General features: G+C 43.3%; 2 protein-coding genes and 1 long non-coding RNA gene across 6 annotated transcripts; 2 read left to right on the top strand and 1 right to left on the bottom strand.

Moving 5' to 3' along the window:
• Nucleotides 1-5,474: 5,474 nt before the first annotated feature.
• On the top strand, nucleotides 5,475-36,118 carry LOC132401733 (uncharacterized). The gene is made up of 3 exons (XR_009514688.1): nucleotides 5,475-5,605; nucleotides 32,041-32,150; nucleotides 34,860-36,118. It is a non-coding gene; the product is annotated as an uncharacterized LOC132401733 (long non-coding RNA).
• On the bottom strand, nucleotides 7,052-115,711 carry lrrc8c (leucine rich repeat containing 8 VRAC subunit C). 2 transcript variants are annotated; one of them, XM_059983857.1, is made up of 6 exons: nucleotides 115,477-115,711; nucleotides 106,658-106,751; nucleotides 105,270-105,310; nucleotides 102,157-102,299; nucleotides 64,609-66,945; nucleotides 7,052-7,112 (listed from the first exon to the last, which is right to left on the bottom strand). In XM_059983857.1, the coding sequence occupies exons 3-5, from the start codon at nucleotides 105,280-105,282 to the stop codon at nucleotides 64,660-64,662; spliced, it is 2,442 nt and encodes an 813-aa protein (XP_059839840.1). In that variant the 5' UTR covers nucleotides 105,283-105,310; nucleotides 106,658-106,751; nucleotides 115,477-115,711; the 3' UTR covers nucleotides 7,052-7,112; nucleotides 64,609-64,659. The 2 variants fall into 2 exon arrangements, with proteins under 2 accessions (XP_059839840.1, XP_059839841.1); XM_059983858.1 differs by lacking the exon at nucleotides 105,270-105,310.
• LOC132401732 (uncharacterized) lies at nucleotides 100,118-118,737 on the top strand. 3 transcript variants are annotated; one of them, XM_059983861.1, is made up of 2 exons: nucleotides 100,118-100,207; nucleotides 115,707-118,737. In XM_059983861.1, exons 1-2 carry the CDS (start codon nucleotides 100,118-100,120, stop codon nucleotides 116,223-116,225), a joined length of 609 nt encoding a protein of 202 aa, XP_059839844.1. In that variant the 3' UTR covers nucleotides 116,226-118,737. The 3 variants fall into 3 exon arrangements, 1 of the variants encoding a protein (XP_059839844.1); XR_009514687.1 differs by lacking the exon at nucleotides 100,118-100,207 and adding an exon at nucleotides 105,396-105,959; XR_009514686.1 differs by lacking the exon at nucleotides 100,118-100,207 and adding an exon at nucleotides 114,773-114,835.
• Nucleotides 118,738-127,117: the final 8,380 nt, after the last annotated feature.

The following is a 127,117-nucleotide window of genomic DNA, read 5'->3' as shown; positions in this document are numbered from 1 at the left end:
ATTCAAGATGTAGTGCACAGCGCAGGTAAACAATAAACAGTGTAGTAAACAGCTTGCTATCCTAGTGATGGGACCGCAGTGGTGGCAGGTTATTCATTAGTCTCAGAGCCTGAGGGAAGAAGCCGTTTCCCAGTCTGGCTGTCCTAGTCCCATACCTCCTTCCTGACAATAGTGGGTAAAAGAGATGGGTAGCAGGGATCCTCAACAATGCTCTGGGGTCTTTGCCCACAACACTGCTGATAAATGTCACACATAGGGACGAGGAAGACCTCAACGATCCTCTCTGCAGTTTTTACTATCCTCTTTAGCGTCCTGCAGTCCAATGCCTTGCAGCTTCCATACCACGCTATGATGCAGCCAGACAGGACACTCTCAATGGTCTTTATGACGGTTAGCATTGTTTCTATATTGCTAATATTTGCCAATAACCCAAGTAAATATTGCAGAGAAATATAATTACTTCCTGCACTTTATCATTAAGGAACCCCCCCCCACCGCCTACCTCCTGAATCCATTCCACAGTCTCTTTGATCCTCTACCGTCAGGCAGGCAGTACCATAGCATTAGGACAAGGCCTGTTGCTTTGGGAAACAGCTTAATCCCCCAGGTCATGAGACTACTGAACTCTCTGCTACTGCCCAGGTCTCATCACGTATGCAGCACCAGTAGCACTGTTTACTTTAAGACTTGTGTCGTAAATGCACCTTCTACTAAATGTAAATTCTCTGAAATATATTTTGTTATTTGTTCATTTATTTGCGGTAATATTACTTTGTCTGTGAGTTACTGTGTTGTGCACCTTGGTCTGGAGGATCATTGGGTGGTATACATATACACGGTTGAATGACAATAAACTCCCAAAGTTCAAAGTAAATTTTATTATCAATGTACATATATAATCACCAAACACAACCCTGAGATTCATTTTCCTGTCAGCAGACTCAGCAAATCTATAGAATCACAACTAGACCAGGATCAATGAAAGATCAACCAGAGTGCAGAAGCCAACAAACTGTGCAAATGAAAATATAAATAAATAGTAATAAATAATGAGAGCACAAGATAAAGAGTCCTTAAAATGAGATCATTGGTTGTAGGGACATTTCAGTGATGGGGCAAGTGAGTGTAGTTATGCCCTTTTATTAAAGAGCCTGATGGTTGAGGGGCTGTGATTGTATTTGAACTTGATTGTGCGAGCCCTGAGGCTCTTGTACCTTTTTTCTGGTGGCAGCAGCAAGAAGAGAGCATGATCCGGGTGGACTTGAACTTGTATTTGAAATTAAGTGCATTGCATTTTTCTAGTACATTTTACACTTTATTCTGCACTGTTACTGTTTTACCTTAAGCACTTGATGCACTGTGTAATGATTTAATCTGTATAAACAGTATGTGAGACAAGCTTTTCACTGTATCTTGGTACAAACAATCCTAACACATGGTTACCTATTTGTCAGGAACTTGCAGAAGCAGCAAGTTAATGGCAAAAGAACATTAAATTAATAAAAACTGCCATGATATATCTTACTGGGAGGAGTAGTGGAATGATTCAGCTACTCAAATATCAACAGGAGGCCTGGACTTCAGATACAGAGTCCCAAGTTCAAGTCATGATACAGAATTGGGCAATTTAAGTTTAAATATTGAATGAATCTGGAAGCAACAAGCTGGCGTCAGCGATGATCACAAGAGATTTTGCAGATGATGGGAATCTTGAGCAACATACTCAGAATGCTGGAGCAACTCAGCAGGTCAGACAGCATCTGTGCAGGGGGAATAAGCAGTCGATATTTCAGACTGAGATTCTTAGTCAGGAAGCATCGATTATTTATTCCTCTACAAAGATGCTGCCTGACCTGCAAGCATTTAGTGTGTGCATTATCAGTGATGGTGCCTGTAAGATGGCAATATTTAAAAAGCATATCTGCTTCACCACTGTCCATTACTGAATGGATGGTGATGCACTTTGCTTAGGGAGTGGAGAGGAAATGGAGAACATTTCTATGTAATTCTCTTGCACGCACAAGTGGAAATGCACTTCAAGAATAAGTTAAAATAACGGAGGAAGATGACGAGAAGTTTATATCACATGGCCTGTGTTTGTACTTCAGATTCTATGTAACAGATTGTAACCCAGTAACAGTTGGAGATTTGGAGTTTTGATGTCTGTTTAATGCTATTCCTTCTGCCTGTTGCATATGGTGAATTAAGTAGCTTGTGGGAAGACCATATGACCATAAGGCATAGGAACTGAATTAAGCCATTCATCCCATCAAATCAGCTCTGCCATTTCATCAAGGCTGATTTATTATCCTTCTGAACTCCACTCTCCCGTCTTCTCCTCATAACCTCTGATGCCCTTACTATTCAAGAACCTGTCAACCTCTGCTTTAAATATACTCAATGACTTAGATTCCACAGCACCTGAGGCAATGAATTCTACATATACACTGCCCCCGGCTTAAGGAAGTCCTCCTCATCTTTGCTTAAAAAGGGGCCACCCTTGTAGTCTGAGGCTGTGCCCTCTGGTCCTAGACTCACCCACTATAGGTAATATCCTCTTCATGTCAACTCTAAAAGGCCTTTCAATATTCCAAGGTTTCAATGAGATTCTCCTGAACTCCTGCGAGTGCAGACCCAGAGCCATCAAATGCTCCTCATATGTTAACCCTTTCATTCTGGGATTATTTTGGTGGACCTATGCCGAGATATTTATGTCACTTTATCAGAATCAGAATCAGACTTTAATCGCCAAGTACCTGTACACATACAAGGAATTTACTTCCGGCAGATGTTGTCTCTCTGCTCATAGCAATAATAATGATAAATATAAATGAAAATATAGATTATACATACAAGTAATACAATCCAAGTAATAGTTTGTCGACAGTTAACCGGCAGTTAACTGTTCAGCAAAGTGACCACAGTAGGGAAAAAACTTCTCCAGTGCCTATTAGTCTTAGTCTGGAGGGATCTGAAGCGCCTACCAGACGGAAGCAGTTCAAACAGTCCGTGCTGTCTGGAAAGAGTCCTTTATGATGTTCCCCGCCCTCTTCTTCAACCTGGAAGAGTACAGGTCCACAATAGAGGGCAGGGAGGCTCCAATGATGCGCTGGGCAGTCCTCACTGTGCGCTGTAGTCTGGTTCTATCCTGCTTGGTGGCGGCTCCAAACCACACAGTGATGGAGGTGCACAGGACAGACTCAATGACTGCAGTGTAGAACTGCGGCAGCAATTCCTGAGGCAGACCATATTTCCTCAAGAGCCGCAGGAAGTACATCCGCTGCTGGGCCTTCTTCAGGATGGAGCTGATGTAGCAGAGTCTGCTTGATATATTTGCCTTTGATATCCATTGACCTGAAATACAAAACACTGACGTTGCAATATAACAGATAATGTGATGCTAACAATATTGGCCAGACCAACTCTATCTCAGAACAATCTAGCAGTTCCACCCCGCCCTCTTCACACAAATCTGCAAGTTCTTTCCCTTTCCCTTGTACACTCAGTGGCCACTTTATCTCAGAAACAGCTGATTTCCTGGGGTTTTCACACACAACCATGCCTGGAGTTTACAGAGAATGGTGCAACAAAACAAAAAAAAATCTGGTAAGTGGCTGTCCTGTGGGTGAAATTGCCATGTTAATGAGAGAAGCCACCCAGGGCATTCTCTTTTCTCGCTGCTGCCATCAGGTAGAAGGTACAAGAGCCTCAGGGCTCACATCACCAGGTTCAAGAACAGTTACTACCCTCAACCATCAGGCTCTTGATTAAACGGGATAGCTACATTCACTTGCCCCATCATTGAAATGTTCCCACAACAATAATCTCACATTAAGGACTCTTTATCTCAAGTTCTCATTGTTTATTTATATTAGCATTTGCGCAGTTTGTTGTCTTCTGCACTTTGGCTGATCTTTTGTTGATCCTGTTATCGTTACTATTCAATAAATTTGCTGAGTATGCCTGCAGGAAAATGAATCTCAGGGCTGTATATGGTGACATATAATGAAATTGATAATGAACTTTACCTTGAGCTTCAGGTCAGAGGAGAATGGCCAGACTGGTTCAAGCTGACAGGAAGGAGACAATAACACAATTAACCACACATTACAACAGTGGTGTGCCGAAGTGTCTCTGAATACACAACACACTGACAGTCCCGTGCAGTGGTTGGGCTACAGCAGTAGGTGACCATGAACATACACTCAGTGGCCACTTTATTAGATATAGGAGGTACCTAATAAAATGGCCACTGAGTATATAAAGAATCTTTTCCTTTTATTCCCAAGAGTTATTTTGCCATTCACCTCCATTTCATGCCACATGTTTCTTTATTCTTCCATCAACAGCAGCAGTATTGACAAACTATTCCATGCAACAACAGCCATGATACACCGCTTCGACAGGCAGACAAAACCAGGTGAGGGTAGCCAGTGGGCTTCATACCCACACCCCCCACCTCCCATGAGATAGGGACACACCTGTCCTGGAACGCAAGGTCAGCTAGGTGTATGAGATCTACAGTGAGATCCAACAGAGAGGAAAGTCGTTCTGCAACACTTCATGGACGGCAAAGGGCGTGACGAGTCATGGTCACCCACTGCAACCAAAGACCTTAGTTGTGACAGCTATACCACTGGACTCAGACATATCAGGTAGAGAGGGTGGAAATGCCCCAGTGCAATGGCTTTTTAACTTTAAAAACCCTCCCCCACAGGACCTTTTGTATAATAATTATTATATATTGTCATCGAAGGATATGACGGACAATTAATGATAACGTTCCAGGCATGAAACACCCTCCCAGGGATGATGGGTGGAGGCAGAGGTAGATACTTCAGGGGCATTTAAGAAACTCTTGGATAGGCACATTTACGATAGAAGAATGGAGGCTACGTAGGAAGGAAGGGTTAAATTGATAGATTTATCTCAGAGTCGGTTAATGGATCAGCACAACTTTGATTGCCAAAGGGTCTGTACTGTGCTAGAATCGTAAATGTTCTATATTATATGTTCTAATATTTTTCTCATGTATTCTGTCAATTCCACTCTGGATCTTAAATCCTTGCAACAGATGCCCTTGAAATTGCTTCAATTCCGGTGAGAAAAGTATCTTCTTTGCTCAAATGGTGCTCTTCTCATAATTTTGTATGATTTGTTGTGTCTCTGATGCTCTGTGCCCGTGATGCTGCTACAAGTAAGCACCTGTGCACGTGACAATTAACACATACAAAATTTTGGAGAAACTCAGCAGGTCGGACAACATCTATGGACAGCGATAAACAGTCCATATTCCAGGGCGAGAAACTTCATCAAAATCCCTTGTGTTTAAAACTAATTTTGACTGCGAACAATATGTTTAGTGTTACAGCCCCAGCATGCACTTGCAAATAAGGGTGAATTGCTTGTTTTATAATTGCTTTTATATTTATTAATTCGTAATTTTTTCTCTACATTTGCTAATTTACCTGTGAAGGATGATGTGCTTCCACACTAATGCACACAAAATGCTGAAGGAACTCAGCAGGTCAGGCAGCAACAATGGAGAGGAATAAAGAATTGACATTCAGGCCAAGCTTCTTCATCAGGACTCCACTCCAATTTGGTAAGATCAGGGTTTGATTCTTGCTGCTGTCAGTAAGGAGTTTGTACATTCTCCCTGTGACCACGCGATCAGTGCCCCTCATCATCTTATACACCTCTTTCAGGTCACTTCCCATCCTCTGTCACTCCAAGGAGAAAAGGCCAAGTTCACTCAACCTATTCTCATAAGGCATGCTCCCCAGTCCAGGCAACATCTTTGTAAATCTCCTCTGCACCCTTTCTGTGGTTTCCACATCCTTCCTGTAGTGAGGTGACCAGAACTGAACACAGTACTCCAAGTGGGGTCTGACCAAGGTCTTATATAGCTGTAACATTACCTCACAGCTCTTGAACTCAGTCCCATTGATGATGAAAGCCATCGCACCATATGCCTTCTTAACAACACTGTCAACCTGCACAACAACTTTTATTATCATATGGACAAGGACCCTAAGATCTCTCAGATCCTCCACACTGCCAAGAGTCTTATCTTGAATATATTTTCCCTTCAAATTTGACCTACCAAAATGAACCACTTCCCACCTATCTGGGTTGAACTCCATCTGCCACTTCTCAGCCCAGTTCTGCATCCGCTGTATTGATGTCCTGCTGTAACCTCTGACAATCCTCCAGACTATTCGCAACACTCCCAACCTTTGTGTCATCAGCAATCTTACTAACCCACCCTTCCACTTCTTCATCCAGGTCATTTATAAAAATAACAAAGGAGGGATCCCAGAACAGACCAGTGGAACACCACTGGTCACCAACCTCCATGCAGAAAACGAACCATGTTTGTGTTGAATTTTCATTGATTCTATTGTGTTTCTTTGTATCACTGTGAATGTGTGCAAGAAAATGAATCTCAGGGTAGTACAGCATATGGTGACACATACATACTTTGATGATAAATTTACTTTGAAGTTTGAACTTTGAAGAAGTGTTTGAGGAGGGTGTCCAGGTGGTTTATGAGGTGCCCCGCTCCATATGATGCTTGTCCATGTTTTACTATGTGTATGTCACACGCGGTTTGTGAGGTGGTCCAATCCATCTAGTGCTTGTGCCATGACCTTAGTGTGCATATGCTGCATGACACAATATTCACAGTGCCATCCCAGACATTCCTTCTCCAATTTGAGTGGCCTTGGGGCCGAGATTCCCGTGAGTCAGCACATTTGCTGCATTTCTTCAAGGCAGTTGGGAGCACATGCTTGAATAATTTCCTCTGTGCACCTGGTAATTTCTTCACATGACAGAGCTTTCAGTAGAGCATCTGATCCGGGTGTCTGTTATTGCTTTGTGCAGCCAGCTTCATCGACCTAGCCTAAGGCTTCAATACTGTTGTCCTGAGAAAGGATCTTGAATGCATTCAACTGAGTTTTCAGTCCTCTGGCGTAACGAGATGGAAGAATTTGAATCCCTTTGTGTTTTCAACTGATATAACATAATGCTTAGTTCCATAATCTGGGCCATCTTCAAGAAAGCAAACGCCTTACAGTATCTTTTAGCTACATTTCTTCAGGAAAGATCTGAAAAGAGTAACATAAAATTTTGTTTTAGAACTGGCTATGCCATACAATCGTTATTATAATAAAACATACAAAGACAGTGTACAGGAATGCTATCATTGAACCATATCAGAGAGGTTTTAGAGTGAGTGACTCCAAGTGAAACTATTACTGGAAGATCTGAGGCCTCTGTTAGTCAGGGTAGATCAGAGATGTTGCTCCCCAGCTGCCTAGATATGCAGTACAATGTGGAGATCAAGCTGTTGCACATGTAGCGGTCTCCTCCTCTCCACGCATCTGATGAACCCAAAGGAATGGCAGAGACTGATGCAGTCTGGCACCAGCTCCCACCGGCTTTCACTATAAAATGCTGTCACTGGATTTCTAGTGTTTCTCCTGGTGCGTCTAAAGGGGTTGTTCCCCAGACCCCTCTTTTATCCTCAGTCATGGGGTCTCAGATGTCAATCAGGTTGGGATGATGCAATCCCTCAACCAGACCACTCTGGTTGTCCCCTGAGGGGTTTCAATGAATAGTACAGCACTCAATACACAATTCCTTCTCCAAGAGACAATGGCAGTAATCAGTGGTTCCGTTCTGCTTATGTCAGGAGACATTCCACCTGGTTATGTCTTCTGTGTGTCTCTCTCTCTCATTTCCTGGGTCTCAGACCCGAAATAATAGCGATCTTGCGATTCTCAAAAAGGAGGGGGTGACTTTGTACCCTTCGGCCCCATCAGAGTTGCTTCACCTTTGTAACACCCCCTTCCTTCTAAGGATTTTTGCCACAGGTAAAAATTAACTAATACAGAGTCTTACAGAATTTCAGAACCTAACACAATACAAAAGAGTTTTTTTTTTTCACTACAGAGTAACACAGTTATACATTCAATCCAGCATCTAAACAGTTAGCGATTACATTGTCACTTCCTTTAATACCTTAATATCTTGTACCTTAATAAATTCTTGTAGCATCAGACTCCAATTTAATAACCACCTGTTTTTATTCCTTTTCTTCAACAGAACAAAACTAAAGAGTTGTGATCTTAGCTTTGGTGTATATTACAAAAGTTCATGCAAATACTACTCTTTATTTTACTTTCAAACTTAACAGTCAATCTTCCATGGTGTCCAGACAGTCACCATAATGACCAAAGTGATTGTTAGGTGGTATGGTAGTACTGGGATTAGTGTAATGCTTTACAGAACCAGCGATGGGGAAAATCAGGGTTCAATTCCTTGCTGCCCCCTGCAAGGAGTTTATACATTCTCTGTGTGACCATGTGGGTTTCCTCCAGGTGCTCTGGTTTCCTACCACATAACAAAAGATGTGCAGGCTAGAGTTAGTAAGTTGAGGGCATGCCAAGCCATGGTGGTTTGCGAGCTGTCCCCAGCACAGTCTCAGACATCAATGACACATCTCAGCTGTGTTTTTCAATGTACATGTGTCAAAGGAAGCTATCTTTCTTTTATTTCTAAAGTTGGTTAGTTATATCATCCAATAGTTAAAAAGAGACAGACACAATAGAAAAGGAAGAGAGTCTGGCTCTAGGGTTTTTCTGTACCTCTCCCAGGTTACACCTTCACGTAAATAGCTACAGGATAGAGTTTTGTCCCATCCTGGGAAAACGTGTAAGATACAAATAAGAATGATTGAGATTACCAAATTTAAGCAGAACATACTGTGATCCATGTGTGTGTTCTTGGTCTAATTTTATAACGATATTGTTATTGTCCAAGGGATGTTGTCAATGCCAGGTAGAACACATTTCATCTCACCTCAAAGCAGAGTGGAAAAAAAAGTTTCATTGATTTTTTAAAATTATGCCTGGGAGCCTTTTACAGAAAATCAGATACTTTTATAGTGCAAACGGTGGTGCAATATTAGATTCCTGAACCAGATACTACCTTCAATTAAATAAAAGCTTACTATTGTTTAACTGAATACTACAGTAGAGTGATCATCATCAAAGACCCCACATTCCAGGTCATGCTCTCTTTATGTCGCTGCCATTGGGAAGCAGGTTCAGGAACATCTATTACTCTTCAACCATCAGACTCCTGAAACTGTGTGGATAGAACATAAACATAGCAATCTGCAGCACATTACAGGCCCTTCCATCCACGCACCCACCACCCTTTATGAAAAACTTAACCCTGACATCCCCTCGGTGCCTATTTTGAAGCACCTTTAAACTATGCCCCTTCGTGATAGCCATTTCAGCCCTGGGAAAAAGCCTCTGCCTATCCATATGATCAATCACCTTATACACCTCTAACAGGTCACCTCTCATCCTCCGTCGCTCCAAGGAGATAGGGCCGAGGATAACTTCAAACACGAGGAAAACTGCAGATGCTGGAAATTCAAGCAACACACACAAAATGCTGGTGGAATGCAGCAGGCCAGGCAGCATCTATAAGGAGAAGTGCTACATATATATATATATATATATATGTATAGAAGCGCTATATATAGAGGATAACTTCACTCATCTTAACACTGAACTGATTCCATAACTTACAGACTCACTTTCAAGGACTCTAGAACTGATGCTCCTCTGGATTTTTTTTTATTTGTACATTGGCTGCTTGTCAGTCTTTGTTTATGTATAATTTCTTTATTTTCCTGGAAATGTCTGCAAGAAAATGAATGTCAAGATAATATACGGTGACATATACGTATTTTGTTTATCAACTTACTTTGACTTTGAAATAGTGCATCAAAATTGCACACAGTAAAATCCTATAAACAACAATGGGATTGACCTGGTCATTTGACTTGGTGATTCTAACTGAAGAGGAAATAATAGCCTGAACAAACTTTGTTCCTCTTCATAATTATTTTTGACCTCTTCTTGACTAATGAAATATTAATACTTTTAGTTCTGACTGACTTTTTTTAAACATAAATAGTTCACCAGACCCAGTCACAGGACAATAAGAGTTCTAAAGAAAGCTCTTCTAGCCCCACCCTGTCACAAACTTTATCCTCTATGACATCCTTGCTATCTCCAATTCTGGATTTCAACAACATCTTTGGTAGGAAAGCTTCAAATGTGTTGGTTACAAACTCCCCCTGGTTCCTTTGCATCTCTCTGAATCTACTATCTGGTAAAGGGTTGATGCACCATCAATAACTACCGAGGTTAATAATATACCGGGGTTTGTGGGAGGAGCCACGGTCAGTGGGAGGAGCCACAGGAGCAGTCAGCGGGGGGGGGGGGGGGGGCGTGTCCAGACAGGTATATGTAGTTCACCACAAGGGTTCTCATCAACTTTTCTTTCAGGTTCAGGGACAATTATTACCCCTCAGCCATCAGGCTCCTGAACTGTGATGGATAACTTTAACCAACTCAACTTTGAACTGATTTCACAACCTACGGAGTCACTTTCAAGGACTGTACAACCCACTTTCTCTGTATTATTTATTTATGTATTTACTTACTGTTTTTTTTGTATTTTCATAATTGGTCTTTTGCACATTGGTTATCAGACTTTGTGTGTAGTTTTTCACTGATTCTATTGTATTTCTTTGTTCTACTGTGAATGCCTGCAAGGAAATGAATCTCAAGATAGTATATGGTGATATACACATACTTTGGTAATAAATTTCCTTTGATCTTTGGGTGGGAAGATCCCAAGGAGCTGGCTATCAATAGACAATAGATGCAGGGGTAGGCCATTTGGCCCTTCGAGCCAGTACCACCATTCACTGTGATCATGGCTAATCATCCACAATCAGTACCCTGTTCTTGCCTTCTCCCTATATCCCTTGAGTCTGCAATCCATAAGTGCTCTATCTAACTCTTTCTTGAAAGCATCCAGAGAATTGGCCTCCAGTGCCTTCTCAAGCAGAGCATTCCACAGATCCAAAAACTCTCTGGGTGAAAAAGTTTTTCCTCAACTCCATTCTAAATGGCCTACCCCTTATTCTTAAACTGTGGCCTCTGGTTCTAGACTCTCCCAACATCGGGAACATCTTTCCTGCCTCTAGCGTGTCCAATCCCTTAATCATTTTATGTGTTTCAACTAGATCCCCTCCCATCCTTCTAAATTCCAGTGTATACAAGCCCAGTCGCTCCAATCTTTCAACATATGACAGTCCCACCATCCTGGGAATTAACCTTGTGAATCTATGCTGCTCTCCCTCAATAGCAAGAAAGTCCTTCCTCAAACTTGGAGACCAAAACTGCACACAATACTCCAGGTGTGATCTCACCAGGGCCCTGTACAACTGCAGAAGGACCTCTTTGCTCCTATACTCAACTCCCCTTGTTAAGAAGACCAACACGCCATTAGCTTTCTTCACTGCCTCCTGTACCTGCATGCTTACTTTCAGTGACTGGTGAACAAGGATAGCTAGATCTCATTGTACTTCCCTTTTCCCTAACTTGACACCATTCGGATAGTAATCTGCCTTCCTGTTCTTGCCACCAAAGTGGATAACTTCACATTTAACCATATTAAACTGCATCTGCCATGCATCTGCCCACTCACCCAACCTGTCCAATTCACCCTGCATTCTCATAACATCCTCTTCACATTTCACACTGCCACCCAGCTTTGTGTCATTTGCAATATACATTAATGATTTAGATGAAGGGATTAAAAGTAACATTAGCAAATTTGCAGATGACACAAAGCTGCAAATAGCTGCGGTCCCAGCACCGAGCCTTGTGGTACCCCACTAGTCACTGCCTGCTATTCTGAAAGGGACCGATTAATCCCTACTCTTTGTTTACTGTCTGCCAACCAATTTTCTATCCATGTCAGTACCTTACCTCCAATACCATGTGCTCTAATTTTGCCCACTAACCTCCTATGTGGATATCTCCTATCCTTAAGATGGCAGAGAAATCCAAGAAGAACAAAGGACTGGAAGAGGGTATTCCTGTCTTTCTGGCCCACAGCCAGTGTTGTAACTACTCTTACCTTTCCCATATCATAGTCTCTATCTCCCTCTAATGACTCAGTCCCCTCAGCTCTGACGGTAATAAACCAAAAAAAAAAGAACCATAATAAATAATAACCTTTCATCATCCTGCTCCTTCATCTGTCCCTGACAATCCTCAGTTGGGAATTCCTGAACACATGCTGTAAAAATCAGGATCAGAATTGGATTTAATATCACCAACACAATATCATAATACATAATTAATTATAGGGAACTTTTCATACAAATGATGCAGTTCAAAGTGCTTTACAATGGGATAAAAGTCAAACGTAAGAACAAAAGACAAAACTATGTTAACTAAAAGCAAAGTTAAATAAGTGGTTTTTGATCTGGTGTTTAAAAGTGTCAACTGAGTCTGCATCCCCTACAGTTTTAGGTATTTAGTTCCACAGTTTAGGAGTGTAGTTAAGGGAGATTGTTAAAAATTTTAACAGCTCAAATTGAATAACAAACGTGATTCTATGTGTGATGTACTCCAGTCCCAGACTATTAAGAGCAGGTAAGGGAACATTAAAATCAATTCTCAAAGATATAAAAGCCAATGCGGAGTAGTTAGGATGGGAGTGATGTGCTCCGTCATATCACAGCGGTGTTCTGAATGAGATAAAGTTTATCATTTGATTATTTTGGAAGGTCAGTAGAAGTGCATTGCAGTAATCTAGTCTATTTAACATAAAGACGTGTATTTGTCATCAACTAGTTATGAGATGTGTTGCTTTGCGTCAGCAGTATAGTGCAATACACAAAAAAACTCAATTACAATAAGAAGTATACAACACACTACAGTGCAAAAGTCTTAGGCACATGTAAAACAAATTCTGTGAAGTGAGGATGCTTTCAAAAATGAAATGAAAAGTTTCTAAATATAAATACAAATTACTATGAAGAGCAGTAAACAGTAAAAAAAAAACTAAATCAAATCAATATTTGTGTGACCACACTTTGCCTTTAAAACCGTATCAATTCTCTCAAAACTGTCATGTAGTTTTAGAGGTAAACTGGCTGGTAGATTGTTCTAACATCTTGGAGAACTTGACACAGTTCTTCTGGAGACTTTGGTTGCCTTGCTTGCTTCTGTCTCTCCAGGTAGTCCCAGAGAGCTTTGATAGTTTTGAGGTCAGGTCTCAGTGGCGGCCATACTATCTGAAACCATATAAAAGTCTACATATAATTCAACTGGTGGTGGCACCACTGGTGAGGCAGCCTGCCATGTCCATTTCAGGGCGGCCCACTCACCTTGGGTACCCACCGACACTCACCTCTCACCCGTGGCTCCAAGTGGCTGTTTGCATGGGACAGCAGCTGCACCCCAGTAGACTGCTTTGACAGGTGGGCCAAACCAGGCGAGGGTAGCCAGCAGCCTCATACCTGGCCAGTTAGGGACGTGCCTGCCCCAGCATGCGAAGTCAGTGCTGGCGGACTGAGTGGATGAGACCAACGGCTAGGAAGGCGGTACTGCAACGCTCCATGGAGAGTGAAGGCCCGGAGAACGTCGTGGCCATCCGCTGCAACTGAGGAAGACCTCAGTTTGTGACGTCTGTTTCTACCACTGGACCCGGACTTCTGAGGTCCAGAGAGTGGGTCTGCCCCAGTGCAACAACTTTTCCACTTTGAAAACTTTCCCATGCAGTTTTCCTGTCATGGTCAGACATGATGGATGACCGCCACCGTAATTAAATTGAATAAGTATTGCAAAAAGTGAGCAAAAATAGTGCCGCGTGGCTTTCAAGTCTGTTTTCAAGCTTTTTGGATTTGCACCCTCTGGGTCGAACTTCCGGTAATTGCCCCCCTTCCTTCACCATTCCGCATTCCCATTTCCCTTTCTTACCTGATCTTCTAACCTGCTCATCACCTCCTTCTGGTGCTCCGCCCCCTTCCCTTTCTTCCGTGGCCTCTGTCCTCTCCTATCAGATTCCCCCTTCTCCAGCCCTTTATCTCTTTCACCAACGCACTTCCCAGCTCTTTACTTCACCTCTCCCCTCTCCTGGTTTCATCTACCACTTGCCACCTTGTACTTCCTCCTCCCCTCTCCCTTCTTACTCTGACACCTCATCTTTTCAAAATCCTTTTGAAGGATTTTGGCTCAAAACGTCAACTGCTTTATTCTTGGGTGCTGCTGGCCTGCTGGGTTCCTCCAGCATTTTGTGTGTGTGGCAAAAATAGTGAGGTGGTGTTCACGGTTTAGTTCATCTTCCATTAAGAAATTTGACGGCAGAGGGGAAGAAGCTGTTCCTAAAACATTAAGAGCCTCCTAGATGCCTCCCACATTGCTGCAGTCAATACCTACTACACTTGATTCTTGATGCTGGTTTGCATCAGAAAAACCTTTAAAATTATACACTCCTTCTGGCTCATAACTTCCAGCAGGCGCAATTCATTCCAAGTGTCTGGTCTAAAGCTGACTGAATTTTAATGAGGTACTTCGATATGGGGGGTGATAATGTGTCATCTTTATCAGATTCCCTAATCACATCACATCACAAAATGCAAATAATAAGCCCTGAATGCCAAAGTGACATGTTGGTCAATAGGATGCACAAGAAGGTGGTGTAAGATGATTTTCTTGTTGGGTGCTGGTGGGGAAAAGTGGAAACTAAGGAATGTGAGCAGTGACAGTGAATAAATGTTACTCACTGTTAATCAGTGTAAGTATGTTACTCAGTGTTAACGAATATGCATTACTCAGTGTTAGTCAGTGAATAAATGTTACTCAGTGTTAACGAATATGCATTACTCAGTGTTAGTCAGTGAATAAATGTTACTCAGTGTTAACGAATATGCATTACTCAGTGTTAGTCAGTGAATAAATGTTACTCAGTGTTAACGAATATACATTACTCAGTGTTAGTCAGCAAGTAAATGTTACTCAGTGTTAACGAATATGCATTACTCAGTGTTAGTCAGTGAATAAATGTTACTCAGTGTTAACGAATATACATTACTCAGTGTTAGTCAGCAAGTAAATGTTACTCAGTGTTAACGAATATGCATTACTCAGTGTTAGTCAGTGAATAAATGTTACTCAGTGTTAACGAATATACATTACTCAGTGTTAGTCAGTGTAAGTATGTTACTCAGTGTTAACGAATATACATTACTCAGTGTTAGTCAGTGAATAAATGTTACTCAGTGTTAACGAATATGCATTACTCAGTGTTAGTCAGTGAATAAATGGTACTCAGTGTTAATCAGTGTAAGTATGTTACTCAGTGTTAACGAATATACATTACTCAGTGTTAGTCAGTGTAAGTATGTTACTCAGTGTTAACGAATATACATTACTCAGTGTTAGTCAGTGAATAAATGTTACTCAGTGTTAACGAATATACATTACTCAGTGTTAGTCAGTGTAAGTATGTTACTCAGTGTTAACGAATATACATTACTCAGTGTTAGTCAGTGAATAAATGTTACTCAGTGTTAACGAATATACATTACTCAGTGTTAGTCAGTGAATAAATGTTACTCAGTGTTAACGAATATGCATTACTCAGTGTTAGTCAGTGAATAAATGTTACTCAGTGTTAACGAATATACATTACTCAGTGTTAGTCAGTGAATAAATGTTACTCAGTGTTAACGAATATACATTACTCAGTGTTAGTCAGTGAATAAATGTTACTCAGTGTTAACGAATATACATTACTCAGTGTTAATCAGTGTAAGTATGTTACTCAGTGTTAACGAATATACATTACTCAGTGTTAGTCAGTGAATAAATGGTACTCAGTGTTAATCAGTGTATGTTACTCAGTGTTAACGAATATACATTACTCAGTGTTAGTCAGCAAGTAAATGTTACTCAGTGTTAATCAGTGTAAGTTTGTTATTCAGTGTTAACGAATATGCATTACTCAGTGTTAGCAAATAAATGTTACTCAGTGTTAACGAATATGCATTACTCAGTGTTAGTCAGCAAATAAATGTTACTCAGTGTTAATCAGTGTAAGTATGTTACTCAGTGTTAACGAATATGCATTACTCAGTGTTAGTCAGTGAATAAATGGTACTCAGTGTTAATCAGTGTATGTTACTCAGTGTTAACGAATATACATTACTCAGTGTTAGTCAGCAAGTAAATGTTACTCAGTGTTAATCAGTGTAAGTTTGTTATTCAGTGTTAACGAATATGCATTACTCAGTGTTAGCAAATAAATGTTACTCAGTGTTAACGAATATGCATTACTCAGTGTTAGTCAGCAAATAAATGTTACTCAGTGTTAATCAGTGTAAGTATGTTACTCAGTGTTAACGAATATGCATTACTCAGTGTTAGTAAGTAAAAAAATGTTACTCAGTGTAAATATGTTATCCAGTGCTAGTGAATATATGTAACTCAGTGTTAGTCAACAAAAATATGTTACTTAGTGTTAGCAAATAAATGTTACTCAGATTTAGTGAAAATATGTTACTCAATGTTTGTGAATTTATGTAACTCAGTGTTTTTGAATGTATGTTACTTAGTTTGCTATGTATACAGTATCAGTGATGGATTCTGGGTAATTAAAGACATTATCATAACCAATGAAACATTATAATCCTGATATTGTTCTTAAGATGTCATTCAATTCATGTCTAATGTATCATTTCATGTTTAACACTATCAAAGCCTTACTATCAGATTTGCAATAAATTAGCAGAGTTGCCTTTGATATGCCTAATGATCTAAGTTTTCCAGTGATGGTTTAAGCTTGAAGTCACCACTTGTATAGTGCCAATATATATGCTGTTGACTGAATATATTGACTGGCTGCATCACAGCATGATATGGAAACACCAATGCCCTTGAACAAAAAATCCCACAAAGCAGTGGATATGGTCCTGTCTATCATGGGTAAAGCCTTCCCAACCATTGAGCACATCTACATGAAATGCTATCACAGGAAAGCAGCATCCATCATCATGGACTCTTACCACGAGTACAAGCTCTCTTCTCAACCATCAGGCTCTTGAACCAGTGGGGATAACTTCACTCAACTTCACTTGCCCCTTCGCTGAACTGTTCCCACAACTAATAGGCTTACTTCATTTTGTATATAAACGACATTTGTATGGTCTCTCAGTGGTGTGTGGTCTGTGGTCCAGCAGTGGCGGGATCTCCCTGTGGCCACACACTTCAATTCCACAGACCACTCCCACTCTGATATGTCTGTCTATGGCCTCCTTTACCGTCAAGATGAGGCCGCGCGCAGGTCGATGGAGCAATACCTTATCTCCCGCCTAGGTAGCCTCCTTCCTGCCGGCATGAACATCCAACTCTCTGACCGTTGATACCCCTGTCCCCCCACCCTTACCCCCATCCCTATCTATTATTTTAGTCTGGTTCTCTTTCTCTCTCTTTTTCCCCCCTCACTATAATCTCTCCCCCCAGCCCTGCCTTTCTTTCTCTTTTATTTCCCATAATTCTCCACCTTCCCCCCAGCCCATTTCCCTCCAGCCTATCACTTCCCAGCTCTCTACTTTATCCCTCCCCCCACTTCTTATCCCCCCTCGACCATCCTGATCCTGTTACTTCACTCCTGATGAGTGTTTCGGCCCGAAACGTTGTCACTACCTCCTCCCATAGATGCTGTCTGGCCTGCTGAGTTCTGCCAGCATTTTGTGTTTTTATTTATTTCCAGCATCTGCAGATTCACTCGTGTTGCCTTTGAACCTCACCTATCCATTTACACTCAGTGGCTACTTCATTAGGCTCATTAATGCAAATATTTAATCAGCCAATCATATGGCAGTATCTCAATGCATAAAAGAATGCAGACATGGCCAAGGTGCTCAGTTATTGTTCAGACCAAATATCAGATTGGGGAAGAAATCTGGTCCAGGTGATTTTGCTAGTGGAATGATTGTTGGTGCCAGATGGAGTAGCTTGAGTATTCAGAAACTGCTGATCTCCTGTGATCTTTATGTGCAGCAGTTTCTAAAGTTTACAGAGTGAGTGGCAGTTCAGTGGGTGAAAGCATCTTGTCAATGAGAGAGGTCAGTGGAGATCAGCAAGACTGATTCAAGCTGACAGGAAGGCAACAGTAACGCAGATAAATAGCCTCTGCCCTTCCTTGTCACCATCTCAGTCTTTGATCAGCACCAAAGCACTTGGTTGCAGTAAAGGTTCATCAAGTAAATGTTTGTTCACCAAGGGAGAGTTGTGTTATCTAATTGGTGAGAGATGCTGAGGGATGTGGGCATTCTAGAGCCCCACATGCAAAAGGCTAGTATGCGGGCAGAGCAAGTCATTAGAGAAGCGTGCGGAATGTTATTGTTTATTGCTAGGGGAGCTGAATTGAAAAGTAGGAAGTTTATGTTTCATTTATATGGGGCTCTCATGGGGCCACAAATGGACTGCAGCGTAGAACACTATCAGAATCAGGTTTATTATCACTGATAATAATGAAATTTGTTGTTTTGCAGCAGCAGTACAGTGCAAAACGTAAAAATAATACTATGTTACAATAGCACATAAATAAATAAACAAAGAAATATACAATAAATGAACAAATAAATAATTATAAATGCACAGATAGATCAAAATCAGAATCAGGTTTAATATCACCGTTATATGTTGTGAAATTTGTTGTCTTTGTGGTAGCAGTACAAAGCAATACATAATTAAAGAGAAACAGACTGTGAACTACAGTAAGTATATACATATTAAGTAGTTAAGTTAAATGAGTAGTGCAAAAAAATGGAATAAAAAGGTAGTGAGGTAGTGTTCACGGGTTCAATGTTCATTCAGAAATCAGATAGCAGAGGGGAAGAAGCTGTTCCTGAATCGCCGCGTGTGTGCCTTCAGGTTTCTGTATCTCCTACCTTATAGTAACAATGAGAAGAGGCCATTCCCTGGGTGATGGGGGACCTTAATGATGGACACCACCTTTTTGAGGTATTGCTTCTTAAAGATGACACTACGGAGGCTGGTGCCCATGACAGAGCTGACTAAGTTCACAACTCTCTGTAGCTTACTTTGATCATGCACAGCAGCCACAACCACACCCCCCCCCCCCCAATCGCAAACAATGATGCAGCCAGTCGGAATGCTCTCCTCGTTGCATATGAAAAGAAATTTGCGGATGTTTTTGGGGACGTACCAAATATCCTCAATCTCCTAATGAAATAATGTCTTGCCTTATTTTATAGCTGCATTGATATCCTAACTGATTGGGTCCAGTTAGATCCTCAGATATATTGACACCTAGGAAATTGAAATTGCTCTCTCTTTCCACTTCTGATCCCTCTACGAGGACTGGTGTGTGTTCACTCATCTTACCTGTTCTGAAGTCCACAATCAGTTCTCTTGTCTTACTGATGTTGAGTGCCAGGTTGTTATTGTGACACCACTCATCTAGCTGATGTCTCACTCCTGAACGCCCCCTCATCACCATCTGAAATTCTGCCAACAATGGTTGCATCATCAGCAAACTTATAGATGGTATTTGAGCCATGCCTAGCCACACAGTCATGGGTGTAGAGAGAGTAGAGCAGTGGGCTGAGCACACACCCCTGAGGTGCGCCAGCGCGGATTGTCAGTGAGGCGGGGATGTTATTTCTGATCCGCACACAGATTGTGGTCTTCTGGTTAGGAAGCCAAGGATCCTGTTGCAAAGGGAGGTACAGAGGCCCAGGTTCTGGAGCGTTTGATCAGATAAATAGTGCAAAAATAGAGCAAAATTGTCTTCAGACTCCTGTACCTTCTCTTTGTTGGTAGTAATGAGAAGAGGACATGTCCTGGATGCTGAGGATCCTTAATGATGGATTCCATCTTCTTAAGGCACTTTCTTAAGCAGAGATAGAATGGACAGTCACTTCTTTATTCCCAGCATAGATTTAGCTAATATGAAGGGGTGTAACTTGCAAGTGTTTGAAGGAATGTAGAGGGGGGATGTCAGAGGTAGTTTTTTACACAGCGAGTGGTAGGTGCATGGAACATACTGTCAGGGGTAATGGTACATTGAGATACATTTAGGGCCATTTAAGAGACTTGGGTACACACAGAAAAGGGAAACAGAGGGCTTTCTAGGAGGGATGGGCTAGACTGATTTTGCAGTAGATTCAGAAGTTTAAGATTAGCTTCATTTGTGCATCAATGTGCATCAAGACATTGAAACATACAATAAAATACATTATTTACATCCTCGTTTGCGAAGTGCCGGGGGCAGTCTGCAAGTGTCGGCATGCTTCTGGTGCCAAAATAGCTTGTCAGCGACTGACTAACCGAAATTGTGCATGTTTGGAATGCATGAGGAAGCTGGGCCACCCAGGGAAAACCCATGAGGTCATGGGCAGAACATGCAGACTCCTTAAAAGGTCAGCACATGACTGTGGGCCGAAGGGCCTGTACTGTGGTGTATTATTCTAGTTCATTTAAAATAAGTGGCTCTTAGAGAGAGATGAGGGACTGTTTTTCTTCTCTCTCTCGAAAATTCTTGACTTACTTCCTCAAACAGCAGTCTTTGAACAGGCTGAGACAAATCAATACTTGGTAAACAAGTCCAGGGCGGGAGGCGAAAGATTTCAGGGAGTAGGCAGGAATGTGGAGATGAGGTTACCATGAGATTAGCTAGGACTTTATTAAGTAACTGAGCAGGCTTAAGCAGCCAAGTGCATATGCCTGCTCCTAATCTGTCAGTTTGTATGCTTGGCTCAGTGCACGATCAGCCGGGCGAGATAAATTTGGGCAATTAGTGTTTGTAAAACAGAATGCAAATCAGCAGCCTTGGAGTAAGCTGTTGCTTCTTTTCCAGTGGAAACACTGGGTGATTTCAGCCTCTGTTAGGAACACTTACAGTAATACTCCCTCCAGCTAAGGTCAGAATGGATCATTTCTCTATCCTAAGCCCAGAAATGTGATGGAACACGTCGGCTCAGTTTTAATCGTTTATTCTTGCCTGACATTGGTGGGAGGCATGACCTACCTAATAGATCCATGCAACTGTGAGTACTGGATTAGTAAAGTAAAAGTCATAAGTTTATTAAATAATAATCCTCAGATGTAACAGCTGCAAATAAAACCTATTATGTCAGCACACTTGGCAGTACTGTTTACTTGGTTTCAATCTGCTGCCCTAATGCTCAGCCCGCTTAATCTCTTCAGATATGAATACTCTTGCCTTCCAAGGCTGTCATAAGGTCTGTTCCCACCAATCCCTCTGGTGGGGCATTGCATATCCTAATCCCCTCTGCTCTTCAGAAAAACCTGCAGGTGGTGCCCTAGTGTTATTTATTTGCTCAAAACAAATTGCTGGAGGAACTCAGCAGTCAGGCAGCATCTCTGGAAATGCGCAAACAGCGGTGGGCTGAGACCCTTCTTCAGGACTGAGAAGGAAGTGGGAAGATGCCAGAATAAAAAGGCGGGGGAGGGGAAGGAGGACAGCTAGAAGGTGGAGCCAGGTGGATGGGAAAGGTAAAGGGCTGAAGAAGAAAGAACCTGACGGGAGAAAGGCCAAATTTGGAATATTGTGTACAGTTCTGGTCACCGAATTATAGGAAAGATATCAATAAATTAGAGAGAGTGCAGAGACGATTTACTAGGGATGTTACCTGGGTTTCAGCACTCAAGTTACAGAGAAAGGTTGAACAAGTTAGGTCTCTATTCATTGGAGCGTAGAAGGTTGAGGGGGGATTTGATCGAGGTATTTAAAATTTTGAGAGGGATAGATAGAGTTGACGTGAATAGGCTGTTTCCATTGAGAGTAGGGGAGATTCAAACGAGAGGACATGATTTGAGAGTTAGGGGGCAGAAGTTTAAGGGAAACACAAGGGGGTATTTCTTTACTCAGAGAGTGATAGCTGTGTGGAATGAGCTTCCTGTAGAAGTAGTAGAGGCCAGTTCAGTTGTGTCATTTAAGGTAAAATTGGATAGGTATATGGACAGGAAAGGAGTGGAGGGTTATGGGCTGAGTGTGGGTAGGTGGGACTAGGTGAGATTAAGAGTTCGGCATGGATTAGAAGGGCCGAGATGGCCTGTTTCCGTGCTGTGATTGTTATATGGTTGTACGGAGAAGACCATCGGAGAAAGAGAAGGAGAAGAGGACCCGGGGGAAGTGATAGGAAGGTGAAAAGAGGTAAAAGAGCATTGTGGTGAATAGAGGAAGAAGGGTGGGGAAAGGGATTTTTTTAACCGGAAGGAGAAATTGATATTCATTCCATTGGGTTGCAGGCTACTCAGATGGAAGATAGGCTGTTGTTCCTCTGCCCTGAGGATGGCCTGGTCTTGGCACAAGTGAAAATCATGGATCGACATGTTGGAACAGGAATGGGAATCAGAATTAAAATGTGTGGCCTCTGGAAAGTTCCAATTTTGGATGATGGAGCGGAGGTGATTGGCAAAGTGGTCCCCGAATTTGCGAGTCTCGCCAGTATAGAGGAGGTCACATTGGCTGCACTGGACACAATGGAGCATCCCAGCTTATTTGCAGGCGAAGTATTGCCTCATCTGTAAGGACAATTTGGGGCTCTGACTGGAGGTGAGGGAGGAGGTGTAGTACTTTGGCCACCTGTAGGGGTGTGCCAGGAGGGACGAATGCACAAGGGAATAGTGGAAGAAGCGATCTCCTGCAGAAAGTGGAGAGGGAGAGAGTTGAAGGTATGTTTATTGACAAGAGGAACTCTACCACTGTTTAGGCAGTGGGGAGATGGGGTGAATGTGGATGCTGAGGAAATGGAGGAGATGCAGGCGAGGGCAGCGTCAAAAGTGGAGGAAAGGAAACCCTGTTCTTTGAGGACGTCTCTCTTTGATGTACTGGAATGGAAAACCGAACCGCGTCCTGGAACAGAAGTGATGGAGGGGAAGGAACTGAGAAAGGGGAATAGCATTTTTGCAGGAGACAGGATGGGAAGAGGAATAGTCAAGATAACCATTGGAGAGGTGTCCCTTTCATGAAATTCTGCACCCTTTTTTCTCCAAACATACCTTTGCTCATTCGGCCAAGAAGTTCTATTTTAACTTCATCAGCCCACAAGACCTGTTTCCAAAATGCATCAGGCTTGTTTAGATGTTCCTTTGCAAACTTCTGACGCTGAATTTTGTGGTGAGGATGCAGGAAAGGTTTTCTTCTGATGACTCTTCCATGAAGGTCAAATTTGTGCAGGTGTCGCTGCACAGTAGAACAGTGCATCACCACTCCAGAGTCTGCTAAATCTTCCTGAAGGTCTTTTGCAGTCAAACAGGGTTTTGATTTTCCTTTCTAGCAATCCTATGCGCAGTTCTCTCGAAAAGTTTTCTTGGTCTTCCAGACCTCAACTTGACCTCCACCATTCTGTTAACTGCCATTTCTTAATTACATTACGAACTGAGGAAACGGCTACCTGAAAACACTTTGCTATATTCTCCTGCTTTGTGAGCATCATTTCAGAGTGCTAGGCAGCTGCTTAGAGGAGCCCATGGCTGTTGATTGTTAGGACAAGGTTTGAGGAGTCAGGGTATTTATAAAGCTTTGAAATTTGCATCACCTGGCCTTTCCTAATGATGACTGTGAACAAACCATAGCCCTAACAAGCTAATTAAGGTCTGAGACCTTGGTAAAAGTTATCTGAGAACTCAAACGTCTTGGGGTTCCCAAACTTTTGCATGGTACTCCTTTCCTTTTTTCACTCTAAAATTGTACAAAACAAAAATAATAAACTAATCTTGCTTAAAATGTTGAAAAGAATGTTTCATCTTTAACTTTATGACTTTTGGAGATCAGTTCATCTTCTACTCACTTAACTATTCACAGTAACAGAAATTTTGACCAGGGGTGCCCAAACTTTTGCATGCTACTGTATATAGTGTACATTCTTTGATAATAATTCCACTTTGTACTTCATACAAGGTCTGTCTATGTACATCCAATCTTCCCCAGTCCCAACAGACATTTCTTTTCTCCCCTCCCACACTCCATCTGCCCATCTCATACACACACACCCTGCCCACTGGTCCCCCATTGCCCCACTGTTCCCATCCGCCCATCCTTCCTCCCTCATTTGGTTCTATGCTCCACCTACCTCCCTTATCAAATTCCACCACCTGTAACCTCCACCTGTCACCTCATTGCCTTGGTTGCTAGTTCTACTCTTCCCTCCCCCATCTGCCAATCACCCCTTCTCAGTTCGATCACTTACTGTAGTAAACTGGCATGGAACATGTGGTCCAAGTTATTCCCATCTGTACCTAGACCTTTCCGTAGCAAACTGCCTCTCTGAAGCTATGCACACAAGTGCTGGAGGAACTCAGCAGGTCAGGCAGCATCTATGGAAAAGACTAAGCAGTCAATGTTTTGGGCTGAGACCCTTCATCAGGACTGGGAAGGAAGGAGATGGAAGCCAGAATAAGAAAGTGGGGAGAGGAGGTAAAAGCTGGTATGTGACAGAGAGGGGGAAAGACAGTTGGTGAGTGAGGGAGAAGGGCATGAAGTAAAAAGCTGGGAGGTGATATGTGGAAGGTGTAGAAGGTTGAAAAAGAAGGAATTTGACAGGAGAGTATTTTGGTTTCTTTCTTTGGACAATTGTACCCACTCTTTGGTTGCATCGATGAAAGACTTTTTTTAAATAAAAGGTAAAGGGCTGAAGGAGGAATCTGACAGGAGAGGACAGGGGACCATGGAAGAAAGGGAAGGAGGAGGGGCTCCAGAAGGGGCAATGTGCAAGTGAGGAGAAGGAGGAATGGAAAAGGAGAGAAGGGGGAGGGAAGGAGAAATTGCCGGAGTTAGAGAAATCGATGTTCATGCTGTAGGATTGGAGGACCTGCTGAGTTCCCCCAGCATTTTGTGTGTGTTGCTCAAGAGTTCCAACATCTGCAGAATCTCTGGTGTTTATTTGTCTGAAGGCAGCTACTTATCAGCCGATCTTGTGGTATGTGGAATCTTCTTCTGTGTATCAAACATCTGACATTCAGAAACTTTGAAACATATGCCTTACAGCTGATGGTTAATAAATTGTTATTAAAATATTAAAATTTATTAAAAGCCATTTTAATTTTTGCAAGTGATTGTAACACTTAAGGCAATAAACAAAACATTTCAGCTGACAAGTACAAGTACGTTTAGTCTTCCCATGTTGCTGGGAACTACAGAATGCTGGGTCCCCTGAGGAGATCAAAGATGAAGTATAGACAGAATAACATTAGCAGACATATCCAAGGATGTCTAGGGCTTGTGTATTTACATGAGTGCTTAGAAATGATCTGAATTTTAATTGAGTCCCTTTCCCACAAAACAGTCATGCACCACTTTTATAATTTGTTTACAAGTATAAGGTTCAAGGTTCAAAGGTTGAATTTAATGTCAGAGAAATATATACAATATACATCCTGAAATGCTTTTTTCTTCACAAAACTCTGCAAAAACAATGAAGTGCCCCAAAGAATGAACAACAGTCAGATATAAGAACCCCAAAGTCCCCCCCCCGCTCCCCTCTCTCCTGTACATAAGTGGCAGCAAGCAACGATCCCCTCCCCCACCAGCAAAAAAAGCATCAGCACCCTCCACCAAGCACTCAAAGCAATAGCAAAGACACAGACCTGCAGTTACCCCAAAGACTTAGCATTTCACCCAGCATTCGACATACCACAGGCTCTCTCTCTCTCCCTCATAAGGGAGAAGGAGGTGTCTCCGTTTTTCCCAGTGAGCGGGGAGACATAACAAACAACTCGCTGGTTTATGATGTTAAAAGTTCATTACATTGCTTTTTCCAAGCTCTGTTCTCAAAGATCCTGGGTCCTTGGACACACAGCAGTAGATTTTCTGACTCCCCCGACGACACACGGGTCTCCTGCCGTGTCATAGACCCTCCATCCACCTGCTTACAGAGCCCTGAGACCTTAGACTTCCAAATCTGAGCCGGACTCTCAGACTCTCAGGCCGAACCCTTGGCATGCTAAACAATGGCCAGTCCTGAAACCCCTTTCCCACAAAGAACCAAAGTCAGAGGGTAACTCCAGGTCAGGGTTTTCAAAAGAACCCTGAAAGGGAAAAATCGAGATAGCAAAGATAGAAATAGAGCTGTTTCCGAAGATGCAAGCAAAGGAGTCGCTGTTTAGCGCCATCTTAATTTCGCTCCGCCTTCAGACTTCAGTATAAATGGCTTTCTCTTCAACCATTGGAAGGAGAATCCTATAAAAAGTGATGGATAGAGCCCAGTCTATCACAGGTAAAGCCCTCCCCACTGTCGAGTACATCGACACTGAGTGCTGCCATAGGAAAGTAATCATCAAGGACCCCCACCACCAAGACCATGCTCTCTGCTCACTGTTCCCATCAGGAAGAAGGTACAGGAGCATCAGGACTCACACCACCAGGTTCAAATACAGTTATGACCCCTCAGCCATCAGGTTCTTGAACCAGAGGAGATAACTTTACTCAGGTTCACTTGCCCTAGCACTGAACTGTTTGCACAATCTATCAACTCACTTTCAAGGGCTCTTTGTCTCATGTTCTTGATATATTTTGCTTATTTGTTAATTACTATTGTCACACTAGACACTAGAACTTCCCATTCAGTCATTTCCCCATTGTAATCAGCCCACCAACACGGAGTTGTGGTCAGTTGGGATCCACAGGCCCATTCTACTCACCTGTGTCATCGGAGAAACAGTAAGACCTATATAGACTGAATGTGGAGAGGAGGTTTCCTGTAGTGGGGGAGTCTAAGAGCAGAGGGTACAGCCTCAGAATACAAAGACATCTCTTTAGGACAGAGATGAGGAGGAACTTCTTTAGTCAGAGAGTGATGAATCTGTAGAAATTATTGATACGGATAGCTGTGGAGGTCAAGTCAAATTTAAGTTTGTTTAATTATCATTCAACTGTACATGAATATAGCCAAACAAAACAGCGTTCCTCTGGGGCCAAGGCGCAAAACACATTACCAACAACACACAGCACACTTCAAGTAGTACAAATGGTTGCAATTTCAGAAAAACACACCGTCATAAAGAAAGGAAAAGTAATATAGCCCAAGTCTCTGAATGGCATGACTGTAGATTGTCCTGATCCAGTTTGTTCTTCCACTAAGTGAACACCAGAGGGCAACACTGAGCAAACTCTGGAATGCAGCCCCGAGCGAACACTGGAGAGCAGCACCAAGTGAACACCAGAGGGCAACACTGAGCAAACTCTGGAATGCAGCCCCGAGCGAACACTGGAGAGCAGCACCAAGTGAACACCAGAGGGCAACACTGAGCAAACTCTGGAATGCAGCCCCGAGCGAACACTGGAGAGCAGCACCAAGTGAACACCAGAGGGCAACACTGAGCAAACTCTGGAATGCAGCCCCGAGCGAACACTGGAGAGCAGCACCAAGTGAACACCAGAGGGCAACACTGAGCAAACTCTGGAATGCAGCCCCGAGCGAACACTGGAGAGCAGCACCAAGTGAACACCAGAGGGCAACACTGAGCAAACTCTGGAATGCAGCCCCGAGCGAACACTGGAGAGCAGCACCAAGTGAACACCAGAGGGCAACACTGAGCAAACTCTGGAATGCAGCCCCGAGCGAACACTGGAGAGCAGCACCAAGTGAACACCAGAGGGCAACACTGAGCAAACTCTGGAATGCAGCCCCGAGCGAACACTGGAGAGCAGCACCAAGTGAACACCAGAGGGCAACACTGAGCAAACTCTGGAATGCAGCCCCGAGCGAACACTGGAGAGCAGCACCAAGTGAACACCAGAGGGCAACACTGAGCAAACTCTGGAATGCAGCCCCGAGCGAACACTGGAGAGCAGCACCAAGTGAACACCAGAGGGCAACACTGAGCAAACTCTGGAATGCAGCCCCGAGCGAACCCTGGAGAGCAGCACCAAGTGAACACCAGAGGGCAACACTGAGCAAACTCTGGAATGCAGCCCCGAGCGAACACTGGAGAGCAGCACCAAGTGAACACCAGAGGGCAACACTGAGCAAACTCTGGAATGCAGCCCCGAGCGAACACTGGAGAGCAGCACCAAGTGAACACCAGAGGGCAACACTGAGCAAACTCTGGAATGCAGCACCGAGCGAACACTGGAGAGCAGCACCAAGTGAACACCAGAGGGCAGTGGTTGATAGGTTCTTGATTAGAAAGGGTCTTAAAGGTCACTGGGAGAAAGCAGTTCAGGGGGTTCAGGGGGATAATAAATCAGTAATGATGGAATTACAGAGCAGACTCAATAGGCTGAATGGCCTAATTGTCCTATGTTTTATGATCTTATGATCATATGGTCTGTAAGGTAAGCATAATTCATTCCAATGCTTTGACCATGTAGCTTGTTAGATCAAATATATTTCCTTCCAAACAGCAAAACTGCAAATTTTCTTCTGAAGTAGAATTGTGCAGATAAAGATTAAAAATACTCTTCTGTGTGTTGTTAAGGTTCTGGTTTAGACATTTACATATATTCCAGTTTGGAACTAGGCAAACAACATGGCAGAAACAATTTCATCACTGCACTGGGCTGAACCAAACTATTGGATAGTGAAAAAGACCGAGAGGAGGAATGGTAATAGCACTTTATGTTTTGTGCATGAGTTACACGTATTGTGTTGTGCACCTTGGCTTGAAGAAATGACACATTTCACTGTATGTTTTCATGTAGTGTACTGTGTTGACCACCTTGGTTCGGAGGACATTGTTTTGTTTTGACACGCATGGTTGAATAACAATAAACTTGAACTTGTTGACAGGAAGCTTACTTGCCCAGGCTGGGGATTTAAGAACTCAACAGGCATAAACCCTGGTTGGCCATTTAGTTCAGAGAGGAGGAGAATCTGTTCTGGAGAACTCAGTCATTCCGGCCAAAGATCAATAACTACACTCAGTGGCCAGTTTATTCGGTACCTCCTGCACCTATTAAAGTAGCCTCTGAGTGTATGTTCATGATCTTCTGCTGCTGTGGCCCATTCATTTCAAGGTTTGACGTGTTGCACATTCAGAGTTGTTCTTCTGCGCACCACTGTTGTAACGCCTGGTTATTCGAGTGACTTTTGCCTTCCTGTCAGCTTGAACCAGTCTGAACATGCTCTTCTGGCTGCTCTCATTAACAAGGTGTTTTCACCCACAGAACTGCTTCTCACTGGATGTTTCTTTGTGTCGTCGCACCATTCTTTGTGAACTCTAGAGACTGTTGTGCATGAGAATGCCAGAAGATCAGCCGTTTCTGAAATACTGGAAGCATCCTGCCAGGCACCAACAATATTTCCATGTTCAAAGTCATTTTGATCAAATTTCTTCCCGATTCTGACAACTGAAACTCTGGACCATGTCCGCCTGAGTCACTGCCACATGATTGGCTGATTAGATATTTGCATTAATGGACAGGTGTACCTAATAAAGTGGCCACTGACTGCAGTTGGGACACCAGGGCAATGAAGGTGCAGAGGCAGTAAAATAAACTTGAGATTAAAGATCACAGGTAGTGAAATTTCAAGGAACTTTGTTAGTCAGGTATCCTTTTATTTGCTATTGCAATGTACTACATCAAAAATATCTTTTCAGCATTTTCACCATTATTATATATGTTCAATCTTTGACATTTATGTAACAAAGAAATAAATAGTCATGATTTAGTACAGAAAGCAGAATAATCCAATCATTCCGATTGGAACAGAGATGAAATCTGTTTCAGATTTGGAATATTGTACCTTGTAAAAGTATTCAGCCCCTAACCTTTTGTTCACATAAATGAGAATTACAACCAGGGATTTTGATCAATTTAACTGAGAGTTTTTATTTGTGAATCACATGTTTCTTTTCTTCACCGTAGAGCCCAAAAAAAGGGTAAATTGTAAAGTATGAAAAACTAATAATTCCAAGACTGTAATGTCTGCAGTTCAGAAGAATTCATCCCCTTTGCCCTGTACTTAGTTGAACCATTTTTCCCAGCTATTGCAGCCTTTCTGGATACCAATTCCTTCTTACAACATTGCTCAAGCTCTACCTGGTTAGTTGGGGAATGGCGGTGAGCACGATGTTGAGATTTTACCAGAGATGTTCGATCGGGTTAAGGTCAGGACTCCGACTGGGTCACTGAAGGACAAGAACTTTCTTCATTTGAAGCCACTCCATGGTTCCTCTGGCAGTGTGCATTGGGTTGTTGTCCTGAAAGTCAAACCTCCACTCCAGTTTAAGCTTTCTGGCAGAGGCTAGCAGGTTTTTATCCAGGATCTCTCTGTATATAGCAACATTCACCTTCCCATCAATTCCGATCAGATTTCCAGACCCTGCTGCTACATCCACCATACTTTGCAGTCGGGATGGTTTAACCTGGCTGATGATCAGTATTAGATTTATGCCACACGTACCGGTCAGTGCTGAGACCAGAAGTTCCATTTTAGTCTCATCTGACACAAGACCTTCTTCCACATCTTTACAGTATCTTCTAAGTAATGTTCTGAAGAGCCTTTACAGACAAGGATATGTATTTTTTATTGCCAAGGGCTTTTCCTTGCCACTCTCCATAAATACGTTTTTTGTGCATGGCCCTATAGGTTGTGAACCCATGAACTTCATCTCCAATTGCAGCCACTGACTTCTTGATGCACCATCAATAACTCACTCTGAGACGTAAAGGTGAGATATCGGCTTTTATTGACTGGAAGAAGGAACAAGCAGTGAGTGGCCACCATACTACATCCTGGAGACTGAGGGCAGGGCTCAGGCCTCAATCGCCTTTATACTGGGGTCAGTGGGAGGGGCCACAGGGGGCGTGTCCAGACAGGTATATGTAGTTCACCACACTTCTACAGCTCACCCAGAGAGACTGTTGGTTTCACAGTAGTCTCTCTTACAAGTGCCATTCTTCACTGGCAACTAAGTTTAGAGGGGCGGCCTGACCTAGGCAGTGTGGCTGTGGATTCATATTTTTTCCCTTTTTTCATGATGGGCTCCACTGAGCTCTGAGGTATGTTCAGTGCCTTTGAGATGGTCTTATACCCTTCCCTAGACTTGTGTTTCTCTATTATCATTTCTCTGACTTGCCTTGAATGCTCTTTTGTCTTCACTTTATTTGCTCTGTTGAAAATCTACCATGCTGTTAGACCTTACCAAGTGAGGGAGTATTTTTTTTCCCTGGGAATTCATTGAAAACAGGTAATCCTTAAATTTTCTACATCAACAAATTGGGTGAGTAAACAATACAGTATTGCACTTGAGGAAAGTTAGTGTAGTGATTTTATTTTTACTAAATTGTTGACAGGTTTTGGAATTTTTCTTTCGATTTGACAAGATGCACGATGTTTTGTGGATTAACTAAAATCCTACTTCGATATATTTTAGGTTTAGAAAATGAAACAGTAAAATGTGAAAATAGTTGTGGGGCTGAATACTATTTCAAGGCACTGTATCTTTGAAAACATATTGTTTGCTTCGGTTCACAACCTATCATTCCTTTCATATTCTGTTCCCATAGAAACGGGAGATTGCTTTCCATTATATATTTATGCTTTGTTTCGTTTTAAAAGACAGTGCAGTGAAACAGTGTTCACTGTATGGCCCTGTCTAAATATTAGCTGGACTTGGGGTTGTTTCCATTCAGAATCGATTAGATTAGATCAGAATAGATTGGATTTATTTATCACAAGTACATTCAGTAGAGTCATCAGGGTCATCAATTGAGTTGTTCGTTCATTATTTCTGTGGGTGATCATGGTCTTTCCATGACCATGATTGCTCTTGGCAGATTTTCTACAGAAGTAGCTTGCCATTGCCTTCTTCTGGGTCGTGTCTTTACAAGACGGGTGACCACGGCCATTATCCATACTCTTCAGAGGTTGCCTAGCAATCGTCGCATAACCAGGACTTGTGATAGGCACCGGCTGATCATACGACCATCCACCACCTGCTTCCGTGGCTTCACATGACGGGGATGAGGTGCTAAGCAGATGCTACATCTTGCCCAGGGGTGACCTGCTGGCTGGCGGATGGGAGGAGTGCCTTACACCTCCTCCCCTCACCCCACCCCCACAGTGCAGTCAATTGCTCAAGTGTCATGGAAATGTAGAAAATCAGTATTTTTGAAAATAATTATCTCTCTTTCTTATACTTTCTGTAGCCCTCCATTCACATACACGGTCTGCAGTCTCGAGAAAGATTTGGACATGATGGAAATGTGGAGCACATTCAGAAAGGAGAACAGCACGCTAAAAGGTGGGGAAAAGGCAGGTAGGTGGACTTGAATTCATGGTCAGCTGAGCCATGATCTTATTAAATGGCGGAGCAGGCTTGATGGGACAGATGGCCTACTCCAGCTCCTATTTCTTATGTTCTAATTCTTCTTTTAGTGGGTTGCAGAAAAAGCAACAAAGAAAGAAAGATAGAAAGATTGACTTTATTTGCCACATCAACATCAAAATGTAGAGTGAAATGTGATTAGTGTTAAATTAAATCAGTCAAAGTCAAAGTGCAGTTATTATCAAAGTATATTTACTTTATACAACCTTGAGATTTGTCTCCTTACAGGTAGCTACAAAACAAAGAAACCCAACAGAACCCTTTAAAGCAAAATACCATCAAACACACAACATACAGAGAGAAATAAAGAAGGAAAAACATGTGCAAACAAATAGCATTCAGAAGTAAAGTTCACAAAAGTGAGCTCACACTGTGACAGCTGCAGGCCACAGCCACAGTTGAGTGCAGCGATGAGTAAACCTCACGGAGTAAGAGATTGAAGGTCAGCGTGGAGACCAGAAGACCTCCCTCATTAACAAGAAATGCTGCTCACTGGATGTTTTTGTTTCTCACACTTTTCTCTGTAAGTTCTAGAGACTGCTGTGTGAGTGAAAATCCCAGCAGATCAGCAGATTCTGAGATACTCATCTGGGACCAACAATCCTTCCACAGTCAAAGTCACTTAGATCACATTTCTTCCCCATTCTGATGTTTGGTCTGAACAACAACTGAACCCCTTGACCTTGTCTGCATGCTTTTATGCATTGAGTTGCAGCCACGTGATTGGCTGATTAGATACTTGCATTAGGGAGCAGGTGTACAGGGGTACCTAATACAGTGACCTCTGAGTGCATATCACATAGCAATAAATTAGATTTAGACAGTAGCAGTGTAGATGAATCCTGTAATCTAATTCAAACTGCGTGTATCTTTACAAAGAAAAATACTTTGTAATATAGGGCAAAGTCATATTTATAAAGCAAAAGTATAGGCAGTTTCTTATTTTCCCTTCCTATCCTCTTCTTTACTTAAGTGATAAGTCACTGTTAAATCTGAATGTTAATCCAAATTCTTGGAACTCAATGAAGTCTTCTTTGGAATTATGTCCAAATGTTCCACAAGATTAAAGACTGAGAATCACTTGGAGACAATTGTTGTGCAGTGAATGCAATGGATTGCAGAAGCATTGATGAACCATCGATTTCAGAGGATGATGGAGATAACTGATGGTCTATGCTCCACTTGCAGCTAAGAGCCCAAGTAAAGTAAGCACGTCGGAGACAATTGTAAAGTAGTTGGAAGTTAAGGCTATTTGTTCTCAGTGAGAACAAATAAATACCAACGAATGGTCAAAGAAGTTATTTTCAGATAAGTTGGTTGAGGGAGAATGATATGACAAGCTCTAAAGATGATACAGACAATAACTGTGCTGTTCAATTCCGTTTTCCAACCCTACAATGATCTACCTGACCTTGGCCTTTTCCACTATCAGGGTGAGGCCCAATGTAAACCAGAGGAATCACACTTTATGTTCTGTCTGAGTACACTATAATTCAATGTTATGCACAAATAAATTTGACAATTTCTGTTAAGTCACCTCCGATGTGCCCTCACCCTTTAGATCCTCCTTGAGTCCTCCTATTTTTGTCCACTTTCCCTAGCCCCTCCCCTTCTTCCTATTACAATTTTTTATTCACATTCTCCTCCTGGCTTCATTTGTCACTACCCACACATTTTGCCCACTGGTGCTCCCACCACTTAATTCTGGTTCCTTCTGCCGTTCACCCCAATAGTTCCCATTATCACCTTCCTTTCTTATCAGATACCTGCATTTGTTGCCTTTGTGTTTCAGCTTGTCACCTTGAAAAACTGCCTCCACCTTTACCCTCCTCTCCCCCACCTTGCTCCATCTACCTCTCCTCATTTATGTTATGCTCCATCTGTCATCCACATTCCTGACTCCCTTTTCCTTCCCCTACCTGGTTCAATTTGCCTAGCATCCTTCACTCTTCTTCAGCGCACCAATCTCCTTGGCTCCTGTCTCAGTACAATGGCTCTCCTTCTTGATACTGGCCATGTCCCCTCCCCAGTCTCTGTCCTGTAGCAGAGCTTACACCCAAAACTTAAACGATACATTTTCTCCCACAGACGCTGTTCCTCCAGCAAGTTGTTTGCAGCTCTATGTTCCAGCATCTGCCATCTTTTAGATCCTTGAGTCATGGAGTCCCTTAACACTACTACACAGAAACACTAAATCTCTACTGAACTGTTATTTTGTCTAGTCCCAATGAGACCTGTGTGGGCCTCAGCCCTCCACACCCATCACATCTATGTACTTATCCAAACTTCACTTAAACGTTGAAATGGAATCTCCATTCACCACTTCTTTCAGCAGCTCGTTCCACATTCACACCACCCTCTTAGTGCTGTTTCCCTTTAAATATTTCACCTTACACCTTTAATCCATGACCTCTAGTTCTACTTTCACCCAACCTCAGTGAAAAAACTGGCTTAAAATTTACCCTATATATACCCCTCATAATCTTGTAAACCTCTATCAAATCTCCCCTCATTGTCCTACATTCCAGGGATTAAAGTCCTAACCTTTTCAACCTTCCCCTATAACTTGGGTCTTCAAGTCCCAACAACGTCCTTGTAAACCTCTGTACTCATTCAACCTTATTGATATCTTTCCCATAGGTGAGTGACCAGAACTGCACTCAATACCCCAAATTAGGAACAAGAGAAAATCTGCAGAAGCTGGAAGTCAAAGCAATACATACGAATTGCTGGAGGACCTCAGCAGGCCAGGTAGCACCTATGGAAAAGAGTAAACAGTCGGCATTTTGGTCTGAGACCCTTCAACTAAATAAGGCTTCACCAACATCCTTTACACCTTTAACATAACATCCCGACTCCTGTACATAATATTTTGATTTAAGCCAAAAGTTCTCTTTACAACCTATCGACCTATGACTCCACGTTCAAGGAATTATGGATCAGTATTCTGTCTATTACACTCCTCAGTGCCCTACCATTGCCTTTCCTCACAACTGTTTCCCATCTATCTTCATATCATCAATTAGTTTAGCAGTCAAATGTCATCTCTGTCATAATTGTAGGTTGCAAGTACTTGAGCCAACACCGATCTCTGGTACCCCTCCATATTTATCACTTATCAACCTAAGTAATCATTCAATAGGGGAGGAGATGGTGCAGAAGAGATTCACCTGGCTGTTGCCTAGGATGGAACATTTCTGGTTTGGGGATAGACTAGATCTATTCTCCCTGTCCCAGGAGGATATGAGAGGACGTTACTGAAATATACAAAATAATGAGTGTACAGATACTGTAGGCTGCAAGAAACATATCCCCTTATCAGAACTGGAGGACACAGATTTAGGGTAAGGGGAAAGAAATGCAGAGGGAATTTGAAAGAGCACCTTCTTCGCCCAGAGAGTGCTGAGTACCAGGAAGGAGTAGTGAATGCAGAGTCACTATCTGCATTTATGAGGTATGTAGACAATTACTTGAAACTCCTAGGTATAGGGTTAAGAGTGGAAAGATGGGATTGCCTTAGGTTGCATGCCACCAGGCTCAGGAACAGTTATTACCCTACAACCATCAGACTCCTGAACCAGCATGGATGACTCCACCCACCTCAATACTAAGCTGACTCCACAGCCTATGGACTCACTTTGAAGGACTCTACCACTCATGGTCCCAGTATTATTTATTTTTTTAAAAAAATCTTTTGCACCGTTTGTCTTCTTTTGCACATTGGTTGTTTGTCAGCTTTTGGTTATGTATATATTTTAATAAATTGTATTATATTTCTTAAGGTTGTATAGCCGGGTGTGGTAGTGGGGATAAGCTACCTAATGAGGTGTGTATCAAATAGTCACTGAACACCAAGCCCAGCTCCTGACCTTCACATGTGGCTTAGCTACTAAGCCTGAAGGAACCCTTTTTACTGAGAGGAGAAGGGGCAAAGGTGCCTTAAAATCAGTTGCTTTGGGTAGATGGTGCTTGTCAGCTGTAGTGGGCAGCTCATCTAGAAAGCAAGTCTGATCTCAAGCCTCCTCTGCCTTTGGGAGGGGCTTCTGGAGGAAGCTCAGAGGGAAAGCCGCCGTTCCTAAAGCGGTCTTTCAATGAGGTCAGCTCTGACTGGCAACTCCACTGATGCCAAACTGCACCGGTCCCTGCCGTTCCTTTGGTTTCATCGGCTTGCTCTCCATATTGTTCTGCCCTGACCTGCATACTTAGACAGCTAGCACACAAACATCCATGGTCAAGTAACCCCACCATCCAGACCATGCCCTTTACCCCACCGCCACCATCAGGCAGGAGATACAGAAGCTTGAAGCTCCCCATCATCAGCTTTGCGAACAGCTACTTCCCTTCATCTATCCATATTGTGCTGCCCTGACTTGCATACTTGCTTGGGTATCATGTAGAGAGCTAGGACGTGACATCTGTGGTCGACCCCAACCAATGGAGGACCTCAAGATTGTATTTCTTTAGTTTCCTGTAAATGCCTGAAAGAAAATTAATCTCAAAATAGTGCTTAGTGACATACACGTACTTTTGCTTTGACTTGACTTTGACTGAAATGGATGGATGCCCACTAGTCAGTGTGGACAAGATAGACTGAATGGCCTCTTTCCACACTGTGACTAAGACCCATTTATTCAAGCATCCAGTTTCTTGTTAGTTTGGCAGCCCTTTATCCATGTTACTCCCTTGCCACGAGCAGTGCTATTTGAAATGTTAACCAGCTGTTCAAAGTTAGTGTGCATTACAATGTCTTTTTTTCGGTCAGGAAACATTGATGCTTTCAGTGCTTGGCCTGGCTTCCTGGGAGAGTTCATGCTGTTCTCACACAGTAACGGGTTACTCCTAACACCATTTTAATTGCATATTTTCATTACTTTTCTTTTTGCAGAATTCAAACCTCCAGCGTTAATATGGATAAACATCCATTAATTTTCACTCTTCACACTTCAAGAAACCCATGTGCAATTGTTATTTTTAAGCTGGGCCACTTTTGTGCCAGCAGTCCAAAGACACAGGAATTTCATGTTGGTTTATAAATTAACTTCGTGTGGTGAGGCAGAGTGCATTTAAGTGGAAGGGGTCAAAGTTGACATCCTTCTAAATTGACAAGATTTAGTCGACATCTGTAAATTATTCAGCAGCCTGCCCTAATTTGAAGTCATATCCAGTTTATAATTATCAGTTTTCCATGAAATGCTGTTAAAATTGCGACTTCACCTAATTTTTGGAATTCCGAGATTATCACTTGGAAAATGATCTTTTTTTAATCTATAATAGTAAAGAATTACGACAAGATTATTTTAATTACTTTAATGGAAAATCCTACAAAAGAAGTGGATACAGCCCATTTATTCATCTATTGATATATAGTGCAGAATAAGCCCTTCCAGCCCTACAAGCCTCACTGTCCAGCAATCCCCTATTTAATCTTAGTCTAATCACAGGACAATTTACAATGACCAATTAACCACACTGGTATGACTTTGGACTGTGGGAGGAAACCCTCGCGGTCAAGGGGAGAAAGTACAAAGGTGGGAATGGATCCCCTGCTGCCTGTACTGCAAAGTGTTATGCTAACCACTACACTGCTGTGCTGCCCAAATACGGCAAGAGAAATTACTTATTCATAAATTGATAATGGAAATGGTTATCCATATTATGATCCCCTAAGCAGCCTTTTGTCTCAGTCCTACCTGTACAGATCCTGTCGCAGTTGTTTAGCTAAGCGGCTGAACGTTGCCTGGAATTTTTTCGCTTTTTTTTTGAGATACGTAATGCAGAGTCTGTTTGTGATTTAGGATGTGCTACTTGAAGTAGAAGCACTGAGTGTGTGTGCCTTCAAGATCGTGTACCTCCTCCCTGATTGTAGAGGGCATCTCCTGGGAATTTATCATCATGATTATCATTATGTGCCCTGTTGTATGACATGGGCAAACATTGTCTCCCATCTGTGTTTAATCTGAAAAGTTCTGAAAATCCCTTCATAATTTTTGCTTGACCATCCCTTGATGTAACTCGTGAACACCATGCACTGATGCCATGTCTTTTTCTTCCATCAGCCTGGGTGGTGCGGGTCCTTCATAACGGATGCTGCCTTTTTGACAATGTCCTTGATGTTGAGGAGGCTAGTGCCCTTGATAGAGCTGGTTGAGTTTACGACTCTGTGCTGCTTTTTCCAATCCTGTGCAGTGGCCCCTCCATACCAGAGGGTGATACAACTCAATTTCATTGCACCTCTTCTCTTTTTTTAATCCTCCCTGCATTCTGATCCATTTCCTCCAAATTCACAGCTCACTGGGGGCAATTTACAGTGGGGAATTAACCTACCAACTGGCATGTCTTTGGGATGTGAAGGGAAACCGGAGCACCCAGATAAAACTCATACAGTCACAGAGGGAACTTGCAGACTCCACGCAGAGAGTACCCAAGGTCAAGATTGAATCGACACCTCTGGGTCCAAGAGGCAGCAGCTCTACTCGATGTAACACCAAATCACCCAGTAATTCTCTTCCTTGTTGTATAATCACAAAAAAACTGGAGAACGTAGAGTCATAGAAAAGTACAACATAGAAACAGGTCCTTTGGCCCATCTAGTCCATGCTGAACCATATTAAACTGCCTCCTCTCATTGACCTACACCTGGACCACAGCCCTCCCTATCCCTACCATCCATATACCTATCCAAACTTCTCTTAAACGTTGAAATCAAGCTCACATGCAACATTTGCACTGGTAGCTCATTCAACACTCCAACAACCCTCCGAGTGAAGAAGTTTTCCCTCATGCTCTTGTTAAACTTTTTCACAAAGCAGTTACTCATTATCTCTATTCATGAGGGCACATTGTTTCACATCCATATTGCAATGTTAGAACAGCATGGGAGATTTCAATATGCAAGGAGATTGGGAAAATCAGGTTGGTGCTGGATTACAGGAGGGGAAATTTCTAGAATGCCGACAAGATGACTTTTTCGAGCAGCTCATGATTGAGCTCACAAGAGGATCAGCTATTCTGGATTGGGTGTTGTGCAACGAACCTGAACTGATTAAAGAGCTTAAGGTAAAAGAAGATCAGGGGTCAGAGATCAGGTTGAACAAGTTAGGTCTCTATTCATTGGAGCGTAGAAGGTTGAGGGGGGATTTGATCGAGGTATTTAAAATTTTGAGAGGGATAGATAGAGTTGACGTGAACAGGCTGTTTCCATTGAGAGTAGGGGAGATTCAAACGAGAGGACATGATTTGAGAGTTAGGGGGCAGAAGTTTAAGGGAAACACGAGGGGGTATTTCTTTACTCAGAGGGTGATAACTGTGTGGAATGAGCTTCCTGTAGAAGAAGTAGAGGCCAGTTCAGTTGTGTCATTTAAGGTAAAATTGTATAGGCATATGGACAGGAAAGGAGTGGAGGGTTATGGGCTGAGTGCGGGTAGGTGGGACTAGGTGAGATTAAGAGTTTGGCACGGACTAGGAGGGCCGAGATGGCCTGTTTCCGTGCTGTGATTGTTATATGGTTATAATATGATTGAATTCACCCTGAAATTTGAGAAGCTGAAGTCAGGCATATCAGTATTACAGTGGAGTAAAGGGAATTACAGAGGCATGAGAGAGGAGCTGATTGGAAAAGAACACTGGCAGGAATTATGGCAGAGCAGCAATGGACGGAATTTCTGGAAGCAATTCGGAAGGCACAGGATATAAAGAGGAAGAAGTATTCTAAAGACAAGATGACACAACCGTGGCTAACAAGAGAAGTCAAAGCCAACATAAAAGCCAGAGAGGGCATATAATAGAACAAAGATTACTGAGAAATTAGATTGGAAGCTTTTAAAAACCAACAGAAAGCAACCAAAGAAGCTATTAAGAAGGTATAGATGGAATATAAAAGTAAGCTAGCTAATAATATTAAAGAGGATACCAAAACTTTCTTCTGATATATAAAATGTAGAAGAGAGGTGACAGTGGATATCAGACCACTGGAAATAATGCTGGAGAGGTACTAATGGGGGATAACAAAATGGTGAATGAACTAAATAAGTATTTTGCATCAGTCTTCACTAACAGTATGGTAAAATTTCCAGGTGTCGGGGCATGAAGTGTATGAAGTTACCATAACTAGACAGTAAAGTTCTTGGGAATCTGAAAGGTCTGAAGGTAGATAAGTCACCTGGACCAGGTGGTGTACACCCCAGAGTTCTGAAAGAGGTGGCTGAGGAAATTGTGGAGGCATTAATAATGGCATTTCAAGAATCACTAAATTCTGGAATGGTTTCCAAAGACTGGAAAATTACAAATACCACTCCACTCTTCAAGACGGGAGAGAGGCAGAAGAAAGGTCTGACATCAGTGAGTGGGAAGATGTTGAAGTCCATTATTAAGGTTGAGTTCTCAGGATACTTGGAGATATGTGATAAAATAGGGTGTGGTCAGCATGGTTTCCTCAAAGGAAAATCTTGCCTGACAAATCTGTTGGAATTTGTTGAAGAATAACAAGCAGGATAGATGAAGGAGAATCGGTTGATGTTGCATACATCACAAGGACTAAGCTGTTCCTGAATTGTTGAGTGTGTGCCTTCAAGTCTTGTACCTCCTCCCTGATAGTAGCAATAAGGAGAGAGCATGTCCTGGGTGATGGGATCCTTAATGATGGATGCTGTCTTTTTGAGGCATCATTCCTGGATGCTGAGGAAGTTAATGCCTGTGATGGAGCCGACTCAGTTCACATCTTTCTGCAGCTTCTTTCATTCTTCTGCGGTAGCCTTCCCTCCCCATACCGGATGGTGATACGGCCAGTTGGAATGCTCTCCATGGTGCATCTGTAGAAATTTGTGATTGTCTTTGATGGCATACCAAATCTCCTTAATCTCCTAATGAAATATAACTGCTGTCATGCCTTCTTTGGAACTGCATGAATACGCTGGGCCCTGGATAAATCCTCAGAGATGTTGACACCCGGGAACTTGAAGCTGCTCACTCTTTCCACTTCTGATCCCTCAATGAGGACTGATGTGTGTTCCCTCATCTTACCCTCTCTGAAGTCCACAATCCATCAGTTCTTTAGTCTTACTGCCACTGCGTGCAATGCTGTTGCTGTTGTAGGGTAACATAACTGGGAGAACTATACATAATTCACAACCACCGACACTGTGATGGCCTTTCAGTTTAAGAAGCTGGGTCTGACATGATGACCTTATTACGTAAAGATTCTTAGCTTCCTTTTGCTTTTAGGTTTTGGAGTTCAATAAAATGTGATACAGGTTTCATTAAACATAAAATGCCTTACTTCATAAAGAATAGAAAAATAGAAGGCTATGGATAACCCTAGGTAATTTCTAAAGCAACTACATGTGCGGCACAGCATTGTGGGCCAAAGGGCCTGTATTGTGCTGTAGGTTTTCTATGTTCTATGTTCATTTTATTTGAGAAACCCTACATTGGCAATACTGATGCTCTAGGATGTTTCCAGAGTTATTGAACATGTCAGACAACGCAGTTGCTTAGAAACTGCTGGAGCTTTGGGAGCAAAATGCAGGGTTTGTACTAGCCCGATCTGCTCTGCGAGAAGTCACTGCTGACAACACCATGTGGTAGCACACTCAGCAATTCCATGGCTACAAGAGTGGTGAGTCTGCTCGAACACCTACCTAAACACAATAAATATTGATCACCAAAAATTCCCCTTTCACAGACATTTGGACTATTGGAGTCTGAGCACACCAAACAGTTGCTCTCCTTGCCTGGTCTCGGTGATGCAAAGCTGGTGGAGCTAAAGGACCACTTGCTGTCTCTCCTGGGAAATCACCATCCTTGTTTTATTTTTAAAGAATTCTTCACACGGCAATTGCTTGATCAAGTTTGCATAACCCTCACTAATGCACCTATGAAGGATCATAGGGAGCTTGCTAAAATGGCTGATAGTCTACACTCAGCCAGGCAGAGGTACATAATTCCTCCTCTTTCCACGCCTCAATAAGTCCAGTCAGCAAGACCCTCAACTTAAGGACACCAGCAGCTGCTAAACAGACAAGGTCGGACCTGTGGTCTTATCATGCTCACTTTGGTAGGAATGGCCAGAAGTGCTGACCATCTTGCAGCTTCAACAGTACCTGTGCATTGCGACATCAGAGGTCAATGAACACCGTAGGTTCCAGTAGCCAAGTATGCCTAGTGTCATCACGGACACCATTAAGAACAACGCGTGTCACAACCATGGATTCAGCAGTGCAGTAGACACGGCAATTGCACTTGTGAATACACACGAGTCAGCTATATCACTATTTAATTGTGATAGTATTTAACTCCATACTTGTCATCATAGTGCTTGTCAAGACTTGGACAGAGCACAGCACGCTTTGCTGCCTGTTTGTATTCTGCCTTGCCTGAGAAATTGGACTGTCGGGTCAACGGACTCTGTAGGCTAGCGGTATTTGTTAAGTGTTTAGATGATCTTCGTTTTCCATTTGAGAGTTTTAGTTAATGGCCCTGTTTGGCCTAGTGTTTTATTTTCCCCGTAACACTGTTGACATTAAAGTCTGTGAACTATCGGCCTGCTTCAGTGTCTCTCACTCCGCACTTGGGCCATATCCGAACCAGGAGATAACGCTTCCTGTGTGATGGGGTGCTCAAGTGAGTGTGCTGCTAGCATCGCCTAATGATAAGAAGGCAAAGAGCGGCGAGACTTCACTGGAGGCTGCCAACAGCAGCAAGATCCATACTTGCAAGACATAATGGATGGCACTCTGCTTCAGGGACTTCATCCTGGCTAAAGTAGCTAGACCTCTGCCCAGAGCAGATTTCCTGCGTGCCCAAGGACTGTTAGTTGATCTTAAGAACTGCTGGCTTTTGGATATCAAGGACTTTGAGACATTACCCTGCTCCCCCAGTGAGTTCCCCACAATGATTCTGTCAAGCACATGCACCACTGCATATGAGTTTACTCGACTGTTGGGCGAATTCCCAAACCTCACTAAGCCCACATTCTCCACTACTGTTGCAAAACATGGGGTTGAACACTATATTCCCACAACCTGCATGCTTAGACTGGACCCGGAAAAGCTGGCAACCGTGAAGACTGAATCTGCCAACATGGAAAGACTCTGCATTGTGCACCAGTTGAATACCCCCAGGGCTTCACCCCTCCATATGGTCCATATGGTTGCTGTCAATGTGGTGATAACAGGTGCCTTAACGAGGCCCCCCCCCCCAATCGTTACCCAGTCCCACACATCCAGGACTTTTCTGCATGCTTAGCTGGAAAATTAATTTTTTTAACAAAGTTAATCTAGTTAGGGGTTACCATCAGGTGCCCGTGTGTTCGAAGTGCATCCCCAAAACAGCTGTGATAACCTGTATGGCCTTCTTGAGCTTCTTCGCTTGCCATTTGTGCTGAAAAATGAGCATAGGCTTTCCAACGGCTGCTGGACTCTGTATTAAAAGACCTAGATTTTCTTTGATGCTGCCTGGCCTGCTGTGTTCCACCAGCATTTTGTGTGTGTTGTTGTTTGAACTTCCAGCATCTGCAGATTTCCTCGTGATTGCACTTAGATTTTCTTTTTGTTTACCTGGATAACACACTTGTCGCCAGCGCGTCCAAATCCAAACACTCTGCACACTTCTCGAGTGCTCAGGCCAACACGGATTGATTAGTAACCCTCCCAAACGACACTGACTTTCTCGGCCCTCATACTTCCGCAGAAAATGCAAAACAAAAGTCATTGCTATTATGGATTTCCCACTGCCCCACACTACCAGAAACTACAGGAGCTTTCAGGTACGGTGCATTTCTATTAGCACTTCACGCTGTGAGCTACTGACCTTGTGCTTCCCCTGTATAGTGTGTTCAAAGGCAATACCCCTAGTCTAGTGCTCGACTGGTCAGCAGACGTGACAGCCACCCATCTTCTTCCAACGGCAGCTCCATCCCCCCAACAGTAAGTACAGCACGTGTGACCTTGAGCTTCTCTGTCTCTATCTGGCTGTCTGCCATTTTCATTTTCTTCTCAAGGGTCACCATTTCATGGCGTTCTTTGGCCACAACCCCCTCGTGCGCGTGATGGCCAAAATAACAGACCCTTGGTCTGTACGGCAGCAATGCTACCTGGCCTACATATCGGAGTTCACAACTGATATACAACATATCAAGGGGTGGAAGTAATGCGTGAATGATTGCCTCTCATGGCCAGCAATTGAGGCAGTGCATATAGGGGTTGACCATGCTGGCAGCTGACCCAGAGGCCCAGGCTTACTGAACGACAGCAACGGAACTGAAAATGGTTGACATTAAGTTCAGGGAGGCTGGGATTTCTCTCCTGTGTGATGTCTCAACAGATTGTCCTCACCCTATTGTGCCTGCAAACTGGAAACGGACTTTTATCAACTCCATACATGGCCTCTTGCATCCGGGCCGGAAACAGAAACTGTTGTACTAAAGGTTGTGTGGCATGGCTTCAGAAAGGACGTGTGTGATCGGACTGCAGCAAGTGTGGAGAGCACAAGTTAACTGTCACGCTTAGGTGACATTGGCACCTTTCAAGGTCTCTGGTTTGACCATGTCAATGTGGACCTTGCTGGTCCTCTTCCCCACTCCCACCCCCGCAATTTCACGCAACTCCTTACTAAGGTGGGGCATACCACCAGGAGGCCAGGGGTTGTCTATCTACCTTTCCCGATGGCCACCAGACATGGCTTGGACCCTTACCAGCACCGGGGTTGCTCGGTTTGGCACCCATCTGATATTTCCTCCGACTACAGACCCAAATTCAGATCAGACCTCTGGGATGCAATGGCCTTGAACCTCAGTGTTAGGCTACCTCACACCAGGGCATATCACCCACAGTCCAAAGGCCTGGGCAAGCAGTTTCACTGCTCCTTAAAGGCTGCGAGGAGGGCTTTCCTGACCGATGAGTGTTGGCATCAGTATTGATCTTTTAGAAGTCAATAGATTCTGGCATGGCTCTGGAGGACTGGAAGATTGCAAATGTCACTCCGCTATTTAAGAAGGGGACAAGGAAGCAAAAAGGAAATTATAGACCTGTTAGCTTGACATCGGTTGTTGGGAAGTTGTTGGAGTCGATTATCAAGGATGAGGTTACGGAGTACCTGGAGGCATATGACAAGATAGGCTGAACTCAGCATGGTTTCCTTAAAGGAAAATCCTGCCTGACAAACCTATTGCAATTTTTTAGGAAATTACAAGTAGGCTAGACAAGGGAGATGCAGTGGATGTTGTGTGTTTCAATTTTCAGAAGGCTTTTGACAAGGTGCCACAGATGAGGCTGCTAAACAAGATAAGAGCCCATGGAATTACAGGAAAGCTACATACATTGGTAGAATTTTGGCTGATTGGCAGGAAACAGAGAGTGGGAATAAAGGGATTCCATTCTGGTTGGCTGCTGGTTACCAGTGGTGTTCCACAGGGGTCTGTGTTGGGGCCGCTTCTTTTTACGTTGTATATCAACGATTTGGATTATGGAATAGATGGCTTTGTGGCTAAGTTTGCTGATGATACAAAGATAGGTGGAGGGGCCGGTAGTGCTGAGGAAACAGAGAGTCTGCAGAGAGACCTGGATAGATTGGGGGAATGGGCAAAGAAGTGGCAAATGAAATACAATGTTGGAAAGTGTACGGTCATGCACTTTGGTAGGAAAAATAAACGGGAAAACAATTATTTAAATGGGGAGAGAATTCAAAGTTCTGAGATGCAACAGGACTTGGGAGTCCTCGCGCAGGATACCCTTAAGGTTAACCTCCAGGTTGAGTCGGTGGTGAAGAAGGCAAATGCAATGTTGGCATTCATTTCTAGAGGAATAGAATATGGGAGCAGGGATGTGATGCTGAGGCTCTGTAAGACGTCACTTGGAGTATTGTGATTAGTTTTGGGCTCCTTATTTAAGAAAGGATGTGCTGATGTCGGAGAGGGTTCAGAGAAGATTCACTAAAATTATTCCAGGAATGAGAGGGTTAACATATGAGGAACGTTTGACCGCTCTTGGACTGTACTCCTTGGAGTTTAGAAGAATGACGGGGGACCTCATAGAAACATTTCGAATGTTGAAAGGCATGGACAGAGTGGATGTGGCAAAGTTGTTTCCCATGGTGGGGGGAGGCTAGTATGAGAGGACATGACTTGAGGATTGCAGGGCACCCGTTCAGAACAGAGATGCAAAGAAATTTTTTTAGCCAGAGGGTGGTAAATCTGTGGAATTTGTTGCCACGTGCGGCAGTGGAGGTCAAGTCATTGGGTGTATTTAAGGCAGAGATTGATAGGTATCTGAGTAAGGGCATCAAAGGTTATGGTGAGAAGGTGGGGGAATGGGACTAAATGGGCAAATGAATCAGCTCATGATGAAATAGTGGAGCAGACTCAATGGGCCAAATGGCCGACTTCTGCTCCTTTGCCTTATGGTCTTATGGCATGATCGGCTCCCCTGGGTCCTGCTGGGGCTCAGAGCAACTCCAAAGGAGGACCCACAGACGTTTGTGACAAAGTTGGTTTATGGGCAGCCTTTATGAGTGCCAGGCATTCCTGACGCCACAACCGCCCGGTCAGATTCTTAACAGTGTTGCACTCTCCTCAGTAAATTCAATTCCTTTTCCTATTCCTGCCTCCCATCATGGCGTACACCACTCTTGGGTTCCTGTTGATCTACCTCCTACCTTGTCTGTTTTCATCTGCCATGATGCACACCAACATCCCCTTAGGCCCCCTTACGATGGCCTGTTCTGCATTTTGGAAAAGGGAGAAAATAATTTTATCATAGATAAGAGGGTTAAAGTTGAATGTACTTCAGTAGATCTCTTTAAACTGGTCCACCAAGATTTGGAGTATTCAACTGCCATGCCTCTGGCGTCACTTGACCATGAGCATATGAACACCCCTCTGGACGAGCCAGAGGCACCTCTGTTGCATATGTGGAGTATACAGTATATCCTCCACACATGCAACACAGGACCTAAGCTGGGTGGCCTTGCCCGAGCTCCAGACAGGCTCACAACGCCGGTTTTAGAGAATTCTGGGGGGAGGGCCTGTGTAAGGTCGTGTAAATGGGGGGAATGTACATAATTCACAACCACCAACATGGAGTTGGGGTTTCACTTTAAGAGGCTGGTCTGATGTGATGACTTAATTATGTATAGATTTTTAGTACACTTTTGTGTCTGGGTTTTGGAGTTTAATAAAATGTGATACAGGTTTCATTAAACATAAAATATCTCACTTTTTTATTTGTGAAATTCTACACTGCAACATCACTCCAGTAGCTGATATGCCTTGTTCCTGTAACCACCTGAAATTCTGCCAACAATAGCTGTGTCATAAGCAAATTTATAGATTGCATTCGAGCTGTGACTAGCCACAGAGTCTTGGGGGTAGAGTGAGTAGAGCAGTGGGCTAAGCACACATCCTTGAGGGGCACCAGTGTTGTCAGTAAGGTGGAGATGTTACGTCTGATCCACACTGACGGGGTACTTCTAGCGGGTCAGTGGTGGATGCGGGTTCGATTTCAACTTTAAGAGAAATTTGGATAGGTACATGATGGCCTGGATGCAAGTCAATGGGACTGGGCAGGTTATTAGTTTGGCATGGAGTAGATGGGCCAAAGGGCCTGTTTCTGTGCTATAGTGTTCAATGACTATGACTCCAATACAAGGGAGCATAATTTTAATGTGATTGGATGAAAGTATATGGAGGATGTAAGAGGCAAGTTTCTTTACACAGAGAGTGATGAGTGCATGGAAAATTCTGCCAGGGATGGTGGTCGAGTCACATACATCAGGGGCATTTAAGAAACTCTTAGATAAGCAGAGGGATGTTGGAAAAATGGAAGGTTAAGGAGGAAGGAAGGGTTAATTTGATCTTAGAGTAGGTTAAAATGAGAACACGTGGGCCGAAGGACCTGTACTGTGTAGTCCTGTTCTACGTTCTGTAAGATAGTATCAGGTAGGATTCTCAGGGAAATAAAACTGGTAAGTGCAGGATTAGTGTAAGTGGGTGGTTGATTGGTGACTCATTGGGTTGAAGGGCATGTTTCCTTGCTATTACTCTCTGTGACGCACATCTAACCCCACCCATGGAAAGAGTTACCACCATTTACCTTCAAAACCATTCTATCATTAAAGACCTCCATCCCACAATACATGATGTCTCCTCATTACTTCTATCAAAGAGGAGGTACAGCAGCCTGCAGACACACATTCAACATTTCAGGAAGAGATTCATCCCCTCCGTCACCAGGTTTCTGAATGGGCAATAACGCCACAACCACACCCTCACCACTTTCTGCTCTCGATTTGCACTATTCGGGGTTGCGATTGTGGGAGATTTTAATTTTCCACACATAGACTGGGAAGCCCATCCTGTAGAAGGGCAGGATGGTTTAGAGTTTGTAAAATGTGTGCAGGATAGTTTCTTTGCAGCAATACATAGAGGTATCAACTAGAGAAGGGGCAGCGTTGGATCTCCTGTTAGGGAATGAGATAGGTCAGGTGATGGATATATGTGTTGGGGAGCACTTCACTTCCAGTGATCACAATGCCATTAGTTTCAATATAATTATGGAGAAGGATAGGACTAGAACCAGGGTTGAGATTTTTGATTGGAGAAAGGCTAACTTTGCGGAGATGCAAAAGGATTTAGATTTAGAGTGGATCGGGACAATTTGTTTTATGGGAAGGATGTAATAGAGAAATGGAGGTCATTTAAAGGTGAAATTTTGAAGGTACAGAATCTTAATGTTCCTGTTAGGTTGAAAGGAAAGGTTAAAAGTTTGAGAGCCATGGTTTTCAAGGGATATTGGAAACTTGGTTTGGAAAAAGAGAGATATCTACAATAAATATAGGCAGCATGGAGTAGATGAGGTGCTCGAGGAATATAAAGAATGTAGAAAGAATCTTAAAAAAGCAATTAGAAAAGCTAAAAGAAGATATGAGGTTGCTTTGGCAAGTAAGGTGAAAATAAATCCAAAGGGTTTCTACAGTTATACTAATAGCAAAAGGATGGTGAGGGATAAAATTGGTCCCTTAGAGAATCAGAGTGGACAGCTATGTGTGGAGCCAAAAGATTTTGAACGATTTCTTTTCTTTGGTATTCACTAAGAAGGATATTGAATTGTGTAAGGTAAGGGAAACAAGTAGGGTAGTTATGGAAACTATGACGATTAAAGAAAGAAACTGGTGCTTTTCAAGAATATAAAAGTGGATAAATCTCTGGATCCTGATAGGATATTCCCTAGGACCTTGAGGGAAGTTAGTGTAGAAATAGCAGGGGCTCTGGCAGAAATATTTCAAATGTCATTAGAAAAGGGGGTGGTGCCAGAGGACTGGTGTATTGCTCATGTAGTTCCATTGTTTTAAAAGGGTTCTAAGTGTAAACCTAGTAATTATCGGCCTGTAAGTTTGACGTCAGTGGTGGGTAAATTAATGGAAGGTATTCTTAGAGATGATATATATATTTATCTGGATAGACAAGGTCTGATTAGGAACAGTCAACATGGATTTGTGGTGGAAGGTCATGTTTGACAAATCTTATTGAATTTTTTGATGAGGTTACTAGGAAAGTTGAGAAGGGTAAAGCAGTGGATGTTGTCTATATGGACTTCAGTAAGGCCTTTGACGAGGTTCCACACAGAAGGTTAGGAAGGTTCAATTGTTAGGTATTAATATTGAAGTAGCAAAATGGATTCAACAGTGGCTGGATGGGAGATGCCAGAGAGCCGTGGTGGATAACTATTTGTCAGGTTGGAGGCCGGTGACTAGTGGTGTGCCTCAGGGATCTGTACTGGGTCCAATGTTGTTTGTCATGCACATTAATGATCTGGATGATGGGGTGGTAAATTGGATTAGTAATTATGCAGATGATACGAAGATAGGTGGCGTTGTGGATAATGAAGTAGGTTTTCAAAGCTTGCAGAGAGATTCAGGCCAGTTAGAAGAGTGGGCCGAAAGATGGCAGATGGAGTTTAAGCAACACACACAAAATGCTGGTGGAACACAGGCAGCATCTATAGGGAGAAGCGCTGTTGACGTTTCAGGCCGAGACCCTTCATCAGGACTTACTTCTTCAGTGTAGGCATCACTGGCAGAAGCTTCGCAGTAGTGAATTTAAAAGGCAAACATGGGGAAATCTGCATATGCTGGAAATTCAAGCAACACACACAAAATGCTGGTGGAACACAGCAGGCTAGGCAGCATCTATAGGGAGAAGTGCTGTTGACGTTTTGGGCTGAGACCCTTCGTCAGGATGGAGTTTAATGCTGGTAAGTGTGAGGTGCTACATTTTGGAAGGAATAATCCAAGTAGAAAATACATGGTAAATGGTAGAGCATTGAGGAATGCAGTGGAACAGAGTGATCTAGGAATAATGGTGCATAATTCCCTCAAGGTGGAATCTCATGTGGATCAGGTGGTGAAGAAAGCTTTTGGTATGTTGGCCTTTATAAATCAGAGCATTGAGTATAGGAGTTGGGATGTAATGTTAAAATTGTACAAGGCATTGGTAAGGCCGAATTTGGAGTATTGTGTACAGTTCTGGTCAGTGAATTATAGGAAAGATAACAACAAAATAGAGAGTGTACAGAGAAGATTTACTAGAATGTTACCTGGGTTTCAGCACTTAAGTTACAGGTAAAGGCTGAACAAGTCTTTATTCTTTGGATCGTAGAAGGTTGAGGGGGGACTTGATAGAGGTATTTAAAATAATGAGGGGGATAGATCGAGTTGACATGGATAGGCTTTTTCCATTGAGAGTGTAGGAGATTCAAACAAGAGGACATGATTTGAGAGTTAGGGGGCAAAAGTTTAAGGGTAACATGAGGGGGACTTACTTTACTCAGAGAGTGGTAGCTGTGTTGAACGAACTTCCAGTAGAAGTGGTAGAGGCAGGTTCGGTATTGTCATTTAAAGTAAAATTGGATAGGTATATAGACAGGAAAGGAATGGAGGGTTATGGGCTGAGTGCAGGCCAGTGAGAGTAAGCGTCAGCACGGACTAGAAGGGCTGAGATGCTGTTTCCGTGCTGTAATTGTTATATGGTTATATTCATTTCATCCGTCATTAAGGACCCCCATCACTCAGGACATGCCCTCTTCCCATTGCCACAATCAGGAAGGAGGGACAGAAACTCAAAGGCACACCCACAACATTTTAGGAGCAGCTTCTTCTCTGCATCTGATTTCTGAACAGACGTTGAGTCCACAAACACTACCTCACCACTTATTCATTTCCATCTTTGCACTACATGAATTACAGTAAATATACACACACACTTACTGTAATTCATGTTTCCCCCCATTATTTTGTATTTCATTGTACTGTTGCCACTTAGGGAACAAATTTCAGGACATATTCAGTGATATTATACCCGATTCTGATTATATATTATTGCAATTTATAGTATATTTTATGTATTGCACGGTCCTGTTTTTGCAAAGTGACAAATTTGATGACATACACCAGTAGTAATAAACCTGATTCTGAAATGAGACTGATATGAGATTAGGGTAGTTGTCGATGGCCAGTGCAAACTCAGGGCCGTTTTCTGTGTTGTATTTCAATGACTCTGCAATACAGAAAAACGTAGGCAGCAATATTTTAACAGTCTGTAAACTTTTATCAACAGATTTATTTTTATTATGTACAAAATGTTTTGACAAATTAAAACAGTTTTAAGGTATCATTAGGATAACTACGAAAAGACAAAGATATGGTCTGTCTAACATCCTCTGTAGTGACACCATGAGTCAAAATTTAAAACACTGTGTGCAATTTGTAACATCAAGAGTCCTCTCTCATTTCCAGTTCTGCATATCCTCCTATACACTTAAAGTGAATTAAAGAAATCTGTGTATAATTTAGGAAGGAGCATATTCAAAATCTGCACAGATTATTCTATTGAACAGACCATCTACAGGTATTCTAACATAGGTGTTTGTGCCATTCATACATTATACTCATCCAGGAAACACAATTGCACTGTTTTTTAAACTGGAATCCTGCCATCCTGGCCATGCTCTCTTCTCATTGCTGCCATCAGAAAAGATGTCCAACAGCCTTAGGCCCCTGAACCAGTGTGGATAACTTCACACTTCAACACTGTAATGATTCCACAACCTATGGACTCACTTTCAAAGACTCCTAAACTCATGTTCCCAATTTTATTTATTTATTGTGTGCTTGTCTAATTTTCTATCGTACTTGCACAGTTTGCCTTTGCCAATTGGCTGTCAGTCTTTGTGTGCGGTCTTTCATTGATTTTGATTCTGTTGTGTTTCTTTGTTCTACTGTGAATGCCCACAAGAAAATGAATTTCAAGGTAGTATATAGTGACATATACATACTTCTGGACTTTTAACAATTATTTGAACAACTTCCAAAATCATATTTGTGCTAACAATAGAAAAATCATTTTCATAAACAACACGATGCTAGACTCCTGCACAAGATTCAGTAGAAAACTCTGCTTTTCTGTTAACCCTTGCACAAAGTATCTAATTGACAGTCAACTGATTGAAAGGTGATTATAAACTGCATTATCTGAGATATTTATCAGCAACGCTGGATAAACAGGGGCCTTAGCATCGTCAATAATCCCTCCCACTCGTCCACCAAACTCTTTGACACCCTACCATCAGGGAGGAGGTGCTGTAGCATTAGGACAAAAATTATCAGAAAATGAAACAGCTTCTTTTCACAGCCCTAAGACTACTGAACTCCCTGCCATCACCCAGGTCTCATCATGTATAAAAAGCCAGTAGCATTACACTGTTTACTTTTTAATTTGAGTCATGAATGCACCTTAATATCTGTTAATTTATTTGTGGTAATATGTGTGTGTGTGCGTGTGCGTGTGCGTGTGCGTGTGCATGTGCGTGTGCGTGTGCGTGTGTGTGTGTGTGTGTGTGTGTGTGTTACATGTCCTGTGTTGTGTACCTTGGTCCGGAGGAACATTGTTTCTTTTGGCAGTTTACATGTATACAGTTGAAATGACAATAACTTTGAACTTGATTAAGCAAATACATCTTTCCTACACATATACTGTCATAAATATAGTTACATAGATACATTGGCAGTCAATTAAAACACTGTTAGGTGCTGTTCAAAAACTTAATTATATAATATTACTATTTGAAATATAATTTACTAATACAAAGTGTCCCAGTTCACATACTCAAATTTATAGCAATGTACGTCAAGAAAATACAATGTTGTGATATGTACAGTGTGATAAAAACTGACATTAAAAAAGTTTTAAAAAAGGCAATTTAATTCTAAATCAGTAGTGGATACACGTATCATACAGGTTCCAACAGGTAAACCAGTGAATCTGGAATGCAGTAATATGGTTTTTGTTACTGATGGATAATTTGGATTTTCAGGCAGAAAAAGGCAAAGTCCTTAGCTTATTATCAATGGCACAAGAATGCACAAATAATTACTATTTAGTTTGCCCTAATAAGTAAGTGCAGAGTTGAGTGATGATAATATTTTGAACACAGGAAGGCTCTCCTGCAGCTGAACAAGTAAACTTTATTCATATTGCAGGAGTGGCTAAGAAAGCAGTCCATTAATCTCATTCACCCAGTGAAAATGCTGAACCGAGTCTCTATGCATGTTTCTGGAAATCTCTACAGGACAGACTTAGCAGTCATGCAAATGACATTAGCTTCAGAAATTGCTCAATGTGTATGAGATATGGAAGTGCAGTAGAGTGAGTCTCCGCCCTGCAGGGGCTCCACTCTGTTTCAAGCTGATTGTAAAGAAGCCCTTAATCAAAACAAATGCAGCTTATTAGTGAGACGGACTTCAGAAAATGTGAGATTTATACTTACTTTGCTGATTTTTTTTAACCCTCAGTCTGAAAAGTAGTGAATTCAGTACATTTACCTGATTATAATATTATTTCAGCAGTCATGAAATAAAATAGAAATTCCCCCTGTATTGCAAACGCACAGACATCTTAAATGAGAAACATCATGAATAGTCATTCCTTTTAAATGTTTTATGAACATTTCTAAACACACATTGATCTGTTAGTTAATTCTAATGTTCTTTGGTTGAATTATTCAAAATATATTATTTACTTTGAAGATTTCACACAAAATACTTCACAGGTCTGCTATTTTTAACCTGTGGAACTTAGTATATCAAAGCAATTTATTTTTAAAAACACATTCCAAATATGAAAGGAAACGGGCACTTCTTTTGAAACAAAGCAAACAGGCAGCATCAGTAGTAAAGTGCAGAAAGCAGCCATGACCAACTTTTGACTTAACCAGCCTAGATAACCAAGTGCCCCATTTGAGACAGGGCTGGCAAAAGAGGAGTGACTGAGTAACAAAGACGCATGACATCAACTGGTCAACTTGTTTGTACTGGGTTAGAAATAAGTACTGTCTAGAAGACACAGACTGCTAGAATCTGCCGGACACTCTTCCATGGAACTTCCCAACGTTTGTTGCCTTTGGACATGTTTTTCCAGGAGCAGAGGGACATAGAACATTACAGCACAGTACAGGCCCTTCGACACACAATGCTGTGCCAACCTTTTAACCTATTCCAAGATCAATCTAATGCATCCATCCCACATAGTCCCATTTCTTTTTCATCCATGTGCCTATCTCAGACTCTCTTAAATGTAGCTGAGCCTGATGGAAGTCTACAAAATTATGAAGGAATGGACGAGGAAAATAATGATCTTTGTCCCATGGTGAGGGAGTCCAAGACCAAAGGGCATTGGTTTAAAGTGAGGGGTAGGAGCTTTAAAGGGAAACTGAAGGGGAACATTTTCAAAAAAAGATTGATTGTAATCTGGTATCCACTGCCAGAGGTGGAGGATCCTGTCTGAACATTTAAGAAGTATTTGAATTGCAAGGACATAGATGGGTGCAAAGTTTGGCATGGATGTGATGGGCCAAAAGGCATCTTTCTGCACTCAGTGAATCTATGACAAAGTCACCATAAGAATGGAAACATCATTACTCCAGCATTCAATATTTAAATAGACAGGCGTTCCTCACTCAAATTCCTGGGCACACTAGCCCAGCAGTGCAGTGGAACAATGGTGTAGTCAACCCCACTTTTAAAAGGCCAACGAGTAAGGGCCAATAACTTGTGTTTGTCAGTAGTTCCCCCTTTCCAAGAAACACTTCTGAATCACTGTCACATTAAAGACCCACAAAAGTACAGGGCACATTTCTCCATTGCTATGAAGTGGAGTTTGTGGCTAAAATTCCTACCTCAGTCAAAGGACAGGCAGGTAAACCAGTTGCTTAACTCCCTAACACAAGAGATAGCGCAGATACTGGAAATCCAGAGTAACACACACAAAATGCAGTTGGAACTCAGCAAGTCAGGGCTTCTTCCACCTTCCTATCCAACGGCGACGAAGGGTCTCGGTCCGAAACATCGGCTCTTTATGCCTCTCCATAGAAGCTGCCTGACCCGCTGACTTCCTCCAGCATTTTGTGAGTGTAGCTGAAGTCATTGCTGCTTGAAATGATATTTATCCACTGAACAATTCTCAGTGCAATTAAAAAGCAACTTACTGTGAATTCACCTCGCACCTGGCATTTCCTTTACCTGACAATGCTGGATAAGCAGAAAGATATTATTTTAAGTAACAGTTATTTTACTAGGTTTTCATGACAGTGGGTCTTTACAAATCACGTTCATCGCATTTATTTATTGACTGATTTATCTTTCGCATGATTTGAACTCGTTTGCACATTAGTGATTTGTCAATCTTTGTTATGTATATAGTTTTCATAAATTCTACAGCTTTTATTTTCCTGCAAGGAAACAAATCTCAAGGCAGTATATACTCAAGGCTCAAGGCTGTATATACACATACAGTGTATGTGCTTTGATAATAAATTTACTCTGAACTTTGGGTTTAAATCCTTGGAGGAAACTCCAGCACAAACAAAGTGATGGGGTATGCTGTTCTATTGTTAGGCTGCACGGGCTCTCTACGACATTTCGTTCTCCTTCAGTAACATCCCGAACAAGCTGAAAGGAAAAAAAAACGTGCAGCAGGCTAGCCTCCATCTGTCTGACTGGGACCACACTTTGGCTTAAGAACCAGAGGGAGGCTGAAGGATCCTCTTTTAATTCTATGGGTTTTGGATTGCATTTCCACTATGTATAACAGCAGCAGATCGAAAATGAATAGGACCGAGATACTGGTTTGAGTGTACACATAAAATAGAAAGGATAGTTGGACTTCAGTGCAACAACTGCTAATACCAAGAATGATTTTCTTCAAAGAGCCTGTAGAGGTATGATGGGATAATTGGCCACCCTCTATGTGGTAGTATCTTTTAAATTCTCAGTCATAGACAGAGTAATAGCAATATTTACTCATATAATCAGAGAAAAGTTAAGTGTGACACTTGTGGGCTGCCCAATACAATTCTCACTGATTTGATTTGACAGAAAAGTTGCATTTCATTGTATGTTTCGATGCACGTGTGACATTTTCACAACATATACCAGTGATATTAAACCTGATTCTGATTCTCATAAATAGCCAATCTAATCTTTATCTTTGATAACATCTGGGTTCTGACCTAACTGGAATTCAGAAGAATGAGGAGGCGGGGATTGCAATGAAACTTAACTAAAGTTGAAAGGACAAGATAGAGCAGATGTGGAGAGAATGCTTCCTAAAATGGGGGAGTCTACAACCAGAGGGACTTCTATTTAGAATGGAGATGAGGAGGAATTCCTTTAGCCAGAGACTGGCAAATCTGTGGAATTCATCGCCACAGGCAGCTTTGGAAGCTGAGTCTTTGTGTATACTTAAGGCAGAAGTTGATAGGTTCTTAATTAATCAGGCCATTGAGGAATATGGGAAGAAGGCAGGAGATTGGGGCTGAGAGGGAAATGAAGCAGACTCGATGGGCCAAATGGCTTAATTCTGCTCCTATATCTTATGGTGTATGGTCTTAGATGGGTCTCTTGTTTCAAGCATAAGCTTATTTCTGACTGTAAAAGCCCTTTTAATATGGAATTTCATTTCACTCCATTCCTCTGAAGAGCCATTAGTACATTTATTCCATTATTTTTGCAATGACTGACAAAGGAGGAGGACATTAACTCTGGCACAAACTTGTTATTACACAAACTGTAGTTATAACAGCCGGATCCACAAGGTTTCCCTTGGCTTTATCCCACTTTTCCTACAGCTTCTTCTGGTTTTCAGGAGATCCTTATGAAATCAGTGACAATGGCCTGCACAGTATCCTAAATCTACTAATGCTGCCCTCTAACAGGAATTTCTCTCATGCCTGAGTGACATTTTGGTGCTTGGGAAAGACGTGATAAAATATTTACCAGGTGTTATTACATGGAACTCTGCCATGGGCGGTGCCAAGCCTGGCCGCCAAAGGAAGGAGGGTTGGGCAAGGGGCTAGCAACCCCATCCTGTAAAAACCAAGAGCTACACAAATGCCAACCGAAGCTCCAAAGTCTTCCTGGGAGAGGAAGGGTCTACGAAAATGGGCTGCACGGGAACAAGTTGAAAGACTGGCCCAGCACAAAGGCTTCTAGTGAGCTGCTGTCGGTGGTGTATGCCCCAGTAGGGGTGAAGGGCCTAGGCCATTATATGAGTAATAGATGAGTGGTAATTTTCATTGGCTAGTTACAGATTTATAACCCAGAGTTTAACTTGCCAACTAGTTAATTATGTTAATTACAAACCAATAACTTTTAGGGTGGAAACTGGCCCTTTGGGTACCCCATTGTGCCAACTATGTTGTCTGATTGAGTCAGTGCTATTGACTGCATTTGGCCCCTATCCCTTTAAACTAGGGACATGACAGAAGGCAGAGTGATGAAGCTAGAATGGAAATGAATGCATCACTCCTCTCTACAGCCCTTCATCATCTCTCCCCCATGCACTGCGCCTCTTCATGCTTATGCTCCACTCCTCAAACCTGCACTGACACCGTCAATGTGTTTTCACCTGCCCTGCTGCTCGCGAGAGGAGTTCCCTTGCCAAGAGTCATTGTCACTTTATCATTTCCCTTCAGCGTCACCTTTGCTCAGATACTCCTGCACTTGGTGTCACCTTAGTATAAGCAGTCTATGTATACAAATGTAAGCTACCCATATGTACCTACACGTGGCCACGCTCAAACAGTTAATGCACATTGTATTTCATAGGACTGTTTTTATATTGTGGATTTTTATTGTGTTCTTTATGGTTAATGTGTTTTTATGGTGTATCAGATCCAGAATTAATCACTCTGTTCTCCTTTACACTCATATACTGAAGAAAGGCAATAAACAGTTTTGAAACTTGAACTATGGGTCAGACAGTGTTGACAATAAAGCTTTAGTAGCATTGGGGCTAAACTACTGCTCTTGTATCCTGAGGCGTAGACCCTTGATCTGGAGACGAGCTTAAACCTCATCACAGCAACTGGGGAATTAGAACTTGAGTAAGTACATAAACCCAAGAAGGATTGAGACAAGTGAAGCTTCCCCATCTCCCCTCCATCCCCATCTTAACTAAATTTTACAGGAGCACCATTGAGAGCATCCTGACAAGCTGCATCTCCATCTGGTATGAGAGCAGTAGAGCATTGGACTGGAAGTCCCTATAAAAGGCTGTGAGAATGGCTGAGAGGATTATAAGGGGTCTTCCTACCATCTATCAGGGACATTTATCAGGAGCACTGCGTACGCAGGGCCCTTAATATTATTAAGGATCCCACCCATTCATCCAGCTTCCTTTAACTTTCTACCATCAGGCAAGGGACTCCGATTCATAAAGGCAAGAACGGTCAGGATGGGAAACAGTTTCTTCCCTCAGGCCATTAAGCTTCTGAACTCCCTGCTGCACTGCATTCGAAGTGTCACTGATTAATCTGTTCTGTACATTTCAATATTTAATTTATGCACCTTGTTTACTTATGCGTAATTCAACTGTATATTTTATCCTTGCGGTCCTAAGTTAATGTGCGTTATTTGTGTTTTATATGTACTACTGTGCTTTAGGTTCGGAGAAGCATTATCTCATTTTATGATATACATTTATATACTTAAATGACAATAAACTTGACTTGATCTGGAACTTTGGGAACAGTGACCATGAAAGGATTTGGTTGACTTCAATACCACCTGATTCAGTAATGTCCTTCAGGTAAGCATATCTGCCACCCTCACTGGGTCTGGTCTCTACACTCAGTGGCCACTCTATTAGGTATGCCTGCTTGTTAAAGCCAAGATCTAATCAGCCAATCATGTGGCAGCAACTCAATGCATAGAAGTACGCAGACTTGGTCAGGAGGTTCATCTGTCGTTCAGACCACACATCAGAATGGGAAAGAAATGTGATCTACGTGACTTTGATCGTGGACTGTTGTTGGTGCCAGATGGGGAGGTTTGAGTATCTTAGAAACTGCAGATCTCCTGGGATTTTCACACCCAACAGTCTTTAGAGTTTACAGAGACTGGTGCGAAAAACAAAAAAAAACATTCAGTGAGCGGAGTTCTGTGGGTACAAATGCCTTATCAAGGAGAATGGCCAGACTAGCCCAAGCTGACCGGAAGGCATCAGTAACTCAAATAGCCACACAGTACACACAACATGTCAGTTCTTGAAGTGGATGGGCCACAGCGGCAGAATACCACAAATATACACTCAGTGGCCACTTTATTAAGTAGAGGAGGTACTTAACGAAGTGGTTACTGAGTATATATCACTGCAGGCACTTGTTCTGAACGAGTCGCTAATCCAGAAGAACCCAGGGAAGGGATAATGAAATATAAATCTGACCCTGGGAGCTTAGTTTTTATAATGAGCATATCCTGACATATAAGACTGTTAGCTTTAATATGCGAATTAAAAATCATCTGCAGTTCTCACTTAAGAGATAAAGGAATGTGTTGTGGATTTTGTCGGGATTTAGGGATGCAAAGAGGAAGTCCTTGAGTCATAATTATACAGCATAGATCCTGGCCATTCGGCCCAAGTCAAATTGCCCAACTGTTTGCCCATGTTCCTTGACACATACCCATCCATGTACCTGTCTAAATGCAGTTTAACACACTCGTCATTATCTTTAAGATGTAATCCATTTTCTTACCATTAGGTGAAGAAAAAAATGGTTTTACCCACAGTACCACAATGTGGAATAAAGCAGCTAAGTGCTAAATTGTACATGTATTCTTGTGCTATGTAAAAAAATCGGAATGACATCAGATATATTACAGAAGTATGAACATGACATTCAGACCAATCATCCAGCTAAATTCATCTGGAACTCGACATCTACCTAAGTTCTTGAAGCAAATAATTAATGTAATGCTAAATTAAAAAGCAGGCCTAACAGCCTCTGTGGAGAGAGAAGCAGAGTTAACATTTCAGCTCTGATCACTTTTTATCCACCTGAAGCGTTATCTCCTCCAAAGGACCACAACCTTGTCATTGGGTTTGGAGGCTTGCGGGCCTCAGTAACCAGAAGATCTTAGTTGACTGGAGTCAGGGCTTTATGCTTTGGCTCTTGGAGGGGTCACCCATGCCAAACAGGTCAATGGTTAGAGGCCAGACTGACAGTGGTCCACCAATCCTCCAGGTTCGGGGGTTCAGCTCAGGGCCAACAACCCTGACTGGTCAAACAAAATTGTTACAGAGACAGCAATGAAGAATCCTTCTACATCTGAGTGCAACAGTATTTCTAAGTCTCCACCAAGTTCTTGTATGGCTGACAGTGGTGAAAACCGAGAGGAAGCTACTGACACGATGAAGGAAGCCCTGAACACCACCAGAGATGGAGGACCTTCATTGCTGCCCTACATGCCAGTGGTGTAATGAGCAGTAAGTAAATTAGTGAAATATTAACTCTTTTTTCTCTCCCCAAGGATCATGTCCACACTTTTGCTTATCTCCAGCATTTTCTGTGTTTTTGTAAAATCAACATCGACAGTATTTTTCTTTTGGAAAAGTGACAGAGTTAACATTCTTTCAGTAACCCAAGGCAATAAAGCGACACTTCCTCCATAAATACTTCTCTCAATATTTTAACAAAATCAGAATTTGCTGCAAAACCTCAGCAGGTCAGGCAGTGTCCATGTAAAGAGAAAGCATCAATACCAATGTCTGAGACCCTTATTATCGTTTGCCGTCATTACTTACTCGCTCACTGGTTTCTGCTTCAGTTTGACATTGGGACTGTTCAGGCCAATGATGGGTGCTTTGCACCCTCTGCTGTTGAAGCAACTGTACTATCACCTTGGATCCAGTCTAAAAGGCACTGACTTCAAGAAAACCGTCCAATGAGCAACTCACATTGCAGGATCTGCAGTCACCTGTGGCTACTGTGCAAACAATGCCCATTGCAAGCTCTCTGTAAGCGAGGAACAAGTTAAGGCTATTGCAATTAAAATTAATTGGCCAATGGGAAACATGGTTCAATACGTAGGAACAGCTTTCTAGAAAAACACATGTATACTTTGACTGCTAGGGTCAAGGTGTGTGCAAGGTACAATATCAGTGGTGGGGGGGGTGGGGTGTCAAACGTCAATCCTCCACAATGACTTGCATCCCTCTATCATGCCGTAGCAGCTGCAACGAGGCAGCAAGGTCGCATTTACAAACGTCAAAAAGGGAGGCGACTGTGTTTGTTGTCGGTGACACAAAACGCATGAGACAGCAACTGCTCCCTTGCTCCCCATGGAGTGAATGCACAGGAATGACACACGGGTTCAGATTAATAGGCTTGGACTTTATTCCCTGGAGCGTAGGAGAACGGCGGGGGGGGGGGGGGGGGTGGAGATTTGATAGAATCATTACAAAATTCTGAAGGGTACAGTTAGGGTGAATGCAAGCAGGCTTTCTTCCACTGAGGTTGGGTAGAACTACAACCAGAGGTCATAGGTTAAGGGTGAAAAGTGAATTATCTAAAGGGAACATGAGGGGGAAGTCCTTCATTCAGAGGGAGGAGCTGGTGGATGTGGGTTTAATTTCAACATCTAAGAAAAATTTGGACAGGTACATGAATGGGAGGGGTATGGAGGGCTATGGTCCAGGTGCAAGTCAGTGGGACTAGGCAGAATAATAGCTTGGCCTGAACTAGATGGGCTGAAGGGGCTGTTTCTGTGCTATAGTGCTCCATGACAATAGGACTCACAGGAGACTGCAGATGCTGGAATCTGGAGCAACTAACAAGCCGCCACAAGAACGCAGCAGACAGTCAGTCGAGGCTTTGAGCTGAAACCGCTCTTCAGGACTTTGGCAAAGAGACGGTTGATGTTTTGCAACTGATGCAGGATCTCTGTCTCTCAGACGCTTGCTCAGCCTGCTGAATTCGTCCAGCAGTTTGTTCTTTTGACTATAAGCAGGGACTGATCCCAGAACCAGCAACCAAAGACCAAATGCTAGCTTGCCCTCTTCCCCACAAATAAAACATTTGTGTATATACACTAAATTAATGAGTACACATACATAAGTATATGATAAACATAAGATGCAGGAAATCCTGAGCAACATACACAAAATGCTGGAAGAACTCAGTAAGTCAGGCAGCATCTATGGAGGGGAATAAACAGTCGATGTTTTGGGCTGAGAAGTTGACTATTTATTTCCCACCATAGATGAACCTACCCACTCCAAGATCAATCTAACCCCTCTCTCCCACATAACAATCCATTTTTCTTTCATCCGTCCACTCCCTCCCTCTGCAATTTCCACAATTCAAGCATCTCACCCCCTTAACGCCCTCTTGTTGAAGGACCTCAACCCAAACGGTGGACCACCCCTTTTCCTCCAGAGATGCTGCTCAACCTGCTGGGTCCTCCAGCAGCTTGCTTACAACTCTCTGCCACTGCAGCCCTCCCTCACCCAACAGCCTCTATTTTAACACTCTTATCCCACCCAACATCAATCTGGGGTCACTGGAATCGCAATAATTGACTGCGTCCCCAGAAGGTATTCATGCTAGTTCCGCATTCCCAGCTCTGGTGCGGGGCATTTCTTCTTTCCAAGTCCAGGCACCTTCTGTAATAACATGCACAAGATGCTGGAGGAACTCAGCGAGTCAGGCAGCATCTATGGACAGGGTCAATGTTTTGGGCTGAGACCCTTCATGAGGACCAGAAAGGATTGGGGGAAGAAGCCAGAATTGAGATATAAGCCCTGAGATTTGTTGCTGTACAGGAAGTGAGCTCCAGTAAACCCACCCTCCTAGTCTCTAGATGAACAAATACATATATAGTTCCACAATTCCTCGCTGATATCCGATCCGTTGCCTTAAATCTGGAACCTCCCTGCCTGGGTCACGCAACCCCATTGCCTCGAGTGCGAGGGCTTTTCTTTCCTTTCCAAGCAGTGCTTCAAACCACTGATCTGCCCAGAAAACCTTTACCTCTCTATCTTATACCCTTCCACCTCACCCTTTACTCTTCTTCTGGCGGCACCCAGCCTTCAGGACCCCGAACACCTAGGGCATACCCTCTTCTCATTGCTGCCATCAGGGAGGAGGTCCAGGAGCCCGGAGACACACACTCAACATTTCAGGGACAGCTTCTTCCCCTCTGCCGTCAGATCTCTGAATGATCTATGAACCCCTGAACACTACCTCATTATCTTTGCTCTCTTTTTACACTACCTAAACCTTTTGTTTGCACTTCTTATAATTTATAACTTTTGACCTCTTCTGCCTCACCATTTTGCACTACTTACTTATTTTTTGATTATTTCTTATTGTAGCTTATAGTATATTTTATATATTGCACTGTACCTCTGCCACAAAGCACAACAAAATTTCTTGATATATATCGGTAATAACAAAGCTGACTCTGAATGGGGTTCTTCAGCCTAGTGATACGTTGCATCTTCTTGTGCAGCTTTGTCAGGTAAAGCCCTTCCAAAAGGCACATTATTTTCCCAAGTTATTATTTTATCTCTATAAATAAGTTTGGATAAAACCACCCAACAGTTTGCTGAGTGCTGAAATCCTGGTATCATAAATATTACCTATATTTAAAGGCTGGGAGACACCTGTCAACACCCCTCCTCCCGTGCTCCCAAAAAACGTGGCACAGTTAAGATGCACAGTAACATTATTCCCAGCAGAAGCGAGACACCAAGAGTGCTATTCCATCTGTTGTCTCACACGGGCGCAGCTAAAAATATATATATATATGTATAAAATAATGAATTTTTAAAATATGAGGTTAATGTTAAAAAATAATGCTGGTGAATTTGACTGGATGAGAAGTGATAAAGAAACTTAACATTGAGCGGGCAGTTGTATAAACACAAGAAGTTGGAAATCCAGAGTAACACACACACAGAATGCTGAAGGGACTCAGCAGGTGGGGCAGCATCTATGGAGAGGAATAAACGGCTGACGTTTTGGGCCGTGACCCTTCATCAGGACTGCCTCTTCCTTGCACTCACCCAGGAGCCCCGGGTTAGTGCAGGGGCCGGGGACTGGGACCACCTTCCACTCTACTCCGCCCTCATCTGTTCTCTGACGTCGCAAGGCAGCCCGTCGAAGAGGGTATCCTCCACCAGCAGCCCGCTGCGCTTCAGCGAGCGGCAGTCGCCCAGCTCCCTGGGTAGCGCCTCCAAGTGGTTGCCCTTCAGCTCCAGCAGGGTCAGCAGTGCCAGGTTGCCAATCTTAGGCGACAAGATGGAGAGGCTGTTGCGGCCGATCCTCAGCACCTTGAGCTTCTTGCAGAAGTAGAGTTCATCAGGGAGGGTCTCCACCTTGTTGCCCGTGATGCAGAAGTCCTGCAGGTTCTGCAGCACCCCAATCTCCGGCGGGATGAACCGGATGTCGTTGTGGCCCAGGTCCAGAGTCCGCAGCTTGTTGCACAGGAAGAGGTGCGAGGGCAGCACCTCGATCTTGTTGTAGCTGAAGTACAAGCACTCCAAGCTGCTCAGCTTCTTGATGTGCTCCGGGATGTAAGTTATACTGTTGTGCCACAGCTTGAGGCAGGCGAGCTTGCGGCAGTGCTGGAAGCTGATGATTTCCTCCACCGACCGCAGGTTGTTCTCCTTCAGGTCCAGCTCCTGCAGGCTGGTCAGGCTGAACACAGCGTGGGGGATCCGCTCCAGATCGCAGTGCACCAGGCTCAGCTCTGCCAGGTTGGTTAGCTTCTTCAGACTGTTGAGCATGACCAGCTTCGTGCCGTCATTCTGGATGCACAGAGTCTGGAGGTGGCTGGAGGTTTCAACGATGGACGGCGGGACCTTGGTCAGGTTGCTCTTGATGCACAGGACCTTGAGGCTTTTGAGCTCCCGTAACGACTCCAGCGTGATGTTCTTGGACAGGTCGGGGCTCAGGGTGCCTTGGAGGTGCAGCTCTTCCAGGCACTTCATGCTGTAGATCCAGTTGGGCAGCTCCCGCATGTCGTCGAACTTGACCCTCAAGACCTTGAGGTTGTCCTTCAGGAAGGCCAGCGCCGCGCTGTGGATCTTCACGGAGCACTGGTACAGCGAGAGCTCCTGGAGCCCCTCCAGCTGCACGATGGTCGCCGGGATGGTCACGTTGTTGATGATCTCCAGCCTCAGGGACTGCAGCTCCGTCAGCTCGAACACCGTGTCGGGCAGCCCGGACAGCATGAAGAGCTGCAGCTCCAGCCGGTTCTGGCTGTTGGTCTGCAGCCTCTGCCGCAGCTTGTCCGGGGTCCACTCGTTGTTGAGGTTCAGCTGCTTGAGTTTGTTCTCGCTCACCTCGGAGAGGAAGACGGCGAACCTCTTGGAGTACAGGGGGTCGTACTGGTCGATGAGGTGCAGCATGAAAGCGAAGTCGTTCTTGACGTCGGGGATGTCGTCGATGCCCGTCTCGTGCCGGACGTACTCGAAGGAGTATTCCTTAAGGGAACGGTAGAAGAGCCAGTAGAGGGTGTAAAGGCAGGTCAAGCCGTAAACACTGACAAAGCACAGATAGCAGATGGACAGCTTGGAGAACAAGTGTGCCATGGTGTGGTTGCAAGAAAACCTACGGTAGCCGGTCATCTCCTGAATGTTGACCTCACAATCCACCATGAAGTTGACCTTGGACACCAGGATGCTGTTGTAGACCACGATGAAAATGAACTTAATGACTTTGATGATGGTCTGGCGCACATACATGGAATACAGGAGATCTCCTTCTTCCACATGCAGTCGGAACTTCTTGACCTTCTCAAACAAAGCCTTGGCTTGCTCACCTTCCTTCTGGTCCAGGGCACTTACGGCTGGTTTCTCCACCACTATCTTCTCGGGAATGGAGCGCAGCGACTGGGTCTTGGCCAGATTACCCTCCGAGACAGACAGGCCTGGCGCTACCTTGACCGCGTTGTTCACCTCACCGCCCTTGCTGTCCTTCTCCTCTGGATTCTCGCCAGAGACCTCGGAGAGAGCGCGGGTCGTCCAGGGAGAGTCAAAGCACTTGCCCAAGATTGAGATGAAATGCTCTATCTTGGAGCTGGACCCGGGGAACTTGAACCAAAAGTTGCTGCACAGCATGAAAATCAGGGTGTGTATCAGGACGAGATAGGGGAAGTACTTGGCGTACCAGTGCAGGGCCCGCTCATAGCACATTTGGTTTATGAAGCTGTACTGTTGGAGGTCGAGGTTAGTCTTCAATCCTTTCATTTCATTGGTAGAAGCTGACATCGGTGTTTGTGACGGGGTGGGTGTCGTGTATTTACTGGAAGAAATGTTGACCAGAGTTTGGTTTGGAACAGGATGCAGATTATAATGTGAAGTTCGTTTCGGGAGACAAATAATCTTGTCTTGCATCACCTGGGAAAGGGAGAAACCCAAGGCATTATAATGGATAATGTTTGTGCTAGTTTAAATTGACATACTTAACAAAAGAGTCACGTTATTTTTAGAAATTACACCATGAAAACTGCCCACTCTTTTCATTACTCTGCTGCTAGCCTAAGCTTTACAGTCCCTGTACCAAAAAAAATGCAGGAAGTATGAGAGTGAAATGCTGAAAATGCTCAGCGGGTCAGACAGCATCTATGTAGAGAGAAAACAAATTAATATTTCATGTTATCTGATCAAAAAAAACAATTTGATCATTATCCACATTATTTTTGTTGCTTTTGTAAAGGACATTCAGGCCGCAGAGTACTTCACAGTTAATGAGATACATTGGAAATGTGATCGACGTTGTAATGCAGGAAGATAGAACATGAAACATGCCAGCACAGTGCAGGGGCCTCCAGCTCACGATATTGTGCCAAGCCTTTTATCTATTTTATTATTCCAAGACCTGTCTACCATACCCTCTCCAAAGCCTCTATTTCATTCGTCCGCCTAATAAAGTTCAAAGTACATTTATTATCAAAGAATGTATACATCATACAAGATTCATCTCCTTACAGGCAGCAACAAGACAAGAAGCCCAGAAGACCCATTAAAAAAGTCTAACAAACACCCAATGTGCAGAGGCAGAAAAAAAAGTAAGCAAATAGCATTTCGAACGAAAGTCAGTCCTCACACTAATCTTAGCCTATCTAAGAGCCTTTTCTTTTTTTGCTGGCTATTTAGAATTAGAATTTATTTAAATCTTTCGTCCATCCCACAACATGAGGGAGTAAAAATCTAGCGACATGACTAAGTTGCAAAGTACAGACGTGTGAATTTAGAAGTCTAATGGCTTGTAGAAAGAAGCTGTCCCATAGTCTGCCGGTCCTGGCTTTAATGCTGTGCAAGACACACAAAATGCTGGAGGAACTCAGCAGGCCAGGCAGCGTCGATGGAAAAATGTACAGTCGACGTTTCAGGCCGAGACCCTTCAACAGGACTGATGCTGAGGTAATGCTGTGGTAGCATTTGCAGGACGGAAGCAGCTGAAGCAGTTAATGGTCGTGGTGACTGGTGTCCCCAATGATCTTCCAGGCCTTCTTTCTACACCTGCTGCTGCAAATGCCCTCAGTGGAGGGAGGTTCACATCCACAGATGCGCTGGGCTATCCGTACCACTCTCTGCAGTGCCCAACAATGAAGGCTGGTGCAGTTCCTGTACCGGGTGGTGACACAGCCAGTCAGGATGCTCTCAAAGGTGCCCCTGCAGGCTGTCTCGAGAATCTGGGGGCCCATGCTGAACTTGAATGTGCTTTCCATGGGGATCGCTCCCTACGCGACTCCCTTGTCCATTCGTCCCCCCCCAATCCCTTCCCACTGATCGCCCTCCTGGCACTTATCCTGGTAAACGGACCAAGTGCTACACCTGCCCTTACACTTCCTCCCTCACCACCCTTCAGAGCCCCAGACAGTCCTTCCAGGTGAGGCGACACTTCACCTGTGAGTCGGCTGGTGTGGTATACTGCGTCCGGTGCTCCCAGTGTGGTCTTTTATATTTTGGTGAGACCTGACGCAGACTGGGAGACCGTTTCGCTGAACACCTATGCTCTGTCCGCCAGAAAAAGCAGGATCTCCCAGTGGCCACACATTTTAATTCCACATCCCATTCCCATTCTGATATGACTATCCGTGGCCTCCTCTATTGTCAAAATGAATCCAAACTCAGGTTGGAGGAACAACACCTTATATACCGGCTGTGTAGCCTCCAACCTGATGGCATGAACATTGACTTCTCTAACTTCTGTTAATGCCCCTCCTCCCCTTCTTACCCCATCCCTGACATATTTAGTTTTTTTCTCTCTCTCTGCCCATCACTCTGGCGTTCTCATCTCCCTCTGGTGCTTCCCCCCCCCCTTTCTTTCTCCCGAGGCTTCCTGTCCCATGATCTTTTCCCCTTTCCAGCTCTGTATCACTTTCGCCAATCACTGTTCCAGCTCTTAGCTTCATCCCACTCCGTCCGGTCTTCTCCTATCATTTTGGATTTCCCCCTCCCCCCACTACTTTCAAATCTCTTACTATCTTTCCTTTCAGTTAGTCCTGACGAAGGGTCTCGGTCCTAAAAGTCGACAGTGCTTCTCCTTATAGATGCTGCCTGGCCTGCTGTGTTCCACCAGCGTTTTGTGTGTGTTGTTTGAATGTGCTGTGTGTGTTTTGCACTTTGGCCTCAGAGAAGTGATGTTTCATTCAGCTGTAACAATGTATGGTTGAATGCTAATTAAACTTGATTTTATTTAATTTGATGTCCCCAATGTATCTGCATCTACCACCACCTCTGACAGAGTATTCTACGCACACACCACTCATTGCGTAAAGAACACTCCTTTGACAATCCCACCCCCATACTTTCCTTCCACCTCCTTAAATTTATGCCCCCCCCCCCATATTAGTCATTTCTGCCCTTGGTAAAAGTCTCTGGCTATCCACTCAACATATGCCTCTTATCATCTTGTACATCTCTACAGGTGTCCCCCCCCCCCATTTACGAAAGTTCGCTTTACGCCACTTCACTTTTATGAAAGACCTGTTAGTACCTGTTTTAGCGAATCAAAAGAAATCCAAAGAGGATTTTTGCTTTCATGAAAAAAGACGAAAAGCAAAAATAGCGTTCAGCGTTTGTTTTGCAGTGAGCCGTTATAGAGGCAGCGTGCACCCTAAGCAGCAAGAGTGGTGAAAAGTGAAAATAGCGTTCAGCGTTTGTTTTGCAGTGAGCCGTTATAGAGGCAGCGTGCACCCTAAGCAGCAAGAGTGGTGAAAAGTGAAAATAGCGTTCAGCGTTTGTTTCGCAGTGATCCAACATCGAGGCAGCGTGCACCCTGAGCAGCAAGAGTGGTGAAAAGTGAAAATAGCGTTCAGCGTTTGTTTCGCAGTGATCCAACATCGAGGCAGCGTGCACCCCGAGCAGCAAGAGTGGTGAAAAGTGAAAATAGCGTTCAGCGTTTGTTTCGCAGTGATCCAACATAGAGGCAGCGTGCACCCCGAGCAGCAAGAGTGGTGAAAAGTGAAAATAGCGTTCAGTGTTTGTTTCGCAGTGATCCAACATAGAGGCAGCGTGCACCCCGAGCAGCAAGAGTGGTGAAAAGTGAAAATAGCGTTCAGTGTTTGTTTCGCAGTGATCCAACATAGAGGCAGCGTGCACCCTAAGCAGCAAGAGTGGTGAAAAGTGAAAATAGCGTTCAGCGTTTGTTTTGCAGTGATCCAACATAGAGGCAGCGTGCACCCTGAGCAGCAAGAGTGGTGAAAAGTGAAAATAGCGTTCAGCGTTTGTTTTGCAGTGATCCAACATAGAGGCAGCGTGCACCCTGAGCAGCAAGAGTGGTGAAAAGTGAAAATAGCGTTCAGCGTTTGTTTTGTTCTCAGCATCAAGCGGCCATAGCTTCGAACTACGTGAGATTTTTGCTACGATTGACAGTGCTGCAATGATTGCAGAAAAGTATGACTTTAATTTCAAAAGAGCACGTAGGTCTGCAGGATGTTTTGAGTGCTTACAAGGAATTGTATGATAGAAAAATGCATGAACCTTCCATTGTGCTCGCTGCCTTCCCAATTCTGGTAAGTGAAACTACACTGTACATGCATTATTCCTACTTTATATAGGCTGTGTATTTATCATATCATTCCTGCTTTTACTATATGTTAGTGTTATCTTAGGTTTTATGTGTCATTTGGTATGATTTGGTAGTTATTTTTTGGGTCTGGGAATGCTCAAGAATTTTTCCCATACAAATAAATGTTAATTGCTTCTTCGCTTTACGCCATTTTGGCTTACGAAAGGTTTCATAGGAACACTCTACTTTCAGATAGTGGGGGAAACCTGTATCAAGTCACTTCTCAACTACCTTTGCCCCAAAGAGAAAAGCCCTAGCTCGCTCCACATATGATGGGAAACTGCAGGTAGCAAAGAGTAACAAGTGATGTTGGTTGAGGTATAAAGGACTGTCCAGGACAGTGTGAGAGGTTGATTTGAAAAAAAATGTCACAGGGTCTTTTCAATTGAACATCTCACCTTAAAACTGACATAATCCCAAGAGCAGTACTCCCTCACCAGAACATCCCTAAGGTTAATTGCATTATACCCCTGAAGCGGGATTCAAACTCAAAAACCAGCATGGAGATGAGAACACAGCCAAGGCTAATGCCAAATAGTATCGCCAACTGTCCATGTTCCGGCTAAAACTATATAGTGGGTCAGCTCATATCAGTACATGTGGACACTTGGTGAACATTGGTATATATGAGAATTGTTTGATAAATTTTGCATGTTCCTTTATTTTCATAGACATTGTTACACTAATAAACTATTCTCATTCATACATGCGGACATTTGGTGCACTGTGAACATCTGTGTAAAACAGTAATTGTGGAAGTCTTCTCCGTGGATTGTCGCCTTGTCGTGGTGGAGAAGCTTGTGTGGTCCCGAGATCGCGAGGGCGATGCCGTCTGGAGCTATGCTCCTGGTAGTGTCACCCATGGCGGTAAGGTCGAGGGTGAGGTCCCTGACAAAGAACAATCCAACCAAGACCTCAACGGTGGGGCCGGCAGATAAAGTTACTTCAGACTCAACGGCTGTGAAGGCGGATGAAGGCTGCAACAAATCCATCAGCTCCGATCGTCGTGGTTTCCATGCCGTTGGAATCAGTTGGTTGATTTGTGAAGTATTATGTGCTTCTTGGAGTGCAACATCAAGTACATGTTAAACAAATACATGCACAGGCATCTTTGCTCTGTGGGCCACTTCTTCAAAGCTTTTGGCAATCGGGGGAGGGCGACGGAAGCAGGCAATGTGATGGCTGGAAGCTCCTTGTCAAGAACCAGCACAAAAGTGGTGAATATTTGATTCAGTCGCTCAACTTTTGGACAGAAGCAGGAAAGTTGTTCAGCAGCAGTATTCACGTCTGAGCAGCCCTATTTTAGGATCCACTCTGCTCACCCTGAACTGGGAGGAGGCTAGAAAAGGTGCCCTAAAAATAGTCTGCTTCACCCCATCCTGTCTGGAAAGCCGCGTCCAGAGGGATCACCATCATGCGGTCGAAAAGCATTGAGAAGTGAAACTGTGAAACTTGGTACCTGGAGTATACAGACTCTGATGGATAACCCAAACTCAGACCAAGCAGCGAGGAGAACTGTCTTTGTTGCTCGGGAACTCCAAAAATTCAACTTTGACATTGTTGCTCTGAGTGAGACCCGCAGAGATGGAGAAGGGCGACCAAAGGAAGAGCAAGGTCAATACACCTTTTTCTGGAAAGGACTTGATCCTGAGCAACCGAGGATCCATGGAGTAGGTTTTGCCACCCGAAACGGCCTACTTCAGAAGCTGACAGAGCAACCACTGGGAATCAATGAACATCTCATGACTCTGCGAATCCAGCTCGTCAAGAACCAACATGCCACCATCATCAGCACCTATGCTCCAACTCTGGACGCTGACGATGAAGTAAAGATGAACTTCCACACCCAACTTGACGACGTCCTTTCCTCTGTTCCCAACAATGACGAGATCATTCTCTTGGGAGACTTCAGTGCCAGAGTCGGGAAAGATCATAGGCTCTGGACTGGAATAATAAGCAAGGAAGGAGTTGGCAAGGTCAATGCCAATGGAATGCTCCTCCTCACCAAATGTGCTGAACACAACCTGGTGATTACAAACACCCTATTTCACCAGAAAAACAGGCACAAAGTCTCCTGGCAGCATCCACACTCTGAACACTGGCACCTCATCGACTATGTCATCGTATGATCTCAGGACTAACAAGATGTACTGATAACAAGAGCTGTTACTAGTGCTGACACATGCTGGACAGACCATCGACTCATCTCATCCACCATGAGAATGAAGATTCAGCTCAAAAGGAAACATCAAAATCAGGACTGGTTCGATGATACCGATAAACTACTCCAACAACTCATCGACGAAAAGAGAAAAGCTTTCATTACCTCACAAAATGACCAACAATCGGCTACCAAAATGAAATACTATCAGGAATGCATGGCTGAGGTCCAGAAGAGCACACGAAACCTGAAAAGCCAATGGTGGAGGAAGAAAGCTCACAAAATCCAACAACTAGCAGATGCCAACGACACTCAAGGCTTTTTTAATGCAACTAAGGCTATTTTTGGCCCATCCACTCATGGTCAAGCCCCTCTCAAAAGCAAAGATGGTTCAACCATCCTGAAGAGCCATGCTGACATCAATTCTAGATGGAGGGAGCACTTTGAAGATCTTCTAAATCAAACTGGCTCATTTGACAGGAATGTGATTAACAACATCCCAAAAACAGCCCGTTGATGACTCCTTAAGCAAAATACCAACACTTGAAGAAGTCAAGAAAACCATCAAAACATTGAAAAACAACAAGACCGCTGGACTTGATGGAATACCAGCCAAGGTCTGCATCAACTTCTCATCAATATCTGGATGAATGAAGAGGATCGATCTGAATGCAGAAACTATCATGGAATTTCCCTGTTAGCAACAGCAGGGAAGATCTTCACCCGCATCATGAACAACTGGCTCAAGCCTTTAGCCAAGAAGATCCTTCCAGAGACACAAGCCAGTGTTAGACCATCACGTGGAGCAATCAACATGATAATTCACAATACGACAACTACAAGAAAAATGTTGTGAACAACTTCAACCTTTGTACATGGCATTCATTGACCTCACCAAAGCTTTTGACTTGGTATCAAGGGAACTCCTATGGGATGTCCTATCCACCTATGGATGCCCTGAAAAGTACATTCGAATCCTGAGACTCCTCCACAATGGCATGCTTGCCACAGTCATGGTCAGCAACAGTAACTGTGAGCCTTTTCAAGTCAGATCAGGAGCAAAGCAGGAATGCGGGATTGCCCCAACTTTGTTCACCATCTTTATTGCGACAATCATCCACATTATCAAGGATGACCTACCCCCAGGAATTGAAATTGTCTACAGAACAGATGGCGGACTTTTCAATCTTGCCCACCTCAAGTCCAAAAACAAGACATCCACGAGTTCCCTCATCGAATTCCAATGCGCAGATGACAACAGTGTTGCAGCTGTTTCAGAAAACCACCTACAACAGAGTCTGACTGCCTTCAACCGTACATACACGAAACTTGGACTTACCATCAATTCCAAGAAGACTCGGATCATCTACCAACCGTCACCAACTGAGACAAATTGGATAGAACCATCAATTCAACTTGGCGAAATAACCCTGGAAAACGTTCACCACTTTCTGTATCTTGGAAGTCACCTCTCCTCCAATGTCAACCTTAATGACGAGATCCAACATTGTCTTAAATGCGCTGGAACAGCTTTTGGACATCTCCAAACAAGCCTTTCATGATCGTGACATCCGAACAGACACCAAAATGTTAGTGTACAAAGCAGGGGTGATCCCAACACTCCTGTATGCATCAAAAACCTGGACAACATACCGACAATGTCTGAAGGCACTTGAAAAGTTCCATCAACACTGTTTTCAAACATCTTAAATATCAGCTGGGATGATAGAAGAAACAATGTCAGCGTGCTAAATGAAGCAAAAAGCATTGAAGCCTACGTCATCAAGAACCAACTAAGATGGAGCGGTCATGTTGTTCGGATGAAAGACAAACGTCTGCCGAAACAAAATCTTCTACTCCCAGTTTAAAGAAGGCAAACGTAAACGAGGTGGACAACAGAAGAGATTCAAAAATGTCTTAAAAGCCAACATGAAGAAATGTAACATCAACAATTGGGAAACCAATGCCAAGGACAGGAAACTCTGCAAACCATCATCCAAGAAGGAACAGCAATTTTCGAAGCCAACAGATGTGCAGGACTAGAAGAAAAGAGAAGAAAATGGAAAGAGAGGCAGCAACAACCAAAGCCCGATCTGCCATCTGGAACCACCTGTCCTGAATGCGGAAGAAGTTTCAAAGCCAAGATTGGACTCGTAAGCCACTTGAGAGCCCATAAATAGATCACCGGAAAGAAGACCATCATCCTTGACCTCGAGGGATATCCACGACAACGATGAATTGTGGAAGTTTGGCAATGTCCCGTTACTCCACTGGCAAATGACACTTGAGAACATAGAGTCATAGAAAAGTACAGCACAGGAAAGGCCCTCCAGCTCATCGGGTCCATGCCAAAATATGAGTTGACCAACTGACATTTTGACCCTTCTGCACAACTCATGCAGGTCAGAAAAGTGTGAAGTGATTCACTTTGGAAGGTTGAGTTTGAAGGCTGAGTACAAAGTTAATGGCTGGATTCCTGGCAGTGTGGAGCAACAGAGGGTCCATGTACAAACGTTTGTACTTAGATCTCTCAAAGCTGCTGCACAAGATGTTGGAGTTGTCAAGAAGGTGTATGGTGTGTTGGCCTTCATTTGTCATGGGATTGAGCTGAAGAGCAGTGAGGTTATGTTGCAGCTCTATAAAACCCTGGTTAGACCACTCTTGGAATATTGTGTTCAGTTTTGGTCACCTCATTATAAAAAGACTGTGGAAGCTTTAGAGAGGATGCAGAGGAGATTTACCAGGATGCTGCCTGGATTGGAGAGCATATCTCATGAGGATAGGTTGAGTGAGCTAGGGATTTTCTCCTTGGAACAGAGGAGACTGAGAGATGATTTGATAGAGGTGTACAAGATAAGAGGTAGAGATTAGAAGGATAATCAGAAACTCTTACCCAGGACAGAAATGGCTAATACAAGGGGGCATTATTTTAAAGTGATTGGAGGAATGTATGGGGGGGGGGGGTGAATTTCAGATGTAGATTTCTTATACAGAATGGCGAGTGCATGGAATGCCCTGTCAGGGTGGTGGTAAAGGCAGACGTATTAGGGATATTTAAGAAACTTTTAAATAGGCACATGGATGTTAGAAAAATGGAGATCTATATAAGAGCAAAGGGTTAGATAGATCTTGGTAAAGGTTAAAAGCTTAGTACAACATTGCGGGGTAGTCTTGATGCTGCACTCTCTCCCTCCTTCTCATCCCCTCCTCTCCTTCTCCCTCCTCTCTTCCTTCTTCCCCTCCCCCGAAAAATTAAAATTTTTAAACAGAAGCTACATGTAGAAAATGCCAGAAACACAAGGCAGCATCTGATAAACATAAGTTACCAATTTAGAACTGAAAGGGCTTCAGCATAAAATGAATTTTCAAAATTCAAAGTAAGTTTTGTTACCAAAGTACTGTACATGTACATCACCATATACATCCCTGAGGTTCATGTTCTTGTGGGCATATTGAACAAAGGTATAGAATAATAACTGTAACAAAATCAATGAAAGACCACCCAACTATGGTGTTCAACCAGAGTGCAGAGGACAACAAACTGTTCCCCTTTTTACAGATACTGCCGGACCCACGGAGCCTTTCCAGCATTTTTTTGTTTTTAAGGTAAGGAGATAAGAACTGTTCCTATAGAATAGGTAAGGCCACACCAAGAACCTCCTTCGCTGCAGAAAGACTTCTCTCCTCCTGTGCTCAGATCACCTAATAATAAAGGGCACCATACCTGTAGTCTTTCTAAGTGTTTGCTGTGGCTGTGCGTTCAGTATGTTGTGTATGAGGTTGTCCAGGGACCTTTTGAATTAATGCTGCCCATTTTGTCAACATTTCAGACATGCACAGCTTTTTTGCTGTGTGCACCAAAGTTAATAACTTCACATTTTACCATGCTCTATTGTATCTGCCATGATCTCCCCATTCATTCAGCCTACCCCTCCACCCCCGTCCCCAAAGTCTCCTTGTAACTTGTACCGCATGGAACGAGCCTTTCCAGCCACAACACCCAGAAATCCCCAGATTTAATCCCAGCCTAATCACGGGTCAATTTACAATGAACTATTAACCTACCAGCTGGTACGTCTTTGAATGGTGGGAAGAAACTAGAGCACCCAGAGGAAACCCACATGGTCACAGGCAGAACATGTGGTGATGGGAATTGAACCTTGTCACTTGTACGGTAAAGCATCGTGCTAACCACTACACTATGGTGTTGCCCCCAAAGTTTGTCTTTCCAACTTGACATCTCACCTAGATTAGAACCATTTGCCAATGTAGGAAATATGACATCCGGTCCCCTTGGCCATATTGTTGATTTAGATTGTGAATAGCTGTTGTTTAAACACTGATGTACCCCACTATTACAACTTATGAACCTTAGAAAGGTCCAGTTGTTTCCAGACTTTGGTTTCTGTCCTATAACCAGTTCTCAATTCATGTTATTACACAACTCCAGACATCAAGAAACTCTGACTTAACTGTCCAAACCTTATCAGAAGTCTGCTGAAAATACAAACACATCACATTTATTTATCCCCCTTCTCTATTGCATCAGATAAATCCTCAAAGAACACCAAAGGATAAATCACTGATTTTCATAACAAATTAATTATTTCCTTTATAAATTCCAAGTAGACTGTTCAATAAATAAATCAGCCATGACAGAAAGGCAGAGCAGATTGATGGGCTGAATGGCCTAATTTGCTCCTATGGGATAATTTGTTCTGGTCAAGTACTACTTTTTCAAAGTGTTCTGCAGTTACAAACTTCTTTATACAATGCAATATCTTCACTATCACTGATATTAGGATAACACGTCCTGTTTTCTCTTTTTCTCCTTTCTTAAAGAGTGGGGTCACACTTGATATCCTCAAATCTACTTGTACAATTTCAGAATCTATGGCACATCGGAGGATGATAATTAGTGTGTTCCCCACCTCGAAAGCCATCTTGTTCAAAACCCTAGAATGTAGAAGATCAGATCCTGAGGGTTTAGTCCCTCCAGCTTCTCTAATACTTATTTTCACTGACACAAAGTTCAAAGTTCATTTATTATCAACTTATGTATACTATAAGACCATAAGTTCATAAGATATAGGAGCAGAAGTAGGCCATTTGGCCCATCGAGTCTGCTCCACCATTCAATCATGGGCTGATCCAATTCTTCCAGTCATCTCCACTCTGCTGCTTTCACCCCATACCCTTTGATGCCCTGGCTAATCAAGAACCTATCTATCTCTACCTTAAATTCACCCCATGACTTGGCCTCCACAGCCGCTCGTGGCAACAAATTCCACAGATCTACCACTCTCTGACTAAAGTAATTTCTCCGCATCTCATTGTACTATACATCGTACTATATACAATCTTGAAATTTGACTTCTTACAAGCAGCAACAAAACCAAAGAAACCCAATAGAACCCAATGAAAAAAGACAAACATCCAATGTGTGAAAAAAAAACTTAATTTCTTCAGTTTCTAAGACCATAAGACCAAAAGATCACAAGGTGATGCCTCAAAAAGGCAGCATCTATCATTAAGGATCCCCATCACTCAGGACATACAGTCTGCTCAGTGCTACCATCAAGATGGAGGTAGAGGAGTCTGAAGACAGATACTTAGTGTCTTTTCCTCAATTATCAGATTTCTGAGTGGACAATGAACCCTTGTACACCATTTCACCTTTTTCATTCTTTTGCTTTCTTTATGCACTGCTTATTTAATTTATTTTATATACATTTTTTATTGTAATTTTAGGTTTATTATCTATTTCAATGTACTACTGCTGCAAACAAGAAATTTCATGACATATGCCAGTGATATGAAACCTGATTCTGATGCTACTGTGCTACTCCCTAAGATAAGAAGACCCCTTTTACCGAAGTGTGCATTCCCAGACAGCCTCAAAATATAGTCAACTCTAACTCACCCAGTGCCATTCCCACATTGTCCTCTTTACACCATAAGACCATAAAATATAAGAGCAGAATTAGGCCATTTGGCCCATTGAGCATACTTCGCCATTTCATCATGGCTGATCAAATTTTCCTCTCAGCCTCAGTCTCCTGCTTTCTCCTTATATTTCTTCATGCCCTGACCAACCAAGAATCTATCAACCTATGCCTTAATATACATAAAGAGTTGGCTTCCACAGCTTCCTGTGACAAAGAATTCCACATATTCCACATTTCTGGCTAAATTCCTCCTTGTTTCGTTCTCAAAAGATGGCCCTCTATTCTGAGGCTGTGTCCTTTGGTCTTAGACTCTCCCACCATAGGGAACATCCTCTCCACATCCACTCCATCAAGGCCTTTCACCATTTGATAGATTTCAATGAGATCACTCCATATTCTTCTGAATTACAGCCAATACAGGACAAGAGCCACTATGGGCAGCCCTTCATATGACAAGCCATTCAATCCTGGAATCATTTTTGTGAACCTCCTTTGAACCCTCTCTAGTTTCAGCACATCCTTTCTATGATAAGAGGCTCAAAACTGCTCACAATACTCCAAGCGAGGCCTCACCAGTGCTTTATAAAGTCTCAACAACACATCCTTGCTTTTATACTCCGGCGGCCCAGTCGGTGGTAGGAACAGCGTAGAGTGAGGAGGTTTCTCACAGGTTGGCGGCACTCATTTAAAGGAAGAGCTCTGCAGGCACTCCAGCAGTGGTGGGAGCAGCTCACAGTGAGGAGGTTTCTCGCAGCACGGGCACAAGAAAATAAAAGTACAGAAGGGACAAGCGGAACCGGCCATTGTTGGGAGTGGGCCTGTGCCGAGAGTCAAGTGTCAGGCTTTGGCTCTGGGTGAGTTAGCTGTATAAGTTTCTGTTATGTCTGTCTTTTTACTTACTGTGTCAGAGGTGATTAGTGCAGTTTAAATGGCCATTGTGTGTTCTTCATGCTGGATATCTGAATCTCCCAGGGAACCACATGTGTGTGAAGTGTATCCGGCTGCAGCTCGTTGAAGACAGTGTTAGGGATCTGGAGCAGCAGCTGCATGACCTTCAGCTTGTACGGGAGAGTGAGGAGATAATCGATCAGAGTTCTAGGGAAGTAGTCACCCCTAAGTTGTATGAGGTGGACAGCTGGGTGACAGTCAGGAGAAGGAATGGGATGGTGAATAGGCAATTAGCACCCCTGTGGCCATTCCCCTCGATAATGAGTGTACTGTTTTGGATGCTGCTGTGGGGGGATGACCTCCCAGGAGAATGCCACGGAGAGCAGGTTACTGGCCCTGAGCGTGGGTCTGTGGTGCAGAAGAGAAAGATTGGAGATGAGGAGAGTGGTAGTGATAGGGGACTCAGTAGTCAGAGGAAAAGACAGGTGATTCTGTGGACGTGAATGGGACACCCAGATGGTATGTTGCCTCCCAGGTGCCAAGGTCAGGGATGTCTCAAATCACGCCCAGAGCTCTTTGGAGGGGGAGGGAGAACAGCCAGATGTCTTGGTACGTATTGGTACCAATGACATAGGAAGGAAAAGCAAAGAGGTCCTGAGAGACAATTTAGAAAGCTAGGCAGAAAGCTGAGAAGCAGGGCCTCCAGGGTAATAATTTCTGAATTGTTACCTGTGTCACATACCAGTGAGGATAGAAACAGGATGATTTGGCAGATAAGTGTGTGGTTGAGGAGATGGTGCAGGGGCCAGGGCTTCAGGTTCTTGGATCATTGGGATCTCTTCTGGGGAAGATATGACCTGTATTAAAGGGGACGGGTTGCACCTGGACCCAAGGGGGACCAACATTCTTGTGGGCAGGCTTGTTGGGGAGGGTTTAAGCTAATTTGGCAGGGGGATGGGAACTGGAGTGAAGGGACTCAGGATAGGATGGATGGTAAAACAACGAAGTTAGCATGCAGTCAGACTGTCAGGAGGGCAGGCAGATGATAGGACAAAAATGAAGCTGGTAGGGAGAGCATCAGTGCATTAGGGATGGATGCAGAATCAAAGGGGTAGTAAATACAGTAATTGAAGGGTTATATCTCAATGAATGGAGTATAGGAAATAAGGTGGATGATCTTGTTGCACTTGTCAAGGGCCTTCTGGGAATCGAAATACACAACATCAACCAATTCTCCTTTGTCTATTTTGCTGGCTATTTCTTCAAAGAATTCCAACAGATTTGTCGGGCAAGATTTTCCCTTGTGGAAACCATGCTGACTACGGCCTATTGTATCACGTGCCTTCAAGTACCCTGAGACCACATCCTTAACAATCAACTCTACTCCCTCTGCCTTCCTGGCTGCCTTTTTGAGATAACGTGTGTCCTTGGACATTAAGCTCCCAGTTATAATCTTCCTTCAGCCATGATTCAGTGATGCTTGCATCATACTTGCTAATCTGCATCCGTGCTGCAAGTTCATCTACCTTATTCTGCATACTGTGCGCATTCAGATACACCACCTCCAGTCCTGTATTCACCCTTGTCGATTTTGTCCATCTTTTACATTGCAACTCATCCTGTTGACTGCAGTTTTGCCCTGTCAACAGCCTCTCCTCACTACACATCGCCTCTGTTTGTAGACCAGCATCCGCATCTTCATCTCTATTATCCGCATAGTTCTTGCATTGAAATATATGCAGCTCAGGATGCTGGTTGCATGATGCTCAACCTTTTGATTCCTAACTTTCATGTCTTACCAACATCAACCTCTCCACTAACTGTTCTGGCACTCTGGTTCCCATTCCCCTGCAACTCTAGTTTAAATCCCACCGTGCAGCATTAACGAACCTTCCCGCCAGGATATTAGTCTCCCTCCTGTTCAGGTACAAAACATCCCTTCTGTACAGGCCCCACCTTCCCTGGAAGGGAGCCCAGTGATCCAAAAATCTTATGCCCTCCCTCCTGCACCATCTCCTTAGGCCACATATTAAACTATATAATCTTCCTAGTTCTGGCCTTATTAGCACATGGCAGGGGAACCAACCCTGAGATCACAACCTTGGAGATCCTGCCCTTTAACTTAGCACCTAAACCCCTGAACTCCCTATGCAGAACCTCGTCACTCATCCTACCCATGCCATTGGTAGCCACGCAGACCACGACCTCTGGCTGTTCACCCTCCCATTTAAGAATGCTGAGGACTCGATCTGAGATGTTCCAGGTGCTGCCAGCCGGGTGGCAACATAACATCCCGGAATCTCCTATTCGCCCACAGAACCGCCTGCCCATTCCCCTAAGTAACAAGTTTAAAGGTTGAACAAGTTAGGTCTCTATTCATTGGAGCGTAGAAGGTTGAGGGGGGATTTGATCGAGGTATTTAAAATTCAGAGAGGGATAGATAGAGTTGACGTGAATAGGCTGTTTCCATTGAGAGTAGGGGAGATTCAAACGAGAGGACATGATTTGAGAGTTAGGGGGCAGAAGTTTAAGGGAAACACGAGGGGGTATTTCTTTACTCAGAGAGTGATAGCTGTGTGGAATGAGCTTCCTGTAGAAGTAGTAGAGGCCAGTTCAGTTGTGTCATTTAAGGTAAAATTGGATAGGTATATGGACAGGAAAGGAGTGGAGGGTTATGGGCTGAGTGCAGATAGATGGGACTAAGTGAGATTAAGAGTTCGGCACGGACTAGGAGGGCCGAGATGGCCTGTTTCCGTGCTGTGATTGTTATATGGTTAACAAATCCTCTATCACCACAGCATGCCTCTTCTCCTCACTTCCCTTCTGAATCTCAGAGGCAGACTCAGTGCCAGAGACTCATCCTCTGTGACCTTCCTCTGTTAGATCATTCCCCCGACAGTATCCAAAGTGACATTCCTGTTGTTGAGGGGGATGGCCACAGGGGTACTCTGCACTCCCTCCTTAACCCCTTTCCCCTTCCTGACCGTCACCCAGTTTCCTGTGTCCTTGCCTTCTGGTGTAGCTACCTCTCTGTATGTCCTATCTATCACCCTCTCAACCTCCTGATTGATGCGGGGTTCATCCATTTCCAGCTCCAAATCCTTAATGCAGTTTGTTAGAAGTTGCAGCTAGATGTGCTTCTCGCAGTTGTAGTTATCAGGGACCATGGAGGCTTCCCTACCTTCCCACATCCTGCTAGAGGAGTATTTGACTATCCTGCCTGCAGTGCAGCAATGCTCTTAATTGTCTACATTTCTCCTATATGCCTTTTAACTACCCCCAGATATTTATTGCCCCATTACTGGCAGCCATGCCTTCAAATACCAAAGGGGCAAACTGAAATTCTTTCCCATGAAACCCTGGACCTTTTTTTATCCTGTTAAAGGTACAGTTCTTATCCATGTGTGCTCAGCACGCGATGCAGGAAAGGGCAAACCCAAGAAACCCAGAGTGACACGAAATGCTGGAGGAACTCATTTCTTGGACCGAAATGTCAACTGATTATTCCTCTCCATGGAGGCTACCTGACCTAAGGCCACAAGACATAGAGCAGAATTAGGCCATTCAGCCCATGAGTCTGTTCCACCATTTCATCATGACTGATTTATTATCCTTCTCAAACCCATTCTCCCCATAATCTTTGACACCCTTATTAATCAAGAACCTACCAAACCTCTGCTTTAAAAATACCCGATGACTTGTCCTCCTCAGCCGTCTGTGACAATGAATTCCACAGATTCAATAGCCTCTGGCTGAAGAAATTCCACCTCATCTCTGCTCTAAAGGGACGTCCTATCATTCTGAATCTGTGCCCTCTAGACCTAGACTCCCCCACAATAGGAAATATGCTTTCTATGACCATTCTATCTAGGCCTTTGAATATTCAAAAAGCTTCAATGAAATGCCTCCACCCCCTAATTTTTCGACTGAGTTCTTGTTGTAAACAAGTGTTGTAAACGGCCATAGTGGGATGTGTCAGGAATGGTCAGGAGGAAAGGAAACTGATACAGGACTTTGTGATATGGAGCAACTCAAACTACCTGCGTCTCAATATCACCAAGACCAATAAGACCAAGGAGATGGTGGTGGACTTTAGGAGACCTAGGCCTCATATGGAGCCAGTGATCATTAATGGAGAATGTGTGGAGCAGGTTAAGACCTACAAGTATCTGGGAGTGCAGTTAGACGAGAAGCTAGACTGGACTGCCAACACAGATGCCCTGTGCAGGAAAGCACAGAGTCGACTGTACTTCCTCAGAAGGCTGGCGTCATTCAATGTTTGTAGTGAGATGCTGAAGATGTTCTATCGGTCAGTTGTACTGGCGTGCTGGGGAGGCAGCATTAAGAAGAGGGACGCCTCACGTCTTAATAAGCTGGTAAGGAAGGTGGGCTCTGTTGTGAGCACCGAACTGGAGAGTATGACATCAGTGGCAGAGCGGAGGGCGCTGAGTAGGCTACGGTCAATCATGGAAAACCCTGAACATCCTCTGCACAGCACCATCCAGAGACAGAGAAGCAGCTTCAGCGGCAGGTTGCTGTCAATGTAATGCTCCTTAGACAGGATGAAGAGATCATTACTCCCCAACGCCATTCGGCTCTACAATTCAACCACCAGGGGCAAGATATGTTAAAGTGCCGGGGTTAGGACTGAGCTTAAGTTACCACTCAATGCACTTCAGTAAACTATTTAAGAACTTTTTAAAAGCTATTTACTAATGCTTTTTGGGAGGGTGATTTTAGATGCATATCATATTTATACTGAGTTAAATACTGTACTGCTACAATAAGTGTATGGGACACTGGAAAAATGTTGAATTTCCCCTTGGGGATGAATAAAGTATCTATCTATCTATCTATCTAAACGCGTCTCAACAATTCCGATAGTGACCACAGGATGGCAGTGCATCCTGCTCTATAACCAACTGGGGCCTCAACTGCTGAAAGCATTTAATCAACACACAAAAACTATTTAATGGTAAATAAATTGGGTGAATATTCAAAGAATTGAATGCTTACATTATTGTGCTCTTACATGTTTCAAGGATTGCTATGAATGAATGAATAATTAAATCCAAGTATAATTATATAAAATTTTGATATTGATGTCAAGAATCATCTTTATCTGTCATACACATTTACACGTATTAGGAATTTGCTGTGGTGTGTTGGTCAGAGTGTGACATGCACAAAGCATCCAACAATTATAAAGAATAATATAAAAAATAAGTTAGAGGTTGAAGTACAGCTATGGAACAAAAGTGCATAAATACATTAACACCAGCGTGATTTAAAATGTAAACTGTTTATAGAAAGTGGTTTAAAGTGTTTACAGTGCAGTGCAGTGACATGGTAATTTGTAGAAGGAGTGGCGGGAACTAACTAGATCAGATTAATTGCCTGGGGGAAGAAGATGGTGTAAAGTTTTTGTTTTAATATTTTGATATTTCAAACACCACACAATGTCCAAATGACATGTCTCATTATATTACTATTGCTGTTATCATTTGTGGGGTACACTATGTTGTTGCTTTACATTTGGCTTATTAAAGAGCAACTGACGGATTCTATTTCAGGGCAAGTATAAAGACATGAGAGTTAGTCTCAGTGGGATCCTTGCCCATGTAAGTTAATATCTGTAAGCCTGTCTTCTGTGGAACTCTTCCCCAAGTGAGAATCAGTACACTTCAGGAAGGGTAAGGTGAAGGAACACATACCGATCCTTATGGGGGGATCAGAAGTGGAGAGAGTGAGCAGCTTCAAGTTCCTGGGTGATGATCTAACCTGGTCCCAATAGGTCGATGTAGTCATAAAGAAGGCAAAACAGCAGCTATACTTCATTAGGAGTTTGAAGAGATTTGGCATGTCAACAAATATGCTCAAAAACTTCTACAGTTGTACCATGGACAGCATTCTGACAGGCTGCATCACTGTCTGGTACGGAGGGGCTACTGCACAGGACCGAAAGAAGCTGCAGAAGGTTGTAAGTCTAGTCAGCTCCATCTTGGGTACTAGCCTACAAAGTACCCAGGACATCTTCAGGGAGTGGTGTCTCAAAAAGGCAGCGTCCATTATTAAGGACCTCCAGCACCCAGGGCATGCCCTTTTCTCACTGTTACCATCAGGTAGGAGGTACAGAAGGCACACACTCAGCGATTCAGGAACAGCATCTTCACCTCTGCCATCTGATTCCTAAATGGACTTTGAAGCTTTGGACACTACCTCACTTTATTAGTATACAGCATTTCTGTTTTTTGCACATTTTTAAATAATCTATTCAATATACATAATTGATTTACTCATTTATTATGTTTTATTTTATTTATTATTTTTTCTCTCTCTGCTAGATTATGTATTGCATTGAATGGCTGCTGCTAAGTTAACAAATTTCACTTCACATTCCAGTGATAATAAACCTGATTCTGATTCTGACTGGGAACCGCCCTGCACGGACTGACAGTGTGAGGTATCCATCCACCAGGGGGAGTCATTGGGCATCAGTGCATGTGCATCTTTCCTCCTGCTATGTACACTCTGTGGCCACTTTATTAGGCACACCTGTACACATGCCTATTAATGCAAATATCTAACCAGTCAATCATTTGGTAGTAACTCAATGCATAAAAGCATGCAGACATGGTAAAGAGGTTAATTTGTTGTTCAGACCAAACATCAGGATGGGGAAGGAATGTCCTAGTGACTTTGACCATGGAATAATTGATGGTGCCAGATGGGGTGGTTTGAGTATCTCAGAAACTGCTGCTGATCTGCTGGGATTTTCACTCATAATAGTCTCTACAGTTTACACATAATGGGGCGAAAACCAAAAGTCATCCAATGAGTGGCAATTCTGTGGGCAAAAATGCCTCATTAATAAGACAGATCAGAGGAGAATGGCCAGACTGGTTCAAACTGACAGGAAGCTGACAGTAGCTCAAATAACCACGCGTTACAACAGTGGTGTGCAGAAGAGCTTCTCTGTATACTCAACACATCAAACCTTGAAGTGGAAGAGCTACAGCAGCAAAAGACCATGAACTTACACTTGGTGATATTTTATTAGGTACAGGAAGTACTAATAAACTGGCCACTGAATGTATTGTAGATTTGGGTGGGATTTTATGGTTCCCATGATCTCTCTGCGTTCCCAATGATCAGCTGTGCCCTAATTATTCCAAAGTCACAAGAAAGCAGCAACATACCCGGAAGACCTTAATAGATATTTGCAGAAGTTCCTTGGACTACGGAAGTAGGGGAGCAATCGATGGTGTCAAAGGACCGCTGATCTACTGGAACACAGCAATGAAGCACGACTGAAGAGAATGTGAAAACTCACAAGAGGTTCTGCAGATGCTGGAAATCTTGAGTAACGCACACAAAGTGCTGGACGAACTCAGCAAGTCAGGCAGCATCTACGGAGGGGAATGAACAGTTGACGTTTTGGGGCGAGAGGCTTCATTGGGGCAGAAAAAGAAAGGGGAAGAAGCCAGAATGCGAAGGTGAGGGGAGGGGGAGGAGTACTAGCTGGGAGATGATGGGTAGATGGATGGTGGGGAATATGTTTGAACTACCTACATTAGCACAAGTATCAGTGATGTAGCCTTCTGTTGTGTGAGGGCTCTGGGTTATGTGGCCAAGTTATGGAAATAGAACTTGGTTACACTTCCTAAGCTTGCTCAATCTAACCTCATAAGTTACACTCTCTAGTTAGGTATCATCCCAGTAAATCTCCTCTGCCTCCTCTCTAAACCCTTCCTATAATGAGACGATCAGAACTGAGCACAATATTCCAAATATGGTCTAAACACGGTTCCATAGAGCTGAAACATTACCTCACACTTCTTGAACTCAATCCCCTGATTAATAAAGGCCAACACACCTATGTCTTCTTAACCACCCTACAAATGCCCCTGGCAACTCTGAGGGTTCAGTGGACATCGGTCCCAAGGATCATATTTGACCTTCAAAGTGAATCACTCCACACATTTCTAGATTGAACTGCATCTGCCACTTCTCAGCCCCGCTCTGCATCCCGTCAGTGTCCCGTTGTAACCTACAGCAACCTTCTACAATGTCCACAGCACCATCAAACTTTGTGTCATCTGCAAACTTACTAACTCACCCTTTCACTCCCTCACCCATGCAATTTACAAAAATCACAAAGAGCAACACCACGACCCACAGTAACGCAAACTCATGCCAGGCTTCAGAATCACAACAGCGATTACATGTCAAATCTAGTTATACGACAGTAAGCACATTGGAATCTTGCTGATCTCAAACCATTATTGCCATACGGCGACACCCACTCATAGCTCTGTGAGTAAACCCTGAGGAAAAATCCAGAGCTGGAGTCTCTAAGGAAGTCCTACAGTACGTGAGTTCAAAACTGACTGGCAACTCCTATAATGCCGCTGCTGCCAGGCTGTATCTTTCCTTCTCCAGTCTTGCTGAAAGGTCTCGGCTGGAAACGTTGACTGTTACTCTTTTCCATGGATGCTGCCTGGCCTGCTGAGCTCCTCCTGCATTTTGTGTGTGTTGCCACGCTGTATCTGTCTCTGCTGTTACTTTGGATTCATCAGCTGTGTGGAGAGGGGGAGCCTGCTGCGTGGGCAACAGCTTGCTCTCCAAATCGTAGTGTCCTGGCCTGCGTACTAACTTGCATATCAAGTAGACAGCTAGGACACAATCTCCATGGTCGATCTCGACCAACAGAGGACCTCACAAGATCTTCATGGATCTGTAATTTTTACATGGACATTTCTACTTTCCATTAAATTTTCCAGAGCGGAAATGGATAATATGAGGGGCTATAATTTTAAGATGACTAGAGTACAGGGAGTATGTCAAAAGTTATGGGTGTATGGAACACCCTGCCAGAGGTGGTGGTGGCAGATATATTAGAGGCATTTAAAATACTCTCAGATAGGACGATAGAAAAATGGAGGGCTATGTGGGAGGGGTTAAATTAATCTCACAGTAAGTTAGAATGTTAGCACAACATTGTGGGTTGAGGGGCCTGTCCTGTTCTATGTTTCAAGTACTTCTGGGAGTGAACAGACTGCCTATATCGTTCTATGTGGCAGATATATTTGAGTTACAAGCCACTTGTTCATTGTCCATTATAAAGGAAAACAAGCAGGGTTTGGGCCGGAAACACTGACAATTCATTTCCTTGCACGGATGCTGTTTGACCTGTTGAGTTACTGCAGATTCCAACATCTGTCATCTCTGTGCACATGTAATCAGAGGGCAAAGGCATCTATCCCATTCCCTTCCAGTCCTGATGCGCGATCTCGGCCCAAATCTTTGACACCCTATTCACTTCCCTAGATACCGCCTGACCTGTTGAGTTCCTCCAGCATTTTGTGTGTGTTGCTCTGGATTTCCAGCATCTGCAGGATCTCTTGTGTTTATGATAGGCTCAAGGATCAGGGATGTACTAGGAATTTGCTGTGGTGTGTTAGCACAGCAACAAACACAAAACAACAAAGAAGGATAAAGAATTTTATAAAAATAAGACTAAAATTAAGGTGAGATGGGAAAGATTTAAATAGGGCGGGGTGCAAATTCTTCACGCAGAATGTGGTGTGTATGTGTAATGAGATGCCAAAGAAAGTAATTGAGGTAGGTATCACAACATTTAAAAGACATTAGAAAGTTACATGGATAGGAAAAGCTTAGAGCAGAGTTTCCCAACCTGGGCTCTATGGACCGCTCAGTAAATTGTAGGGATCCATGGCACAAAGAAGGTTGGGAACCCGTGTTTTAGAGGGATATGGGCAACTGCAGACAAATCTCAAGGCTGTATAACTTATAGATTCTTTTATAATAAATGTACTTTGACTCTTTGAAAAGGGTCTAGCTGAGGTGGGTCCCCTGATCAGTGATTACTGGTGCTGTAAAGCAATTGTACTAACCACCCAACTACGTATCATGCTTATTTGAGACTCGACATAATATTCAAATTAGAACTAAGCTTTTATGTAAGATTTTTAAAATCTCTCGGTGTAAGACCTGAAGAAACTTCCAATACTCTATTTTTTCACTTTCCTTTTGACTAACTTTGTGTAGCAAATTGTTCAATTTCGAAGAATACAAACACTGGGAAACTTTGGTGATGAGGAAGTTACATCAGCTTCCTTCTTTGTGCTTTAAGTCATCCTAGAAGCTGCTGACCTTGTTGGCGGCCTATGTGCATAAGGAAGGAAAAACTATTATTAAAAGCCAATAAATAGCTATAAGTACACAGCTGGTGATGAGCTACATGGAAATCTGAAGGCAAAAACTATTCTTCTACTTATAATGGAAAGGATCCCAGATATGTTTTGTTCACTTGTCCTGTTTTGTAACTGCTCAGCCCTTTCATGAGGACTGGTGAGTGTTCCCTCAACTTCCCCTTCTCAAAGTCCACAATCAGTTCTTTGGTCTTACTGATGTTGAGTGCGAGGTTGCAGTTGCGACACCACTCAACTCTTGTATGCCTCCTCCTCAACATCTGAGAATCTCTCGACGACATTTGTGTCACCAGCGAATTTGTAGACACTGCTTGCGGTCTGCCTGGCCATGCGGTCATGGGTGTACAGAGAGTAGAGCAGCGCGCTAAGCTTGCTTCCTTGAGGGATTGTCAGTGAGGAGATGTTTCTGCAGATCTCCAGAAGAGGAAGTGAAGGATCCAGTGGCAGAGGAAGGTTCGGGGGCCGGGTTTTGAAGCTTGTTGATTAGTACTGAAGGTATGATTGTGTTGACAAGAAAGGACAGGAAACTTGTCAAAGAAAATAATAGAAAGTTGATTTTTTTTGTGGCTTCTGATTGAAGAATTTACCATAATTACCTTGAAACCAATGGCATTATGATCACTAGATGCAAAGTCTTGCCCTACACAAACTTCTGTCACCTGCCCTGTCTCATTCCTTAACCGGAAATCAAGTGTTGCACACTCTCTCGTTGGGATTTCTACTGATTCAGGAAACTTTCTTGAACACATTTGACAAACTGTATCCCATCTCCACTTTTTACAGTATGGGAGTCCCAGTCAATTTGGGGAAAGTTAATATCACCTACTATCACAAACTTATGTTTCTTACAACAGCCTGTGATCTCTCCACAAACTTGTTCCTCTAAATCACATGGACTGTTGAGTGGTCTATAATACAATCCCACTAATGTGGTTATACCTTTCGTATTCCCCAATTCCACCCAAAACAGCCTCACTAGATGAGTCCTTCAGTCTGCTCAGATGGAGCATTGCTGCGTCATTTTCCCTGACTAGTAACACCACCCCTCCTCCTTCAGTCCCTAGATGCTGCCTGGCCTGCTGAGTTTCTCCAGTATTTTGTGTGTATTGCTTTGATTTCCAGCATCTGCAGATTTTCTTTTGTTTAAAGACTTTTGATGTCAAGCTGTTGAACAGTCACGTTCTCAATGAATGGCAAAACAGGCTTGAGGGGACTAATGTATGGCCCTGTTTCGACCTTCCTTTGTTGACAACATATTAGAAAAAGGACATTTAGAGTAAATATGGACATAAAAGGGTGGGCCATATTGAACAAGTGCTGTAATTGGACTTTTAGAAAGCTCGGCACCCCCCCCCCCCCCAAGATTATTATGAAAACTGAGAGTATATGACATTGGCTGTAATGTACGGAAAAGTTCATGGACTGGTTCATGGACAGAAAACAGATGAAATAAATAGATCCAGCAATTTTGACATGTACCGCGGAGAACATTCTGTCTGGTTGCATTGCGGCCTGTTATGGAGGTGCCAATGCACAGTATTGAAAAATGCTGCAGAGGGTTGAACACGCCACCAGCTCCGTCAGGACACTAGCCTCTCCATCTGAGGACATCCTCAAAAGGCGATGCTTCAAATGTGAAGGATCCTCACCATCCAGGACATGCCCCCTTCTCGTTATCACCATCTAGGAAGTGATACAGAAGCCTGAAGACACACACTCAACGATTTAGGAACAGCTGCTTCGCCTCCATCATCACATTTCTGAATGGTCCCTGAACCCTTGTCTCTATTCGGCTCTCTTTTTGCACTATCGTATAGTAGCTTTTTTTAACGTACTGTTGCCACAAACCAACACATTTCACAATGTATGTCAGTGATAATAAACCTGATTCTGATTCACTTTCAGACTGAGGCTCTTTCAAAAGGAGTGCCATGTGGATTGGTACCAGGCACAATCATGTCAATGACTTGGATGCAGGGATCAAGTGGAATGTAAATAAATTTGCTGATGATATGCAGCAGGAGGCTGCCTGTGACAGAATGCATACGCAGTGGGAAAGGATGCGGCACATGGATCATAATGTGGGAAAATGAGTCACCTCCTTTGATCGAATGAACAGGAAATCTGATTTTTATTTAAATGTTGAGAATTCCGAAGACATTGGTGTTCACTCAGACCTCAGTGTTCTTGTACAATAATCACTGAAAATTAACAGAAATGTTCGAAGTAAACTGTATGCCAACATATACAACCCTGAGATTCACTTTCTTGCGCTCATTCTCAACAAATCCATAAGAGAAAAACAACCATCATAGAGTCAATGACAGACTGCACCAACCTGTGTCTTCAAATACATGGCAAGCCAACAGGAAGACAGGGCTGTGTTGGTCTTTATTCCAAGGGGATTTGAATGCAAAATTAAAGAGGTTTGGTGGCCAAGACTTGTTGAAGAAAGTACGTGAATCAGAGCAGATATGCTGATGAATCAGAGGTTCGAAAGTGAGTTGCAAGAGCATTATAGAGTCCAAAGGGTTTACAGATAAAGTCACTGGGCAAAAATTTGGCAAATGGATAACATAATAAAATAGAGAGACAGAAAAATGTAGATAGGCATGAGAGAGAGACAGATTAAAGAGAGATAGATGAGAGAGAGATAGAGACAGATTAGAGAAAGAGATTAGAGAGAGATAGATGAGAGAGAGATAGAGACAGATTAGAGAAAGAGATTAGTGAGAGATAGAGAGAGATTAAAGAGAGAGACATAGATAAATGAATAATAAAAGCACAATGGCACAGGGGAGTGGCAAATCATTGTAAACTACTCTCTGTAGATCTAATAATTACTTCTGTTATCACCATTATACACTTCTCCAATTTAATTCCATGATTCTAAGAGTTACTTTGTTCTGCATTCTGATTTTGTTTTCCCTTGTACAACGTTGAGGTGGTACAAGACAAACAATGTTATATATGGATGGTATGTGAAATACAGTCCTTCACTGTACCTCAATACATGTAACCATACTAAATCAATTTCTCAATGTAGGGAAATATGGTGTCACTTTTTGAATGATGGAGCAGAGGCAGGATTGAAAGGTCCATTCCTGCTCTTATTTCTTATTTGTTTATGTTCTCCATAATCCTCTTCTGTCTCAACCGGGAAGACATGCAGTTGCCAAGCCTCAGCTCTGTGGTAAGAATTCTAAAGATTCACAAGATGAGAGAGGATCATTCTGAAACTGTATTCTCCCACCAAGAGAAGTATCCTCCTCCCAACAACAATTTGTCAAGTCTTCTCAGAGCTCTGTATCCGACCTACTCAGCTACTTCTCCTGAGTTAATCAATGAATTTGAAGATGAATATACTTGCAAGCCTCCCGTGTCTCAAGGCCAGTACAGCACAAGCAAAGGCACTTCAGACCACAATATAGTGCTGAACCAATTAAATTAGTAACCAAACTAATCTCTTCCGCCTACACAATGTCCATATCTTTCCATTTTCCTCTCACTCATGTACCTATCTAAATGTCTCATAGAAGTCTCCAATGTTTCTGCCTCTATCACCACCCCACCAGGGAGCACATTCCAGGCACTCACCACTCTCTGTGTGAAAAGAAATTTGCCCTTCACATTTCCTTTGAAATTACCCCCCTTATCTTAAATGCATGCCCTCTGGTATTGACATTTCAACTCTGGGAAAAAGATACTGTGTGTCTACTCTATCAGCCTCTCGTTATCTCGTAAACCTCTATCAGATCTCCCCTCAGCCTCTGCGCTCCACAGAAAACAACCCAAGTTTATCCAACCTCTCATCATTGCACATGCTCTCCAATCTAGGCGGAACCCTGGTAAACCTCGTCTGCACCCTCTCCAAAGCCTCAACATCCTTTCTATAATTGTATGCAATATTTTAGATGTGACCTAACTAGAGTTTTATAAAGCTGCAGCATAACTTCCTGACTTTTGAATTTAATAACTTGACCAATGAGAGAAAGTATGTCGTATGCCTTCTTAACCATCCTATCAACCTGTGTAGGCACTTTCAGGGAGCTATGAACTTGAAACTCAAGATCTTTCTGCTCATTAACAGTTAAGGATCTTGCCCTTAACAGTGCACTCTCTCTTTACATTTGACCATCAACACTTCACATTTGGCCAAGTTAATCTCCATCTGCCATTCTTCCACCCGTATCTGCAACTAATCTGTATCCCCCTGTATTCCTTGCCAGTCTTCTACACTATCCACAACACAACCAATCTTCATACCTTCTATAAACTTACTAACCCGCCTGTCTACATTCTCATCCAGGTCACCTTCTACAGTTGCAAGACTTCCATAGCTTTTTAACTCTATTCCCTTTGCAAAAAAGAGAAATATTTCCATGGTGCGTAGGAAACCAATGGGTAATTTATAATAGTAAATAAAATCACGCAAGGTGTTGATAAGATTGAGGTTCACAGTCTTTATCCCAGGGTAGATTTAAACTGAGAGAGGAAAGGTTTAAAAGGGCACTGAGAGGCACCTTTTCCCACACACAGAGCGGTGGGTATACGGAACAAGCTTCCAGAAGAAGCTGTAGAGGCAGATACAACTAGAGGGGATCGGAGGTGGAGAGGAGCACTAACTTTAAACTTCTAGAACTTCGTGTCAGAGGATCTGTCCTGGCAGCAGTGCTTAAGTGCTATCACAAAAAAGGGCATGGCAGCATCTCTATGTTCTTAGAAGTTTGAACACATTCATCTTGCCATCTAAAACTTTGACAAATTTCTACGTATAAGTACACTAGAGAGTATCCTGACTAGTTGCATCATGGTAATACCAGTACCCAAGTATGGAAAAGCCTACAGGAAATAGTGGACAGAGTCCAATCCATTACAGGCAAAGCCCTCCCCACCACTGAGCACATTTACAAGGAACATTGCCACAGGAAAGCAGCATCCATCATCAAAGACCCCCAGCATCCAGATCACACTCTCTTATCGTTGCTACTACCGGGAATGAGGTACAGGAGCCTCAGGTCCCGTCCCATCAGATTCAGGAACAGCTATTCAAACATCCAGTTCCTGAACCAGTTTGGATAACTTCACTCACCTCAACAATGATCTGATTCCACAAACTACAGACTCACTTTCAAGGATTCTACAACTTGTTCTCAGTATTATTTATTTACTTTCATATTATTTTATAATTTTATACTGCATAATGTACTGTTTCTGTTTAAAATTGTCTGCGGGCCAAAAGATCACAAGAGATAAGAAGGTACATAGCTGAATGGATTAGGCTGAGGGTAGAGGCTTAGAAGGGGATAAAAAGGGGCTACTTCCGTGTGCAAGCTGTAACTGTGATTAGTCAGGGAATCAAGGGTTACAGGGAAAGGCCCGGAGAATGGGTTTGAGAGGGATAATAAATCAGCCATGATCAAATAGTAGAGCAGACTTGATGGGCTGAATGGCCTAAATTGAGCAAAGTCACATTTGGCATTTTAAAGCAACTATGATAGCACAGTTGGCAAAGTGGGAGCCTCTCGTGATACTGTCATCGAGCAATGTGATCTGATACCAGGAGGCCACTCAGAGGTCTGGTCACCATAGTGGAGTTATTAACACAAGGTGCTTTCAAGCACGCAACCTCAGAAAACAATAGTTCTGTTTGGCCAGTGAGGAAATGGGATGATAGTTGAAGGATAACAGATGATTATCACAGCTAAATAAACATGCATCTCCATTAACTATTGCTTTCCAGAACATTGGACTTCATAGTGGAGAGAGTCACAGAGTGTCCTTGGTGTTATCATTTCAAAGGATCTACCCTAAGACCAGCATTTAAGATCTATTAAAAAGAAATTTGCACAGATTTTGCTTGCCATCTCAAACCTTGACAAACTTCCATAGATGCACAGTGGAGAGTATCCTGACTGGTTGGATCATGGGCTGGTATGGAAACACCAATGCCATTGAATGGAAAAGCCATCAAAAAGCAGTGACTGCAGCCCAATCCATCACAGGAAAAATGCTCCACGCCACTGAGCACATCTACAAGGAGTGCTGCCACAAGAAAGCAGCATCCATCAAGGACCCCCACCATTCAGGCCACGATCTCTTCTCACTGCTGCCATTGGGGAGGAAATACAGCAGCTTTGGGATCCACACCACCAGGTTCATGAACAGTTCAGGGACCTTCAATCAACAGGGCCCTGAACGAGCATGGATAACTTCACTCGCCACAGCTCTGAATGGATTTGCGCAGTTTGTCTACTTCTGCACATTGGTTGTTTGTCCATCACGAGGAAATCTGCAGATGCTGGAAATTCAAATAACACACACAAAATGCTGGTGGAACACAGCAGGCCAGGCAGCATCTATAGGGAGAAGCACTGTCAACGTTTCGGGCTGAGACCCTGACAAAGGGTTGACAGTGCTTCTCCCTATAGATGCTGCCTGGCCTGCTGTGTTCCACCAGCATTTTGTGTGTGTTGGTTGTTTGTCCATCTTTGTTAGGGGTGCAGTTTTTAATTGATTCTATTGTGTTTCTTTGTACCTACTGTGAATACCTGCAAGAAAATGAACCTCAGGGTAGCATAGGGTGACGTATATGTATTTTGATAAAACTTTGACAAGGAGACAAGAAATGGCATGCTGTAACAGATCTGGCTAATCTATTCTTTTCCAATGCTCTGGTGCCAGAGTCAGAGGATCAAGTTGCCTTCTCCTGGGTAGGCAGACAGTACACCTTCACCTGGTTGCCTTGGGGTACACTTAGAGCCCTACCTTGTGTAACAGGCTGATGTTAAAGGCTCCTTAAGTAAATGCATTTCTACTTGATATACAGCTGACATTTTACTAAGCGGACCCACTAAAGATGAGCATCTGAAGCCCTGGGCATGCTGGTAAGCCAGTTGAAGGATAAAGGATTGTTGGTAGCAAGGAAGGCCAATGCAATGTCAGCATTCATTTTGAGAGGTCTAGAATATAAAAGAAAGGATGTAATGTTGAGACTAATTAAGGAATACGTCAGACTGTACTTGGGAGAATTCCGAACAGTTTCAGCCCCCTTATCTAAGAAAGGATGTGCTGGTATTTGAAAGGGTCCTGATGAGGTTCGTGACCATGATCCCAAGAACTAAAGATTTAACATGAGGAGCCTTTGATAACTCCAGGCCTGTACTAGCTGGAGTTTAGAAGAATGGGGGGGGGGGGGGGGGAGATATTTTTGAAACGTGTTGAATACTGAAATGGCTAGATAGAATGGACGTAGAGGGAATGTTTCCTATAGTGGGGGAGTCTAGGCCAGGGAGCACAGCCTCAGAATACACGGCCTTCCCTTTAGAACAGAGATGAGGGCAAACTTCTTTAGCTTGAAGGTTGTGAACCTGTGGAATTCATTGCCACAGATGGCTGTGGAGGCCAAGTCATTGAGTATACTTGAAGTGGAGGTTGATAAGGTTGTTGATTATTCAGAGTATCAAGGTCGTGGGGAGAAGGCAGGAGAATGGGATTGACAGTGATAATTAATCAGCCATGGTGGAATGCCAGGGAAGACTTGATGGACCAAACAGCCTAATTCTTCTCCTATGCTTGATGGTCTGTGAGGGGTAGTTAATCTACAAAATGTAGAGGGGCTGAGTCAGACAGTTCAGCTTCTGTGTATTTGGCTTCATACTTCATCTTGAATCACTTGATATCTTGACGCCCACTGGATACCTTCAGCCCCAGAAGAATGGTCCCATTACTTTGCCTCATACTTTTATTCTACGTATATTTTTAAGTTCTCTGTTCCCCATTGCTCCCAAACTTTCTGTGCAATTAAGATGCTTTTGGACTCCTCATATGAAGGCAGATTCAAGATTGTTATCTGGCAGTTATGAAGTAGGTGAATTGTGTTGTGTGTATGTTGTTGGCCCCCAAACATGTAATACTGTTTATACAATGACATGAAAAGAGGAAATGCTAGACAGACTCAACAGGTCAGGCAGCGTCCGTGGAAAGAGAAAACATTAACATTTCAGGTCAGGGACACAAGAGTACTGCAGATGCTGGAAATGTACAGCAAATCACATAATGTGATGCAAAAACTCAGCAGGTCAGGCAGCATCTATGAATGGGAATAAACAGTCAACTTTTCAAGCTGCAACCCTTCATCAGGGTCTCTACATCAGAACTGGGAAAGAGATACAAATGTAACAAACATAGACACACGAGATGCTGCGGATGCTGGAAATCCAGATCAACACACACAAAATGCCAGAGGAACTCAGCAAGTCAGGCAGCATCTGTAGAGAGGAATTAGAAGTCAACAGTTCAGGCTGCGTTCTGAAACACCAACTATCGCTGCTGCCTGACCTGCTGAGTTTCTCCAACTTTTTATGTGTAAACAAACACAGGCATTTGGATCAGATCTCAAGGGCCAACCTATCATTGGTGACATTACTTATCCTGCAAGGTGGAGTAAACCCTACCTCCAATTCACCGTTCCCTCTAGACTGCACAATTGTAACAATAAAACAGAATGGAAGTTCATCACTCACTGCTAATAAACCACTGGCCTGCTGGACGCCGGCTCTGTCTAGTCATTGCGCCTGTCAATTGCTTTGATTGTCTCACATCGTTTACTTGTGTTGTGAGTTGTGGTTTGTGTTTGTTTGATGTGAAAAATTCTATATTCTGACTTCCTTGGTAAGTATTCAAAAGTATGTGATGTTTCAATTTTCTTTCTAAATATTTATTGTATACATATTACAAAACATCTAAAGTGCTCCAAACACAAGAAAATCTGCAGATATTGGAAATTTAAAGCAACACCCACACAAAACGCTGGAGGAACTCAGCAGGCCAGGCAGCATCAATCGCAATGAGTAAACAGACGAAATGGCCTAATTCTTTTCCTATGCTTGATGCCCCAATGTTCCCTCTAACTTGTAATGACCAGTGTGTGCAAAAATCTTGTGCTGTGCAATTTTTTTGCCCAGTGACAACCTCATGTGCGCACTGAATTTTATATATAGAGGCATTCATTTTAACAGCTAGCAAAACACTGTCAATATGAGCTTTGATCTCCTCTGGGTTTGACCATTTTAGCCTTCGTTTGTCTGCATTCTAACAAAACATACATAGCAGGCCTGTAGCAGGTAATGAAGGATTTTCTCACCAGAGCTTTTCCACATTGTCCATATGCGATTTGCTTGCTAAGTGACACTTTAAAAAGCCAAATTTCCAAATATCACTTCACTTCTTCCCACTTGCAAATTCTCCAGCAACTTGTGCATTCCAATGCACGTAGGTAACACCATTTTCTGTTTTGTACATAAATAATTCTTGTAGCTGCACGTTCCTGAACTCATGAGCCTTCAGTGTAGCAGTTTACACTGTTTCATTAAGCGATTCTGCTTTAAAGGAACTAGCAGTTCTTTTATGCCTCACACCCTTTGCTTCTTTGGAATTCAACATAGTGAATCAATAATTTCTTCAATTAAATAAGTGAGTTCTAAAATCTGCAAACAAATCATCGTAAACTCCATGTTGTCAACACAGTCTGCATAAGAAACTGGAAAAGGAAATATGACTGTGTACAATCCATTAACATGCCAACGAAGTAGAGGGTGACAGCCTTTTGAGTGCAATTTAAATTCCTTTGTGCACTCATAGCAAACGCTATGTGCATGCACACACATACACACCTTAGAGGAAACATTGAAGCTGCCCATTTCTGAAACAACCTCTGTTACAGAATGGAATTTCCCTTTCTATGTATGTGCCTTGGACAAGACTAAAGAGAAGACTGTAGACTTCAGAAAGGTGCAGTTTCACTATACGTAAATGGCTCTTCCTAGGAGAGAATTGGGAGCACTAAGTTTCTGGGAGTGCACATAATGAACAATCTCACCTGGTCCCTCAACCCCACCTCTTTAGTTAAGAAAGCACAGCACCTCCTGACGAGATTGTTGTGAGCAAGGCTCGTCCAAGTCTCCCGCCCCACACGTTCTAACCAATTTTTACAGGAAGACCGTTGAGAGCATCCTGACCAGCTGCATCACTGCCTGGTACAGAAATCGCAGAGCATCTGACTGCAACACCTACAAAGGATTGTCAGGACCACTGAGAGGATCACTGGGGACTCGACTTCACCCATCTGAGACACCTAACAGGAGTGCAGCATTGCAGGGCCCTTAGCATTGTCAAAGAACCCTCCCAACCCTCCAACAATCTCTCTGACCTCCTACCATCAGGCAGGAGGCACCATAGCATTAGATCAACAACTGTTAGGATGGAAAACTGCCTCTTCTCCAATGCTGTGAGATTACTGATCTTCCTGCTACCATCCAGGTCTGCCCTACCACCACTCAGGTCTCACCAGGTATTACGCGCCAGTAGCATTACACTGTTTACTTTTGAACGTGTGACATAAATGCACCTTATTATTTGTTAATTTCTTTGTGGTAATATTACTTAATGTGTTGCGTGTGAGTTATGCATAATGTGTTGTGCACCTTGATCCAGAGGAACATTGTCTCCTTTGGTGGGAGAAATGGATACATTTGAAATGACAATAACTTTGAATTTGAACTTCATGACAGTAAGTGAAAGAGAGGGAACAATGTCAGCAAACTTAAGAAAATTAAAAGAAAAAGGGGGCATCAATCAGAAACATCTCCTCTTTGACGTTCAGGGCTCCTTACATTTGTTTGAATTAACTTCCCCGCTGGACAAACTAAAAGCTGACTGGATGATCAGCCAAAGAACTTAGCAATTGTAAATGTGGGTATCCATGCTGAAACTGGTTTTAAAGATTCGCTTTGTCACATGTACACTGAAACATACGGTGAAATGGGTCAGTTGCATCAAATCAAATCAGTGAGGATTGTGCTAGGGACAGCCCCCAAGTGTCACCACACTTCTGGTGCCAACATGGTATGCCCACAAGATGCTAACCCTAACCGCACGTCTTTGCAACGTGGAAGGAAAACAGAGCACCCACAGGAAACCCACACGTTCAAGGGCCTGTTGGAAGGGGTTGTTAAGGAGGTTGTTGGACGGATGGGAGGGATCAGTAATAATGCTAAAGGCCCTTCCTATGCAGCACTCCAGACAAATACCTCTGATTGGGGGATCTCTTAGCAGTCCTCACAACCTTTTGCCGGCTCTTGTGGTTAAATGCCTTGTAATCCCCATACTAGGTGGTAAGCAAGACATTGATTCCCCTCCATGGCACGGTAAGGTGAATGAGGGATATAATCAGCCAATGGATCGGGAGAGTAGACTCAAATGGGGCAAATGGCCTAATTCTGCTCCAATGTCTTATGGACTCATAAAAGGGGAGGGCTTTGGGTATCTCTGCAGATACCAGTTTGAGGAATTTACTGAATCAAAATGGTCAATGCAAGAGGTGGAAGTTTGCTCACAAGCCTCCCTCCAGCCACCTTTCACCGTTGATGCCGATGTCTTTGACACTATTCAGAAACGCTTCATAGCTGTACGCTGGGAAACCATGTCCTTACAGATCCAAAATCATCCCACTTATAGCTAAGAAAAACAATGAAAATCATCCTTCGTGGAAAGAAATCATGCTGCTGCCATTGGGAAGGATACACAGGAGCTCAGGTCCCACAGCACCTGGTTCAGGAACAGTTATTACCCTGCAACCATCTGGTTCCTGAACCAGCCTGGATAACTTCACTCACCTCAACACTGAACTGATTCCATAACCTATGGACTCACCTTCAAAGATGTTACAATTTATGCTCTCAATATTATTTCTTACTTATTTATGATTATTATTTTTTATTTGTATAGCTTGTCTATAGCACATTGGTTGTTTGTCTTTCTGTGTAGTTTTTCATTGATTCTATTGTATTTGTTTGTACCTATGGTGAATGCCCTCAAGAAAATGGATCTCAGGGTAGCATATGGTGACTTTTTTTTAGGCATCCGTTAGCCTCGAGAGACCATGAATTTGCGCCTTGGAAAGTTTCCAGGACGCAGACCTGGGCAGGGTTGTATGGAAGACCGGCAGTTGCCCAAGCTGCAAGTCTCCCCTCTCCACGCCACCGATGTTGTCCAAGGGAAGGGCAAGGGCTGATACAGCTTGGCACCGGTGTCGTCACAGAGCAATGTGTGGTTAAGTGGCTTGCTCAAGGACACAACTCACTGCCTCAGCTGAGGCTCAAACTAGCAACCTTCAGATCACTAGACCAATGCCTTAACCACTTGGCCACACGCCAACGGTGACATAGACACACTTTGATAATAAATTTACTTTGAACTTTGAACAAATAGTTAATCAGCTTAAGATAGTAGCAGACCTACCTGTAACGTGCATCCAAATACACCAATCATCAGCATGGCGATGGCTATGTAGTCGGTGAAAACATCCCACCATGGCTTCAGTACTCTGAACGCAGGTTGATGGTCGGTGAACTGCTTAAACTCCGTGACTGGAATCATTGCTCCTGCCAGAAGAAAGTTAAAGATATAACGATTAAAATAAGTATAATCATAAGAGGACACGATTGGAGTGGCGGCACAGTGCAGTGATTAGAGTAATGCTATTACAGCGTCAGCAGCCCAGGTTCAATTCCTGCCACAATCCTTTGGCCCATAACCGCATGGGTTTCCTCAGGGTGCTCTGGTTTCCTCCCATACCCAAAAGACATAGAGATTAGTAGGTTAATTGGTGACATAGGTATAACTGGGCAGCCGGAAGGGCCTGTTACTGTGCTATATCTCTAAATAAAGCTGAATTTTGGACAAATTAACATGCACTACAATAGTGACAATCCTTCAAATGTACCCTGTTGATTATGAAAAGTCCCAAGAATTCAAAAGCAACAGTACAGTTGCAAATGTTGTACTTTTCAAAGTTGTGCTGTGAGAATCCTAATGTTTACCTGCACTGGTTCACCAAAAGTTTTCCACTTCTGTTTAAGGATTTTGAGTGTTTCTATTTTAAATGACTAACATATTGTCTTGCACAGAAACGTACTACTTTTAATTTGTGTTTTATTTTTGTATTTGAATTAGGCAGATTCATTTAAATAAAGATTAAATAAGCAGGCTATCTGTAGCACATTTCCCCATTGTCTAAGTCAGGCATCCATGGATCTCAAAATGGTGAACAACTGAAGGATAACTTGTTCAAAATTCCTAGTGCTGTGCTGATTGGCGTTGTTTTATATTCCCTCTATCTTTTCCGGAGTTTTCTTGTGTCTGCATGGATTAGAGACTGCCAACAGTGCGAAATAAGTAAGGCAAGCCAAAAAGTAGCAGTGTGATGCTATTGAGGATGGATTTGAAAGTTTAAAGAGCACAAGGGGAGGTTTAAAAGGCAAGGGGACTGATAGGATGTCACAACTCAGGACGGCCCCTATAAGAAAGAAAGATTAACATTAATGGGAGCACTTACCACTGCAGAAAGGAATCAAGAAAAAATAAGTCTACAAGCATTTTTTTCTAGTATCCTAGATAGAAGAAAAGTATCTTAGAAGAGTTTCTCTGGTGCCTGCAGCAGTTATTACTTGCTAGGATTGACAATGATTAGTAAAGTGTCAAAAAGGAGACAAAGGACAGCAACAAGCATTACTGAAATTTGGCATCAGAAGAAGTCTAAAATCTCACTTGCAGGCTAAGTAGATAATATGGCAATAGAATATCAAATAACTGTGGATGAAACCATCACAGCGAAAGTAATTGGCTGATGCTTGAGAGAAACTTGATGAAACTTGAAGAACTGGAAAGATTAGATTTTCATTCTCCGCCCCACCCCACCAAGGCTATGGAAGAGCTCAGGATGTAGCAATTCAGCCTAAGAGCTGAGAGGAATGAAGTCTGTCAGCAGTTAGCTTCAGGAAGTCTGAAAGAAGCTTGTGAATTTTAGAACTAAACCTTTCGCAAATGAACTGGATAGTGAAGGAAGGAGCATGATGACGTCAGAGAGCCCAGCAAACACAAGGAACGCTCTGAATTCAGACCCTTTCCATCCAAGACAGCATGGCGAAAGTACTTTCAGAGGATGTTAGAGAAACATAGAGGAGCATGAGAGACTACTCATTTGGCACATGTTCAGATCCCAACTGGCATCCAGTACAGGAAAGGGTGATCCAGAAATCCACAGAAGCACATTAGTTGATAAGTTTATGATGCCAGATCATAACTGGCACGTGATAAAGGAAGGGATGATATGCAGATGTCCACACATGCACAACATTAGTACTGAGCATGAATGCAAAAGTGATGACAAAATATATACTAATGATCTTGGAACCAACAAGAACGTCCAAGGCGGTATGATTTTGGAGCGTTAGCATCTGTTGCTGAGTACACATCAAAGTATGGGCTGCAGGCAAGGTAGAGAGTGAAAATTAAGAGAGAAGTTACTCAGCATGCTTTTCTTAAGCATGGCAAAGATATTGTTTACTGAATGAGAAGATGATTGGAAGCCAATGAACGAATGACCTGGAAACATGCAGCTTCTTCGTGACAACCAGGCCAGTTGGGCAGGAGAGGTGTAAAGAAATTCTTAGCAAGATTGCCACAGCTAGATTAGGATTAGTGAAGAGCATTCAGTACATATCTGGCGTCTCTCTGCCAGATTGATGCATTCAATGCCATTGTGATTGGCCAGGCCTGGATGACTAATTCCATTTCTGTGCTGTCTTCTCATAAAGGTAATATCTTGCGCTGGAGTTTCACTCCATTGTATCTTGCGTATCAAAGTCCTTGACCACGTGTGCCATTGATGAGCCAATAGAGGCGCAGCTTCCACCAACATCCCGATTGTCAGATATTAGATGGGAAGCTATGGTAGCATGGTGGTTAGCAAGACGTTATTGAAGCTCAAGGTGCCAAGAGCTAGGAGCTCAAATCTGGCACCGTCTGTGAGGAGTTTGTACATTCTCCCCATGACTGATGGGTTTCCTCCCACATCCCAAAGATGCAAATGCTAGTATGTTAATTGGTCAATGCAAATTGTCATGTGATTAGGCTAGGGTTAAATAGACAAGTTGCTGGGCACCGCCGCCCATTGGAATGCAAGCGCCTGCTCCACAATGCATCTCTGAAAAAATAAATGAATGAAGAAGGAAGTCAAGGAGATTTTGATCATCTCCTCACGTTTACAGTCAAAGGGCTTTACTGCAGAGGCCTCTGCACAACATTAAGGCCAAACCCTGCAGAAACTAGCTCGGGATGTTCTTAGCCTGTTTCACCGAGTACCCAACATTCCGCATTCCAGCCACGGTATTTCCTGGTGGCTTCATCCCCACCATTTTCAATCATTCATGACCATTCTTGATGAAAGGAAATGTCAGCATCCTTTCAGTATCTAGACTTTGTAGACATGTAACGCGAGTGATGCTCTTTTCCGAGTAATAGCTCCTGATCATTGCAGCATGTACATTGCAAGAGGAATGGGAAGTACGCACGTGGGAACGACATCTAGCGGTTAGCCCAAGCGGTTTCCAATCTGCCAAAAAGAAAATAGAAGCTCTTTTAAGAACAAAAATGAGAATAAATCCAAACAGGAGCCACAAGTGGTATAGAGTTGGAAACTCAGGCTTATTCATTGTAAATTTCAGGTAACTGGATTATAAGGTGCTCCTAACAACAGTTCATTAATCCAAAAGAATTCAAAGTTAAAGCTAGGATTGCTGTTAGGAAATGAATTTCCATCATTCTCACCTGGAAAAAGGTCCTTAAAATATCTTTGTTCACATCACACTTTTTCACATTCTTATATCATCCACCCATGTGATGAGGTGTTTGATGTCTCTGCACTTACTGTTTAGAAGAATGGGGGGATGGTTATCATTGAAACCTACCCAATATTGAAATGCCTAGACAGAGCAGATGTGGAGAGAATGTTCCCAGTTGTAGGGGAGCCAAGACATTGGGTGAAGGTTGAGACGTTCTTGATTAATAAAGGGCATCAAAGGTTAAGGGGAGAAGGCAAGAGAATGGAGTTGAGAGGGATTATAAATCAGCCATAATTGAATGGTGTAGTAGACTTGATGTGCCATTAAATATGCATTTAATAACATTGCTTTTTCATTACACTTTCAGAAGAAAACCTTGCTTAAGATATTCACTAACTTGGTTTAAAGAAATACTTCCAGGTAAAAAAAAATCTTACTCTTATTTGACACAACCTAATTCTAATTTATGATAAAATTTCAATACAAGTATTACTGTGGAGACAAGTTTCTAATCAAGGTAGTAGGGTGATTCTTTGAATCGAGTGTAATGTTCTAAGGGGTTTTAGGGTGGATTCCCTTAATGGAGAATGAGTGTGCATGGGTTTTTAATGTGGGGAGGCTAAACCATGAGCAGACACCACAAGATCATTAACAGATCGGGGTCAGGGTGCAGTGACATGGAATGCAAGATGACTTCACTGCTGCAGCCTTCCTTCACCTTCACTGCCATTGTGATATGTCATCATCTTCCGCCAAGTCCACAGCAGAGGTCTTGGTTGGATTGTTCTGACTGGGACCTCTCCCTTGATCTTATCATCATAGGTGACCCTACCAGGAGCTAACCTCCCGCTAACATCACTCTCATATCATCAGAAATACACTGACCTCTCGACCAGGACAATCCTCAGAGAAGCCGTTCAGAGTAACCATGCATGGAGCATGCTGAAGGGCAGAAGCTGGTGGCATTTCTTCATTTTAGATGGTTTCCACCAATCAGCTGGGCTTTGGTAGGACTATAACCCTGTTGAAATGCCAGTTCCCAGCTGATTGTCCCAACTATCACAAATCCCCAGCCAGACCTCGATTTAAACACAACTTCTATCAATTTCCATACTTACCTACACAGAAAGTATTGCCTCTTTCAAGGAGGTGCTTTGTGACTTTATAAATTCTCTCCTTTTATAACTCCAGCATGAATAGAGTTATCAAAACCTGCAAAATAATAATGCACAGGTTTTTCTATAAAACTATTAGAGCAAAACTAAACAACCCCATAAAAAAAATTGACATTTTAACACATCTTTTCTTGGCTCAAAAACATCTCAGATGGAGAAGAATTTCATACGTGTTGCCAATGCACAATCCAAGTCAGCACGTTGCTACTTGATCATTGGATCATGCATTCAACCCATTGAAACTGTCTGACTCTCAGAAAGACTTCTCCATTTAGTCATACCCCCAAAGGCCTGCACAATTTCCCTTCATTATAAACCATTTTCCTTTAGATTTTGATTGTACCTCCATTTTCTGCATAATTTCAGATTCCATCCCCTTAACAGAATTTTTTTGGGGGGTAATAAATCCGATCTAAGCTCTTTTGAAACCTTTAATTTGATTCGGATTAGCTTTATTTGTCACACGTAGACTACAGGCCGGTGGCATTGACCTCCCACATCAGGAAGACCCTGGAGAGCCTTGTTCAAGAGCAGCTCCAGCCTATGGCTAGGCCACACTTAGACCCCCTCCAGTTCGCCTATCAGCCCCGACTAGGAGTTGAGGATGCCATCATCTACCTGCTGAACCGTGGGTCTATGCCCACCTGGACAAGCCGGCGAGCACTGTGAGGGTCATGTTTTTTGACTTCTCCAATGCATTCAACACCATCCGCCCTGCTCTGCTGGGTGGGAAGCTGACAGTGATGCAGGTGGATGCTTCCCTGGTGTCATGGATTATTGATTACCTGACTGGCAGACCTCAGTATGTGCGCTTGCAACACTGTGTGTCAGACAGAGTGGTCAGCAGCACTAGGGCTCCACAGGGGACTGTTCTGTCTCCCTTTCTCTTCACCATCTACACTTCGGACTTCAGCTACTGCACAGAGTCTTGCCATCTTCATAAGTTTTCTGATGACTCTGCCATAGTTAGATGTATCAGCAAGGGAGATGAGGCTGAGTACAGGGCTACGGTGGGAAACTTTGTCACATGGTGCAAGCAGAATCATCTGCAGCTTAATGTGAAAAAGACTAAGGAGCTGGTGGTGGACCTGAGGAGGGCTAAGGCACTGGTGATCCCTGTTTCCATCCAAGAGGTCAGTGTGGACATGGTGGAGGATTACAAATACCTGGGGATACAAATTGACAATAAACTGGAAAAATTGGACTGGTCAAAGAACACTGAGGCTGTCTACAAGAAGGGTCAGAGCTGTCTCTACTTCCTGAGGAGACTGAGGTCCTTTAACATCTGCCAGATGATGCTGCAGATGTTCTATGAGTCTGTGGTGGCCAGTGCTATCATGTTTGCTGTTGTGTGCTGGGGCAACAGGCTGAGGGTAGCAGACACCAACAGAATCAACAAACTGATTCGTAAGGCCAGTGATGTTGTGGGGGTGGAACTGGACTCTCTGACTGTGGTGTCGGAAAAGAGGAGGCTGTCCAAGTTGCATGCCATCTTGGACAATGACTCCCATCCACTCCATAATGTACTGGTTAGGCACAGGAGTACATTCAGCCAGAGACTCATTCCACCGAGATGCAACACTGAGCATCATAGGAAGTCATTCCTGCCTGTGGCCATCAAACTTTACAACTTCTCCCTCGGAGTGTCAGACATCCTGAGTCAATAGGCTGGTCCTGGACTTATTTCCACTTGGCATGATTAACTTATTATTATTTAATTATTTATGATTTTCTACTGCTATATCTCTACACTATTCTTGGTTGGTGCGACTGTAATGAAACCCAATTTCCCTCGGGATCAATAAAGTACGTCTGTAGACTGAAACATACAGTGAACTATGCCGTTTGTGTCAATCACCAACACAGTCCGAGGATGTGCTGGGGGCAGCTATGCCTCCGGCATCAACGTATGTGCACAGCAGCATGCTGGAGATCTTCTACCAGTCTGTTGCAGTGACTGCAATCCTCTTTGTGGCTTTACGTTGGGGAGCAGCATCGGTGCTGGTGATGCAAAAAGACTAAATAAGCTCATCAGGAGGACTGGATCCGTCCTTGGCTATGACCTGGAGTTAGTGGTGGAGAGGAGCTCACTAAACAAACTGTTATCCATGATGGACAATCAGGCACATCCTCTCCATGACCTACCGAATAAGCAGCGGAGCACCTTTCAAACAGACTCATTCAGCTCCGCAGTGACAAGGATCGTTACAGAAAATCTTTCCTACCAAATGCAATAAGCAACTGTTCATCTCTATGCAACAAGAGAACACACACACAATAGTCTCTGATTTATTATTCTGTAGATTATTATTGCACGTTATTCTGTTCTTTATTATTAGTTAAGTCTTCACACTGCTAAGTGTGTTTTTAAATGTTGCTACTGTAATGAAAAAATTTTCCATTGGGATCTATAAATTACTTATTATTATTATATCATGCCGAATACTCACTAACTCCTATTTTGAATGTGGGAGGATGCAGGAGTACCTAGAAGAAACCCATGCAGTCATGGGGAAAACATACAAACAGTGGTGAGAATTGAACCTCAATTGCTGATGCTGTAAATTGTTACACCTACTGCTACTGTGCTGCCCTCATTCCCAGACACTGCAGCACTGGACCGATGTGTGACGTCAACAGAGCAAGCCCCTATTCCAGCTCTCTGGTTCCAAATATCTATTTCATATATGTTCCCCAACAAGGGTTATATCAGATAGTGAATTATTAAGAACTGAAAAGCAAACTTGCTATTAAAGTTTTTCATCAGATTTTAAACATCTCAGCCAAACCTCCCCTTGACCTTTTCTACCTTATCAAGAAAAAGTTTGGTTCTTCTCTGTGACATACTAATAAATCTCTGCAGTTCTCTCCCTTATATGTTGACAGCTGGAACTGAGCACATTACGCCAGCTTAATTGTTTCTAGGGTTTGTCATACAGTCAGTGGCCACTTCATTAGGTATACCTGTATAAAAAGCACACAGACAAGGTGAGGAAGCTCGTTGTTCATTTCAGACACCAGAATGGGCAAGAAGTGTGATCTAAGTGATTTTGACCGTGGAAAGATTGTTGGTGCCTGGCAGCGTGATTTGAATATCTCAGAGACTGCCAATCTCTTGGGATTTTCACATGCAAACGTCTTTCAGAGTTTACAGAGAATGGTGCGAAAGAAAAGTCATCCAGTGAGCAGCAGTTCTGTGGGTGATAGAGCCTTGTTAATGAGAGAGGTCAGAGGAGAACGGCCAGACTGGTTCGAGCTGACAGGAAGGCGTCAGTAACTCAAATAACACGTTACAACCGTGGTACGCAGAAGAACATTTCTGAATGTTCTACATGTCGAACCTTGAAGAGGATGAGCTACAGAAGCAAATTTTTCCACTCTTGTACCTAATAAAGTGGCCACGGTGTGAGATTCTCTTAGTTTAAGCTGCAGTGGCCGTATTTGCAAAGCCTATGTTTGGTCATGACCAGGGGGAGGTGCTGTTGCTGTTAGATCTTATACACAGGGTTTTTCCCCCAGCTATTTATCTAAGATGGGCACTTACACCGGCACAATAAACACATTCTTACTCCATTTCAGTCAGGACTGATGCATAAACATACTTGGCAGGGTTGATCTAGCAAGCTCCAAGCTGAGCCTTCTCCCCAAGGGAGTGACCACCATAGTTTGGCAGTATGAATTTTGGCTGATCCCATAATTGACTACAAAGTCCCCAGTGAGTAGAAGATTAGAGGTAATTCAAGTTGCCTTTATACTCCTTTCTAATTATCGGTTTCATATGCCACATCTAGATAAGAGGCATAGATTGAGTGGACAGCCAGGGACTTTTTCTTAAGGCAGAAACGGCTAAAACAAGAGGCATAACTTTAAGGTGATTAGAGTACACAGTAGGGAGAATGTCAGATGTTCTTTACACAGAGAGGTGAAGGGAGGAAAGTTTGGGGGGGTGGGGTGTCAGAGGGAAGTCTTTATATACAGAGCACTGGGGGAAGGGACTGCCCTGTCAGAGCTGGTGGTAGACACAGATACATTAAGAACCTCATAGGTAGATACATGGATGATAGAAGAAAAGGAGGGCAATGTAGAGGGGAAGGGTTAGGTTGACCTTAGAGTAGGTTTAAAGGTTGGCACAATGTTGTAGGCTGAGGCGCCTGTACTCTGCTGTAACCTTCTATGTTCTATCCCTCCCATCACATACTCACTTCTACCATACAGGTTTCAGATGGGTACATGCACACGCAGTGCTTCCTCTCCACTCTCACCATGACCCTCATAGAGTCATAAAGCATCACAGCACAGAAAGAAGCCCTTCAACCCATCTAGTCTGTGCCATGCTGTTATTCTGCCTCGTCCCATTGGCCTGCACCTGGAACATAGAACTCTACAGCTCTCCCATTCATAGGTTAGCAAAACTTCTCCTAAATGTTGCAAATGAACTCTCATCTACCATGTCTGTTGGCAGCTCATTCCATACTCTCGCCACCCTCTGAGTGAAGAAATTCCCTCATATATTTCACCTTTCACCCCTAACCTATGACATCTAGTTCTCACCTCACCCAGCCTCAGTGTAAAAAGCCTACTTACATTTACCCTTTCTATATCCCTCATTATTTTGTGTTGCTGTTCCTCTCCACACCTTGTGGCACATTGGGCAGCAGCCTTGGCCTTTCTTTAGCGTCTGTCTGCTTTTTCGAGACCAAGCGGCTAGCTCGATGCTCAACCCAGCACGGATGGAACGTGTGCAAGGAGCCGGCTAGATTCGAACCTGACACCACTCGCTTCAAAATGCAGATGTCACTACACCATCGACTGGCATAATTTTGTACACCTCTGTCAAGTCTCCCTCATTCTCTTACGCTCCAGGGAATAAAATCTTATCCTATTCAGTCTTTCCCGATAGCTCACGTCCTCAAGTCCTGGCAACATCTTTATAAATTTTCTCTGTATTCTTGCAATCTTATAGTTACTTTTCCTATCAGAGACCCCTGATGATGTGCCGATGTTTTTTTGAGGACACTGACTGTGTATGTCTGTCCAGTTCACCTGACTGTCCTTACACAGCACAGGATGCTTTTAGAGGTGTGATTTACATGAAAAGTGCGGACCCACGACCAGGCCACAGGGAAAGGACAACTTGATTGAAAGCTCCTGCTTCACTTTTCCACCTGCCCCTACACGCAATACACCAGCAACTCACCAGGTCAGACAGCATCTAATTGAAGAGAAAGGACAGCCAGCACCATTTTCCCAGAGTGACAATGGCTAATACCACAGGACATCATTTTAAGGTGAGTGGAGGAAAGTTTAGGGGAGATGCCAGAGGTAGATTTTTTTATACACACAACCTTGAGTGCATTGCTGAGGGTGGTGGTAGAGGATGATATGATAGGAACATGTAAAAGGCTCTTAGGATGAAGGAAATGTAGAGGGATATGGGCTACGCAGGAGCTTGATAGTAGAGTAGGTTAAAGGTTGACATAAAATTGTGGGCTGAAGGGCCCATACTGTTCTATGATCTGTAAACTTCCCCAGCTGCTGCTACATCAAAAATTCAGTCTGTCAGAATCAGGCCAGTTCTTTCCTGCCTTTAATTCAATGGCCCTTTAAATACCTCTGGCACTGAGATTCTTCCTGTTTTCGCGCACTCTCCACAGGATGCAAATGTGGTACAAATTTGTTAGGGCAGGTGCCACTGCACAGTTATGGACATTGGCACTGACCATACAGAAACATGCCATACATGCACTGCCATGCCCTGTGATACCATAGGCCTCCGTTAGTCTCAATAGACCATGGATTTGCACTTTGCAAAGTTTCCAGGGCACAAGCCTGGGCAAGGTTTTTTTTATGGAAGACTGGCAGTTGCCCAAGCTGCAAGAGAAGGGCATTAGGACCCATACAGCTTTGCTTGGTGTCAGCGTAGAGCAATGTGTTGTTAAGTGCCTTGCTCAAAGACACACACGCAGCCTCAGCCAAGGCTCGAACTAGCGACCTTCAGATCACTAGACGAATGCCTTAACCACTTGGCCACAAACCTGTGATACCATGGGATGTTTCAATATGTAAGTGGCATGCTAGTTAATTCTGTGTAAATATTGGGTCTTTACATATTGGAGTTTCTGTGCAACACACATAAAATGCTGTAGGAACTCAGCAAGTCAGGCAGCGTCCATGGAGGGGAATAAACAGTTGACGTTTTAGGCTGAGACCCTTAATCAGGATGGTTGAGGAAAGGGGAAGAAGCCAGAAAAAGCTGGTGGGGGGATGGGGAAGGAGTACAAATGGGAAGAAAGAGAATAAGGAGACTCACCATACAGAAGGAGCTGAGAAGTGAATGGGTGATAGAGGAGCCAGAATGGGGAATGGAAAAAGGATGGGGGGGGGGTGAGAAGTTACTGAAAATTAGTACAATTGATATTCATGCCACTGGACAGAATCTGAGTTGCTCCTCCAATCTGAGATTGGCCCATCATGGCAGTAGTGGAGGCCAGGGACTGACAAGTCAGATTGGGAAAGCTAATTGAAATGGGTGGCCACCGGGAAATCCCACCTTTTGTGGCAGGTGGAGTGCCCTTCTTCAGCCCTTTACCTCTTCTTCCTATCACCTCCCAGCTTGCCGCTTCATCCCCCCTCCCACTCACCTAGTTTTTACCTATCATTTTCCAGCTTGTATCCCTTCCCTTCCCCTCCCCACACCTTCTTCTTCCCCCTTCCTTTCCAGTCCCAAAGAAGAGTCTCGCCCAAACCGTCAACTGTTTATTCCTCTCCATAGATGCTGCCCGACTTGCTGAGTTCCTCCTGAATTTTGGGTCCTTTGCTCTGGATTTCCAGCATCTGCAGAACCTTTGGTGTTTATGGTTTGGAATTTCTCAGTCTGATAGGGTAGGACTCTGTCCACACAGTTACTTACACATAGAAACAGAACTAAACGAATGTCGGACCTGAGTTATAAGGAAAGATTGAATAGGTCAGGACTGCATTCCTTGGAACATAAAGGATTGAGGGGAGATGTGATAGAGGTATATAGAATTATGAGGGGTCTGAATAGGGTAAATGCAAGCAAGCTTTTTTCACTGAGGTACAACCAGAGATCACGGGTAAAAGATAAAAGGTGAAAAGTTTAAGGGGAACATGAGGGGAAACTTCTTCTCTCAGAGAGTCGCGAGAGTGTGGAACTAACCGCACTTTAGATCAGTTCATCAGACCTGCTGAAGGGTCTCGGGTGGAAACGGCCGAGTTCCTCCAGCTTTTCGTGTGTGTGTGTGTGTGTGGGGGGGGGGGGTGCTTGGATTTCCAGCACCTACAGATTTTTTCTTGTATGTGAATAGATCGGTACCGGGACGGTCGGGGAATGGAGGGCGATCGTCCCGAAGCAGGTCGCTGATGCGAATAGGCAGCTTACATGGCTTAGCACGGCCCAGATGGACCAAAGGGCCAGTTTCTGTGTTATACTTTGCCATGACTCTGTATTGGATGTAGTTAGTGGGCTACCGGCAGAAATCTTGTCTTTCTTTCTCCACATATGCTGTCCGACCCACCAGTGTGTGCATTACATTGGAACACACAGTCCTAGGAAATGTTATGAACTAGGGGAGGTGCAATGCTGCAAATCATGACGCACTACCTCCCACATTTTCTTTAACTAATCGGCAATCACAGAAAGAATCTGGAAACCCCCGGCTTTAAGTTCGGCCACACACAAAGCTACATAATGATGCCATATTCGATCCATTTCCAGCAAGTAAATTGTTTATAAAGTCTTGGTCAGGTGTTTCCTGCGTTTGTCCATCCACACCAACATCCTGCTGCATCAGAAAATGTTAGGGCGAACTGGAGCAGGGTTGCATAGCTGAATCACGGCTCCGTTTGAGCGACTTGTCACTGCCATCCGGCCCCAAACAACACACCGGGACTTCCCTCACAATGTAACGTCAAATACCGGCATGTGACATTGACGGACCAATGAGACGCAAGGGCCTCTTCTCCTTCCCCTCCTAAGAACAGAATTATTACCACCTCCAATCTTGCTAGCAAAACATTTTCCAAGAGACACCTTCTCCAAACACATGCGATGACGGGGAGCTACGGGGAGACTGGCTGTCTCGAACCGCTATTTCTATTGTGTGTTATTTATACCTTTAATTTACACCTTCGCAACCTTAATCTGGGTAAAACTCACCCAGACACCTTTCAATTTCGCTACATGTACTTGGCACGAGTCGCCCCATACAAATGCATACTCTTTATGCAGTCGCGTGTACAAAGAGACAGGCAGACTTAACAACCCCACCCTCAGAGCCGACTCTACCGTCTGCTGCAGAAACCCAGGCAGGGGAAGTCAACAGGCGGTTCGACTCCGATTAGAAACTGTTATTAGTCGGGATGGCAGAGATTAATGATAACTTTCTGTTATTACCCACTGAACTGACAAGACATAGGTCGCACACACCGGCCTCCAAACAAAACCCGTCAATATCTCCTTTTCCTTAGCCCAGCGAGAGAGGACGAAATGCCGACTGTTAGGGGCATCGGCAGCGCACACACAAAGCTGGAGACCCTCTAGCGTTTTGTGTGCGTTGCCTTCGATTTCCAGCACCTGCAGGTTTTCTTGTTTGTGTTTGGGTCTTGGTAACATATAGGTCTGATACACAAGTAAATGACTCGGTGCTGAATGAAGAAATTGGGCGCTTGTCTGGAGTAGCCCCCACTCCCCTCCACCCCCTCCCTTCCTCGACAAAGCCCGTTTGATATTAATAACTTACATTAGGAGACACCAGCTAGCAATAAGAGCGTTTGAGTCCACAGCATGTGTACCGTTTACATGAGGCAAACGCCCAAAGATTGCCAGCACTTTTAAATAAAACCGGAGCTGTTCATCCCGAAGAGGCAGAGAATCCGGGTCTTCCCTGGCCTTAATTCTAAAATACAGATATATTCCCTTGGTCGCAGAAGTCACGTTGCATGGTTCACATTTTTCACCTTTTTTCTTCAGGAAATGAGGAGTCACCATTCAATGCAAGTGGGATTGGGAGTGCTGGTCAGCGTCTTCTTCAGCTACTGCCCGCCCGGCGCACCGGCTCTAGCATCCCTCTTCATGCAGACCACAACCATCGCCCCGCTGCGGCGCCGAACACCACTCCCCCTGGCTGGAATGGCACATCTGGCTGCTCCGGCTTCGCATCTATACGGTGGTACGGTCTGTTCCCCAGGAAAAAGGACGGCTCTCTCCTCCTTCCGGGTCCACGGAGCGCTCAGCCCGATCTCGGCGCTGGGAGTGAATCAGGAAGGCGGGGGGAGGGGAGGGGAAAGAGGACTGAGTGGGAGACGGGTGGGTGAGGAACCTCTGCGTCATGTGACCCACACTCACCCCGGCCCGGCCCGGCCCCGCCCCTCCCGGCGCCCATGTGGACCGGAGGCGGGGGAGTTGAGAGAAAGGAGCGGAGTGCTTGCTGGGTGTCTGGGGCAATCGGGTGCAGGATGGAGGGGGTGTCTGTGCTGTAACACCCCCTAATCAGGCACCAATGACGCGACTATTTCTGGATTGGTGTGCTCTGTTGCAGAATAGAAGGGGGGGCTTTTAAACTGAATGATTCCAACTGCAGAAAATCTTCAACAAGCATTTGAGTTATTGACCTATTTAGAAAATATACTCCCAGATTGGACCATCTTGGAGAGGTCGCCCAATGCGGTGGATTCCCCATCTCCCTCCCCGGTTTCTCGGAGGACCAACTGTATTTTAAAACCTTCTCTCTAGAGATAAAGGAATCGAGAAACAGATTGCAAGAGACTGTGGATGCTGGAGTTGTTTGCCAGTCTGCACTACACTCTCTGTGACACTTCATTCCGCATTCTATTATTGTTTTCTGTACAACGTCAGTGCTTTGTTGTAATGAAATGACCAGCATGGATTTCCACTGTACTAGTGACAAGACCATTCGACGGTAAGACGTAGGAAGAGAATCGTGGCATTTGGCCCATCGAATCTGCTCCTCCATTCAATCATGGCTGATTTATTTTCCCTCTCAACCCCATTTTTCCTGCCTTCTCACCCTTCCTAATCCAAGAACTTGGCTTCCATAACCATCTCAATTAGGAACATAGAAAATAGGTGCAGGAGTGGGCCATTCGGCCCTTTGAGCCTGCACCGCCATTCAGTATGATCATGGCTGATCATCCAACTCAGAACCCTGTACCTGCTTTCTCTCCATACCCCCCCCCCACCCAATCCCTTTAGCCACAAGGGCCATATCTAACTTCCTCTTAAATATAGCCAATGAACTGGCCTCAACTGTTTCCTGTGGCAGAGAATTCCACAGATTCACCACTCTCTGTGTGAAGAAGTTTTTCCTCATCTCGGTCCTAAAAGGCTTCCCCATTATCCTTAAGCTGTGACCCCTTGTTCTGGACTTCCCCAACATCGGAAACAATCTTCCTGCATCTAGCCTGTCCAATCCCTTTAGAATTTTATTTTAATTTTCAATAAAATCCCCCCTCAATCTTCTAAATTCCAGAGAGTACAAGCCCAGTCGATCTAATCTTTCTTCATATGAAAGTCCTGCCATCTCAGGAATCAATCTGGTGAACCTTCTCTGTACTCCCTCTATGGCAAGAATGTCTTTCCTCAGATTAGGGGACCAAAACTGCACACAATATTCTAGGTGCGGTCTCACCAAGGCCTTATACAACTGCAGTAGAACCTCCCTGCTCCTGTATTCAAATCCTTTTGCTATGAATGCCAACATACCATTTGCCTTTTTCACCGCCTGCTGTACCTGCATGCCCACCTTCAATGACTGGTGTACAATGACACCCAGGTCTCGTTGATCTCCCCTTTTCCTAATCAGCCACCGTTCAGATAATAATCTGTTTTCCTGTTCTTGCAACCAAAATGGATACCGTCACATTTATCCACTTTAAATTGCATCTGCCATGAACTTGCCCACTCACCTAACCTATCCAAGTCACCCTGCATCTTCTTAGCATCCTCCTCACAGCAAACACTGCCGCCCAGCTTTGTGTCATCTGCAAACTTGGAGATGCTGCATTTAATTCCCTCGACTAAGTCATTAATATATATTGTAAACAACTGGGGTCCCAGCACTGAGCCTTGTGGTCGGTACCCCACTAGTCACTGCCTACCATTCTGAAAAGGTCCCATTTACTCCCACTCTTTGCTTCCTGTCTGCCAACCAATTCTCTATCCACTTCAATACCATATCCTCAATACCGTGTGCATTAAGTTTGCACACTAATCTCCTGTGTGAGACCTTGTCAAAAGCCTTTTGAAAATCTAAATATACCACATCCACTGGCTCTCCCCTATCCACTCTACTAGTTACAAATTCAAAAAATTCTATAAGATTCGTCAGACATGATTTTCCTTTCACAAATCCATGCTGACTTTGTCCGATGATTTCACCTCTTTCCAAATGTGCTGTTATCACCTCTTTGATAACCGACTCTAGCATTTTCCCCACCACCGATGTCAGACTAGCCGGTCTATAATTCCCCGGTTTCTCTCTCCCTCCTTTTTTAAAAATTCGATGGGTTCACCGCCCCCCAGCTACAGAATTTTCACCTCATCTCCATCCTAAAGAGATATGCTTGTATTCTGAGGTGGAGCCCTCTGCTCCTAGACTCTCACACTATCGGAGACATTCTCTTCACGTCCACTCTATGTAGGCCTCGCAATATTTGGTAGGGCAATATAAAAAAACAATTTACCAAACAGAAACAATAAACAAACTGCCAGAGGAAGGTCAGGAACCAAGCATCAGTGGAGGCAGATGAACAGTTGGCATTTCAGACTGAGACCCGTCATCTCGACTGACAGACTGCCTCCAGCAATTTGTTATTTATTGCCAAAGGAATGAGAAACACTGGAATAATGAGCAACATCCAGCTGATGAATAATTATATCGTTGTAATCTATAATAACTTTACATCTTTGCACTGATCTGCTGCTGCAAAGCCACACACTTCACATCATGTAAGTCAGTGATAATAAACATGATTCTGCTTGATCGGCTGTATCTCTCTCTCTACGTCTGTGTGTTAGACTAGACTCTTTCTTGTTGAAAATGGTTGGTATCCAGAACTTAGTAGAATGAGCGAAGTCTTGGATTGAGAGCCTTCACCAGGGCAGGAAAGGAAGTGGGGATAAGCCAGCATAAGAAGGTAAGGGGGCGAGGAAGATCCACCTGATAGGTGAGACCAGGTGAGGGGGAAGGTGGGCTTCCCTTTCTCCCATGGTCCTCTCTCCTATCAGGTTCCTTGGCCTCTTCCATCTATCTTGTCCCAGCTTCTCACTTCACCCCCTTCCCCACCCACCTCCCTTCCCCCTCACCTAGCTTCACCTATCACTTTCTATCTTGTACTCCTTCCCCTCCCTTCACTTTCCTCATCTGGCTTCTCCCCCCTTCCTTTTCAGTCCTGACGAAGGGTTTCAGCCTGAAACATCAACTGTTTATTCTCCTCCATAGAAGCAGCCTGACCTGCTGAGTTCCTCCAGCATCTGTGCTTAAACTTATGTTTCTACTCCATGTAGCTTTAATCCAATTCCCAGATACCAGTATCTCATAAAAATTATTATAACCAATGAAATATAACCTGAAACATTAAAATTATTTTTCCTGAGGTTCTGCCTGATTTATTAAGAACTCACAGCATTTAAAAATTTTACATCTTTAATTAGCCTTTTTTTCTAATAAACTCCATCTGTGAGAACTAACAGTTGCAAAATATGCATTATCTTGAAAGGAACACTTCATACGGAATGCTTTGAGCAACACACACTGGAGGAACTCAACAGATCAGACATCTATGGAGGAGAATAAATAGTTGATGTTTCCAGCTGAGGTCCTTCATCAGGACCTGAAAAGAAGGGAGGAGAAGCCAGAGTAAGAGGGTAGGGGGTGGAGATGGAGTACAAACTAGCAGGTGTTAGATAAAGCCGGGTGAGGGGGTTGGTGGGATGAAGGAAAAATCTGTGAGATGATAGGTGGAAGTGGTAAAGGAGTGAAGAAGAAGGAATCTGATAGGAGAGGACAGTAGATGATGGAAGAAAGGGAAGGAGGAGGGGTACCAAGGCAACTAATGGGTAGGTGAGTTAAAGAGAAGGGTTGAGAAGGGAAACAGAACAGGGAATGGAAAAAAGAGAAGGAGGGAGGGGTAGAAATTACTGGAAGTTAGAAGAATTGATATTGCCAGAAGTAGGCATGTTACCGGAATGCTTTTTCTTCAGAATAACAATTTTCAAAAATATTGTTTTAAACCAACATTTATCTCAAAATGGCCTCCATAATTATTTGCCAAAGTGGCTACAAACAGTAACATCAGTCTTATAAATCCATTGTTTCAGCAAAATACTAATCTCTAAAGAGAGGTAATTTCCTGTTCTGACTCAGTGACCCTTAAAGTACCCAGATATTAAACAAGCAAAAAGTTGCTTAGTACTTCAATCATCAGAGATCAAACTGAAACTAGATGTTGTTAATTATGGTAACTAGGTTTCAGCAGATGATGACTTGGCTACCTCAGTGGAGAGTATCCTAACTGATTGCATCCCAGTTAGGTAAGGAAACACCATTGCCCAGGAGTAGAAAATGCAACAGATAAAGTTCATCACAGATAAAGTTTGCTCCAGAATTGAGCTTATCTATGAGGAGCACTGCCACAAGAAAGCAGTATCCATCATGAAGGATCCCCCCCCCCACCCCCACCACCATTCAGGCCATGCTCTCTTCCCATGACTACTATCAGGCAGGAGATACAAGACCCTTAGATCCCACACTACCAGGTTCAGGAAAAATTATTACTCTACAACCATCAGGCTTCCTGAACCGATGTGGATAACTTCACTTCCGCCACCCACAAACTCACTTTCAAGGACACTTCACAACTCATGTTCTCAGTATTATTTACTTTTTTTTAATGTCCACATTTGTCTTTTGCACATTGTTTGCATGCCTGTCTTTGTTAATGTATAGTTTTCCATATCGTACTCCTTTATTTCCCACAAGTAAATGAATCTCCAGGTAGTACAGCATATGGTGGCAGATATAAACTTCGAAAATAAATTTACTTTACCTTTCATATATATGTAGCCACTTTTGACACTGACATGCATACAGCAACAATATTTTTATTCATGGTAAAGTATGTCACTTCACTGAAGTGCTATCAAACAAAATCAGACAGTGAGCTGAGCTGCTGCTCGGAAATCTGCAAGAGGCAGCACTACAAGTTCACCAAATCTAGTGAGAGTCCCACAACTCTTAGCTGACAGTGGTGCCTCAGCTGTACTCTCGTGTCCTGAGCTTCTCCTCGGTCAAATTCTGAAGACCTAGCCCTCAGGTAGAAGACTGTCCTCTTAGATTCTGCTTCCAATTTCACACTGGACAAAAATATTCACAGCATGAAAACATCAAATAACTGCTGACATTTAAGATCTCTGCAAGCTTCCTCAAACTCTTATTTATTTAAACCTATCAGCATATTCTTTAATTCCACAGTCCTTCAAGTACTTACAAACACAAGAGATTCTGCAAATGCTGGAAATCCAAAGCAGCACACACAAAATGCTGGAGGTAATCAGTAAATCAGGCAGCATCTATGGAGAGGAATAAACAGTTGACATTTTGGCTCGAAACATTGATTATTTCTTCCCCTCTATTGATGCTGCCTGACATGCCGAGTTCCTCCATCAAATGCTTATCAACTTTTACGCTGAAGACATTAAAAAAAAACACTGTGATTGTTCCAAAATTCACCCATTCACTGGATGAAATGATGCTTTGCACTGATTGGTGAACTGCTTATATTTGTATATTTGTAGGCTCTATTCCAGTCCCAATCCCATGGAAACATCTCACCCATCTACCCATGGTCTCAGTCTTCCAAAGTCTAGTACAAAGAGCTCCATCCTCTTCCAGCGTTCCGGATAGGTAGTAATTCTCTATTCTGTTGTCATTTTTTCCTTGTGGAGCTGGTCAAAGCATTCCAGCTAAGAAAAGATTATTTTCCCAACATTGTCATGAGTTCACTGTTCACCCGTATCCCAGTTTCTCCCCTCTTACCTCTCATCTTTTCTTCATCTGCTTATTTTCTCCCTCTAGTGTCCCTCCTCCTTCTCTTCCATCCATGGTCCGCTCTACACTCCTGTCAGGTTCCTTCTTCTTCAGCCCTTTACCACTCCCAGCTTCTTACTTCACTCCCTCTCCCCACCTACCAACCATCCCGCCTTACCTGGTTTCACCTATCACCTAGCTGCTTGCACTCCTTCCCTTTTCCCTCTTTCTTATTCACTCATCTTCCCTCTTCTTGATGAAGAAGAGTTTTAGCCCAAAAAATCTTTATTCCTTTCCATTGATGCTGTCTAACCTACTGAGTTCCTCCAGCATTTTGTATGTGTTACTTTGGATTTCGCACATCTGCCAAATCTCCTGTGCTCTCAGTTGGAATCTTTTCACCAGCAAATTGACTGGATTTTCCCAAAAGGTGAAAGCTTCATGTGTCTGAGCCCTAGGGCCTAGTGTCCTTAAATGGGAATTTTTCAGAAACTGGCTCTTCTTTTTCTCGAAAGAAATATTAACCAGACATTCTGCATTTGAAGGAAACCAAGAATTTTATCTGCTGCGCAAGAGAGAAAAAGTAAATGCTATTAATATAATGAGGAATTGAGCTTCCAAGACTTTTTCAAAGCAAGCGGAAGAATTACATTTGACTAATAGGTTTTCTTGAAAATGACTGTTGTAGGGCAGGATTTGTGAAACCAACCAATAAATGTCTCACCTTAACCAAATATAGGAATAAAATAAGAATGGTGCACGTGTCAGACAATTATAAGTGGTGTTATCAGCAAACTATTGACATGTAGCCAGGATAATAATTATTAACAATTAAAGATACATTTTCAAATCTAGCACCAGATAAATTATTCCCCAAGTCTGCTCTTGCTATTTACAACCAAATGACAGCCAGGAATTAATCATAAAATATTAATGCATTAATTTAGCTTTAGCATTCAAGTCAAGCATATATAATGCCCTTGTGTGGTAATATCCAGCAACTCAGAAATAATTGTAAGAATAGTTCTAGGGAGCATACTTCCAGTTTAACTTGGCAGGTTGTTCTGATTTTCTACAAACCCATTTCTCAAATCTATTTTCATTCACTTTCTAAGGTAACCTCCAAGAGGACCATGACCTTGCCGTTGGGTTTGGAGGCTTGCGTGCCTCAATGACCTGGAGAGCCATGTTGGCTGAAGTCAGGGCTTTATGTTTTGCCCCTTGGTAGGATTACCCATACCAAACAGGTCAAACGGTAAAGGACAGACTAGGAGTGGTCCTCTGGTCCTCCAGGTTCAGGGGTTCAGCTCAGGGCTAACACCCCGACTGGTAAAACAAAACTGTTATGGAAACAGCAATGAAGAATCCTTCTACATGCGTGGGATGGCATTCCTGCGTCTCTGTTGTGGCATGAATGAAATCACCGGAGAGAGAGTTACTGGTAGATACAAAGCAGCTTCTTTATTCAACAAAACAAGGTTCAGCAGGCATCATATGGACGGAGACACTTTCAGTGGAAAGGTCTGTTGCCCAACGTGGGGCTCGGTATTTATTTGCTAAATACAAAGGACAATTCCATATCTACAAAGTATAAACAATGCTTTCTTTTGAAGCTACATACAAACTTTACACCTCCCAATTACACCCATCCTACCAGTGCCAGCAGCATCAAGACTGGTACTCAGGAATCCATTGTTGGAAACTAAATCCACAAATACATTTATTTGGTATTTTATGTGCTTAACATGAAGGACAATCCATATTTACAAAGAATAGAAAATGCTGTCTTTGAAACTACATGCAAATCTCAAGCCTCTCCAGTGTCTGGACTGGTATTCACAGCTTTTAGGAAATGCATTGTTACCGAACAGAAGACTGGTGGCTGAAGCCATTTACTATTGACAAACCGTTTGTAGAAACATAGAAAACCTACAGCACAATATAGGCCCTCCAGCCCACAAAGTTGTGCTGAACATATCCCTACCTCAGAAATTACTAGGCTTACCTATAGCCCTCTATTTTACTAAGCTCCACCCACCTATCTAAAAGCCTCTTAAAAGACCCTATTGTATCCAACTCCACCACCGTTGCTGGTAGCCCATTCCACACACTCACCACTCTCTGAGTAAAAATCTTATTCCTGATATCTCCTCTATACCTACTCCCCAGCACCTTAAACCTGTGTCCTCTTGTGGCAACCATTTCAGTCCTGGGAAAAAGCCCCTGACAATCCACACGATCAATGCCTCTCATCATTTTGTACACCTCTTTCAGGTCACCTCTCATCCTCCTTCGCTCCAATAAGAAAAGGCCGATTTCACACAACCTATTCTCTTAAGGCATGCTCTCCAATCCAGGCAACATCCTCATAAATCTCCTCTGCGCCCTTTCTATGGCTTCCACATCCTTCCTGTAGTGAGGCGACCAGAACTGAGCACAGTATTTCAAATGGGGTCTGACCAGAGTCCTATATAGCTGCAATATTATCTCCTGTAAGAGAAAAATCAATGTTTCCCAAACTTTTTTATGCCATGGACCAATACCATTAGGGAAGGGGTCCATGGACCCAGGTAATAAAGACCTAACCTATCCAACCTTCCCCTATAACTCAGGTCCTCAAGTCCTGGCAACATCCTCGTAACTTTTCTTTATGGCAAAGAAACTAGGTCAGGGCGCATTCCAAAACACGAAAATCCATTCCAGGTTTTCTTGCTCTTTTATTTTTCCCACATTAATTTCTTTCTTGTCTCCTCTTGGTAATCCCAGACTTCCTTCTCTATGTTCTTCTCCTCTGTCTCCCTTTTCCTTCCAATGAACTTTATTCTCTTTTTTTTTGCCCCTCAGGAGTAACATTCATGGCTGGATATCTAGCAGTTCCCGATTGCTCAGCATCTTCATTCCATTTCCCCATTCCCACAGTGTCCTGTCCATCATCTTCCACTGCCAGGATGACGTCAAACACAAGCTAGAGGATCACACCCAATATTCTGTCTGGATAGTCTACAACTCAACTTTATCAGTATTGAACCCTCCAATTCTACATGACCTACTGCCCTGCTTTTCTTTTCCCTCTCTTTCTGCTTTACCAGGTTCTCCAGCTCCCCCTCCACTCCCCTCCTGCTCCCTATCACTGTTTCATTCCTCCCAATGGGTGTCCTCCTCTGCTGTTCCCACGTGCCTACCCCATCTCCATCATTTGGATCTGTGTACCACTTACCTTTCCCATCATACTCCATCATCTATTGCCTCTATTCATCACCTTGCAGCTTCTTGCTGTTCCCACCCTTCCCTCCCCAATTTGCCTATCACTTCTCCTCACCTGGATTCACCTGATCTTGATCCATCCCTCCACCTCATGTCATCTCCCCTCCATTCTTTAAGTCCAGATCAGTGATTCCCAACTGGGGGGGGGGTGCATTAGGAAATAGATGTCGTTTGGGGGCATTTCATGATACTTTGAGAGGGTTGGTAAGTGGCACCGTAACTTGAGGCATGAGACCTGACCCACCATTAGTGGTGCCCCAGAGTGCAGCACTGGAGCACAGGAGGAACCATAGTTCAGTTTTTCACTGATTCTATTGTACGTTTTTGTTCTACTGTGAATGCCTGCAAGAAAATACATTTCAGGATAGTATTTGGTGACATATGCGAACTTTGAGAATAAATTTACGTTTGACTTTGAATTTGACTATCTGTGTATCTACTGCACCTGTCTGTTCATCCATCTATCTGTCTAACCTAGCTATCCGTGTGAGTACACTTTTATTCATGTATCTGTGTAAGTTTGATAATACGCATTCTGTCTGAATTCTGAACTATTGATCTACCACAGCAGCAGGAGAATTTAAATTCAAGTGATGAAACATTTCTGGTATTAAAGCAGGTCCCCGTAATTGTAGCTGTGAATCCCAATCAGATCCCAAATCCCTTTTCAGGAGGAAATTTATCATCCTTGCTCCATCTACCATTGAGTAGAATCTTATATTGTAAAAGCAAGGATACAATGTTGAAGCTTTATAAAGCATTGGTTAGACCACATGTGGAGTATTGCCAGCAGTACCTGCCATCAGAAAGCTTCTGAAAGCTTCTCATCCGACCTTACCCACCAAGCAGACATTATTGGGGATGCATCAATTAGCAACCAGGGTGCCCAACAGTTCCCTTTGACTCACAGCACGGAATGAACTCATGCAATTTTAACAATCAAGTACACCCTCTCAACTTTCTTACAGCTCTACAGAAAACAGGTCACGCAACGATACAGCGCTGAAACCAAATGGTGAAATAGATCCAATCAGTGAACCTGCTGACCCCGAGGATCCCACTTGAGGTGTTCAAAGCGACCTCAGCTTCATGTGCATGATTAAGAACCATCTTTGGGGATTATGAAACCCTAATGTGATTGGTCAATCGTGCGAACTGGAGTAGTATAAAAGTAGCTTGCCAAACATCAGCTCTCTCCTGACTAACATTCACATTTCAGTCTGAATCTTTGTCAATGTAACTTCCGCTGTTGTGATCGTCTTCATCTTCGCCTCGCCATTCCTTTGCATTCCACTACTATAGTTCCATCCATGTCAACTCGCTGCCATCGTCAGCATCTGAAAGGCATTCCCAGTTTGTGTTTTTTTTTAATTCAATTTAGCCCTGTTAATGATAAATAAGTACATAGGGCGCGATCTGTGAGTCTGAAGGCGGTGAAGCTTTGAATTCTAATCCTGCTAAGAAACAGAAACTACAGAAAGTGCTTCAGTACAATTCACATACCTGGAGTAGGTTTTATTTCATTCCCGTCAGATCAATGATGCCCCATGTGTCTTATATGTAAAACGGTACTGTCTAATGAAGCCATCAAGATTGCAGGAACACTTCCGTGAAAGACATCCTGAAAAGGCTACTTATGTTATTACTCAATTCCAGAAGATGAAAAAAGTACATAAAAGGCGTTGCACATCGAGTCATTTGCCAATAAAGCTAAAAATAACCTTGATGATGGTCTCATTGCTTCTTACAACATGTCCAAAATGACAGCAATCTGTGGAAAATCTCATACAATTGACAAAAGTTTAATAATGCCTGCTGCATCAGAAATGCTCACCACTGTAATCACTGTTTTCAAAATGGATACCAGTATTTTATAATCATCCTATTGATGAAATGAGTGAAGGCATTGAGTATCAGCTATGCACCACAGAGCTACAAAAAACAGAATTTGGGATACAACTGGATGAGTCAACTGTGTGAGACAATGAGGCATTGCTAATGGAATATATACAGTTTATCAAAAATGGAAAAGTTTATGAGGAGATTCTCTTTTGTAAAAAGTTAAAAACAA

Source organism: Hypanus sabinus, chromosome 11 (genome assembly GCF_030144855.1).
Source record: "Hypanus sabinus isolate sHypSab1 chromosome 11, sHypSab1.hap1, whole genome shotgun sequence".
Classification (NCBI taxonomy): Eukaryota; Metazoa; Chordata; class Chondrichthyes; order Myliobatiformes; family Dasyatidae; genus Hypanus; species Hypanus sabinus.
This window is presented reverse-complemented; position numbering and strand designations above follow the sequence as displayed.

Excerpts from the sequence above, each read along its gene's own strand:
- LOC132401732 (XM_059983861.1), top strand. The coding sequence starts at position 100,118 with ATGGAAAACTGCCTCTTCTCCAATGCTGTGAGATTACTGATCTTCCTG. Across the intron at positions 100,208-115,706 it reads CACCACTCAGGTCTCACCAG|GAAATGAGGAGTCACCATTC; the intron begins GTATTACGCGCC and ends TTTTTTCTTCAG.
- lrrc8c (XM_059983857.1), bottom strand. Across the intron at positions 66,946-102,156 it reads TATTTGGATGCACGTTACAG|GTGATGCAAGACAAGATTAT; the intron begins GTAGGTCTGCTA and ends TCCCTTTCCCAG.